We start from the raw sequence: 144,179 nt of genomic DNA on the forward strand, positions 1-144,179 counted from the left end.
CAATATCATATACCGTATGTCTATGTCCTGGGAAATGTTCTTGTTACTTCTAACCTCATGCTAATCGCATTAGCCTACGTTAGCTCAACCGTCCCGTGGACGGGACACCGATCCCGAATAAGTTTTAATAGCTAACCCTTTACTATCAGCCTTTAGTCAGGCTGAGCGCAGTATACTGTCAATAGTTGTGTGTTTCCAACACAACAGTGGGGACTATTACTTGCAGAGATGATGTCATAAACATATCATACCTCAAGTCAGAACTATTACTTTACACTGCTGTGACACATGCAGTGATTTTGGACTTTTGTTTGGCTGACTAACAAGTGTAAGCTGTGCTTTCATACAGCTTCATGGGGTATTATGTTGTCATTTATCATAGTGTTTTTCCATGTGTCATGTTTACGATATAATTGTCATGGTTTTAGGGCTACGGTACTGTAGGACTATGAAAGCAGCATTTAATATAGCTGAGAAGTGTTGTATGGGCGGCAGGTACCCTAACGGTTAGGAGCATTGGGCCATTAACCCAAAGGTCTCTGTTTCGGATCCCCGAGCCAACTAGGTGAAACATCTGTCGATGTTCCCTTGAGCAAGGCACTTAACCCCAACATCTCCTGTAAGTTGCTCTGGATAAGAGTGCCTGGTAAATTACTAAAATGTGAAAGAGGATATGGTGTAATGGATTTGGTGTGCTAAAGTGCTAAAGCTCTCTAACTACAGGTCAGATTACAGCTCTTGAGAATGTTTAAAGGGACCTCTAACACAATTGATGGAGTGCAGTCCTGCTTCTTACTCTACCCATTTGCCTTGCTTTTTTCTCTCCAATTAGTCCTCATCATTAGATTTTACTTCTGTGGCTTCAAGCATAAAATACATTGTAGGCATGCAATTTTCTGTATGAATGCAATTCATTCTTATGACATTCAGCACTTATAAACTACTCAGCATTTATTATGTTTTGACAGTAATTCCAGAAACATTTTGTCCAGTCCACATTTTGTGGATCTGTTGGTTAACACTGCGGATAGTTGGAAACCTGTTTGCCAGCAGCATTTAGAAAATGGTCTTGATCTATGAAAAGCCTGCTTTCTCAAGGACTATGGACTGGTGCTTGTTGATTGATTTAGTCCAGTGACTCTCAGCCCTCCTACCATATAAGCCAATGGAATGTTTTGGGGCAGAACACACAGGAATGAGAAATCTTGGTCATAATATACTAGTTGGTTCATCAGTAGGAATGAGGGTTCATCTGCAGACTCCCCTGTAAAAACATGTAAGAAATGTTGTCTTGCATGTTGTTGTTGTTTTGCCAGCACTACACAGCTGATTCAAATCCACTCAAGCTTTGATTATTTTAATCAGCTGTGTAGTGCAAGGGCAAAAACCAAAATGTACACACAGGGGGCCCCAGGACCGTGTTTGGGAAACCCTAGGCCACAGGCTGATGGACTATATCACTGCATTGATCTCGCTAGTATTGTATCATTTAGTATTCTGCCTCCAACTGATGCTTTAACGTCCTACATATTAGAACAATTGCTAAGCATAAGAATATACATGTACAGGTCGAGTGTGATTTCTTATGTGCCACATTCTATGGTGCACAGCATCATCTGCTATAATCACAGGTTATGTGTAAGAATTAGTAAAGCAGATATTTGTCATTTTCTGTAATAGCAGATTAAAAGCAGTAATTCCTCTTTGTGTTGTCTCTTCTCGCGGCATTTCACTGGCTTGTAGAGCAGTCCGAAATATAGAGTACCTCCTCAGTCTTGATGTTGAATTGAAATTGACCTGCCTCTCCCTGGGACCTGGACTGATGCCATGAGGTCAGACGCATGCTACCTGATGAGCTTATTTACAACCTTGCCAGACAGGACTTCCATATTAGGAGTAGACAGACTAATGTGTGAACTATAAAGCATCTGGCTTTTCTTATTTAGACTGTGGAGCTGTTTGCTCCTCTATTTGTATGTATGTAAAATCCTATAGAAGAACCTGTTGCATCGGTCGGCTTCTAACTGAATAAGACACTGATAGAGGAAGTGCTTTGACTAAATGTGTGTTGTTTTAAATCAAATTTATTTATAAAACCCTTTGTACATCAGCTGATATCTCAAAGTGCTGTACAGAAACCCAGCCTAAAACCCCAAACAGCAAGCAATGCAGGTGTTGAAGCACGTTGGCTAGGAAAAACTCCCTAGAAAGGCCAAAACCTAGGAAGAAACCTAGAGAGGAACCAGGCAATGAGGGGTGGCCAGTCCTCTTCTGGCTGTGCCGGGTGGAGATTACTAATATGTTGCAACAGGAGGTGAATAGCCTACATTTTCTACGTCGTTCTGATGATATATAGGCTACTGTTCTTGTTAACCATTAGTGTGCAATCAATGCTAAATAGATTTGCTCCTGCAGAATTGATTTGCAATGGTCCCAGGGTTACAAAACAATGTTAATATATAGAGGTTTGTTAAAACAACAACATTGAAATTACAATAATAAAAGCCACATCGATAGACTGCACTTCTACTCTCATTTACCCCTATAATCACTACATGACATTGGACTCTATGTCGTGTTCTCAGTAGGAGATGTCTGGTGTTCTTCTGGTTTTGACCCATGCTAACCCTTGCTGTTGTTTGTGTTACTTTGTTGGGTTTAAGCTGACACAATGGGTTTAAACTGGGTCCAATTTTTATTTTGAAATGAATGCACTCTCTCAAAGAGAATTGAGATGAAATTGAAAACTGAGAGGAGATTACCTTATCTTATTTCTGTGGTCTTAATCCTTGGTCTTTTCAAACCTCTCATCAATATTCTATACTCTGTCCAGGAGAAAGAATACTGCACGTAGACCCATTACAAGCTGAAGGAAGAGGACAACACTATTAAAGAAAAAACACAATGGACAGAACCAACAAAGCTGGTCATTATGCCAAAGAAAGGCAACTTGGCCTTTGATTATCAGTGTACCCGTGGGTCCCAGCTGTGTGGGCCTGTGCCAGATGGCCTCGCAACCTCTTCCTTTAGACAGACACAAATACCAGCTTCTGTCAATCAGGATAATATACTGCACAATCACAGACCCAGAGAGAGGTAGGACTGGTCTTATTACTTAGCTACATGTGGGGGTTTGCTGAGGTTGGTCCTCAGCCTTCTTAGATCAGTATATGTAGGGGTTTGATATAGCCATAGCCTTTCAATTAGGCTACATGTGGGGGTTTGATATAGCCACAGCCTTTCAATTAGGCTACATGTGGGGGTTTGATATAGCCACAGTCTTTCAATTAGGCTACATGTGGGGATTTGATATAGCCACAGCCTTTCAATTAGGCTACATGTGGGGGTTTGATATAGCCACAGCCTTTCAATTAGGCTACATGTGGGGGTTTGATATAGCCACAGCCTTTCAATTAGGCTACATGTGGGGGTTTGATATAGCCACAGTCTTTCAATTAGGCTACATGTGGGGGTTTGATATAGCCACAGCCTTTCAATTAGGCTACATGTGGGGGTTTGATATAGCCACAGTCTTTAACTGGTACAGAACAAGTGGGGGTTTGATATAGCCACAGTCTTTAACTGGTACAGAGCATGTGGGGGTTTGATATAGCCACAGTCTTTAACTGGTACAGAACAAGTGGGGGTTTGATATAGCCACAGTCTTTAACTGGTACAGAACAAGTGGGGGTTTGATATAGCCACAGTCTTTAACTGGTACAGAACATGTGGGGGTTTGATATAGCCACAGTCTTTAACTGGTACAGAGCATGTGGGGGTTTGATATCGCCACAGTCTTTAACCGGTTACAGAACAAGTGGGGGTTTGATATAGCCACAGTCTTTAACTGGTACAGAACAAGTGGGGGTTTGATATAGCCACAGTCTTTAACTGGTACAGAGCATGTGGGGGTTTGATATAGCCACAGTCTTTAACTGGTACAGAACAAGTGGGGGTTTGATATAGCCACAGTCTTTAACTGGTACAGAACAAGTGGGGGTTTGATATAGCCACAGTCTTTAACTGGTACAGAGCATGTGGGCATTTGCTACAGTGGCATCGTAGAGACAATGATGAGGTCTAATAGGTTTGATTGGCATTAGAAGACACACAGGTTGGTATGTGACTGTGAGGATGATTAAAGGTGTCAGCTCACACTCTGCCAACCCATAGCTCTAAACAGAGAATGTAAACAGCGGGCCCCATCAGTCCATTTGTCTTAAAGAAGCAGTGCTAGTCTAGCTCTTTGTGATTCTTTGTTGTTATTTGTTAGTATCCAGACTATTCTCTTTCACTCCTAAGAACACTGGGGTCCCAGCAGACTGCCTGGACTTCTAGCAGATTCTCGCCATATCAACGGCCAGACATAGCATTGCTGTATGGTGATGCCTATAGGGAGGCTGAGGAGAGTCTGGTGGAATGAATGTTCAGTAGGAAACACATTTGTAGTGAAACTGTGGATAATGGGGGCAGAATATTCATCATTGATGCTTAGCTAGTCTCCTGTGGCCTTCTACATGCCTTCCACTCCATGCTACTACATCATACATTGAGAGCTAATTAACTGCAAAAACACTATACAGTACCAGTCAAAAGTTTGGACACGCCTACTCATTCAAGGGTTTTTCTTTATATTGACTATTTTCCACATTGTAGAATAATAGTGAAGACATCAAAACTATGAAATAACATAGGAATTGTGAAAATCTGAGTTGAAGTGTATTTGGCTAAGGTGTATGTAAACTTCCGACTTCAACTGTAGTAACCAAAAAAGTGTTTAACAAATAAAACTATATTTTGGATTTTAGATTCTTCAAAGTAGCCACCCATTGCCTTGATGACAGCTTTGCACACTCTTGGCATTCTCTCAACCAGCTTCACATGGAATGCTTTTCCAGCTGTCTTGAAGGAGTTCCCACATATGCTGAGCACTTGTTGGCTGCTTTTCCTTCAATCTGCAGTCCAACTCATCACAAACCATCTCAATTGGGTTGAGGTTGAGTGATTGTGGAGGCCAGGTCATCTGATGCAGCACTTCATCACTCTCCTTCTTGGTCAAATAGCCCTTACACAGCCTGGAGGTGTGTTGGGTCATTGTCCTGTTGAAAAACAAATGATAGTTCCACTAAGCCCAAACCAGATGAAATGGCGTATCGCTGCAGAATGTTGTGGTAGCCATGCTGGTTAAGTGTGCCTTGAATTCTAAATAAATCACTGACAGTGTCACCAGCAAAACACCCCCACATCATCACACTTCCTGTTCCATGCTTTATGGTGGTAACTACACATGTGGAGATAATCCGTTCACCTTTCACTGCGTCTCACAAAGACATGGAGGTTGGAACCAAAAATCTCAAATTTGGACTCCAGACCAAAGGACAGATTTCCACCGGTCTATTGTCAATTTCTAGTGTTTCTTGGCCCAAGCAAGTGTCTACTTCTTAGTTTCTTTGCAGCAATTCGACCATGAAGGCCTGATTCACGCAGTCTCCTCTGAACAGTTGATGTTGAGATGTCTGTTACTTGAACTCTGTGAAGCAGTTATTTGGGCTGCAATTTCTGAGGCTGGAGCTCTGATGAACTTATCCTCTGCAGCAGAGGTCACTCTGGGTCATCCTTTCCTGTGGTGATCCTCATGAGAGTCCGTTTCATCATAGCGCTTGATGGTTTTTGCAACTGCACTTGAAGAAACGTTAAAAGTTCTTGAAATGTTCCACATTTGACTGACCTTCATGTCTTAAAGTAATGAGGGACTGTCGTTTCTCTTTGCTTATTTGAGCTGTTCTTGCCATAATACGGACTTGGTCTTTTATCAAATAGGGCAATCTTCTGTATACCAACCCTACCTTGTTCCAACACAACTGATTGGCTCAAACGCATTAAGAAGGAAAGAAATTCCACAAATGAACTTTTAACAAGACACACCTGTTAATTTAAATGCTTTCCAGGTGACTGACTACTTTATGAAGCTGGTTGAGAGAATTCCAAGAGTGTGTAAAGCTGTCATCAAGGCATTTTTTAAAAACATTTTTTTTAACCGTTATTTAACTAGGCAAGTCAGTTGAGAACAAATTCTTATTTACAATGATGGCCTACCCCGGCCAAATCCAGACGACGCTGGTCCAATTATGCACCACCCTATGGAACTCCCAATCACGGCCGGATGTGATTCAGCTTGGATGTTGGCTACTTTGAAGAAACTCAAATGTAGAAAATAATAAAAAATAAAGAAAAACCCTGGAATGAGTAGGTGTGTCAAAACTTTTGACGGACACTCATAAGTATGTGGACACCCCTTCAAATGAGTGGATTTGGCTATTTCAGCTGCTGACAGGTGTATAAAACGAGCAAACAGACATGCAATCTCCATAAACAGACATTGTCAGTAGGATGGCCTTACTGAAGAACTCAATGACTTTCAGCATGGCACCATCATAGGGTGCCACCTTTCCAAGTCAGTTCGTCAAGTTTCTAGAGCTGCCCCGGCTAACTGTAAGTACTGTTATTGTGAAGTGGAAACGTCTAGGAGTAACAACTTCTCAGCCGCGAAATGGTAGTCCACACAAGCTCACAGAACGGGACCGCCAAGTGCTGAAGCACATAAAAAATAATCTGTCCTCTGTTGTAACACTCACTACCGAGTTTCAAACGGCCTCTTGAAGCAGCGTCAGCACAATCACTGTTCAATCACTGTTTCATGAAATGTGTTTCCGTGAACGAGCAGCAGCACACAAGCCTAAGATCACCATGTGCAATGCCAAGTGTTGGCTAGAGTGATGTACAGCTTGCCCCCATTGGACACTGGAGCAGTGGAAACACGTTCTCTGGAGTGATGACTCATGCTTCTCCATCTGGCAGTTCTACCTGCCCCAATGCATAGTGCCAACTGTACAGTTTGGTGGATGAGGAATAATGGTCTGGGGCTAATTTTGATGGTTTGGGCTAGGCCTGGTTCACTGACCTCAACCCCATCAAACACATTTGGAACACCGACTGAGAGCCAGGCCTAATCGCCCAACATCAGTGCCTGACCTCACTAATGCTCTTGTGGCTGAATGGAAGCAAGTCCCCACAACAATGTTCCAACATCTAGTGGAAAGCCTTCCCAGAAGAGTGGAAGCTCAGGTGTCGACGGAATTTTGGTCATGTAGTGTACGTGCTTGATAATCTCCTTGTACCTTGTTCGCCCAATCTATCACAGAGTTACCTAATGTCTCCAAAATAGATTGATATAAGACCGTGTGTCTGTGTTGCGCTCGCTCAGCCTGGGCAGTGTGTATCTGCAGGGAAATAGACAGTGGCCTCGTATCCCTCGGCTAGGACAGAGAGCTGTTCTCTACTGCACTGAGTGCTCCAAAAGTACTCACACACATCACTTGAAGCTTTGGACTTTAGACTGTACCCGACGTGTTGATATTAGTACTGTTGTTCCCTTCTCACTTATTAAGGTGTTATGTAGTGTCTATGTAGTGTCTATGTAGTATCTATGTAGTGTCTGCACTGGCTGTATAGGATGAAGGAGCCTGTAGAATTTTGGCCTATTGGCCTGTTTTTCAGTTCAGCCCAGCAGCTCAAAGAGCGAGAGCAGATGGCTAACATGTCACAGAGCTGTGACAGATGGGGGGGGGGGGGGGGGGGGGGTGGCTGCAGGGTGACACTCAGGAGACCTATAGACCGACTACAATGTCAGCAGGGACCCCAACACATATGGTCCCAGGGTGCTGTTAATGAGAGTCACAGTGGAGCAGAGGATGATTGGGACAGGTAGAGGTGTTGTCACATTCGCCATATTGCTTAGCATGCATGATCCTCACTTACCTTAGAGGGCTCAGGCAGTGGTGTTATTATAGAATTCCCATGCTCCTCACTCACTCTAGACTAGAGGACTCAGGCAGTGGTGTTATTATAGAGTTCCCATGCTCCTCACTCACTCTAGACTAGAGGACTCAGGCAGTGGTGTTATTATAGAGTTCCCATGCTCCTCACTCACTCTAGACTAGAGGACTCAGGCAGTGGTGTTATTATAGAGTTCCCATGCTCCTCACTCACTCTAGACTAGAGGACTCAGGCAGTGGTGTTATTATAGAGTTCCCATGCTCCTCACTCACTCTAGACTAGAGGACTCAGGCAGTGGTGTTATTATAGAGTTCCCATGCTCCTCACTCACTCTAGACTAGAGGACTCAGGCAGTGGTGTTATTATAGAGTTCCCATGCTCCTCACTCACTCTAGACTAGAGGACTCAGGCAGTGGTGTTATTATAGAGTTCCCATGCTCCTCACTCACTCTAGACTAGAGGACTCAGGCAGTGGTGTTATTATAGAGTTCCCATGCTCCTCACTCACTCTAGACTAGAGGACTCAGGCAGTGGTGTTATTATAGAGTTCCCATGCTCCTCACTCACTCTAGACTAGAGGACTCAGGCAGTGGTGTTATTATAGAGTTCCCATGCTCCTCACTCACTCTAGACTAGAGGGCTCGGCTTATCAGCGGGTGTGAAGGAAGTAACAGACAAGATCTGGAGGTCATAGAATGTTATGTAGAACACAAGAGCTGCCTTCTGCATTTCAGTTGGTCTTTTAGACAAAACCATCGCTCACTCAAACACAGAAACCCAGTTTGAGCAATTCCTGTTTGTCAGCTAAAACATGTCTCTATATGTTTTCTGGGGCAAGCGATTAGTGAGTTACTGTTCATATGATGTGCCAGGCTCCCTGTCAGTCAGAGTTCTGTGCCGCTGCTGCCTAGTTGCCTAACTGTGGGAGTGACAGTATAGACGTGTGCTATCACACACTGTCAAGAGAGGGAGGAACAAAGCTCAAGGAGGGTGTTGGTGATGTCAGAGTGTTGTTGTACCTCTGTTTTCACTGGCTGCATGGTCCCCTCTATCCTCCCACCCTCACTCCTCCTCCCTCCCTCCCTCCCTCACCTTGTCCCTCTCTCCCCTCCTCTTTCCCCTCCCCTCCCCTTCCTACCCTCCCCTCCTCCCTCCCTCCCCTCCTCCATCCCTCTTCTGTCTCCTCCCTCCCCTTCCTCCTCCCTCCCTTACCCTCTTCCATTCCTCCCCCTCCCTCTGCAGTATACGTTCATCACATTCAGAGCAGCAGGCATCAGGTGGCAATGACATCATCTGCACTGCAGCACACTGCAGCAGTGTGTCTGAACAAAGAGATGTCAGCTAGTCCTCTCCTCCTGCCCCCGCCACCGTCTCTCTCCCCCCTCTCCCTCTCTACTCCCTCTCTCAGAGAGCATAACCCTGGTGCCTAGACATGCTGCAGGGCTATGACTTACCTAACCCCCTCTCACCCACACCTTCCCCCTCCTACCACTAGGGTATAGGCTGGCTGATGTACCTCTACAGCCCTCATCATCACCTTGCCCTTAACCACCTATGGAGAGATAATGAAAGGTATCACTGTTGGGGTTTGTAATTTAACAGTGTCAGTGTTGGCTGGTGACAGTATGAGCACTGTGGAGAGACACAAGGGGTAGCCTAGTGGTTAGAGCGTTGGACTAGTAACCACAAGGTTGCAAGTTCAAACCCCTGAGCTGACAAGATACAAATCTGTTGTTCTGCCACTGAACAGGCAGTTAACCCACTGTTCCTAGGCTGTCATTGAAAATAAGAATTTGTTCTTAACTGACTTGCCTGGTTAAATAAAATTAAAAAACAAGGAGGGTGTGTGGGATGAACGTCCATTTTCTAATCACCACACATCATCAGTAATAGCAGTAATTTACTGGCCTTTGATTCTATTTTTTTTCTTGTAACACTAACAATTACTTGACCTCTTTTTATATTGACTTATAGGGAACCCAAGCATGACATTCATTCTCCGATGAGCGGAGAGCTTCTGCCTTCAACTGACTGCCAAGATACGGCAGTAGTGTAAATGTCAAAGGGTCCCTGCTGTGGTGGCTCCCCACTTAGGAAGTTCATTACTGAAGTGTCCCCTCTGGAAAAATTAAATATCTATGACCATTATTATAACATAGTGATGGATAATTACATGTATCATATTTTTTCCATTGTGTGCTTTTCTTGCACTCCCATTCATCAATAAGCCAATGCCGCAGGAAGGAAAAAAACATATACACAGAGGCATGTTCCTGTCGCTTAGTTACTCGGCAGCAGGTTGCCACAGAAACAGCCTCACAGTGGCTAAATGAGGAATGCTAATGCAGTGTTCCACACTCCTGCTGCAGTGGGCTCACTGTCTGGGCATCGCACCCCACTGTCTATGCACAGCAGTCTGTGTGGGTGTATGTGTGTGTGTGTGTATGCGTGTGCATTTGCGTGTGTGCTTGTTTGAGCATAGAGTTCTCTCCTCTAGTGTGGCAGGTAGCCTAGTGGTTAAGAGGGTTTGGCCAGTAACCAAAAGGTTGCTGGTTCAAATCCCAGAGCTGACTAGGTGAAAAAAACTGTCAATGTGCCCTTGTGCAAAGCACTTAACCCCAGTATCTCCTCTTAAGCCTGCTCTGGGTAAGAGCATCTACTAAAATGTGAAAGAGAATATGGTGTAATGGATTTGGTGTGAGTGCTAAAGCTCTCTAACTACAGGTCAGATTACTGCTCTTGAGAATGTTTAAAGGGACCTCTAACACAATTGATGGAGTGCAGTCCTGCTTCTTACTCTACCCATTTGCCTTGCTTTTTTCTCTCCAATTAGTCCTCATCATTAGATTTTACTTCTGTGGCTTCAAGCATAAAATACATTGTAGGCATGCGAAGGACTATGGACTGGTGCTTGTTGATTGATTTAGTCCAGTGATTCTCAGCCCTCCTACCATATAAGCCAATGGAATGTTTTGGGGCAGAACACACAGGAATGAGAAATCTTGGTCATAAGTTACTAGTTGGTTCATCAGTAGGAGTGAGGGTTCATCTGCAGACTCCCCTCAGAGAGTGTCTTGGGCCGCGCGCGTGTGTGTGTGTGTGTGTGTGTGTGTGTGTGTGTGTGTGTGTGTGTGTGTGTGTGTGTGTGTGTGTGTGTGTGTGTGTGTAGGGGTGGACACCATCCACTCTCTGTTCAATCATCCATTTCAAATTAGTCTGTGATGACAGAGTACTGTAGGATGAGAGGCCTTTAAAAATGACTTAGTTACTGTGCATGTAGCCATTAGTGGGTGATTGATGGGCCTTAAATGTTATTTTACTAAAGGCAATTGTTGTGATGAAGTTAATGATTGATGTTATTGTTATCCCTGTACTTGTGATTAATAATGATTCGGCTCAGATGACATTTATTTTCATAGATGATGAGAGATAGATGAAGATGAGCTTAGAGCATATCATGGAACATGAGTGGTGTATATGTTGTGTGGTTAGACATGGTGTGTGGTTAGACATGGTGTGTGGTTGGACATGGTGTGTGGTTGGACATGGTGTGTGGTTGGACATGGTGTGTGGTTGAACATGGTGTGTGGCTGGACATGTTGTGTGGTTGGACATGGTTTGTGGTTAGACATGGTGTGTGGTTGGACATGGTGTGTGGTTGGACATGGTGTGTGGTTAGACATGGTGTGTGGTTAGACATGGTGTTTGGTTAGACATGGTGTGTGGTTGAACATGTGTGGTTAGACATGTTATCTGGTTAGACATGTTGTGTGGTTGGACATGGTGTGTGGTTAGACATGGTGTGTGGTTGAACATGGTGTGTGGTTGAACATGTGTGGTTAGACATGGTGTGTGGTTAGACATGGTGTGTGGTTAGACATGGTGTGTGGTTAGACATGGTGTGTGGTTAGACTGGTTAGACATGTTGTGTGGTTGGACATGGTGTATGGTGTGTGGTTAGACATGGTGTCTGGTTAGACATGGTGTGTGGTTAGACATGGTGTGTGGTTGTGTATGGTGTGTGGTTGGACATGGTTTGTGGTTAGACATGGTGTGTGGTTGGACATGGTGTGTGGTTGGACATGGTGTGTGGTTAGACATGGTGTGTGGTTGGACATGGTGTGTGGTTAGACATGGTGTGTGGTTGAACATGGTGTGTGGTTAGACATGTTGTGTGGTTAGACATGTTGTGTGGTTAGACATGTTGTGTGGTTAGACATGGTGTGTGGTTGGACATGGTGTGTGGTTAGACATGGTGTGTGGTTAGACATGGTGTGTGGTTGGACATGGTGTGTGGTTAGACATGTTGTGTGGTTAGACATGTTGTGTGGTTGGACATGGTGTGTGGTTAGACATGGTGTGTGGTTAGACATGGTGTGTGGTTGAACATGGTGTGTGGTTAGACATGGTGTGTGGTTGGACATGGTGTGTGGTTAGACATGGTGTGTGGTTAGACATGTTGTGCGGTTGGACATGGTGTGTGGTTAGACATGTTGTGTGGTTGAACATGGTGTGTGGTTAGACATGGTGTGTGGTTGAACATGGTGTGTGGTTAGACATGGTGTGTGGTTGGACATGGTGTGTGGTTAGACATGGTGTGTGGTTAGACATGTTGTGCGGTTGGACAGTACTCAATCTTATACTGTATGCTTACTGATAGGCTTGATTCTGTATAAATGCCTACATGTTCTGCGTGTATGCAATATGACACTGTAGTGGACACTGGTTTGCAGACCTGTGTGTTTGTACACTCAGTGTATGTGCCTGTGTTTCTATATGCCTTCATAAGTACCATAAGACACTAGTAGAACTAACCAGGATCACTAATGGGTGCTGACGTGTGTGTGTGTGTATGTGTCTGTGTTGCAAAGTTCTTCTGATTTCTACAGATGCCTTTATAGGTACCATGCACAGTACTAACTGGGTGTCACTGTTGACCATATATTATACTGTAAGGTCTATGGATGCTGACGTGTGTTATGTGTCTATGTTGCAGATAACCAGTTCAGAATGTCCATCCTGGAGCGCCTGGAGCAGATGGAGAGACGGATGGCAGAGATGGCCTCCCATCACCAGCAGGGCAGCGGAGGAAGTGCAGGAGCAGGAGGAGGAGCAGGAGGTGGAGGAGGAGGAGGTAGTGGTGGTAACAACAGCCAGACACAGGTAAGGTACATCATACAATAGGAAATGTGCTATTTAATTTGATGTACTGTATTTGGTAGATATTTGGCTTACAGAGGATTACATGGAAAAACATACTCTGTGTTTCTGTTTGAGAAGTCAGGTGTTGTAAAGTGTTGTAAACTGTGGGTGTTGTAGTTGAAAGTAACACTTGTTGTGTTTATGTGTGTTGTCAGTGTGTGTCGGGGCAGGGTCAGGCGGGCAGCAGCTTTGAGAGCCGTGTGGTGGTGGTGTGTGAGAAGATGATGAACCGGGCCTGCTGGGCCAAGTCCAAACACCTGATCCACTCCAAGACCTTCAGGGGCATGACCCTGCTCCACCTGGCCGCTGGGCAGGGCTACGCCACCCTCATCCAGACACTCATCAAGTGGCGGTGAGTGAGAACTTCAGAGGCCTCTTATTGACTGGTTCTAAATGTAATGTTAATATAGCGTACAGAGAGACCCTAGGACCTAGGAATATCTATTATGGAACTAGTTTAGGACCAGAAAATAATGTATTAAAAAGCTGTCAATAAAGCACGAATCTATCTATTTTATCCAGAGTTTAGTCTAAGAGTCTAACAGTGTTCTTCTCTATCCCCCACCAGCACCAAGCATGCAGACAGCATTGACCTGGAGCTGGAGGTGGACCCACTCAATGTGGACCACTTCTCCTGCACCCCTCTGGTAAGATATAGAGAGCTTTATCTCATGAATGCACTGCAGGGGTCTTCCATAAAGCCTCCCATAAAGTTTTTCATAAAGAATTCACTTGGAAGTTGAACTTTTCCAAGAAAATAAAGTTACTAGAGCCATCCCTCGGTGTCCATTGACCTGCTACCTCTGACCTGTGCCCCTGCTGTGTTCTCTGTAGATGTGGGCGTGTGCCCTGGGTCACCTGGAAGCGGCAGTGGTCCTGTATAAGTGGGACCGACGGGCCCTGGCCATCCCTGACTCTCTGGGACGCCTGCCCCTGTCCATCGCCCGCTCCCGCGGCCACACCAAGCTGGCCGAGTGTCTGGAGCAGCTGCAAAGAGAGGAACAGCAGCCCCCTGCACCTCTGCCCCCCACCACGCGCATGTCCTTCTCCCCCACCCCCCACGATGCTCCCACCTCAGACAGCTGGATGGTCACATGGGCCAGCGATGGACTGATGGCGCCCGGCGGAAAGAAAGGCGGTACCGCTACCACCACCACTACCTCCACCACCTCCACCAACCTCAACCCAGGTCAATGCAGACTGAAGGAGAGGGAGGCCCCACACTGGTATCAGTGGGGGAAAGGGGCAACAGAAAATACCTTAAGACAACAAAGTTTTGTTGATACAGTTTGCTTAAATGGCTCTAAAATAGTATCTTGTAACCCTTCTGCAGACTTGAGAAGGCCGAGATCCGAGCCCTCCAACTACTACAGCAGTGAGTGCCAGCGAGACCTTCCCTTGGCCAAGAAACACAAGCCCAACCCGGAGCTGTTCCAGGCCAGGCCCGACAAGGCCATGTCTGTCCCGCTGAGCCTGGAGCAACAGCAGCTCCACAAGCTGTCCTTCAGCACCAAGAGCCCGTCCCCTGAGGGCCTCAGCCCAGACAAAAGTCTCTCGGGTGGGGGAAGCTCTGGAGGAGCAGGGGTAGCCAAGTGGAGCTCTAGGGAGGGTTTCTCCAGCAGGGGCTTAGGCAGAAAGGGTTCAGGGGACTCTGGGGGCAGCAGCCTGGGGAAGGAGAAGCTGGCTAGCAGGCTGAGACAGAGGGAACAGCTGGGGAACATGCTGGTGATGGCTGAGAGAGAGATGGTGGACACTGAGCTGTTTTCCTACAGAGAACACCTGGAGAACCAGGACTGTATGACGCAGATGGACGACCTGCAGGTCAGTGAAGTCACCCTACTCTCCACTGTCTCTTTATTCAAGTCTACTCTTCATCATAAGTTTGCTAGAGATAGTTACTGTACATTTTACCATGAAGACTGTTACTCTACTGTTTACCACTCACTCCACTGCCAACCCTGTTCATCCGCCTGCTCATTGCACTTACATTCACACTAGTTTACCAGACCACCACATCTGTAGCATGTCATAGTTGCAACATCAAGTCTATCAATCTGGACTGTCAGTTAATAAACATGACAAGAAAATTGAAATTGACCACCTGCAGCTCTGTTGGGCCATGCCACTGGACGCCCTGACGTGTGAAGTCAACACACAGAGTGGATGGTGTCCACACCTACACACACACACACACACACACACACACACACACACACACACAGAACCTAGGCCTCCCTGGCAGTGCGTGGACCTCCATCACCACATAATAAACTCCATCCATTGATCGGCTCTCACAGCCAAGGGAGCCTTCTGCCATCCATCACAGTCACACTGCTACTGAGGCTGAGCCTGGGAGATGAGGGGGAGGACAGCACAGCAATAACAATAACAATTATTGTGACGGTTATGATCATAATCATCCTAAACGTCATTGTCTTGACATGGATCATGTTTAATGTTCATTGTTCCTTAGATTGAATTCTCACACTCAACACTCATAATGTGGACACATCTCAGACAATGAAAATAAGAATGTTGCACAATAACCAAAAAGCAGAGTTTACAAGAAAATAGGCAATGACATGACAATGTGCTAAGTGTGTGATCTATAGTATACTCAATCCTGGGTGATTCTCCCCCTGCAGGACAACATGATGACTCTGGCAGAGCATATCATTGAGGCGACCCCAGAGAGAATCAAGAGGGAGGACTTTGTGGCCCTGGATGGAGTGCCCCTGGACAGTGCTGGGGTCAGCAACACCATGAGCTGGTTGGCCAGTTACCTCGGAGACGTGGAGCAGCTTCCCAGCATCATACAGCTACGGTGAGCAACACAACAGAGACGCACTCTGGACTGAATGTGATCTAGGTCTGGTTTCCTGTACGCAAATTAAGCTTATACCTTGTCTAATGTGCAACGTAGGCTTAATTCTGATCTGGGAACCTGACCCTAAACGTTTTACAAAATATTTTCTGTGCTTGACATAGCAGTAGTCTATTGGAACTACACTGAACAGAAATATACATGCAACATGTAAAGTGTTGGTCCCATGTTTCATGAGCTGAAATAAAAAATCCCAGAAATGTTCCATACGCACAAAAAGCTTATTTCTCTCAAATTTTGAGCACAAATTTGTACATCTCTGTTAGTGAGCATATCTTATTTGCCAAGATAATCCATCCACCTGGCAGGTGTGGCATATCAAGAATATGATTAAACTGCATGATCATTACACAGGTGCACCTTGTGCTGGGAACAATAGAAGGCCACTTTAAAATGGGCAGTTTTGTCACACAACACAATGCCACAGATCTCTCAAGTTTTGAGGGAGCATGCAATTGGCATGCTGACTGCAGAAATGTTCAACAGAGCTGTTGCCAGATCATTTTATTTTCATTTCTCTGCCGTAAGCTGCCTCCAACGTCGTTTTAGAGAATTTGGCAATACGTCAAACTGGCCTCACAACTGCAGACCACGTGTAACCACGCTACCTCAAGACCTCCAAATGCTGAGGAGTATTTCTGTCTGTAATAAAGCCCTTTTTGGGGGGAAAACGTATTCTGATTGGCAGGGCCTGGCTCCCCAGTGGGTGGCTGTACCTCTTCCCAGTCATGTGAAATCCATAGATTAGGGCCTAATTAATGTATTCTCAGTAAAATCTTAGAACTTGTTGCATGTTGCATTTTATATTTTTGTTCAGTATATATCTTCAGATAACAACACTTAGCTGACTACTTTTTAAACTGTCACCATCCCCTGCTCCTCCCTGGCTCTCTCCCCTTCCAGATCTCTGTACAGTGATCCTCTGACTCCATCCTCCAGCCCCAGCCCAGGGGGGTCTCCCCTGAGGGAGGGGTCCATGGAGAGGCCCACCCTGCCCTCCCCGGCCGACTGGAGCGAGTTCCTCCAGGCCTCTAACAACAAGGTGGAGAGAGACTTGGCCCAGCTCACCCTGTCCGACCCCGAGCAGAGGGAGCTGTACGAGGCCGCCCGTCTTGTCCAAACTGCCTTCCGCAAGTACAAGGTACAGGCCGGGAGGAGGTACCACACACAGTAACAAACCTGCTGTACAAAACAATGTACAGCAACGTTATTAGGACTTCCACTCTATTTTGATGTGGTGTTGACCTTAATGTTATCAGGTGAAATGTCAAGTTATGAATGGGTCCCTTGAATCTGGAAAGGTTGCTATATGAACAAAACTACATCCTGGTCTGTGTCCAAGTGTTCTGAGTGCACAAGACACTATCTATGCTCACCCAGTAATCATCAATGGATTATGTTAATAGGTTAATTAACACTCATATGTTATCCCATCTTTCTTTCTCTGTATCTGTCTCACTAAGACACACTCAAACTATGTGGTCCCTGTGGTTTCAGCATGGGCAAAGTTTGCTTCGAGCAGAGCATGGCCTTGCTTTAAGAAACGACTGCACTGCTCCCTATAATCTCTCTCTCTCTGTCCCTCTCTTTCTCTTTCCCTCTCTCTCTTACTCTTTAAATAATGTGTGTGGTGCCCGCTGCTGCCTGTCCTTAACCAGCTCCACACACCCCGCCCAGCCTCACTTCGCCCCCACCTGCCCCACTTCCTCACCTTGCTACCTATCCCCCATAGCTAGCTTTAATGACTTTCCACGTCTCAAACTGTTCGCTGTCGTTCACAGTCATCTGTTCTACCCCTCTGCCAGCTGAGACTGGGGAGGAGAGCAACACTGGGCTGGCACCACCAGCTACCTCTCTCCTCTCCCAGCCCAGGATGGAGCCTCTCCCCCAGCGTCCTCAACCCCAGGTCCTCTGTCTGTCCTCCAGACAACCAGGGCCCTGGGCCCAGGAAGAGACCTCAGGGAGCAGTGTCCCTCTATAATAGACTACTACACCACTTCCAATACTCTGACCTCTGACTTCTCCTACTCTACTCTCTCACAGGGACGCCCATTCAGAGAGCAACAGGAAGTAGCTGCGGCAGTCATTCAGCGTTGTTACAAGAAATACAAACAGGTAAGCTGGGCACAGTCAGCCCCTTACAACACACATGGAGATGTGTTGTCCATATTCCATGACCTTACAGATACTGGTTAGATCCAGGACAGATTGTAATACCTTAATTAGGGACTTTTAGACAAGCGTTTCACTTTACTCAGTTTAGTCCATTTTCCTAGGCTCAGGCTGATCCTTGTTCATTCCTGTTTGTGATTCACAATCTCACCTTTGCTTTGTTTACAAGCTAACATGGATAGCCTTGAAGGTAACATCTTTTCACTGTCTTTCATTTTTAAATGGTTATTTTTGTAAAAAGGTTTTAGGGTTTAAAATGGCACTCCTTGATAAGAGTCACTAGAGACTCAAAGCCACCAGAGGGCAGAACACATGTCAAACTTTGCTTGTTTTTTTGACCGTCTCAGATTATCACACTTGACTTGGTTATATTGATACTCATAACCTACATCAGCACCTTTCCTAAGTCCAGTAATATTGCCTGATTCACACTCTAGGGCAGACATAAACCCTATTATGTTGGCTAGTATATTTTCCTTTCCAGCACGGTTCCAGCAACTATAGTGAATGCCTAACCAGGTCAGCCTAGTTCGGCTTGGTTTGGTTTGGCCATATAGTATGAATCAGACAATGTCTGCATTTGAGGCCATCGTTTGGGTCTTCCCAACCCCCTGTTCCTGACTCTGTATATCCTCCTCTCTCTGGTCCTTTTTGTGGCAGTATGCACTTTATAAGAAGATGACGCAGGCCGCCATTCTTATCCAGAGTAAGTTCCGCAGCTACCAGGAGCAGAAGAAGTTCCAGCAGAGCAGGCGGGCAGCCGTGCTGATCCAGCAGTACTACCGCGGCTACAAGGAGTTTGGCAGGCTCAGGCTCCACCGGCAAGGAGCCGCCGCTGCCCTGGTGCAACACAAACTCAGGTATGCATACACAGTGATATGCTCTGATGCATACACACAACACACGCCCAGGAAGCTAAACACACACATCAACACACACACACACTCACACACAAAGTAGCTACCACTCACACTGACACACAGCAGCACAAGTAGCTAAATGCACTGACACACACACACACACACACACACACACACACACACACACACACACACAGCAACACACACTGACACGTACAGGAGGCTCATTACAGGATAGTTATGCTCTTCTCCACTTGACCTTGCAGACTTCCCTTGGGGAAATCCATTTGTAAGGGATGATCAACTGCAGCCCCATTTGCAGTCCCCAGGGTCATGGTGTCCTCCTGTGCTCATGCATAAATTAATTAGATTTTAAACATACAAGGACTGTGCACATGTGTATATATTGATGAAGACACTACGGCTGTGTTTACACAGGCAGCCCAATTAGTATATTTTTGAACACTAATTGGTCTTTTGACCATTCACATCAGATCTTTTCACACCCAATATTTTTCAAAGCTGTTCTGATTAGTCAAAAGACCAATTAGTTAAAAAAGGATTGGAGAGGACAGTACCCATGCTATACAGAATCTCCAAAATAAAGTTTAAAAGCATGGTTGAATTTGAGAACTAGACTAGCTACACACAACCACAGTGTATTTTGTTGACTGTGGACCCTCTAAAAAGCGTGTTCCCTCTTGTCTTGTGTGTTGTAGAAGTAGTCTGCTTTCTAAGAGGCAGGATCAGGCTGCCAGGAAGATCATGAGGTTTCTCCGCCGCTGCCGCCACAGGTAAGCCCCGCCCACAACACTAACTCATATGGGTTTTTTAAATAGGTTTGTTATATTCACACACAAACACACAACCATTCAGCGTAGGGATTTGCTAGATATATGAAGGGTTTACTACACGTTAGATGGCAGGAATGAGTATGCACAGATCTGATAAGACAAGTTCTCTGTTTTCATGTCTCTATTTTATTTATTTTTTGGACGATACAAAAGGTTGGGGGGTTATATACAACACTTCAGAGACCCCCCTCCTATCCTATCCACTCTCCTCTCCTCACCCCCCTCCTCTCCTCGCCCCCTACTCTCTTCTCCTCGCACCCCTACTCTCTTCTTGCCCCCCTACTCTCTTCTTGCCCCCTACTCTCCTCGCCCTCTCCTCTCCTCGCCCACTCCTCTCTTCTCCTCGTCCCCTCCTCTCTTCTCCTCGTCCACTTCTCTCTTCTCCTCGCCCCCTACACTCTTCTCCTCGTCCACTTCTCTCTTCTCCTCGCCCCCTACTCTCTTCTCCTCGCCCCCTACTCTCTTCTCCCCGCCCTATACTCTCTTCTCCTCGCAACCCTACTCTCTTCTCCTCGCAACCCTACTCTCTTCTCCTCACACCCAAACTATCTTCTCCTCGCCCCCTACTCTCTTCTCCTCGCCCCCTACTCTCTTCTCCCCGCCCTATACTCTCTTCTCCTCGCAACCCTACTCTCTTCTCCTCGCACCCAAACTATCTTCTCCTCGCCCCCTACTCTCTTCTCCTCGCCCCCTACTCTCTTCTCCTCGCCCCCTACTCTCTTTTCCTCGCCCCCTACTCTCTTCTCCTCGCCCCCTACTCTCTTTTCCTCGCCCCCTACTCTCTTCTCCTCGCCCCCTACTCTCTTCTCCTCGCACCCAAACTATCTTCTCCTCGCCCCCTACTCTCTTCTCCTCGCCCCCTACTCTCTTTTCCTCACCCCCTACTCTCTTTTCCTCACCCCCTACTCTCTTTTCCTCACCCCCTGCTCTCTTTTCCTCACCCCCTGCTCTCTTTTCCTCACCCCCTACTCTCTTTTCCTCGCCCCTACTCTCTTTTCCTCGCACCCTACTCTCTTTTCCTCACCCCCTACTCTCTTTTCCTCGCCCCTACTCTCTTTTCCTCACCCCCTACTCTCTTTTCCTCACCCCCTACTCTCTTTTCCTCGCCCCCTACTCTCTTTTCCTCGCCCCTACTCTCTTTTCCTCGCCCCCTACTCTCTTTTCCTTGCCCCTACTCTCTTTTCCTCGCCCCTACTCTCTTTTCCTCACCCCCTACTCTCTTTTCCTCGCCCCTACTCTCTTTTCCTCGCCCAACTCTCTTTTCCTCGCCCCTACTCTCTTTTCCTCGCCCCCTACTCTCTTTTCCTCGCCCCTACTCTCTTTTCCTCGCCCCCTACTCTCTTCTCCTCGCCCCCCTACTCTCTTTTCCTCACCCCTACTCTCTTTTCCTCGCCCCCTACTCTCTTTTCCTCGCCCCTACTCTCTTTTCCTCGCCCCCTACTCTCTTTTCCTCGCCCCTACTCTCTTTTCCTCACCCCTACTCTCTTTTCCTCGCCCCTTACTAACCTCCTCTCCCCGCACCCCTACTCTCTTTTCCTCGCTCCCTACTCTCTTTTCCTCGCCCCCTACTCTCTTTTCCTCGCCCCTACTCTCTTTTCCTCGCCCCTTACTAACCTCCTCTCCCCGCACCCCTACTCTCTTTTCCTCGCTCCCTACTCTCTTTTCCTCGCTCCCTACTCTCTTTTCCTCGCCCCCTACTCTCTTTTCCTCGCCCCTACTCTCTTTTCCTCGCCCCCTACTCTCTTTTCCTCGCCCCCTACTCTCTTTTCCTCGCCCCTACTCTCTTTTCCTCGCCCCCTACTCTCTTTTCCTCGCCCCTTACTAACCTCCTCTCCCCTACTCTCTTTTCCTCGCCCCCTACTCTCTTTTCCTCGCCCCCTACTCTCTTTTCCTCGCCCCCTACTCTCTTCTCCTCGCACCCCTATTCTCTTTTCCTCGCCCCTACTCTCTTTTCCTCACCCCCTGCTCTCTTTTCCTCGCCCCCTACTCTCTTTTCCTCACCCCCCTACTCTCTTTTCCTCACCCCCCTACTCTCTTTTCCTCGCCCCCTACTCTCTTTTCCTCGCCCCCTACTTTCTTCTCCTCGCACCCCTACTCTCTTTTCCTCGCCCCCTACTCTCTTTTCCTCGCCCCCTACTCTCTCTTCCTCACCCCCCCACTCTCCTCTCCCGCCCCCCTACTCTCTTCTCCTCGCACCCCTACTCTCTTTTCCTCGCCCCCTACTCTCTTGTCCTCGCCCCCTAATCTCTTTTCCTCGCCCCTACTCTCTTTTCCTCGCCCCTACTCTCTTTTCCTCGCCCCCTACTCTCTTTTCCTCGCCCCCTACTCTCTTTTCCTCGCCCCTACTCTCTTTTCCTCACCCCTACTCTCTTTTCCTCGCCCCCCTACTCTCTTTTCCTCGCCCCCTACTCTCTCTTCCTCGCCCCCCCACTCTCCTCTCCTTGCTCCCCTAACCTCCTCTCCCCGCCCCCCTACTCTCTTCTCCTCGCACCCCTACTCTCTTCTCCTCGCCCACCTTCCTTTCCTCACAGTTCCTACTTGTGCTAATAGCTGTCTGGTATTGTTTTGCTGTTTATGCGAAGCCCCTTGATGGACCATAGACTGTTCAAGCGGGTGAGTGCAGCCTCAGCAACTCAGTTCGTGCTTCTCTCTCTTCCCTGTCCACACTGTATGTCTCTGCCTCTCTCTATCTCTCTCTCTCTAACAATAGTTTTATCTGCTGGGTCGTTGTCTTCATCCACTCTTTCTATCTCCCCCTTTTTCCTCTATCTTTCGCTTTTCTCCATCCATCTCTCCCTTCCTCTCTCTCTCTCTCTCTCACTGTCTTCCTCCCCCTATCTTGTCCATCACTGTTGCTTGATGCCTGCTTGCATGAAGGCTGCCTACTGGAGCCACAGGTGGACTGACTGAGAAGCTCAAACTCAGATCAAATGTAACTTTACTCTTATTAAACTAACCTATGCTTATGAATGACTATGTCACCGTAACACTTAACAGGCACCTCTTTCTCCCCTCTGGAAATGATTTTATTTTCATTATTACATGTTTTGTTTTGTGTGGTTATGAAGATGCCTATTCACATCATGTTTACTATGTTGCATGACTGGTGACACCTCTATGGGCCTTGCTCTTTAAAATGTACCCCCAGGCATGCTATGGGACGGATGTTCTCTCTCAAACAGCTGCGCCCCACATGACACAGTAGAGGGGGTTATGACCCCCCTTGGGTTTTGTTTACTCAAAATGTCAAAGCTCCTCTAGGCATTTCATTGGGAGCTCTCACTAGTTCAGGGCTGCTTCAAATACACATGCATCATCACTGAAAATATTATAGAAATTCCTCATGGATACAAACTGTGTGTCTGTCTGACTACTCTTCCAGAAAGACTTTGGGCATATTGACAAAAATACCTATATGACAGTTCTCATCAGCCTCATCATCTGTATGAGTCACAGACACTGTAGTTCATCTTCTGAGACAATGGGGCCTTTTGAATGTATCCTTTTACATTTAAGTCATTTAGCAGACACTCATATCCATATAGTTTTTGCCTAAAGTTACCATCTGTTTTATGTAACCATACCATATGTAACATATCATACTAAATGGAGTGTCTCAGATTTACATACAGAATAATAGGAAATGCTCTGAGACCGGGTTGGGGTATGTTATACTGTAGAATATGGGTCACTGTGCTCCGAGAGCAGGTGAGGTAGATATAGTACTATAAAGATGTGATAGCATGCATGTTTGTCATGATCTGGGTTACAGTGATGTGATAGCACATGCGGGTCATAGTCAGACTAGCAGTACAACACAAACAATGGGAAGTCCCCTTTACCTCCAGGGAGTTAGAACAGCAGGAAGTGTACCAGTAATGGATTCACACCTCAGGGGAACAACATCTCAGACTGAGAGGAAGAGGAAATAGCACAGTGAAAAACACTAAACCTACATATACAGCACTGTGGGGGCTCACTACTAAGCTCAGTGATACCAGGTAAAGGACATTGGGGTTATATACAGTGGGGCAAAAAAGTATTTAGTCAGCCACCAATTGTGCAAGTTCTCCAACTTAAAAAGATGAGAGAGGCCTGTAATTTTCATCATAGGTACACTTCAACTATGACAGACAAAATGAGAAAAAAATCCAGAAAATCACATTGTAGGATTTTTAATGAATTTAATTGCAAATTTTGGTGGAAAATAAGTATTTGGTCACCTACAAACAAGCAAGATTTCTGGCTCTCACAGACCTGTAACTTCTTCTTTAAGAGGCTCCTCTGTCCTCCACTCGTTACCTGTATTAATGGCACCTGTTTGAACTTGTTATCAGCATAAAAGACACCTGTCCACAACCTCAAACAGTCACACTCCAAACTCCACTATGGCCAAGACCAAAGAGCTGTCAAAGGACACCAGAAACAAAATTGTAGACCTGCACCAGGCTGGGAAGACTGAATCTGCAACAGGTAAGCAGCTTGGTTTGAAGAAATCAACTGTGGGAGCAATTATTAGGAAATGGAAGACATACAAGACCACTGATAATCTCCCTCGATCTGGGGCTCCACGCAAGATCTCACCCCATGGGGTCAAAATGATCACAAGAACGGTGAGCAAAAATCCCAGAACCACACGGGGGGACCTAGTGAATGACCTGCAGAGAGCTGGGATCAAAGTAACAAAGCCTACCATCAGTAACACACTACGCCACCAGGGACTCAAATCCTGCAGTTCCAGACGTGTCCCCCTACTTAATCCAGTACATGTCCAGGCCCGTCTGAAGTTTGCTGGAAAGCAATTGGATGATCTAGAAGAAGATTGGGAGAATGTCATATGGTCAGATGAAACCAAAATATAACTTTTTGGTAAAAACTCAACTCGTCGTGTTTGGAGGACAAAGAATGCTGAGTTGCATCTAAAGAACACCATACCTACTGTGAAGCATGGGGGTGGAAACATCATGCTTTGGGGCTGTTTTTCTGCAAAGGGACCAGGACGACTGATCCGTGTAAAGGAAAGAATGAATGGGGCCATGTATCGTGAGATTTTAAGTGAAAACCTCCTTCCATCAGCAAGGGCATTGAAGATGAAATGTGGCTGGGTCTTTCAGCATGACAATGATCCCAAACACACCGCCCGGGCAACGAAGGAGTGGCTTTGTAAGAAGCGTTTCAAGGACTGGCATTTCAAAGACTGGCCTAGCCAGTCTCCAGATCTCAACCCCATAGAAAATGGAATGGGCCAAAATACCAGCAACAGTGTGTGAAAACCTTGTGAAGACGTTTGACCTAGAGAAAACGTTTGACCTCTGTCATTGCCAGCAAAGGGTATATAACAAAGTATTGAGATAAACTTTTGTTATTGACCAAATACTTATTTTCCACCATAATTTGCAAATAAATTCATAAAAAATCCTACAATGTGATTTTCTGGATTTTTTTTCTCATTTTGGCTGTCATAGTTGAAGTGTACCTATGATGAAAATTACAGGCCTCATCTTTTTGAGAGAACTTGCACAATTGGTGGCTGACTAAATACTTTTTCGCCCCACTGTGCATGTATAAACTCATGTCAAATGGACTGCATTGTCCACAAATTGTCCACTCATTGTCCACTCATCCTGTTTACCTACGAGGGAAAAAAGCTCTCTCAGAAGCAGTATAGAGACCGAAGGGAGTCAGAGAATATACACCAATCCCAGTGTTGTAGTCAGTAATACAATTACCACAGGGCAAGTGTCTATTAATTATGATATGGAACAGTAATTGGCTAGTGACTTACAGTCAGATCTATTGAGTCTATTGTACATGCTGGGGTATAATGTAGTGTTTGGCTCTGGCTCAGTTTGGACATGGTTCACAAGTGGAATGCCAAGGTAATGTCAGTTCCCAATACAAATGCAGTACAAGATTGGTTAGACTATTGTAGTCTTAATACATTTTCACCTCTTTCACAAATTAAATGCCTTCAATTTTCAATTGTGTTTGTAGTTCATAATTTAGTGATAGACACAATAATACATTCCACTGATGAAATTAATTGACACACAATTCTTGAGTAATATAGTCATTTATTTGGTGCATAGCAATATTCCAAATACAAACCAATTAGTAAATCTCTGCCTACCTTGAGGGTCTCTTTCAGCCCAGCAAATATTTGGTGGACTTGTCAAGGGACTCCTGTTTCCTCTCCTGAGATTAGTTTTGGAGAGTTTAATTATCAAGAGACCTTTTTTCAATCACATTATATTCTCATGAGTTTAAAAGTAAATCCAACTGCTTTAAGAACCATTCTCAAGTTTCAAAGTTAGTACTGAAGGAATGGGTTCAGTGAGCCATAAGACGTAGTGATTTAGCAGAATCATTTAGACTAGATGAGATCCAGTTTGATTGATCAATGTTTTCTTTCCAAATCAGCACCAGGTCCCGTTGACAAGGGCTATGTCGATCTTCATCTCTCTGTCTCTCTCGGGAAAGGTGTCCTATCTGTCTCTCTCTCTTTTGGGAAAGGTGTACTATCTGTTTCTCTCTCGAGAAAGGTGTCCTATCTGTCTCTCTCTCTTTTGGGAAAGGTGTACTATCTGTTTCTCTCTCGGGAAAGGTGTCCTATCTGTCTCTCTCTTTTGGGAAAGGTGTCCTATCTGTCTCTCTCTCGGGAGAGGTGTCCTATCTGTTTCTCTCTCGGGAAAGGTGTCCTACCTGTCTCTCTCGGGAAAAGTGTCCTATCTGTCTCTCTCTCGGGAAAGGTGTCCTATCTGTCTCTCTCTCTTGGGAAAGGTGTCCTATCTGTTTCTCTCTCTGGAAAGGTGTCCTATCTGTTTCTCTCTCGGGAAAGGTGTCCTATCTGTCTCTCTTGGGAAAGGTGTCCTATCTGTCTCTCTCTCGGGAAAGGTGTCCTATCTGTCTCTCTCTCGGGAAAGTTGTCCTATCTGTCTCTCTCTCGGGAAAGGTGTCCTATCTGTCTCTCTCTCGGGAAAGGTGTCATATCTGTCTCTCTCTCGGGAATGGTTTGAAACAGAGTACAGAATCATCCTGTGAGAAGTGATCTGTGTTGGCGGTCATAGACCCCTGTTTAAATGACTTCTGTCTCTCTGTCTGTGTTTCAGAGTGAACGAATTGAAAAGGGCCAAGGAACATGAAAACCTTCAGAAGAGCCCCCTCACAATGTGACATCACTCTCCTCCTGACTCTTCCTGTTTTCTTTGTCCCTTTATACCCAAAACATTTTTCAAGAGAAGAAGAAAAAAAAACAGTTCAGTGAAAACACTGCGATTATTATTACTACTACTACGACAGCGTGGCTGACTCTACTTCTACTTCTAACAACAGCATTTTTCACCTTTATCTTTTCCCTCTGACGTTGTTTATGTTGGAGAGTGTAGAATTAGAAACTAAGGGGAAGAAGCTGTGGGGGGCAGAACATTTGCTTCATGGCATTTTTTGCACTTTTTCATGGATTGTTTTGTCTTTTTGGGAGTATCGGAGTCTAGGTTTAAGACGGTAAAGGAAGAGGAATGCTGGACATGTCTGAAAAGGTCCCTGTGGATCAAAGGAAGAGGATAAGACGCCAAGGATGGAGGCAGATGCCGTCCAGAACACAAGGAAACATGACAGAAGCAGAAACACATTTGGGACTGGGCTGTAATTGTATTTCATATTTTTTTAAGTGACTGATTATTCCATTTGAAGAAGAAAAAAAATGTAACTTAATGAACCAAAAAATCTCAGTAATACATTGATCCATTTGCACACATACACTCCCTGTCGACAGTTAGATGAATACATTCAGTATGGTAACTAGTATGATAAATAGATCAAAATTACCCTTCCTGTTACGCTGTGCTCTACCCCGCCAGTCAGTCCAAAGGGGTGGGGTTACATATGAATGTAGGAGGGGTGTGAGCAGAAATGGGTGGGGCTTATTAAAACAATGGCTTTTTTTGTTATCTAGGTTTGGAGGGGTTATGTACTGTAAGGCAAGGGATAGGGGGATTCAATGGAATTACAATTCTTCTTCTTATTTTTTATATTATTGTTTTATTCTCTTTTCTATTCCTCTTTGCTTGAATCTGTTTTGTGCTCATGCCCATGACCGATTTACAACTGACTTGTCTCTTCAAAACTCTGTGTTGTCGATTTGATCAAATATGCATGCCTATGGGTGAAAATCTTCACCTGTGTGCTGGAGGTTAGGTCTGTATTCTCTGAATTTCAATGCTTTGCTTTTGTCTTCATGTTCAAATGCAACTGAGTGGCCCATGTACCAACCTATTCTCCCAAGAGTCATACCCTCTAGTTCCTGAGATTATACCTACATCCTCATCTTTCCTTTTTCTGTCGCCTTATTTCATTTGTTTCCTCGGTATTCTAAAAAGAAAAGAAAACTTGACTCTTTTGTGTTGTAATGATTACAGTCATGAAGGTTATTGTTGTTCTTTTTAAATGAACTTCAGGGCCTGTGAGGGCTTTTGAGGGGAAGATCACATACATTTTAAATGAACTTCAGGGCCTGTGAGGGCTTTTGAGGGGAAGATCACATACATTGCCTTGACGTCTTAGAGATTCTTTGAGGGGTCCCTAAGCTAGTCCCAAAAAAAGGGGTTAGACAAATCCATATTTTTGACAATTGAGCAGTTTCTGTATATAAAGAAGGCTGAAGGTAGGGAAAAACATTTACCCAAAGGGGATTGTATTTTAGAAATATATTATTTTATTCATTAAAAAGGGGTCAAAAACAGGTATGAGACAAAAACAGAATATTTGTATAGTTTTGTTTGAATGCCTAAGAAGTATGGTTGTATTGTTTGTATATAGTGTAAATACCTGGGACAAAAATGAGCTATGTGCATGAAAAACATGAACAAAGGTTAAAAAAAACTCAACAAAAGCAGTAGTGGCTATGCTCTGTAAAATGATTAAAAGTATTTCACTATAAGAGTATTTTATTTTATTTTGATTGTTCTTGGGATAAACATTTTGCGAAAGCATGACATTATTGCAAATGCTAAAAACTTTTAAAAAAGATAACGTATTTAGAGTTAGGAGAAATCTGCAAAATGATCTTAAGACAAGTATGTTTATGTTTACATTTTTGTTTTGGGCTACCAAGAATCTTTTGCCAATGGTGCCAAGTAATGTGAATGCTATATTGCTTAACAAGAGAATGAAGTTAATCTTAGCAGAACAGATAATCATACAATGAAATAGACACTAGCATTAAAGACCACACGGTCCCATCCCGACTCAATGAAATAGACACTAGCATTAAAGACCACAAGGTCCCATCCCGACTGGCAGAGGATCACAGATAGAGGTACACATTGTAGAGGGAGAAATATTTCTACAGCAACTTTTAAGTCTCTCATTTCTCTTCTGTTATCACATGTCAGAACAACCCAAGCTTTTTTGCCATCATCACCAAATACACAGGGATCACTGGTCAGTAACATTTTAAGTGCAAAAAAGCCTACTGTATGAGAAAGAGGGATTGCGTTGTTAGTGTGCATGTTTGTATGGATTGTCTTCATATAAAGATTGTAAATGGCAGCCTTGTCCATGTGAATCTCAGCCCTGTTGTTTTTATTTTTATAATTGAGGTTGATTTAACATTTGTTTAATAGGTAGCCTAGTGGTTAGTTCGTTGGGCCAGTAACCGAAAGGTTGCTAGATGGAATCCCCGAGCTGACAAGGTAAAAATCTGTTGTTCTGCCCCTGAATTTGTTCTTCACTGACTTGCCTAGTTAAATAAAGGTTAAATAAATAAAATATATATATTAAATCATAATTTATTTAATAGGACAACACACAGGTGATGAAATCATCGAGCTTTGATTATTAAATCATAATTTGTTTAATAGGACAATGCACAGGCGATGACATCATTGAGCGTTGATTATTAAATCATTGAGCGTTGATTATTATATCATTGAGCTTTGATTATTAAATCATTGAGCTTTGATTATTAAATCATTGATCTTTGATTATTAAATCATTGATCTTTGATTATTAAATCATTGAGCTTTGATTATTAAATCATTGATCTTTGATTATTAAATCATTGATCTTTGATTATTAAATCATTGAGCTTTGATTATTAAATCATTGAGCTTTGATTATTAAATCATTGAGCTTTCATTGAGCATTGATTATTAAATCATTGAGCTTTGGACCGAGTTTGGGAAACCCTGAAATAGACTAGATCAACGTATCAAACTGCTGACACAAGACAATACTTTTTGGGCTGGAGGCTTAACTTGACTAAGGCTGTCAGGGTCTGGACAGACCAGAATTATTCTTTGTCAGAATGTAATGTGGCCACAGTGAACGAGGTACATGTGTAGCGTCTCTCGGCTGGTATTCTTTGTAAAAGTAAATTGGTAATTTACTTACAGGAGGAACACTTGTTTAAACAATCTAAGGTGCTAAAAATAACACAATTAAACAGTGATGTATAGATTATAGTGAAACATATGACCTATTATGGATCAGCACAGCCAAGTCAATGAGCAAAAGTGAGGGATGTATAAACCTGTAAATGTGACAAGATGCACCAGTGGACCGACGTGTTTGAAAGATTATGACATGTGAGTGGTGGGAACAGAAACATTGATACCAGTTGATTTGATCTGTGAGTCCATGATATAGACTATACAGTAGTCTGCTGGTTTTTGCAGTTCTGCTGAAATATATTATATTCATATCAAAACAACCAGGTGGCATTCAAGTGATGACGTTCATTATTCAAACAAGGTGTGAATGCCATTGGACAATTATGTGTTGTTGTTTAACTTGCTGAATTTCGTCTCAGACCCTGTTATCTGTTCTGTTTTTAATGATTATATACTGCTGGGTTTATTTCTCTGTATGGTTGTGTTTATTTCACAGAGACTTGATATGTAAACCTATTTTCAGAGTGTTTATGTAGAAAGTGCCTAATCATATCCCGATTGATCGCACAAAGCCAATGTCAGGAAGCATGCGATGTACTGTACCTAAAGGAGAAAAACATGGCTTTGGAGAGAAAAAGATCACCTGAATCCATCATACCATATATCAATCCAAAAACCATCACTAAATTCAGTCCGGTGACAGTCTTCCCTTAACCAACTCAGTATCCCCACGCAATGCGTTCCGTCTTGTCAACATTCTCAGCCTTTTTATTTTCTATTGGAACTGCCTGTTGAAACCATGAGAATTCCATTCCATAACTTTTGTGGTTTTATTGCCTTGCATTCATCATTCAGATAGTGGTAAGAATGCCAGCTAATGCACTGCTGTGGCAATATGGGAAGGTTTTATTATGCTTGCATGGGTAAAATAGTTAACTGGGTGACTGAACTGCACCCAAAGCATGCTTATTTTTCTAAAATCGGTAGTCAGATAGACTTGTAAAAGACTTACTGTTCTGTAAAGCGAAGAACGTTTGTATGACGTGTCACAGAACTCTGAAAGATGGAGGGCAGTTGATTGGAAGGCAGAGAAGAATCCTAAAAATACAAACTATGATCAATCTGCAGTATTTACTGACCATGTTTCTTGGGGTAGCAGGAGGGAAAGTTTTTCTAGAAGCAAGTTTTTTTAAATTCATTTATTCATTTTTATTCATTTGGATCTAAAAATAGTGTGCTCCCAAACCAACAGTATACCGCAAGTATTTTACGAGGCAACAACACACAGACACACACACACACACGCAGGCGACAGTACATTGCACTGCACACATCCAGATATGTCAGGGCATAGTCAGTCTCACTTGTACACAGTTCAGCAGAGAGAGCTCATCATGTGTTATTTTCCTAGCCTGCTCCTAGTCCTAGAGAACCGCTCACCTCCCTTCTGTATTTTACTCAGGGTGCCAAAATGGGGAGGAGGAAGTGGAGCAGGACATTGATGGTGATTCAGTGTAGAGAGAGGACACACTATTGAAATAGTATACAGTGCTTTCTGGATAAAACAGGCAAATTACTACTGATCCTGGATGCATTATTGATATCCATTTCCTCTCAAGTAAGTAAGGTGAGCTGAGGAGAGACGTAATGGCACGATAACAGAACTAGGGGATCCAAGTAATTGTAGTATAGATAATTATAATTAGGACAAGTTCATCACAATTGACCGTATGGTCAATTGTTTCTGTCTTGGCTACAACTGACAAATTAATTTGTAGGCATTATGGGACACTAGGGCTTAAAGTCTTACGTAAATGCTTACCTTTCTTTTATAGACTATGCTTATGAGTCTAGTAACACTTTAACCTTTGACCTCCTCTGGCTTGATGGTTCTCATTAAAATAAGGACTTGCTGTGTGAATCTGTGGTTATGTCATAACATCACACACAGCTTCAAATAGTCTATAAAGCTATTCTCAGTTATACAACATTTCATCTCAGTTAAGATATGGATGATGACATGATGTAACATCTGAATGAGGTCTTCCTGAGACGTACGTTGGGGTAGTTGAAGATGAGGTCTTCCTGAGACGTACGTTGGGGTAGTTGAAGATGAGGTCTTCCTGAGACGTACGTTGGGGTAGTTGAAGATGAGGTCTTCCTGAGACGTACGTTGGGGTAGTTGAAGATGAGGTCTTCCTGAGACGTACGTTGGGGTAGTTGAAGATGACCAGATCTTATAGGGACGGTTTCAAAAAAAGCCCTTCAGTTATGGCCATCTTCTGGATGGTATGACAGGTTAGCTATAACAGGCACTTCATATGGATTTTATTACCTTCATTACACTCTGCTAATTGACCTGAGGGACTGGATGGTATTTCCTCCTCTTCCTTTGTCAATGCACTCAAACTACTGAAAGGTAGGCACATCAAGACAACACAGCAGAAACCATCTCACAACCTTTTCCACTTGTGGACACAGAGCAATAAGCATTATTTTGTGGAGACCTATAGACCTAGTGAAGATAAAGATGATTGGACACATGTAGTCGACGTACTCTTATGCAAATGCCAGTATTGCAAGACAAGCATTCAGTAGTTTATGGACAGCAATTATATGGCACCCTTTACCGAACTGCACGTTTTCATCAATTCCAAACCAAGAAGAAAAAAATGGCCCTGCTTTAATACAAAGTCGTGGGTCCTTGACACTTTGCATGTGAACTAGTGTTAGAGCTATTTTCCTCTCCTCTATAACTGTCTTCCTCTCGGTCTTTCCCTGTTATGTGACCCTCTCTTTCTCTCCTTCCCCTATTATTTCACCCACTCCTTATTTTCGCTTCCCCTATTGTGTTTTGCTTTCTCTCCTTTTTCTTCCCCCTCTTTCTTGTTTGTAAGTTTTATTTTTGTAATTGTGCATGTACAAGCGTCACTGACTCGATGGATATGTTTAAAAAAAAAGCTGCTGAAGCCATGCAAAACGTTTTGAAATGCCCTTAAAATATGGAAGATGTTTTCTGAATGCTTTATATTCTTTCTGCTGTAAAATAATAAAAAAAAATAAAAAATGAAGAAAACTCTAACAAAGTGTGATTTTGCCTCCTTGTTCTTCTACTGTATCATCCAGTGCATCAATGCCTGGACTATAGCCACATTTTGTTGTAATAACCCACAGCCAATCTGCTGCCTACCAGCTGCTCTATGTTAACGCTGTATAGGTTAAGTTCAAATTGTACAAATTGTACATGCACTGTTGTAAGTTTTTTACTTCTTTATTTATTTCACCTTTATTTAACCAGGTAGGCTAGTTGAGAACACCTTTATTTAACCAGGTAGGCTAGTTGAGAACACCTTTATTTAACCAGGTAGGCTAGTTGAGAACACCTTTATTTAACCAGGTAGGCTAGTTGAGAACACCTTTATTTAACCAGGTAGGCTAGTTGAGAACACCTTTATTTAACCAGGTAGGCTAGTTGAGAACACCTTTATTTAACCAGGTAGGCTAGTTGAGAACACCTTTATTTAACCAGGTAGGCTAGTTGAGAACACCTTTATTTAACCAGGTAGGCTAGTTGAGAACACCTTTATTTAACCAGGTAGGCTAGTTGAGAACACCTTTATTTAACCAGGTAGGCTAGTTGAGAACACCTTCATTTAACCAGGTAGGCTAGTTGAGAACACCTTCATTTAACCAGGTAGGCTAGTTGAGAACACCTTCATTTAACCAGGTAGGCTAGTTGAGAACAAGTTCTCACTTACAACTGGCCAAGATAAAGCAAAGCAGTGCGACACAAACAACAACACAGAGTTACACATGGAATATCCAAACATACAGTCAATAATACAGTAGAAAAGTCTATATACAATGTGTGCAAATGCAGTAGGACAAGGGAGCTAAGGCAATAAGTAGGCCATAGTGGCAAAATAATTGCAATATAGCAATTAAACACTGGAGTGATAGAGGTGCAAGCAGAGATACTGGGGTTCAAAGGAGCAAAATAAATAAATAATATAACAGTATGGGAATGAGGTAGTTGGATAGGCTATTTACAGATGAGCTATGCACAGGTGCAGTGAACTGTGAGCTGCTCTGGCAGCTGGTGCTTAAAGCTAGTGAGGGAGATATGAGTCTCCAGCTTCAGTGATTTTTGCAGTTCGTTCCAGTCATTGGCAGCAGAGAACTGGAAGGAAAGGCGGCAGATGGAGGAATTGGCTTTGGGGTTGACCAGTGAAATATACCTGCTGGGGCACGTGCTACGGGTGGGTGCTGCTATGGTGACCAGTGAACTGAGGTAAGGCAGGGCTTTACCTAGCAAAGACTTATAGATGACCTGGAGCCAGTGGGTTTGGCAACGAATATGAAGCGAGGGCCAGCCAACGATAGCATGCAGGTCGCAGTGGTGGGTAGTATATGGGGCTTTGGTGACAAAACGGATGGCACTGTGATAGACTGCATCCAATTTGCTGAGTAGAGTGTTGGAGGCTATTTTGTAATTGACATCGCCAAAGTCAATGATCGCCAGGATAGTCAGTTTTACGAAGGTATGTTTGGCAGCATGAGTGATGGATGCTTTGTTGCGAAATAGGAAGCCAATTTTAGATTCACTTTTGGATTGGACTTGCTTAATGTGAGTCTGGAAGGAGAGTTTACAGTCTAGCCAGACATCTAGGTATTTGTAGTTGTCCACATAAGTCAGAACCATCCAGAGTAGTGATGCTGGACGGGCGGGCACATGTGTGCAGCGATCGGTTGAAGAGCATGCATTTAGTTTTACTTGCATTTAATAGCAGTTGGAGGCCACGGAAGGAGAGTTGTATGGCATTGAAGCTCATCTGGAGGTTAGTTAACCTTTCTGATCTCCCCATCCCGGATCCGGGATCGTGAATACAGACTCAAGCTCATTACCATAACGCAACGTTAACTATTCATGAAAATCGCAAATGAAATGAAATAAATATGCCATCTCTCAAGCTTAGCCTTTTGTAAACAACACTGTCATCTCAGATTTTCAAAATATGCTTCTCAACCATAGGAAAACAATCATTTGTGTAAAAGTAGCTAGCTAGCGTAGCATTTAGCGTTAGCATTAGCGTTAGCATCCAGCACGCAACATTTCAACAAAAACATAAAAGCCTTCAAATAAAATCATTTACCTTTGAAGAACTTCTGATGTTTTCAATGAGGAGACTCTCGGTTAGATAGCAGATGCTCAGTTCTTCCAAAAAGATTCTTTGTGTATTAGAAATAGCTCCGTTTTGTACATCACATTTGGCTACCAAAAAAAAAACGAAAATTCAGTCCTCAAAACGCGAACTTTTTTCCAAATTAACTCAATAATATCGACTGAAAACATGGCAAACGTTGTTTAGAATCAATCCTCAAGGTGTTTTTCACATATCTCTTCGATGATATATCGTTCGTGGAAGTGTGCTTTCTCTCCTGAATCCCAGGAGAAAATGCCCACACCTGAAGATTACGCACAAATTTAGACAAAGGACACCGGGCGGACCCCTGGAAAATGTAGTCTCTTATGGCCAATCTTCCAATAATATGCCTACAAATACGTCACAATGCTGCCGACATCTTGGGGAAACGGCAGAAGGTCTAAGCTTATTCCTGTCGCATTCACAGCCATATAAGGAGACATTAGAAAACAGAGCTTCAGAAATTCTGCTCATTTCCTGTTTGACGTATCATCTTGGTTTCGCCTGTAGAATGAGTTCTGGGGCACTTACAGACAAAATCTTTGCAGATTCTGAAACTTCAGAGTGTTTTCTTATGCATAGTCGAGCATCTTTTCGTGACAAAATATCGCGCTTAAAACGGGAACGTTTTTTATCCAAAAATGAAATAGCGCCCCTAGAGATGCAACTGGTTAACACAGTGGCCAAAGAAGGGCCATGTAACGCTTGTCGCCTGGGGAAGGAGAGGAGGACCAAGTTGCAGCGTGGTAAGTGTTCATATTATTTAATGAAATGCAACACTAGACAAAACAACCAACACGACAAACAAACAGTCCTGAAGGTGAAACAAAAACACTAAACAGGAAACAACCACCCACAAAACACAATGGAAAACAGGCTACCTAAATATGGTTCTTAATCAGGGACAACGATTGACAGCTGCCTCTGATTGAGAACCATAACAGGCTAAACATAGAAATAGAAGATCGACAAAATAACATAGACAACCCAGCCAACTCAAGCCCTGACCAGACTAAAATAAAAGACAAAACAAAGGAAGTAAGGTCAAAATGTAACAGGCCAGGAGTATACAGAATGGTGTCGTCTGCTTAGAGGTGGATCAGAGAATCACTAGCAGCAAGAGCGACATCATTGATGTATACAGAGAAAAGAGTCGGCCCGAGGATTGAACCCTGTGGCACCCCCATAGAGACTGCCAGAGGTCCGGACAACAGGCCCTCCGATTTGACACATTGAACTCTGTCTGAAAAGTAGTTGGTGAACCAGGCGAGGGAGTCATTTGAGAAACCAAGGCTGTTGAGTCTGCCAATAAGAATGTGGTGATTGACAGAGTCGAAAGCCTTGGCCAGGTCGATGAATACAGCTGCACAGTATTGTCTCTTATCGATGGCGGTTATGATATCGTTTAGGACCTTGAGCGTGGCTGAGATACATCCATAACCAGCTCGGAAACCAGATTGCATAGCGGAGAATTAGCGGTGGGATTCGAAATAATCGGTGATCTGTTTGTTAACTTGGCTTTCGAAGACCTTAGAAAGGCAGGGTAGGATAGATATAGGTCTATATCAGTTTTTGTCTAGAGTGTCTCCCCCTTTGAAGAGGGGGATGACCACAGCAGCTTTCTAATCTTTGGGGATCTCAGATGATACGAAAGAGAGGTTGAACAATTTTGGCGGATAATTTTAGAAATAGAGGGTCCAGATTGTCTAGCCCGGCTGATTTGTAGGGGTCCAGATTGTGCAGTTCTTTCAGAACATCAGCTATCTGGATTTGGGTGAAGGAGAAATGGGGGAGGCTTGGACAAGTTGCTGTGGGGGGCGCAGGGCTGTTGACTGGGGTAGGGGTAGCCAGGTGGAAAGCATGGCCAGCCGTAGAAAAATGCTTATTGAAATGTTCAATTATTGCGGATTTATCGGTGGTGACAGTGTTTCCTAGCCTCAGTGCAGTGGGCAGCTGGGAGGAGGTGCTCTTATTCTCCATGGACTTTACAGTGTCCCATAACGTTTTGGAGTTTGTGCTACAGCTTGCACATTTCTGTTCCAAAAAGCTAGCCTTTGCTATCCTAACTGCCTGTGTATATTGGTTCCTAATTTTCCTGAAAAGTTGCATATCGCGGGGGCTATTCGATGCTAATGCAGTACGCCACAGGATGCTTTTGTGCTGTTCAACGGCTGGAGTGAACCAAGGTTCCTGGTTCTACATTTTTTGAATGGGGCATGCTTATTTAAGATGGCAAGGAAGGCACTTTTAAAGAATAACCAGGCATCCTCTACTGATGGAAAGAGGTCAATATCCTTCCAGGATACCCGGGCCAGGTCGATTAGAAAGGTCTGCTCGCTGAAGTGTTTTAGGGAGTGTTTGACAGTGATGAGGGGTGGTCGTTTGACTGCAGACCCATTGCGGACGCAGGCAGTGATCGCTGAGATCCTGGTTGAAGACAACAGAGGTGTATTTGGAGGGCAGGTTGGTTAGGATGATATCTATGAGGGTGCCCGTGTTTATGAATTTGGGGTTATACCTGGTAGGTTCATTGATCATTTATGTGAGATTGAGGGCATCAAGCTTAGACTGTAGGATGGCCGGGGTGTTAAGCATGTCCCAGTTTAGGTCACATAACAGCACAAGCTCTGAAGATAGATGGGGGACAATCAATTCACATGTAATGGGTAATATCATTAATAATGCAATTCCGGCTATCTGATACTCACTTTACACCCATTAAGGGCATTATCCTATTCAGTAAAGTTGAATTTGACAATAAAAACGCCTGCGGTATTCTAACTCAAAGGGCATCGCTGTTGACAAAGCATCCTCACAGACACAGTTACCTCAGATACTGTCCCCCCCCCCCCCCCAGGCAGTAAAGCTAGTCATTGGATCAAAGCTGAGTGGACTAACTGATCCAGAGGTCCAACTTAATGTAGTTCTAAATTCTGAGCCACTGGTGTAGTACAGTCATATCATAGTCACAGTCAATGTGTCTCAGTGAGTTAGGATACGCAAAGAACACATTTCCAATACACACATGAGTATTAATACACACTAGTACATGTGTGAAATAGGACAAATATAAGCGCCCACCAAATGATTATTATTATCAATGTCACTACTGATGACTGGAGTTCTTCAGTCCGGGATGGAGAAGGAGAATAAGCAGTTGGCAGCTGCTGGGTCGTTCCACCAACTCAGTACCTTTTGAGATGTGTAACTTGGGGGGAAACGTAATTTCCACAAATTGTAACATTCTGTCGTAAAGAGCACATGTTCAACTTAATAAAAAACATGTTTTCCCATCTAAATAGAAAAATGTATACTATAGCGAGTGACTATTAAGAGCCAATAATAGTTGACCGTAACAGGGTTGACCGTAACAGGGTTGACGATTTCATCGTGTGACAGGGGAAATGGATACTTGTTGTGTGCAACAAGGAGGGGCAATTGAACGCAAGCTTCACAAAAAAACATTGTTGAAACATTTCTAGCCTCTCTATGAATGGATAACACTCAGTTCTCCACCACAAAACACCAGAACATTTCTAGCCTCTCTATGAATGGATAACACTCAGTTCTCCACCACAAAACACCAGAACATTTCTAGCCTCTCTATGAATGGATAACACTCAGTTCTCCACCACAAAACACCAGAACATTTCTAGCCTCTCTATGAATGGATAACACTCAGTTCTCCACCACAAAACACCAGAACATTTCTAGCCTCTCTATGAATGGATAACACTCAGTTCTCCACCACAAAACACCAGAACATTTCTAGCCTCTCTATGAATGGATAACACTCAGTTCTCCACCACAAAACACCAGAACATTTCTAGCCTCTCTATGAATGGATAACACTCAGTTCTCCACCACAAAACACCAGAACATTTCTAGCCTCTCTATCAATGGATAACACTCAGTTCTCCACCACAAAACACCAGAACATTTCTAGCCTCTCTATCAATGGATAACACTCAGTTCTCCACCACAAAACACCAGAACATTTCTAGCCTCTCTATCAATGGATAACACTCAGTTCTCCACCACAAAACACCAGAACATTTCTAGCCTCTCTATCAATGGATAACACTCAGTTCTCCACCACAAAACACCAGAACATTTCTAGCCTCTCTATCAATGGATAACACTCAGTTCTCCACCACAAAACACCAGAACATTTCTAGCCTCTCTATGACTGGATAACACTCAGTTCTCCACCACAAAACACCAGAACATTTCTAGCCTCTCTATCAATGGATAACACTCAGTTCTCCACCACAAAACACCAGAACATTTTCAAAACGAGTAGAAACAGCTTGCCTGCATCTACACTATGATTTGACTATTAGATGTTAATTTTGGAGAAAAAGAAAATGTAAAGGAATAGTTTCACCATATTAAAACGAGAGTTCAGTTCATGTAACAGGGGTGACCTTAAAATAAGGGACAGGTCTTTTTTTAACCTTAAAAAATAAATAAATAATATCATTCAGAAATAACTTTGTCAAAGAAACAAAGAAATATCTAGGGCTTTACAATGAGGGTGCACAGAGGCACATGTAAAAGGGCTGAATTCTGATTTATTGAATTCTCCATGTGGTCTTTATTAAAGGGCACTTCATTGACTATAACAGGCTTTTAAAATTCAATATTGGTGCACAATTTCTACTTAAAATATCTAAAGGCTCTACCTTCGTGGAATGGCCTTCCTGTGTGTGTTTCTTCTTTCTGTCTGCTGTAGATTAATGGGGGATGCGGCAGGTACAGTGTCACGTCAGCAGAGCAGTGAGGGGCTGAGAGATCACTTGCCTGGGGGTTATCAAATCAAAATGTATTCTTCATGCACACAGTTTACAGCAGTTATAAACAACGTAGCGAAATGCTTACTTGCAAGCTCCCTCAACAGTGCAGTACAAATGATCAATATAATGAAACGGTTATGAAGCAGGACAGTGGTTTAGTGTGGAGGAGACCCAGAAGCATCAGGGATTGGTCTGGGCAGGCTCAGGGGGAGACTATAAAACAAATGTTGGTGTACCGAGGCTTCACTCAACTTCAGTGGAACGCCGTCCTGCAACATAACCACCAACACACAGGTGACTCAGAAGGTAGGACTTTGTTGGGTTCTTATATCTACTGAATGTATTTGATTGTACTTAATTCCCAAATCTTAGGTAGGCTAGAAGGCCTATAGGGAATGCCTTTTAACCGATACGTTGTAGTGAGGACTAAGGATTTGAGATGGTCCTCTGTGTGTCATAGGAGAGATGATGAAGGTGGGAATACTGACACTTTTATTGCTGTCTCTCTGGACATGTGATTGCAAGTCATTGCAGACCGATTCAGACACTCTGATTGAGGTGAGACTGAGTTTATCCTGACTCAAATCTTGTTTATGAACACGGATTACATTAACCATAAACTTGCTGGCTCAAGTCATGGGACAACGGTGGTTAATCTATATAAACTGCTTCATTTAATAGATTCTCGTCTGTAGCTAGCTTGTGTAAACATGTTTCCTAGGCAAGGAACTTCTGACCCACGCTGTCATTTAATGTTTCCTTTTGCATCCCCTCCCTTGCTCTCTCCCTCCCTTCTGTACTCCCTCCCTTCCTCGCTATCTCCCTCCTTTCTGTACTCCCTCCCTTCCTCGCTCTCTCCCTCCCTTCTGTACTCCCTCCCTTCCTCGCTCTCTCCCTCCCTTCTGTACTCCCTCCCTTCCTCGCTCTCTCCCTCCCTTCTGTACTCCCTCCCTTCTGTACTCCCTCCCTCCCTTCCTCGCTCTCTCCCTCCCTTCTGTACTCCCTTCTGTACTCCCTCCCTTCCTCGCTCTCTCCCTCCCTTCTGTACTCCCTCCCTTCTGTACTCCCTCCCTTCCTCGCTCTCTCCCTCCCTTCTGTACTCCCTCCCTTCCTCGCTCTCTCCCTCCCTTCTGTACTCCCTCCCTTCCTCGCTCTCTCCCTCCCTTCTGTACTCCCTCCCTCCCTTGTTCTCTCCCTCCCTTCTGTACTCCCTCCCTCCCTCGCTCTCTCCCTCCCTTCTGTACTCTCTCCCTCCCTTCTGTACTCCCGCACTCCCTCCCTCGCTCTCTCCCTCCCTTCTGTACTCTCTCCCTCCCTTCTGTACTCCCTCCCTCCCTCCGGTAGCTTTTGGAGCTCCTCCAGTCAGTGGGTTATCAGGTGCCAGGAGGTGAAGAGGGGCCCATGCTGGAGACAACCAGAGAGAATGCAGCATGGCCCAGTGCTGAGCTGGAGAAGAGAGATCTCCCAAGGATGGGTGCCTCTATGTACAACAGACCTTACGCTGAACAAGGCAGCAGCAGGTCAGAAAGACAAACACAACAACATTTAGAAATAATATTACTGTAGTATTATGTAATGTGCACTTGTAAGTGGTCAATATAAGGATAATTCATTTTCATACACCATGCATATTAAAATGTTCAATCTTAATTACTGTTGATGACTCTCTCTCTGTTTCTCTGTTCCTCTATTTCTCACTTTCTCCTAACTATCTCTCCTTCTCTCTCTCTCTCTCCTAACTCTCTCTCTCTCTCCTAATTCTCTCCTCACTCTCTCTCTCCTTCTAACTCTCTCTCTCCTCACTCTCTCTCCTTCTAACTCTCTCTCTCTCCTAACTCTCTCCTTCTAACTCTCTCTCTCCTAACTCTCTCTCCTTTTAACTCTCTCTCTCCTAACTCTCTCTCCTTCTAACTCTCTCTCTCTCCTAACTCTCTCTCCTTCTAACTCTCTCTCCTTCTAAATCTCTTTCCTAACTCTCTCTCTCTCCTAACTCTCTCTCCTAAATCTGTCTCCTAACTCTCTCTCATTACTCTCTCTCCTTATAACTCTCTCTCTCTCCTTCTAACTCTCTCTCTCTCTTTCTAACTCTCTCCTTCTAACCCTCTCGCTCTCCTAACGCTCTCTCTCTCATTCTAATTATCTCCTAACTCTCTCTCTCTCCTTCTAACTCTCTCTCACTCTCTCCTAATTCTCTCTCCTTCTAATTCTCTCTCCTTCTAACTCTCTTTCTCTCCTGACTCTCTCTCCTTCTAACTCTATCTCTCCTAACTCTCTCTCACAACTCTCTCTCCTTCTAACTCTCTCTCCTAACTCTCTCTCCTTCTAACTCTCTCTCTCCTTGTAACTCTCTCTCTCCCCTAATTCTCTCTCCCTCTAACACTCTATTTCCTTCTAACTCTCTCTCTCCTAACTCTCTCTCTCTCCTTCAAACTCTCTCTTTCCTTCTAACTCTCTCTCTTCTAACTCTCTCTCTCTCCTAACTCTCTCTCTCTCCTTCTAACTCTCTCTCTCCCTCTCTCTCATTCTAACTATCTCTCTCTCCTAACTCTCTCTCTCCTAACTATCTCCTTCTAACTCTCTCTCTCTCCTAACTCTCCCTCTCTCCTTCTAACTCTCTCTCTCTCTCTCTCTCTCTCTCTCTCTCTTCTAACTCTCTCCTAACTCTCTCTCTCCTTCTAACTCTCTCCTAACTCTCTCTCTCTCTCACTCTCCCTCTCTCTCTCTCCTTCTAACTCTCTCCTAACTCTCTCTCTCTTCCCTAACTCTCTCTCGCTCACAATCTCTCTCTCCTCTCCCTCCCTTCTTCTCTTCACCTCTCTACTTTCCGTTGTCCAGAAAGTCTAATACAAAGTATCCGCCTGCTTTTCCAATGGAGCGGATGAATGGTGTCCGGGGTTGATGGACTGTCTTACAAAACAATGAAATTATACCACAGTATCATTTTCTGACTAATAGGATCTGCCAAATGTCTGCTTCTCAGACCTACAGTGAACAGTACGACTCCTTTGCATGTCTTCTACAATGAATCCCATCCCCTTATGACTCAAATAAAGACTGTAGACATTATATTATGTTCTTCATGTGGTCTTTTTGCGTGAAGAGATGTCAATGTTTATTTTATCACAGACTGCATAAATGCATTTGGTAGTTCAATGAGTTGTTCCCCTGGGACCAGACATCCAACGGAGAGCTTTTCCAAGTACAAGATTTTATTTGTATTTAATATACAGCACAGCCATTTAGTTGTTCATGCAGGTCATGTTTGCTCAGTAACATCAAACAGTGAACATTTTAAACACACAGGTGGGACAGGGATAAAAACAAAATAGTCTGCATACTGTAACATATATCAACCTGTGGGATATCCATTCAGTCCATCCCTGTCTGTGTGTAGTGTCCTTATGTGTGTGTGTTTTCCTGTGTGTGAATGTACAGTATGCATGCATGTACATATGCTTTGTTGTGTGCAAGAGAGGGGTTGTGTCTCAGTACAAGCCACATCTCTTCATCATGGTGTGAATGTATTTCTCTATGGACGGTTGACTGTGTTAGACACAGTACTTCCAGAAGCACTCTGAGGCACCTCGTCTTTTCCTGGACTGCTTCCTGATGCCAAAGAAGCGGCTGAAGGGGTTGAGGTGACTCTGTTTCTCCAGCCACTTCTGAAACAGAGAACAATTACCGCTGTAGTAGTTCATGCTTCATGAAACCGCTACTCCCAAAACAAAATGTGATAGTAGCTTAATATATGCTTCTTATCATCATTTAGTTTAAAAACTCACATCTCTCTTCATCTGTCTTTCGAGTAGTCCAGCTGCACTGAGACCTAAGAGAGACAAAGGGTGAGAGAGAAAATGTTGTGATACTTCTCTTGGTGTAACTGTTTAGGCACAATACCAACTAGTTTGTGTGATCTCACCATCTCTGCTGAGATCTCCAGACAGTAGGGGTGAGTATCTGAGTCCAGGGCCAGCTTGTGGAAGATACGTCAGCTCAGAGAAAGACAGCTCGTCTGGACTACCTGCTCCTCCATCCTCCACAGATACTGAACACAGTGAAAACACAGTCAACACTTACAATTGTGTTTATATTAATCCAACCATGGGAATTAATGAGAAAGAACTTAAGTAGCAACGACACTTTGATGGTGTAAAGTGTATGGAACATTGTCACCATAATCAAACTGCATATTACACATTCAATATTAACACTGCTTCAGTTCTCAGACACAACCACACGTTGACAGATCAACTAGGTCTCAAAGAAATTATACCAGAACAAAAGGTCACTGATTACAATATGTTTGTTATTTATCCTCAAGATTGAAATGTAATTAAAACTCACACAGGCCTTAGTTACATCTGTGAATATTGAACTACCCTGCCAAATAACCCCATACTACAACTATTGGGTGGATCTGGTACTCACCAGGACCTGGGTAGGGCATCTCTGCAGAGTCTGTGATGGGATGTGCCAATAGCGGGCCAGTGGCTACCAGCAGGAAGGTCCACAATAGGAGCAGGTTCATCATCTCCATGGGCCTGTTGTGTCTGGGTCTTCTGGGTGGGTGATGGGTGCTCCTGAGGTCTGGAGAGGGTTATCTTCTCTCTGCTCTCTCCCCCAAAGGGTTATATACCCCATGTACTGCCCCCACTCCACCCCATGTCCCCACCCCATCTTTAAAGTCACCACAATAGGGTGACACTACCATAGGTCCATCTGATGTCACAAACGCTCTCTCTGTGTGTGATGCATCAACATCCAGTCACTCAGGTGAGTTATAGGGAACTGTAAAACGGACCGTGGGTTGTGGGTCTACGCGTCGGGGGCAAAGATGTGCTTTATGATCCCGGCGGGTTGATTGACTAGTTTAACTGAATCGGTAAATCGGGTTTGCCCAGGTGTTTAGAATGCCCTGCTCATCTGCCTGTGGAGGGGGACCAGGTGGAGAGACTAGGGCACAAAATTGACTGTTTATTTTATGAATTAATTAACCTGCTACGTGACTTCACTTTCATTAAATCAACCAACTCACTGCGAGACTTACAGGCTTTATGGAACAGCATTTATCTCCCTCACCTCGGCTACCCATCCAAACACATGACTCCCTGGTCACAGTACAATATGATTTTGCTGTTTTACATAATGCATTGAAAGCAGTTAGTTGGGCGTTATATCCTGTAGCCTAATAGGTCATACACCCTACATGAGGATGGAGGTGTTTATGAATATTAGTCAGTGTTACTCCTCTGGAGCAGGTGTCATGTTGTGTCACGGTGGATTATTTGGACTATTCCTCAGTTGCATTGGGGCTGATGTAAAAATGTATGCATACTGTTCCTACATTAAATCACATAACACACGTAACATTATCCCTGATATTCATCCTACAATACAATGTTGGGCCTGAAATGGTCAATTAATTCAGCAGAAGGAAATGAGAATCGAAGTTATGGAGATCTGGGTAACTGCCAAAATAAAGGAAACACCAACACACATGGTCTTAATGGGGCGTGGGGCACCACGAGTCAGAACAGCTTCAATGCGTCTTGGCATAGATTCTACAAGTCTATGGAACTCTATTGGAGGGAGGTGACACTATCGTGATATGGTGACTGAGACGGCCATTACATTTTAGTAATTTAGCAGACGCTCTTATCCAGTCTGACTTAGAGTTAGTGCATTCATCTTAAGATATCAAGGTGGGACAACCACATATCACAGTCATAGTAAGTACACTTTTCCTCAATAAAGTAGTTACAGTGGGGCAAAAAAGTATTTAGTCAGACACCAATTGTGCAAGTTCTCCCACTTAAAAAGATGAGAGAGGCCTGTAATTTTCATCATAGGTACACTTCAACTATGACAGACAAAATGAGAAAGAAAATCCGCACAATTGGTGGCTGACTAAATACTTTTTTGCTCCACTGTATGTGCAAAATGGTTCAGGATTATTTTGTTATTTATTTTGGGGAGGGCGCATATGGCTTACATAATTTTCATGCTCATCAAACCATTCAGTGACCACTCGTGCCCTGTGGATGAGGGCATTGTCATCCTATGGGGGCACCATGGTCACCAAAATAATAGCCAGAGTAATTGCCTGCCCAGCATTTTTTTGCATGCCCCTGAGCATGATGGGATATTAATTGCATAAATAACTCGGGAACCACACCTGTGTGGAAGCACCTGCTTTCAATACACTTTGTATCCCTCATTTACTTAAGTGTTTCCATTATTTTGCAGTTACCTGTCTATAAAGTATTTATTTACGGCTCCAGAAGGCCCCTTGGCTCAGATGACATTTGATTGATTAATTGATGCTCAAACTGCTCAATGGGCAAGCTTGTTCTAGCAAGATGTTATATTTGGGAATTTCACTTTTGCCTAGCCCTGCTATAAACCCTCATATTTGTATTTATTATGGATCCTAAATAGGCCAAGAAACAGGCAGATGTAGTCATTGGCTGAGAGTCTAGAGACAGACGGGGTGTGTTCATAGAAGGTAACATTTTGCAACAAAAGTACGTCACCATTTGCAATTGTTTATTTAATTAACAGAGGTCTCTGACATCAGTCCCATGGTCTCTCGTATGATAATGTTTATTTAATTCACAGAGGTCTCTGACATCAGTCCCATGGTCTCTCGTATGATAATGTTTATTTAATTCACAGAGGTCTCTGACGTCAATCCCATGGTCTCTAGTATGATAATGTTTATTTAATTAACAGAGGTCTCTGACGTCAGTCCCATGGTCTCTAGTATGATAATGTTTATTTAATTCACAGAGGTCTCTGACGTCAGTCCCATGGTCTCTCGTATGATAATGAAGGTGGCGCAAGCGGCCGGTGACATTGACTTACGATTCATAGACTGTTTTAGGGTTATCTGATTCATTTCATTTTGATGGCGGTTTAAAGAGCATGTTTTAATAAAGTATTTAGTTGAAACTGAAATGATTTGTGCTCAGGACTCCAACCGAGCTGATTTAAAAGAGATTTAGTAGAGAAATGTCAGAATGTTGTATAGGGTATAGCATTTATAAAAGAGCACAAGTCAATAATCAGAGGTGGCTGGTGGTGGTGTGGGAGACAGACAAAAAACAGCGGGAGGGAAGGATGAGAAGAAGTGTCACACCTCCAAAATCATTTTTTACAATTATTTTCTATCAGGATATGGTACATTATCTGGCAGGATTAAAATGGAGCTAAGTACTATGTTTGTTTTTATATCTATAAAGAATGCACATTCATGTATATTTGATGCATATAACTATCTGCTCGTTCCTAAACAGTTCACCCTAAATGTATGGGTGTAGCTGACTTTTGACCTTGTGTGTGCCACACACAACTCTTGCCAGAGACAGAAGAGGAAGTGAGACATCCCACTCGCTGTTTTTTTTTCTTCAATGAAAGTTAATGAACTAAGTAGACCAGACCCAGCTGCTATTGCATTGGTGTCTACACACCCAGTGGTAAACAGCCTTGGTGAACTATCTACCATCTTCGCTCATGCCACTGGCTTGTTGTCACCCATGTCATCCCATGGCCACAGCTTGTTGTTTTTAAATGGCACCAGCAGATGGCAGAAAATGCCTAGTAATTCAAATAACCATTTAACTTAATTGCATTAAAATATAAATGTTAGTTTACATTTGAACTTGTGGAAAAGTTTTTAAAATATACAAATGTAAAGTTGTTTTGTCAAGTTTCAAGTATCGGATGTACTGTAGGCTACAGGATACACACACAAACACATTTATGTAGGATACATATTGTAATGAAACAGCAGGGAGCAGGTCTCGAACCCTCAACCTTATAGCCCGAGGTCCGGCGCACTATCGACTGTGCTGAAAAAGCATGCTGGTGTGGCAGAGTCGATTTCCACGCTTAAAAACCTAGGGTCGTTACATTATGTAGCACTACTGCCTATGGGGGGTGATTCATGCCAGAATTAAGCCTTGTGAAGCTACTGATACCTCACCTAACGTCTTCCTAGCGTCATAAAATAACGCCATGAATTAACATGGACTGTCAATGGAGACAAGTTTGTTTCTAAGGCGTCAAACTGCCAACTCGTTAACGTCACGTACACGTCATGTAGACGTATTGTTCAGGTTGCGTAATGTGTCACTGACACGTCACGTCAGTTTGCGTGTAAGAGTATTATGAATGATCTTACCATGAACGCCTTAAAAACGTCTACATGTGTTACGTGCTAGTTTAAGTGTCTGTTTAGTTCATCAATTTCATTTGTTGATTTAGCTAAAATAGGACTGTCACCTCAATGCAAAAATGATTAGGCTACTTGATATCGCAGCCACCATTACTGTGTAGATATGCCTATTTCTCACATCATATAAACACAAGGGCTTATTGGTAGCCTAGTGGTTAGAGCGTTGGGCCAGTAACTAAAAGAATCCCAAAGCTACAAGATAAACTTTTTTTTGTCATTTTGCCCGAGCAAGGCAGTTAACCCACTGTTCCCCGGGCGACAAAAACGTGGATTTCGATTAAGGCAGCCCCTTACACCTCTCTGATTCAGAGGGGTTGGGTTAAATACGGAAGATACATTTCAGTTGAATGCATTCAGTTGTACAACTGACTAGGTAGACCCCTTTCCTTTTCTTTGTTGGAGGTAGCCTAGGGTTGCGGTCCAAACACTTAAAAGACACACCCAAATTAAGTGGACAGTGGACGTATCATGACGTCTAACGAGTATATACTAACAGGGAAAGGGGCGAGAGGAAGGAATGATTTTTAAATGGACCACCCTTGGCCAGAAATCCATCACTGGTTCATCCCGTGATGATTGTGTTTTCAGCCACCAGTAGCTTGTGGGTGCTTTATATGCGCTACAGTCAATTATGAATGCATGTCTACTTGTATTAAATATATAATTATTAATATACTCCTACTGTATGATAGCTAGCAAATTAATTAGCTAACCAACGTTAGCCTGCCTAGCTGGAACTTCTGAAGAAGGAAGATGTTTTATTTAATTTGAATTATGGGGAGTTTTAGGCCCTGGAGTGAACATAATTGTACAGCAATCTCTGACTTCCGACTTCAGTGCGATCAAGACAACTGGGAACTCTGAAAAAAACTTTTTTTTTTGTTTTGAACAGTCATTTTTGTTTTGAACAGTCATCCAACTCGGAATCTCTGGCATCTTTCTCTGAAAATCACTGAGGTCATGATTTGACCTCGTTTCCCTCCCCCACTTCCCAGTTTCCTGGATTAAGACACAATCAGTCACCATGCAATCCTTCGTCTATACATTTCTGTAGAGATGTCTTATGGTTAAAAGCAGGGTTTGAGTTGAGGGGCTATGTGAGGATATAGGCCTTGTTATAGACTTGCAAAATTCATATGCTTCCACTTGTTTGCTTAGCCATAGGAAAAACAACAGTCCAGATTTTATAAAGCGATCTAGGCTATAACAATGATAAACTCCACGATTATTTCCGCAGTCTACTAGTTTATCAAAGGTCTTGCACAGCCTAAACATCACAGGAAAATGTGGATGGTTTATTAAATGCTCTGCAATGTAAAGCTATGCCTAATGCAAAATACCCAAAAGTTAGAATCGGTTTGGGTCTATGAATCAATCAAACAACTTAACAGATAAAAACATGTATTATTCAGGAGAATCCCATTGAATCAGGCTATTAATTTCAGTGCAGTTGCGTTCTTATGCATATCCTTAGACTCAACGGAACCTGATGAAGCCTGAACATTTAAGCTGTTTGTCATTGATTTAGTCCACAATTGCCGACAGATGAAGACCTATATTTAATCTGGAATTGACAAACAAAAGCCTGACTAGGATCACGACTTTCCCCCACGTCATATTTATTACCAATTAGGCTAAATGTACTCCTACTAATTTGCATGGGCTAACCATTGTGATTAATTTTATTTACCATCTTCTGCTTTTTATGAATAAACAGGCATCAGGGTAAACATGACATCATTTCAGTGCCACCCCCACACACACACACATTAATGTTACTTACCTTACAGATCACAAAGTGAGCTATTTTCCACTCCATTCATATGCAAATACATTTGATTCATACACTGGCTTGTCTGGCTGGCATGTTTTCATTTTAAACAGGCATTCCCTTACCTACACTGAAAACATGTTTGTCCTCAATTATGATTAAACAAATAATCTCATTAGTACCCCCTTGTGGTTGAATATATATCTATTGTATGTCTTTAGATGCAATTAATAATGTATAACTAACAAATACCATCAAGGGATACGTTACAATTTACAACAACAAACACCTTGTGAAACAGCTGTGACAACCAATTTAGCAATATTTTAGATTTAAATACATAACCATTGATATTCTTTTGGTACATGTGTATCAATTTACTTTCAGATTTTTTGTACACTCACATGGCAATCGTAGACTGAAATACAGAATTATAGTGTGTGGAATAGGGAGAAGGTGGGTCTTGTGTGGATGGGAAGTTCTGCCTGTCACTTGTTTTTCAACAGGTAGTGGACTCGAAGAGGGAAACTGCAAAGTCCAGGCGCTACTGCCCTCTTTGTTCTGAGTGTTTGGAGTGCTAGTGTTTTTAGCTAATCTGTGTATCGCGCATTATGTGCCCAGTATGATAGTTGTCTTGCTCTTTCTTAGCAGATAATGACAACTTGACATAACAGTAGCTGTAGATGATGTAATGAAAAGTTGGAGGGTGGTTGGTAATGCAGGACATCAGGTGGATCCATGTCTGGGTGTTAGGCAGAACCCCTAGGTCCTGGAGAACAGGAGCAGAGTAAAGGGAACAGGGTAGGAGACAGACATAAACAAGCAAACACACAGGTTGAATGATTCAGGTATGTAAAAAGAGTTATTTAATTATTTACTTTAAATGTTTGATTAGACATGGATTAATGTTAACGGCAGACAGAAAATAAAGGATGCCTTTCTAATTGTTGATGTCAGTGGGGTTGGGAAGGGATGGTCCTTGGGAAAGGTAGAGAGATGAGTTGTGAGAGAAACTCCAGGGTGGTGTCATGACCACTGGAGTCATACACCTTAACACCTTAACAGTACCTATCTGGAAGTGGCGGTTACTTAACATGACCCAGTGGTTAGCCTTGAGATTGATTATTTGGAGAAACCCCTGGGCCAGTGTTGGTACTGCTGACAGCACAGCGATGTCGCCCACCATGAGGCTGAAAATGCAAATAGTTATCTGAGATTTTTTATATTCCCCTTAACGGATGTTGACCCCAGCTAGGAGCGAAAGAGAACCAAGCTTTCCCGGGTCTCGCCTTCTTCCAAGCCAAGTAATTTGCCCAGATGTCAAAGCACTTGGTTCCCTTGATTCTTCTCAGGTGGTTAACCTTTTTCTCATGCGCTCTGTCCATGTTCAGTCTCACCTTTATTGATAATAGAAACAAATGCAATTATATTTAACATTATTACATATACATCTCTTATATATCTGTTGGAAGGCCAGAAAATAAATGAAAAGTGGACAATTTTTACCTGGTCAAAAACCACATCTTTCTCAGTCCGTGACTGAAGGTGGTCTTTGAAGGTGTTTGAATTTGGTTCGACAACTTCCACCACATCAGGTGGAGTATCACTGACCTCAAAGTGCATTATGCAAAAACAGCAAAAGAAAAACACTAAGTGAATCAAAAAAAGTATACAACAGTATGTGCAATAACGTTCTATACAATTGCATTGTTTACATCAGTTAACTGCTGCGGCTTCCCTCCATATAGCAGGTGATAGAGTGAATACTGTGGAGGCCTGGACACTGCTGTGTTGTGTGCAAAGATAATTACCTTCAGATTGTCTTTCCACCATTCCTGGTACCCATCAAAGTACTTGCCCATGGCAGTCCCGTTGGTCCGTTCATCCAAACGTGGAGTCACCATACAGTACATCTACACATTATACTGTATATAACTCACTGTCCATTTCGAAAAAACTCTAAATTACTGGATGTCTATGCGAAACAATTATACAACCATTACATTAAGCTGACATTAACTAAAACCAACTAGGCTAGAGTTAACTACTATAGCGGTTAACCAAGCAAACTTTGGTTAGCATCAAGCTAGCGAACTGTTAAACGCTATTTTCGTACAAATATTAACACTAACACATTTTATTGTGACATCACATATTTACATATACAGTGGGGCAAAAAAGTTTTTAGTCAGTCACCAATTGTGCAAGTTCTCCCACTTAAAAAGATGAGAGAGGCCTGTAATTTTCATGACAGACAAAATGAGAAAAAAAATCCATAAAATCACATTGTAGGATTTTTAATGAATTTATTTGCAAATTATGGTGGAAAATAAGTATTTGGTCACCTACAAACAAGCAAGATTTCTGGCTCTCACAGTCCTGTAACTTCTTTTTTTAGAGGCTCCTCTGTCCTCCACTCATTACCTGTATTTATGGCACCTGTTTGAACTTGTTATCAGTATAAAAGACACCTGTCCACAACCTCAAACAGTCACACTCCAAACTCCACTATGGCCAAGACCAAAGAGCTGTCAAAGGACACCAGAAACAAAATTGTAGACCTGCACCAGGCTGGGAAGACTGAATCTGCAATAGGTACGCAGCTTGGTCCTACAATGTGATTTTCTGGATTTTTTTTCTCATTTTGTCTGTCATAGTTAAAGTGTACCTATGATACATTACAGGCCTCTCTCATCTTTTTAAGTGGGAGAACTTGCACAATTGGTGGCTGACTAAATACTTTTTTGCCCCACTATATTACCTAAAGTAAAATGAGCCTTTGTTCATAGAAAATAAAATCACTCTAAAACGTTGAAAATAAAGTACAGTCCCTTCTCGTTTATGTAAACCATTAGCAACCTAGCCTAACTCCATTAACTTACTTACAATGGGGAAAATACCAACCCGTTTTTCACCATGTTACCTCAATATTTTGAGTCTTATTGCATTTTTGCACATTACATACCTGAATTAATAGGGTAAAACGATGAGACAGAGATACGTTTGTTTTCAGAACTAGTCATTCTCCATAATGAAGAAGAAATGTTAGTTAAATATCTCACTAACTCACTTCATTGACGTCACAGCTCCCCTAGCAGCAGTAATTATATACTTACATTAAATGCAAATACCTGGGAGGCAAAATAAACCAAATAAAACATACAAAATATGACCATACACATGTGTGTCACATACACATGGCAAATGCTTGAGTACCACCTTGACATCTTTGATCTGCTTGCCTCAATAAATGAATACTAGAACATTGGTAGCCAGGATTAGCTAAGGTACCGAGTCGGTGTACAGGTTAGTTGAGGTCATTTGTACATGTAGGTGGGGGTGAAATGACTATACATAGATAATAAACAGCGAGTAGCAGCAGTATACAAAACAAATGGAGGGGGTCAGTGTATATAGTCTCCTAATAATTGTATAATGGTGCAAGTTAGACACATCAACTTTTGTATGCATGTTTTTTAAATTGTATTATTTATCTACGCAAGTCAGTTAAGAACAAATTCTTATTTACAATGATGACCTAACCCGGATGAGCCAATTGTGCGCTGCCCTATGGGAGTCCCAATCACGGCCGGTTGTGACACAGCCTGGAAACGAACCAGGGTCTGTAGTGATGCTTCTAGCACTGAGATGCTGTGCCTTAGACCCCTGCGCCCCACGGGAGTCCCAAGCATGTATTTTTTGTTGGTCCTGTCGATGTTGAGTGATCACACATACCTCAGCACACACAGGCTACTTTGCCTGCTTGCAAATGTGTGTTAAAATTAGGGATGTTTCATAGTATTTCTGATTATCTTAACTCACCACCACCAAATAATTACATTTTTCACAGATATCCACGGAACCATGACTGCTACACTCAGATAAAAAGGTGCTATTTCTAAACTAACAGGATTCCTCCGCTGTTCCCATAGGATAACCCTTTTTGGTTATCATGTTGAACATGTTGAACTCTAACCACGCTGCATTTTGGTCCTCCTCTCCTTCCCAGGAAGAAAACTGTTATAGAAACACCCACCACAACAGGACCAAGCAGCGTGGTAACGGGCAGGAGAAGGAGAGGCAGCGATGTCAGGATTTCTGGACATGGGAGCAGAATCTGGACTATACAACTTGGGAAGCGATAGACAGATGGGCGGTCGACCCAGGGAGAGTGCCGGAGCCCGCCTGGGATTCGCTGGAGCAGTGCGAGGAGGGTTACAGGAGAATGGAGTTGGAGAAACGATCACGGCGGCGCGGTAGGAAGCCCTAGAGTCAGCCCCAAAAATGTATTGGGGAGGAGGCACACAGGGAGTATGGCGAAGCCAGGTAGGAGACATGTGCCAACTTCCTGTGCTTACCGGAGAGCGAGAGGGACTGGGCAGGCACCGTGTTATGTTGTGGAGCGCACAGTGTCTCCAGTGCGGATGCATAGCCCGTGTGGTACATTCCAGCTCCTCATATCGGCCGGGCTAGAGTGGGCAGGCTCGGTGCTCAAGAGCTCCAGTGCACCTGCACGTTCCGGTCTATCCAGTGCCACCTACACGCAACAGCCCTCCGGTGGCAGCCCCCCGCACCAGGCTTCCTGTGCGTGTCCAGAGCCCAGTACTCCCTGTTTCTCCTCCCAGCACTCGCCCTGAGGTGCGTGTACTCGGCCCAGTACCACCAGTGCCGGCACCACGTACCAGGCCTACAGTGCGCCCAGCCTGTCCGGAGCCGCCAAAGTCTCCCGGCCTGTCCGGAGCCGCCAGAGCAGTCAACCAGCCTGAGCTACCTCTCAGTCCGGAGCTGCCCCTCAGTCCGGAGGAGTTTGTTTAGTGGAGTGGGGCCCTTGCCAATCCTAGGTCGGCGGCGAGGGTCGCTGTTCCTAGGAAGAGACTAATGCGGACAAAGACTGTGGTGGAGTGGGGTCCACGTCCCGCGCCAGAGCAGCCACCGTGGACAGACACCCACCCAAACCCTCCCCTATGGATTTAGGTGTGCGGCAGGGAGTCCGCACCTTTGGGGGGGGGGGGAGGGGGGGGGGGGGGGGCTGGTTCCTTTCTAGGTGGTTTGTAGGTCTATGGTTGCCTAGATTGGTTCTCAATTAGAGGCAGCTGTCTATCGTTGTCACTGATTGGGAACCATATTTAGGCAGCCATATTCTGTGGGTGTTTTGTCTTCTGTCTTTGTGTCATTGCACCAGATAGGACTGTTTCGGTTTTCACGTTTGTTGTTTTGTATTTTGTAGTGTTCTCGTGTATGGTCTTTATTAAACATGTTGAACTCTAACCATGCTGCATTTTGGTCCTCCTCTCCTTCCCAGGAAGAAAACTGTTACATACTCCTGTATCTACCTTGTACAATAACGTAATCATTGAATGAAATAGCGTACCCATCCACATTTACAATTTAATTGATCAATAATACTAGCACATACAGTTACATTGTTGTAGAATAGACTATTACTGTATCCACACCATATTAGGATACCGTTTTGTCAGGCATGATTTTACAGTTGAAGTCGGAAGTTTACATACACTTAGGTTGAAGTCATTAACTAGTTTTTCAACCACTCCACAAATTTCTTGTAAACAAACTATAGTTTTGGCAAGTCGGTTTGGACATCTACTTTGTACATGACACAAGTCATTTTTCCAACAATTTAGACAGATTATTTCACTTAATTCACTATCACAATTCCAGTGGGTCAGAAGTTTACATACTGTCACGCCCTGGTCTTAGTATTTTGTGTTTTCTTATTTTGGTCAGGCCAGGGTGTGACATGGGTTAATTATGTGGTGTGTTTTGTCTTGGTTTTGTAGGTATTGGGATTGTGGGGTTGTCTAGAAAAGTCTATGGTTGCCTGAAGTGGTTCTCAATCAGAGGCAGGTGTTTATCGTTGTCTCTGATTGGGAACCATATTTAGGCAGCCATATTCTTTGAGTGTGGGTGATTGTTCCTGTCTCAGTGTTTGCACCAGATAAGGCTGTTTAGGTTTTCACGTTTGTTTGTATTGTTCGTGTTTATCTTTTTATTAAACATTAATTGAAATAACCACGTATTTTGGTCCTCTCCCTCGGAAGAAAACCTTAACACATACACTAAGATGACTGTGCCTTTAAACAGCTTGGAAAATTCCAGAAAATTGTCTTGGCTTTAGAAGCTTCTGATAGGCTAATTGACATCTGAGTCAGTTGGAGGTGTACCTGTGGATGTATTTCAAGGCCTACCTTCAAACTCAGTGCCTCTTTCCTTGACATCATGAGGAAATCAAAAGAAATTAGCCAAGACCTCAGACCAAAAAATCTGGGAGCAATTCCCAAACGCCTACGTTCATCTGTACAAACAATATTACGCAAGTATAAACACCATGGGACTGTGAAGATGCTGGAGGAAACAGGTATAAAAGTATCTATATCCACAGTAAAAACAAGTCCTATATCGACATAACCTGAAAGGCCACTCAGCAAGGGAGAAGCCACTGCTCCAAAACCATAAAAAAGCCAGACTATGGTTTGCAACTGCACATGGAGACAAAGATCATACTTTTTAAAGAACTGTCCTCTGGTCTGATGATACAAAAATAGAACTGTTTGGCCTTAATGACCATTGTTATGTTTGGAGGAAAAAGGGGGAGGCTTGCAAGCCAAAGAACACCATCCCAACCATGAAGCATGGGGGTGGCAGCATCATGTTGTGGGGGTACTTTGCTGCAGGAGGGACTAGTGCACTTCACAAAATAGATGGCGCCATGAGAAAGGAAAATTATGTGACATCAGTCAGGAAGTTAAAGCTTGGTCGCAAATGGGTCTTCCAAATGGACAATGACCCCAAGCATACTTCCAAAGTTGTGGCAAAATGGCTTAAGGACAACAAACTCAAGGTATTGGAGTGGCAATCACAAAGCCCTGACCTCAATCCTATAGAACATTTGTGGGCAGACCTGAAAAAGCGTGTGCGAGCAAGGAGGCCTACAAACCTTACTTACTTAGAAAAGACTTAGTTACACCAGCTCTGTCAGGAGGAATGGGCCAAAATTCCCCCAACTTATTTTGGGAAGCTTGTGGAAGGCTACCCGAAACCTTCGACCCAAGTTAAACAATTTAAAGCCAATGCTACCAAATACTAATTGAGTCTATGTAAACTTCTGACCCATTGGGAATGTGATGGCTGAAATAAATCCTTCTCTCTACAATTATTCTGACATTTCACATTCTTAAAATAAAATGGTGATCCTAACTAACCTAAAACAGGGACATTTTACTTGGATTAAATGTCAGGAATTGTGAAACACTTTAGCCAAATACATTTAAACTCAGTTTACGTAAACTTCCGACTTCAACTGTAGGTCTTCCATCGAAGTTGCATGTTGTACCTTGTTTCCCTTCTTCAGTGAAAAGTAGTTATTTCATTTATAATTGAATTAATCCATTAAATAAATACCAGGAACTATAAAAATATTTTCAAATAAACCAAATGTGCCTTAACACAGTAGGACTAAATATTTCCTAACGATATCACAACTTAAATATAGCCTACTGACTACTCAATTGGATCAAGTACATCTTGACAATTATTTTATTGTCTATAATGAAACTATCTGGGGTAGACACTCAAAAATCCCTTCTGCCGCTTGTTTAAAAAAATAATAAAATGAATGTCTGTGTCGCTGCCGAGCTCTCAAATACCGGTGCCAGTCTCTCACTCTACAAACGGTCACTGCAATCCGGATTCCTTGGGACTTTGAAATTTAACCAATTTACATGTATACTTGATAGAGGTATGGACATCCCAAAGATCCCAAATAGCAACTATGAACTCCCCTGAAAGCCGTGAACACAACTCTTATTGGTTGTCTGATGTGGAAGTTGTAACAACACAGTTTGTGATTGGCTGAAAACATTTATATCTGTATACAGAGAGATAAAATAACATAACATGCCATTAGGTGTTGAGGGAAAGACAGATTATCTATAGATTAGGCATCATCTTTTCTAGGCCATTAGCCATAACAGGAAATACACAAGCCATAGGCTATAGTACAAGGTGGCTATGTTCCAAAGTCTGCTTGCACAGAAACATTGTACGTTTCTAACATTTATGGTTGAGATTTAATTAATATAAATATAAACTATGCACATTATCACTTTCATTAAACGCGATGCAGGCATCACACAGACCTTAGTAAGGCGTTGGTGTCATGTAAATCAGAAAACGAAACGCAGACTTAGTAAGGCTTTGGTATCATGTAATGTCAGGTGGAACGGTTGCCTAGGCATATATGTCCCTTATCACCCCCCATAACTATCTCCAGCCAAACAACTTCACAGTGAGTGAGCTAAGCTTTTCCTGGGCCTTGATAATGACTCTCAGTTCCATTGCACATAAGAGTCATTGGACGAAGGCGTCTTCTCTGTATAGGGTAGTTTTGCAAATAGCCCTAGCTTGCGCTTGGTCTGAACATTAAACCGCGTCACTTGCGCTATAGTTTTGGAAGCATAATGACCTCGGCGATTTTTTATTATTTTTAGCACACCTTTATGGGGCTAGTGCTCCCACACGGCCATATAACCATGTTACAGCGCGTGTTTACGGAAAACAGACGGAAGACAGTCGACTACCTGCGCTAATTAGCTATCTGAATCTCACCTGTGTGTAAATAGAAGATGGACGCCACAAACGTGTGTCACTGAAAAATACTGTCAGCTGTAACTGTGTCTAAAAAATACGGTTAAAACAGTGTACAGTAAGTATGTATTTTGAATTCGTGAAATAGTTGTTGATGTGATATGAGAGTAGAGGGATTTGTTTCTAGAACTGTACCGCAAAAAATAATCAATCGAATTATCGTTTAGATGGCGTATTGGACTGTTTTGGCTTACAGAATATGTAAGGTCCTTGGACTATAAAGGAGGCTCATTTAGTCCATTATTTGTCCTTGATGGCGTTCCATCAAACTATCAGCTTTGTTTCATTGATAAACTAAAAACATAGTTGTGTCAGATCTAAATAGATGTCTGGAATAGGTGTATCGAATGTATCGGAGACTATGGTGAACGTAAAACGATAACTGCGGATAAAGTGTCTGGAAAATAGACAACCGCAACAAAATAATCAAAAGTTTTCTCAACTACCATGTTTACTTGTTGAATGTTATTTTGTGTGCACGAAGGCTACAAACTATATTCAGGGTAGTGCTGCGGATACAGGTAGGTAACAGCTGTAGGTTTTGTTTGTTTTTGTTTGGGCATGTTTTTAGCGATTGATTGAGCTTGACAGACACGCATTAAACCGTTGTTGATCTTTATATTAATTTGACAAAGAGCACATTATCTGTATCGCCATTATCATACAAAACAAATACGTAATTGCAATGTTGTGCATTGCCTTTGTAATGGAATTCTGTACGTGTTGTAGCATACTGCTGTGGAAATTCGTTCCGAGTTTCTCGAACTGCATGTAACCGCCATGCAAGTGTTACATTTGTAGCTATTGTCATAATAGTTTTAGAATGTTTAACATACATTTAGTAGAGTTCATATGAATTATGTCATTATAGTGTGTGCTTCAACGGTTTGCCTGCAGTAGACTTCTGTGAATACATAGACACATTTGGACAAAGGATTAAGAAAGTCAAATGCTGAATGTGCCCTCCTTGCAATAACAAAGAGTAACTACTGCAATTCAATGTTGAACATGACTGTTCTATGCTACTGGACTCATTTGTCTTTATGTACCCTTCATTCCCCAGGGTCTCTGTACTCTGATCCGCCCTGAGGGCAATGAGGCTGTGACTGCCATTCTCTAGCAGCCATGACAGAGCTAGAGATTGATCAGTCCCACCTGCCACGGGTCCAGGAAGGTATGTAGAGGACCAGACTCACTGGCCAGACTGTCATGTGTGTGTGTTTAGAAACATAGGTGTAACACATCATTGGATTTGAAAGGCCAGGCCACAGATACCCTGACAGTCCGCCGCCCTCACTAAGACTTAAAAGAATGTGCGACTTCAAATTGCTGTGAAAATAAAAAAGCCAGACCCTCATTACATAGACCCTTGAGGGATTTGGTTAAGGAAGGAAGGCTGGCATTAGTTAGCTACCCAGCATCCTTGTTAAGTGTTTCAGCAGAGGGTTACGTGTTGTTGCCATGTCCCTTTCCACCAGCGCGTTGTTTTGTTTTCATCTGGGATAAGAGGTACTCATGCGATGTCTTAGCATGGCAGGCAGGACTGTACACTGTCAAAGCCCAGACTGGTCTGTAGCATGTGGCAGCAGATAAGAATTGCCTGTAGTGTGATGGCCATTCCAGATACACTCCCTCTCTGATTGCAGCTGAGGGTAGAAGTTGGTCCCACTTGAAAGGTACTGTGTGTGTGTGTGTGTGTGTGTGTTAAAGAGGCCAAGTTTCCTTAACTTGGTACTTTTTTGTTGCCACTTGTTGCAGTACTTTGACACAAAGTTACTGATTTCTACCCATGGGTTCTAATTTTCTTACATTATGAAATTAGTAGGTTGTGGCTTGGGTGGATTAGCTTTTTTTGGCATTTCTGCATACATGCTAACTCATGAGCAGGACAGCAATAGATTTCCAGATAATTTCCCTTTCTGCTCTTGTTTCCATAGACAATGAGGGGCGGCAGGGTAGCCTAGTGGTTAGAGCGTTGGACTAGTAACCGGAAGGTTGTGAGTTCAAACCCCCGAGCTGACAAGGTACAAATCTGTCGTTCTGCCCCTGAACAGGCAGTTAACCCACTGTTCCCAGGCCGTCATTGAAAATAAGAATTTGTTCTTAACTGACTTGCCTGGTTAAATAAAGGTAAAATAAAAAATAAAAAATGAGCAGTGTGTAAGTGCATTTTCACGCTTCATTAGGCAGCCAGCTGTAGACTCTGTTGGACCCCTATACTATTCACTAAAACAATAGCAGCATTCAAACATGTCTGATCATGCTAAACTTTCCCTTAGAAATCTATTTTTACTGAAATGTTTTCAGTGTTCTCATTGTTTTACACTGAACAAAAATAAATGCAACATGTAAACTGTTGATCCCTTTTTTCATGAGCTGAAATAAATAATCCCACAAATTTTACATACTCACAAAAAGCTTGTTTCTCTCAGTTTGTGCACAAATTTGTTATCATCCCTGTTAGTGAGCCTTTCTCCTTTGCCAAGATAATCCATCCACTTGACTGGTGTGGAATGTCAAGAAGCTGATTAAATTGCATAATCAATACACCTTGTGCTGGGGACAATAGGCCACTCTAAAATGTGCAGTTTTGTCACACAACACAATGCCACAGATGTCTCAAGTTGAGGCAGCGTGCAATGGGCATGCTGACTGCAGGAATGTCCACCAGAACTGTTGCCAGATAATTTTAATGTTAATTTCTCTACCACAAGCTGCCACCAACGTCGGTTTAGAGAATTTGGCAGTACCATGTGTAACCAAGCCAGCCCAGGACCTCCACATCCGGCTTCTTCACCAACGGGATGTCGCACTTGGTGAGGCAAATGGTGATCACGCCAGATACTTACTGGTTTTCTGATCCACGCCCCTACTTTAAAAAAAGGTATCTGTGACAAACAGATGCATGTCTGTATTCCTAGTCATGTGAAATCCAAAGCCTAATGAAGGCATGCTCGTTCGTCCGTGTGCTCATGTTGATTTTGTCCATCCACACCAGACGCGATCAGGACACGCAGGTTGAAATATCAAAATGAACTCTGAACCAATTATATTAGTTTAGGAACAGGTCAAATCACATGAAACATTCATGGCCATTTAGCTAGCTAGATTTCTGTTGCTAGCTCATTTGCCCTGGGATATAAACATTGGGTTGTTGTTTTACTTGAAATGCACAAGGTCCTTTTTTTCTGGCTCTTTGTAGAATTTTGAGTCACACAAAATCGTGTGTTCTCTATGACAACTAATGCACAGATAAAAGGGGGAACATGGGGAGTTTACTAGAAACTAACTTTCAGTCTTCTTATTCTTATGTGGACTTTATATGGCAGTTGGCAACCAACTTTAAGGTGCATTACCACCACCTATTGGACTGGAGTGTGGACCTCCGTTCATCTTTCAATCACCCACATGGGTATATGCTCCTAAATAAAACAATGGGTTGAAGAAGGGACATGCATCGCGTCAATTGTAAAAATAATTAGATATATATATATACACACACACACACACACAGTGTATTTTAGCACCTGGCTATGCATACGCACGTGAGCAGTTTAGATGAAAGGATTGTATGTGCACATTTATTTTGCAGCGCACGTAATGCGAGCGGTGTGGTCAGCATTTTATATGAACTGTAACTCAGTAAAATCTTTGAAATTGCATGTTCTGTTTTTAAATGTTTCTTCAATGTAGTTTGGTTTACTCAAAATAGTTAAGTTAACATCCTGTGTGTTGTATTTATGCATCAGTTTCCTGAAGTGTGGTGTTCTCAGTGTCCCACTTCTCCTCACCTCATCCTAGAATCTCAGCCAAGTCAACTTGCTTTGTTTTCACTCCCCTCTTATCTGTTCCTGTTTTATTTTTTTTCCTATTCCTCTGGCTGGGTTCCTGATATATCCTGCCTCACAGGGGGAATGTAGCTCTCTAAGGAATGCCTCCCCCCAATCCCCATCCCAGTTACTCTTTCTCCCAGTGACTCTCTCCCAGTCCACACAGCCCACACCTCTCTGTGACCGCTCTATCAGTGTCTGAGCACACAGGAGCTGATGGTCCCAACTCTTGTTAAAACAGTCCAACACAGAGCGGGATTGAGCGGAGTGCGATTTAAGGTTTACAGAACAGGGAATAGCAGTAAAAACAGACTAGTGGGGAGGGAAGCAGTGAGGGGGTGCGTGGGTGATGGGGATTTGGCTTAAAATAGAACCCCTCGTCACTTTCTCCCACTCTCCCTCCTCCACTTCTTTTGTCTGCCAACCACTTTACATCATCCACTGGCCAAGTGGCTGGGTAGATAAAAGCAAAATGGCTGTGTTCCTTTTGGAACACCAGTCGCTTCCTCTCACTGGAGGTTGGTTGGATAGATTTGCATTCTACTCACATTGTTTAAGTACCAGTCATTTTCCTAATGCATGATTGACATCCTCAGTGGGGGAAGATTAATGATAGGGGAAGGTGTTTTTACCCACAGGTCACAAAGTTCATTGCTGCCTGCTTCTGGCTCTGCACTTTAACTTTAACCTTTTACAGTCCCTTTCCCTGTAGAGGCGACTGTCTGGAACCCTCATTAACCTCTTTCTGTATTACTTTCAACCTTTCGGTCTTTCAGAAACCCTGGCTGTCCTCACCCTGACTCCCTCACCGTGACAATCTGATACCCTTCTAACCCCTACCCACCAATTCGTCCTTCCTATATTCGCCACTACCAATTCCACTTGATATTTTACTCCCTATCCTCTTACGAAACAAGTCGGTGCCTTTGTAAAGAAGCTTGAAGTCCCCTCCCCTCTAAACTCACGTAAAAATCTCCTGGGTCGTTCCATGTCATTTCAGCAAGCCATGACCCCTATCATCTGAGATTGTTCTGAAATAATTTCTTTAGTTAGGCCCAGATAAGATAAGCATTCCTGCAACATTTATTTGGTTGAAAGACTATTTGAACCTTGAAATTAAGCTAGTTGATTTGCACCCAAATTGACCATTTTAGTTTTATAGGATTCAATCCAAAGAAATTGTCAAACGCCACCCACGGATCCCCTACACCCCATGCCAATCCCACCCTAACAACTAGTATATAGTATCAATTCTCTGTCTGACGAGTCGTATGGCGCTGCGGCTTGGAGTATTGTTTCTTCATCTTACGCAATGTATTCACAGTAAATTTTTCACAATTCATCTGTACAGAATTTTTTTTTGTAATTGAAGTTGTTAGGTTTATGTCCCATCCTACATCCTGATATTACCCGTTTCTGTCCACTAGAACCTGGTCATAAAATAAAAAATCACATGGGGATAGTTCACCCAAATTACAAAAATGGCATATTGGTTTCCTTACCCTGTAAGCCAGGTGTTCCCAAACCTTTTTTTTTCCCTCGACCCCATGTTTATATAATAAAAATCGAGACCCTACCATGTAAAAACAGAAAAAGAGTTCACTAAGAATACGTTACATGGTAGGAAGAAACAATACTCCGAGCCGCAGATCCATACTGCTTGTCAGACATAGAGAACTGATACTATATACTCATCGTTGAGATGTGGCGGGTCCAAATCGGATGTTAGGTACTATATTTATATGAATCCTATAAATTGAAATGGCCAATTTGGGTGCAATTAATTATCATAATTATTCAGTCCAAATTATATTTCAACAAAATAATGTTGGGGGAATGCTAATATTTCTAACAAACAATTCAGAACAATCTTGAGGTGGTGGGTGTCAATTCTCTTTCTTGTGCTTTTTGAGGTGGCCACATAATTGTTCTGACTCTATCCTCCCCACCCTGAAAATGTTTTCTTTTTGTTGTGGCCACTGAGTACTTCCTCCCAGCCCTGTCATGTAATACCTGTCTCTCTATTCTTCCCATCCACACCCTTGGATGTGTAACTTGAGCTTAGTTTTTAAAGGGCTGACTGAGTTCCAGAAAACGAGTTAACCCACATGGCGGACACACCTACACAGCCTGTCAGTCACTTCCACTGCTCTAGGGCCTGAGTGAGTTGAGCAGTCTTTGTTTAACATTATGATTTTTTTTTTTATTTCAAGAAGTTTATGGCTTACTTGATTTTTTTTTCTTCCTGGAGTTTGTCCCATCCATTTAATTTCTCTTGAGTATGTTGAGGTATGGAGAAAGACTTAAACTCTTAAGCTGTTCTGGTTCAAAGCCCTATAGTCACATAATCTGTGCATTCTGTGAAGACTGGACACATAAGGGCAGCTGGCTGATCCATTTTGTTGCATAATATCTTGAGCCACACGGCAGGTAACTGTGATTGAATGGTGTGTCTGGATGAGGGTTAAAGCTGGGGTTAAACCGTGAATGCTGGTTAGTCTCAGACTGACATTCATCCACAGTGATAGTGGAATTAAATGTATCTGGGTTTAGTGGTCAGGAAGTGCGGTTACCTTTTGACTTGCGGTATTGTCGAACACATTTGCATGTTGTTGACCTCTAAATTACCAAATTGACCAAAAAGAAACACCCTTCCTTCCCTGTTTTACAACAAGACAAAGGGGAGACATCCTCAATTTCACTGGCTCTGTGAACTCCGGTTGCTTGCGTGAACCCAACATGGAACATGGCATTGTTAGAGCAGGGTGTAGTGTAGCTACGGAGGCTTAAGTCTACTGGAACAATTTAGAACAGCGAGATGGAGTGGAAAGGAAGAGGAGGATAGAGACAGACAGTGAGAGGGAGAGCGACAGAGTGGTCATTCACTGTTAACATAGGCTCTGCTCTGCCAGTCCATGCTGAGAATCTTGTTTACACAGACATGGTCCAGTCTTGTTAATAGGTTAAGCAGTGGAAATATGTGTGTTTAATTGTAATTGACATCTCCTGGCTTAGTGGCTTTCCCTGCAAGAGAAGACTGCTGCACAAACCATTCTCCTAGTGATATCGCTTCTTGTTTACATGGGAGTTTCACTAAATCTTGAGCAAATCTGCTCAGAACATACATACATACAGTTGAAGTCGGAAGTTTACATACACTTAGGTTGGAGTCATTAAAACTTGTTTTTCAAACACTCCACAAATTTCTTGTTAACAAACTATAGTTTTGGCAAGTCGGTTAGGACATCTAACATGACACAAGTAAGGACATGACACAAGTAATTTTTCCAAAAATCCTTTACAGACAGATTATTTCACTTATAATTCACTGTTTACAAGTTTACATACACTAAATTGACTATGCCTTTAAACAGCTTGGAAAATTACAGTAAATGATGTCAAGGCTTTAGAAGCTTCTGATAGGCTAATTGACATAATTTGAGTCAATTGTAATGTACCTGTGAATGTATTTCAAGGCCTACCTTCAAACTCAGTGCCTCTTTGCTTGACATCATGGGAAAATCAAAAGAAATCAGTCAAGACCTCGGAAAAAACATTGTAGACCTCCACAAGTCTGGCTCATCCTTGGAAGCAATTTCCAAACGCCTGAAGGTACCACGCTCATCTGTACAAACAATAGTATGCAAGTATAAACACCATGGGACCATGCAGCCGTCATACCACTCAGGAAGGAGACTCATTCTGTCTCCTCGAGATGAACGTACTTTGGTGCAAAAAGTGCAAATCAATTCCAGAACAACAGCAAAGGACCTTGTGAAGATGCTGGAGGATACCGGTACAAAAGTATATCCACAGTAAAACGAGTCCTATATCGACATTACCTGAATCGGCCGCTCAGCAAGGAAGAAGCCACTGCTCCAAAACCGCCATAAAAAGCCACACTATGGTTTGCAACTGCACATTGGGACAAAGATCGTACTTTTTGGAGAAATGTCCTCTGGTCTGATGAAACAAATATAACTGTTTGGCCATCATGACCATCGTTATGTTTGGAGGAAAAAGGGGGAAGCTTGCAATCCAAAGAACACTATCCCAACCCTGAAGTACGGCAGTGGAAGCATCATGTTGTGGCGGTGCTTTGCTGCAGGAGGGACTGGTGCACTTCACAAAATAGATGGCATCATGATGTAGGAAAATTATGTGGATATATTGAAGCAACATCTCAAGACAAAGTTGTAGCAAAATGGCTTAAGGACAACAAAGTCAAGGTATTGGAGTGACCATCAGAAACCCTGACTTCAATCCAGTAGAACATTTGTGGGCAGAACTGAAAAAGCATGTGCGAGCAAGGAGGCCTACAAACCTGACTCAGTTACACCAGCTCTGTCAGGAGGAATGGGCCACAATTCACCCAACTTATTTTGGGAAGCTAAACAATTTAAAGCCAATGTAAACTTCTGACCCACTGGGAATGCGATGAAGGAAATAAAAGCTGAAATAAATAATTCTACTATTATTCTGACATTTCACATTCTTACAATAAAGTGGTGATCCTAACTGACCTGAAACAGGGAATTTTTACTTGGATTAAATGTCAGTAATTGTGAAACCTGAGTTTAAATGTGTTTGCCTAAGGTGTATGTTTTTATTTTTTATTCATTTTTATTTAACCAGGTAGACTAGTTGAGAACAAGTTCCCATTTACATCTGCGACCTGGCCAAGATAAAGCAAAACAGTGCAACACAAACCACACAGTTACACATGGAATAAACAAACACAGTCATAACACAATAGAAAAAGTATATGTACAGTGTGTGCAAATGAGGTAAGATAAGGGCAATAAATAGGCCATAGTGGCAAAATAATTACAATTTAGCAATTAAACACAGGAATGATAGATGTGCAGAAGATTAATGTGCAAGTAGAGATACTGGGGTGCAAAGGAGCAAAGACAAAACATAAAGTTGGATGGGCTTTTTACAGATGGGCTATGTGCAGTGATCTGTGAGCTGCTCTGACAGCTGGTGCTTAAAGTCAGTGAGGGAGATATGAGTCTCCAGCTAATTTTTGCAATTTGTTCCAGTCATTGGCAGCAGAGAACTGGAAGGAAAGGTGGACAAAGGAGGAATTGACTTTGGGGGTGACCAGTGAAATATACCTGCTGGAGCACGTGCTACAGGTGGATGCTGCTATGCTGACCAGTGAGCTGAGGTAAGGTGGGGCTTTACCTAGCAAAGACTTATAGATGACCTGGAGCATACAGGTTGCAGTGGTGGATAGTATATGGGGCTTTGGTGCAAAATGGATGACACTGTGATAGACTGCATCCAATTTGCTGAGTAGAGTGTTGGAGGCTATTTTGTAATTGACATCGCCAAAGTCAATGATCGCCAGGATAGTCAGTTTTACGAGGGTATGTTTGGCAGCATGAGTGAAGGATGCTTTGTTGTGAAATAGGAAGCCGATTCTAGATTTAATTTTAGATTGGACATGCTTAATGTGAGTCTGGAAGGAGAGTTTACAGTCTAGCCAGACATCTAGGTATTTGTAGTTGTCCACACATTCTATATCTGAACCGTCCAGAGTAGTGATGCTGGACTGTGGTCAGCGATCGGTTGAAGAGCATGCATTTAGTTTTACTTGCATTTAATAGCAGTTGGAGGCCACAGAATGAGAGTTGTATGGCATTGAAGCTCGTCTGGAGGTTAGTTAACAGTGTCCAAAGAAGGGCCAGAAGTATACAGAATGGTGTCGTCTGAGTAGAGGTGGATCAGAGAATCACCAGCAGCAAGAGTGACATAATTGATGTATACAGAGAAAAGCGTCAGCCCGAGAATTGAACCCTGTGGCACCCCAATAGACTGACAGAGGTCCAGACAACAGGCCCTCTAATTTGACACGCTGAACTCTGTCTGAGAAGTAGTTGGTGAACCAGACGAGGCAGTCATTTGAGAAACCAAGGCTGTTGAGTCTGCCAATACGAATACGGTGATTGACAGAGTCGAAAGCCTTGGCCAGGTCTATGACTACAGCTGCACAGTATTGTCTTATCGATGGCGGTTATGATATCGTTTAGGACCCTTGACCAGCTCGGAAACCAGATTGCATAGCGGAGAAGGCCTTAGAAAGGCAGGGTAGGTCTTCGACTGAGGAGTGGCTTCCGTCTGGCCACTCTACCGTAAAGGCCTGATTGGTGGAGTGCTGCAGAGCTGGTTGTCCTTCTGGAAGGTTCTCCCATCTCCTCAGAGGAACTCTGGAGCTCTGTCGGAATGACTATCAGGTTCTTGGTCACCTCCCTGACCAAGGCCCTTCTCCCCCGATTGCTCAGTTTGTCCGGGGCGGCCAGCTCTAGGAAGAGTCTTGGTGGTTCCAAACTTCTTCCATTTAAGAATGAGGCCACTGTGTTCTTGGGGATCTTCAATGCTGCTGAAATTTTTTGGTACTCTTATCCATATCTGCGCCTTGACACAATCCTGTCTCGGAGCTCTACAGACAATTCCTTCGACCTCATTGCTTGGTTTTTGCTTCTGTGTGTGTGTGTGTGTATGTGTGTGTGTGTGTGTGTGTGTGTGTGTGTGTGTTTGTATACAGTGGGGCAAAAAAGTATTTAGTCAGACACCAATTGTGCAAGTTCTCTCACTTAAAAAGATGAGGCCTGTAATTTTCATCATAGGTACACTTCAACTATGACAGAAAATCACATTGTAGGATTTTTTATGAATTTATTTGCAAATTATGGTGGAAAATAAGTATTTGGTCACCTACAAACAAGCAAGATTTCTGGCTCTCACAGACCTGTAACTTCTTCTTTAAGAGGCTCCTCTGTCCTCCACTCGTTACCTGTATTAATGGCACCTGTTTGAACTTGTTATCAGTATAAAAGACACCTGTCCACAACCTCAAACAGTCACACTCCAAACTCCACTATGGCCAAGACCAAAGAGCTGTCAAAGGACACCAGAAACAAAATTGTAGACCTGCACCAGGCTGGGAAGACTGAATCTGCAATAGGTAAGCAGCTTGGTTTGAAGAAATCAACTGTGGGAGCAATTATTAGGAAATGGAAGACGTACAAGACCACTGATAATCTCCCTCGATCTGGAGCTCCACGCAAGATCTCACCCCGTGGGGTCAAAATGATCACAAGAACGGTGAGCAAAAATCCCAGAACCACACGGGGGGACCTAGTGAATGACCTGCAGAGAGCTGGGACCAAAGTAACAAAGCCTACCATCAGTAACACACTACGCCGCCAGAGACTCAAATCCTGGAGTGCCAGTCGTTTCCCCCTGCTTAAGCCAGTACATGTCCAGGCCCGTCTGAAGTTTGCTAGAGAGCATTTGGATGATCCAGAAGAAGATTGGGAGAATGTCAGATGAAACCAAAATATAACTTTTTGGTAAAAACTCAACTTGTCGTGTTTGGAGGACAAAGAATGCTGAGTTGCATCCAAAGAACACCATACCTACTGTAAAGCATGGGGTGGAAACATCATGCTTTGGGGCTGTTTTTCTGCAAAGGGACGAGGACGACTGATCCGTGTAAAGGAAAGAATGAATGGGGCCATGTATCGTGAGATTTTGAGTGAAAACCTCCCATCAGCAAGGGCATTGAAGATGAAACGTGGCTGGGTCTTTCAGCATGACAATGATCCCAAACACACTGCCCGGGCAACGAAGGAGTGGCTTCGTAAGAAGCATTTCAAGGTCCTGGAGTGGCCTAGCCAGTCTCCAGATCTCAACCCCATAGAAAATCATTGGAGGGAGTTGAAAGTCCATGTTGCCCAGCAACAGCCCCAAAACATCACTGCTCTAGAGGAGATCTGCATGGAGGAATGGGCCAAAATACCAGCAACAGTGTGTGAAAACCTTGTGAAGACTTACAGAAAATGTTTGACCTCTGTCATTGCCAACAAAGGGTATATAACAAAGTATTGAGAAACTTTTTTTATTGACCCAATACTTCTTTTCCACCTTAATTTGCAAATAAATTCATTAAAAATCCTACAATGTGATTTCCTGGATATTTTTTTTTCTCATTTTGTCTGTCATAGTGGAAGTGTACCTATGATGAAAATTACAGGCCTCATCTTTTTAAGTGGGAGAACTTGCACAATTGGTGGATGACTAAATACTTTTTTCCCCCACTGTGTGTGTGTGTGTGTGTATATATATATATATAAAAAAAAAATCATCAGTGGAAACTGGATGCACTGGTCTTCAATTTCAAGTCTCATATGAAAGGGTCTGAACACTACTAAATAAGGTATTTTTGAAAAAATATACTTTTTCGCTTTTTCATTGTAGATTTGTTAAATGCTTTATTTTAATACAGTTTAGAATAAGGCTGTAACTTAACAAAATGTGGAGAAAGTGGTCTGAATACTTTCTAAATGCACTGTAAAATACATGCATACACATGTTGGAAAAGCTCTGACTTTGTTGAATGTGAATTGAGTCGGAGTTGAACTGAGGAATAGAAGATTTTGACTGGGTGGAGCCTTTTGTCTATCAAGCATGTGGTGTATATTTAGTTTTATTCACCATGTCAGCCCCTGAGTGAGTTTTTTTAAATCCACACTGCAGACAGAGAAGTTTAGACCCTCTCAGGCTGCTGTAAACCACTTAGATGAAACAACCCACCCACTGGTCTCTTAACTAGCTATTAAAACAAGTTCAGAGGACGGGAGCAATACAGTGGTCATTTTTCTACCTGAAGTTTCAAGTGTTTTGCTCCACTTAAACCTTTAACAACCAGCCTTCTCATTCTCCAGTTATTATCCTGTTACTAAACATGAAGTACGCCTCTACACATCAGGCATCACTTTCTCTCTGTGACCTACTCTCGTAATATCTCTCTGTCCCTCTATTTGACTTTCTGGTGGCTTAAGAACTGGGGGGAGTGGTTAATGGTAGTGATGCACCGATATAACATTTTTGGCCGAAACCGATTACGGATATTTAACATTTTTTGCAGCCTTTTAAGCATTCTAGTACAGTTAAATAGTTAACACACACAGTGGTCTAAGGCACTGCATTTCAGTGCAAGAGGCGTCACTACAGTCCCTGGTTCGAATCCAGGCTGTATCACATCCGACCGTGATTGGGAGTCCCATAGCACGGCGCACAATTGGCCCAGCGTCGTCCGGGTTTTTGCCGGGGTAGGCCATCATTGTAAATAAGAATTTGTTCTTAACTGACTTGCCTAGTTAAATAAAGGTTACACACACCACACTGACCAAAAAGTTGATTTGTTGGTATTTACACATGTCCCCATTACCAGTAAAACATAATAAAAACCTATTTCTTTCACTTACTTGCTGTGCTGTTAATTTGTTCAGTCGTTTCATTCTCAACCAGAATTTCTATGGAACGCCGTTTGGGTCTTTGTGTGTCAAATAACACTTTGACCAATCAGGACCTGAAAATGACTGCACGTCACACAATTTAACGTGTTCAGACATTTTTTTACATAGTGTAATCAATGTGTAATAACTATCACTCGTATTTCATATGTCACAACGATTCATCAATACCTATGCTATGATGCTGGGAAAGTGGTCTCGCGCAGCTGCTGTGCTGGTCATAAAAAAAAACGCTAGCTCATGGATGCAAACAATGTTCTTCCCTAAAAACATAGAAAACGACATCTGTTTCAGTAGCTATATAGTTAGCTTGCTACCTGTGATTGGGAGTCCCACGGTTCATCTATGTGAAGCTAGCCACAATAGTGAACTTAAAAGTATGGCAAAATTCTACTATTTCTATTTGTTTGCATCACTGCCAATGACATACTTTTATGTTGAAGGCAGACCGCAAATTCCACTTGTGCCTAATCCTTATTGTGTCTAGCGTCACAATACAACCCGGTCAGGTCGAGCCACACTAGCCAGATGAAGCTAGATGGCTGCTTATAACGTTAGCTTTGGGCAACAGGGTTAAGTAGCTGGGTAGCTATTTATTTTCATGAACTGAAGTTCAATTTCAAAAGGCGAACAACAAGTGGCAACCTAGATTATACTTACTCACAAGGATTCCTAAATCATTGCTAAGAATAATGAAAATTACTGCAGTTTCTACTGGTCATTGTTTTCAGGCTTGTTGTATTGGTGCTAGCAAGGTACCAAACTAAAGCTAGCTACCCCAGAAGTTACGTTCAAATAAATGATGCTTTATTACCAACGCGGTATTGTAAACACATCCTTCGTGGCCGATGTTTGCGTGTTTGCAGACTTTTTTGTGCAGCTTTGACAGTGCTACTGTATCTTTTTTGACACTCAAAAGACACAAACGGCGTCCCATAATATGACAGTATGTCGTGAAGCTAATAGCAGTGATGCTGTTACTGTGTAAATCCGGTAGGGCAACGTCAGAAAAATAATGCACTTGGTTGTGTTAACCGGTGCTCGACCAGTCGGCGAAAGCCAACATCACCCACGACAGAGAACGGTTGATTGTCAAGGGCAATGAATTCCATTATCTTGGCTTTAATGGATTTCACCTTTGAGTTCTCTCTCTGAAATTTCCTTACTCTTTCAAATGATTGCTCGACTTGACTGCTCAATCCACACAGCAGACATTGTGGGCTAGTTTAGGAATGCTGTGTTGCACAGTTTGTTACACTGCAGCTGATGACAATTCCAGGCTGGATGTTCCTCTGAGACTCACTGGGCTGCCCTCCAGCTCCAGCCACTTTGGTCATCACACTACAATAATAGATCTACCTGTCCCAACCATGCAGAGATGGCTTGTGTTGTGTGGATAGCTGCCTGTTTAGATGTAGGCTATTTAATGACCTGTATACCTTTCCATTGGCCTCTAGTGTGATTGGGACATCATGCAATGGATAACTTTTGTTGTGGTCTGAGGGGCACCGAGTGCTGTGCCAAAAACATCAACTGCCCACTACATTGTGTCTCTCTCTATTGATTGTCATAAAAGACAAGCGGTCATTTCATTCCCAAGATATGGCCACATTTTATGACATTGAAATACGAGTTTAAAATGTGTTACTAAGGTGCATTTATGTCTATAATAAAGCCCTTTTTGTAAAAAACAACAACTCAATAAACTAGTTCTGATTGGCTGGGCCTGGCTCCCCAGTAGGCCCACCCATGGCTGCACCCCTGCCCAGTCATGTGAAATCCATAGATTAGGGCCTAATTCGTTATTTTCAATTGACTGATTTCCTTATTAACTGTAACTAAGTAAAATCTTTGAAATTGTTGCATGTTGTGTTTTTTTATATTTTTGTTCAGTATAGATTGCTAAAATGCCTCATGTCCTCTCCTTCAGTGTGCCATGTTTTTGCTGTCCTGGAGGATGGAGCATTGGCACAAAACCTACAGGAACAGGAAAGTAAGTCCAACATCCCACACACCCCTCACAGTAGTCTGTCAGAGTTACTGTAGTAGGTGGTCCATGGCTGTGTTTGTGTAACCCTGTGTTCCCCCCCTGTCCCAGTTGAGCAGTACTACACCACCAACATCCAGAAGAACCAGCTGGTGCAGAATGACATCCGCATCGCCAAGAGGCTGCAGGATGAGGAGGAGGAACAGAGAGCTCAACACAGAGCCCTGAGCCAGGCGTCTAGACAACTGTAAGGGCACTGTGTTCATTTAAATAAACACTTTGCTCGCATGCAGGCACACACACATTTTTCACCTCACTCTCCATGTACCCTCTGTGTGTTTATTTTATTGTACACTCTGTCACTATGTAAAAAAAACTATCTAGACTGTCTCCATAAACAATTCCTCCATAATCTAAACGATGGGTGTACTTGTGGACCCCTGGCAATATTGTACTTACTGTATATGATACACAGGGTGGTTTGGTCTCTGACAGTAATCCATGCCCCTGTCCCTTCTGTGTACCCAGTGAGGAACAGGATTCGAAGTATGCCCTGATGATCCAGGAGGAGATCCAGAGATGTGCTGATGAGACTCACAGGAGGGAGCAGGAGGATGAGGTGAGCTGCAGATGTCTTCTAATTTGATTTGAGGAGAAACTTGAGGTTCATAGTGGTTCTTTACAATACTGATAGTGTACTCACTACTCAAGTGGATTTCCACTAGCTTTCTGTAGATAATGGAATGTCATCATTTGAGTTTCCCCAGGGACCAAATGGCTCGAAATACAGTATAATGTGGCTCTGTATTGAATGAGGTCACAGTGGGGCTGAATGCTGCACTCTCTGGGCCAGGGTTTACCCACTCAGATTTATCTACTCAACACTGGGAGACATCAATCTGAGAAGGCTCAAAGGCCACCACAGAGACAACCTGTGATCTATTATTAATCTGAATGACAAGTTAAGCAGTTTCCCTGATAATTTACTGTAGGTTATGCTCCATCCCTCCTGCTCTGTCTCACTGAAGGTTAGTGTGAGGAGAAACATGCTAGGTAGATGCAGAGTCTTTATCTCTACCACTTTGTACAATATCATGTCTAAAATGAGTGCATGTAAGTTTCCACTTTCATGTATCATCTAGATGGTCAACTGTAGAAAAGTAGCAGGAATTTTCAATCTACTGTGTTAGAAAGGAGGTATTTGACGAAGTGATCAGGGAGTTTCATGAAGAGGAGCTTCCTTTTATAGATGTAGCTTCTTTCCAGTAAGTTGTAGATAAACTGACCTCTGACCCAGACATAAGGAGAACACCCATCCATTACCTCTCTGCTTCTGCCATAGTAGTAAGGCCAGACCAGTCCCTACTATGCACACAGGAGCCAGGCCAGGCCTCACAATATACACAAGCTGGAGTAGACACAGAGAAGGAGTTGTGCATGTTTGAGCAAACATTCAGTGTGCCAGTATAGGACTGTTTAAAGCTAGACTCTTTAGTTGCTACATCAATATTTGGACTTCTAAATTAATTATTTATATAAATATATATACCTGATTCTTGAAGAATAGGACTTATCCAGTGCTTTCAATAAGTAGTCATACCCCTTGACTTATTCCGCAAGTTGGTGTTACAGCCTGAATTCAAAATGGGTTAAATCGGGGTTTTCTCACCAATCTACATACAATACCCCATAATAACAAAGTGAAAACACATTTTAAGAAATGTTTGCAAATGTATTAAAAATGAAATACGCCAATACTAATTTACATATGTAAGTATTCAAGCCCCTGAGTCATTAATTTGTAGAAGCACATTTGATGTCGACTAAAGCTTTCAGTCATCTTGGGTATGTCGATCAGCTTTGCAAATCTGGTTTTGGGATTTTTCTTCCTTGTAGATTTTCTCAAGCTCTGCTGTTCACCGCCTCTCCCCATCTAATGTAACAATCTTCCAAGTCTTTCCAAAGATTTTCAATGAGATTCAAGTCTGGGCTTTGGCGGGGCCATCAAGGGCTTTCACATTCTTGTTTCGATCCATTCCAACGTTGCTTTGGCTGTATGCTTGGGGTCATTGTCCTGTTGGAATGTAAATCTTTGCCCCCAGACTAAGGTCGCTTGCCATCTGAAGCAGGTTCTCATTAAGGATTTGCCTGTATTTGGCTCAATTCATTGTTCCCTTTATCCTGACCAGTCAGTCTCCCAGTCCCTGCCGCTGAAAAGCATCCCCAGAGCATGATGCTGTCACCATCATGCTTGACGGTAGAGATGGTGTTATAACGGTGATGAACTGTGCCTGGTTTTCTCCAGAGATAGCACTTTGCATTCAGGCCAAATAGTTTAATTTGTCTCATCAGACCACAGAATCTTTTGCCCAATGATGTGAGTCTTTCACGTGCCTTTTTGCAAACCGCAGGCATGCTGTCATGTGCCTTGTTCTTAGGAGGGACTTCCGTTTGGCCGCACTCCCATAAAGCCCAGATTGGTGCAGAGTCTGGGTAGTTCCATTATTTTTTTCCTATTTCTCAGTAATGTTGACAACTGTGCTCTTGGAAACTTTCAACACTCTAGAAATGGATGTATACCCTTCCTCAGATATCCAGTGCATTTGGAAAGTATTCAGACCATTATCTTTTTCCACATTTTGTTACTTTACGGTTTATTCTAAAAATGGATTCAAATGTTTTTTTCCCCTCGTCAATCTACAAACAATAACCCATAATGACAAAGCAAAAACAGGTCTTAGAAAATTTTAGCAAATGTATTTAAGAAAACAAACAAGGGAAATGTCACATTTACATAAGTATTCAGACTCTTTACTCAGTACTTTGTTGAAGCACCTTTGGTGGTGATTACAGCCTCGAGTCGTCTTCGGTATGACACGACAAGCTGGGCACACCTGTATTTGGGGAGTTTCTCCCATTGTTCTCTGCAGATCCCCTCAAGCTCTGTCAGGTTGCACAGCTATTTTCAGGTCTCCAGAGATGTTCGATCAGGTTCAAGTCTGGGCTCTGACTGGGCCATTCAAGGACGTTGATACTTGTCCCGAAGCCACTCCTGTGTTGTCTTGTTGGAAGATTAACTTTCGCCCCAGTCTGAGGTCCAGAGTGCTCTGGAGCAGGTTTTCATCAAGGATTTCTCTGTACTTTGCTCCGTTCATCTTTCCCTTGATCCTGACTAGTCTCCCAGACTGACAACAAAATGTGCTGACAACAAAATCACACAAAAATTATCAATGGAAATCAAATTTATCAACCCATGGAGGTCTGGATTTGGAGTCACACTCAAAATTAAAGTGGAAAACCACACTACAGGCTGATCCAACTTTGATGTCATGTCCTTAAAACAAGTCAAAATGAGGCTCAGTAGTGTGTGTGGCCTCCACGTGCCTGTATGACCTCCCTACAACGCCTGGGAATGCTCCTGATGAGGTGGCGGATGGTCTCCTGAGGGATCTCCTCCCAGACCTGGACTAAAGCATCCGCCAACTCCTGGACAGTCTGGTGCAACGTGGCGTTGGTGGATGGAGCGAGACATGATGTCCCAGATGTGCTCAATTGGATTCAGGTCTGGGGAATGGGCGGTCCATAGCATCAATGCCTTCCTCTTGCAGGAACTGCTGACACACTCCAGTCACATGAGGTCTAGCATTGTCTTGCATTAGGAGGAACCCAGGGCCAACCGCACCAGCATATGGTCTCACAAGGGGTCTGAGGATCTCATCTCGGTACCTAATGGCAGTCAGGCTACCTCTGGCGAGCACATGGAGGGCTGTGCGGCCCCCCAAAGAAATGCCACCCCACACCATAACTGACCCTCCGCCAAACCGGTCATGCTGGAGGATGTTGCAGGCAGCAGAACGTTCTCCACGGCGTCTCCAGACTGTCACGTCTGTTACATGTGCTCAGTGTGAACCTGCTTTCATCTGTGAAGAGCACAGGGTGCCAGTGGCGAATGTTCTCTGGCAAATGAAAAACGTCCTGCACAGTGTTGGGCTGTAAGCACAACCCCCACCTGTGGACGTCGGGCCCTCATACCACCCTCAAGGAGTCTGTTTCTGACCGTTTGAGCAGACACATGCACATTTGTGGCCTGCTGGAGGTCATTTTGCAGTGCTCTGGCAGTGCTCCTCCTGCTCCTCCTTGCACAAAGGCGGAGGTAGCGGTCCTGCTGCTGGGTTGTTGCCCTCCTACGGCCTCCTACACGTCTCCTGATGTACTGGCCTGTCTCCTGGTAGCGCCTCCATGCTCTGGACACTACGCTGACAGACACAGCAAACCTTCTTGCCGCAGCTCGCATTGATGTTCCATCCTGGATGAGCTGCACTACCTGAGCCACTTGTGTGGGTTGTAGACTCCGTCTCATGCTACCACTAGAGTGAAAGCACCGCCAGCATTCAAAAGTGACCAAAACATCAGCCAGGAAGCATAGGAACTGAGAAGGGGTCTTTGGGCCCCACCTGCAGAACCCCTCCTTTATTGGGGGTGTCTTGCTAATTGCCTATAATTTCCACCTGTTGTCTATGCCATTTGCACAACAGCATGTGAAATGTATTGTCAATCAGTGTTGCTTCCTAAGTGGACAGTTTGATTTCACAGAAGTGTGATTGACTTGGAGTTACATTGTGTTGTTTAAGTGTTCCCTTTTATTTTTTTGAGCAGTGTATTGTTGCATGAAGGGTGAGTCCATGCAACTTATGTGACTTAAGAATATTTTTAGTCCTGAACTTATGTATGGATTCAATAACAAAAGGACACTTATTTCAGCGTTTTAATGTTTTATTCATTTGTCAATCATACGCAAACAATTGAATTGGCCACAGGTGGACTCGAATGAAGTTGTAGTCTGCCAACATTTATAAAAACATGTTTTCACTTTGTCATTATGGGGTGTTGTATGTAGATGGGTGAGATCTTTTATTTATTTGAATCCATTTAGAATTCAGGCTGGAACAAAGTGTGGAATACGTCAAGGGATCTGAATACTTTCTGAAGGCACTGTATATGCATCATGAGCTTAGTCCAACTGTCATACCCCCATCAGAACCCAACATATAAGCCTTTTTTACTCCTATGTTTGGAAACAATGTAAACACTCTATAGCCTTAAAATATGATTAAAATATCATTTTGATATCATTGATGGTCAGTCCATCCATAGCTCTGTCTTTGAATTTCAATGTTTTACATTTCATTTTTTATTTGTAAAACAAAAATGTGAAAACATAATTGCACTTTGACATTATGGGATGTGTGTAAGCCGGTGACACACAATCTCAATTGTATCCATTTTAAATTCAGGCTGTACACAACAACATGTCAATACTTTCTGAAGGTAGTGTACAATTAGAAAAGCAAGAAAGGGGTCTTATGGAGCCAGAGACCAGACCAGGTTATCCAGACTCACAAAGACCGCTTTCTCCTTCCTTTACTCTTTATGTTTCCTTATTGAAGCTAGCTGCCTCAGAATCTCTCATAAAGGATCCTTGTTCAGAGTGAGTGAAGTCAGAGCAGACTGTTGGTGTGTACAGCATTCTGGGGGTACGGTGGAGATCATTTAGTAGCTTGGCCCCCGAACAGTAGTGTTGCTGAAAGTGGTGGTCTCACACTGAATAAAAATCGAAACGCAACATGTAAAGTGTTGGTCCCGTATTTCATGAGCTGAAATAAAAGATCCCAGAAATATTCCATATGCACAAAAGGTGCATTTCTCTCATATTTTGTGCACACATTTGTTCACATCCCTGTTAGTGAGCATTTCTCATTTTGTCAAGATAATCCATCCACCTGACAGGTGTGGCTGGTTTAAACAGCATGATCATTACACAGTTGCACCTTGTCCTGGGGACAATAAAAGGCCAATCTAAAATGTGCAGTTTTGTCACACAACACAATGCCACCAATGTCTCAAGTTTTGAGGGAGTGTGTAATTGGTATACTGACTGGAGGAATGGCACACATACACAATCCATGTCTCAATTCTTTAAAATTCTATAACCTGTCTTCTCCCCTTCATCTACACTATTTGAAGTGGATTGTTGTGTTAAAGCCTGAATTTAAAATGGAATAAATTAAGATTTTGTGTCACTGGCCTACACACAATACCACAATGTTAAAATGAAAAGCTGAAATATAAGAAACTCTTAAATTCATAGAAAGAGCTATGGATGCAAGGACTGATCATCCGTGATATCACAATTATATTTTAACTATGTTTTGAGGATATAGTGTTTTATTTCCATTGTTTTCTGCATGCTTATTTTGGGTTCTGATGGAGTACGACAGTTGGACTAAACTAATGACGCTCAGTGCCATTTAGAAAGTATTCATACATTACTTTTTTGTTTGTTACATCCTGAATTAAAAATAAAAACATTTCTACACACAATACCACATAATGACAAAATGAAAACAAGTTTTTATAAATGTTGGCAAATTTTATTGCAAATTAAAAAGCCTAATAAGTGCTCACATCCCTTTGCTATGACACTCCAAATTGAGCTCAGGTTCATCTAATTTAGTTTGATCATCCTTGAGTTATTTTGTTAAATCCACTTCAATCAGTGTAGATGAAGGGGAGAAGACAGGCTAAACGAGATTTGAGACATGGGTTGTGTATGTGTGCCATTCAGAGGGTGAATGGGCAAGACAACAGATTGAAGTGCCTTTGAGCGGGGTATGGTAGTAGGTGCCAGGTGCACCAGATTGTGTGAAGAACTGCAACGCTGATGGTTTTTCTTTTTACGCTTAACCGTTTCCCTTGTGTATCAAGAATGTTCCACCACCGAAAGGACATCCAGCCAACTTGACACAACTGTGGGAAGCATTGGATTCAACATGGGCCAGCATCCCTGTGGAACGCTTTCAACACCTTGTAAAGTCCATGCCCTGACAAATTGAGGCTGTTCTGAGGGCCAAAGTGGGGGGGTGCAACTTAATATTAGGAAGGTGTCCTTAATGTTTTGTGTATAGAATGTATAGGTAGGCGCTTCCGAATGTCTTTTTTTTTTACACAAGCGAATGTGAACAAGAGACATTGTGCAAATGAACAAAGTTTTGACGCATGCTTGGCTGAAGGAAGAACAGTACTGGCTCTGGAGCAGCTTGTGTACAAGCTGTGTCTGTGGAGTCTGGAGTCTCTAGGGCAACATCCTGCCTGCTCTGCTCTGAGAAGATTGGGGAGGAGCAGACGGGTCGAGAACAACTGAGAGTAGAAAGAAACGCAAGGAAATCAAGATGGCAGTAGCATCTGTTTAGATCTCATCCAAAGGTCTTTGACTTCTCGAACATGGCAGAACGCTAATGCAATATGATGCCCTGTCACCTTATTTAGTCAAGCACTTGTTTAGATAAACTTCTTGTTAACTGGATAGTTAATACAACATTCTATGCTTTTCACACAGGAAATAAAGATAAAACGCATAAGAAATATCTTGCTACGTTTTCTAAACACAGATCTGAAATTATTGGCCTCCCGAGTGGCACAGCGGTCTAAGGCACTGCATTGCAGTGTTGCGGTCTCACTACAGCCTGAGGTTTGATCCCAGGCTGTGTTACCAGCCGTGACCGGGAGTTCCATAGGGCTGCGCACAATTGGCCCAGCATCGTCTGGGTTAGGGAAGGGTATCTGCTCGGCATCAATCTTCACTTGGATGAGAATTCATGAAGGGCATTCTATCAGCAGACAGCGCTCTGACTGATGTGTAGCTACTTTTCTCTGGTACTTTTCTCATAGTAGCCAGCCTACTTTTCTCATAGTAGCCAGCCTACTTTTCTCATAGTAGCCAGCCTACTTTTCTCATAGTAGCCAGCCTACTTTTCTCATAGTAGCCAGCTTACTTTTCTCATAGTAGCCAGCCTACTTTTCTCATAGTAGCCAGCCTACTTTTCTCATAGTAGCCAGCCTTCTTTTCTCATAGTAACCAGCCTACTTTTCTCATAGTAGCCAGCCTACTTTTCTCATAGTAGCCAGCCTACTTTTCTCATAGTAGCCAGCCTACTTTTCTCTGGTACTTTTCTCATAGTAGCCAGCCTACTTTTCTCATAGTAGCCAGCCTACTTTTCTCATAGTAGCCAGCCTACTTTTCTCTGGTACTTTTCTCATAGTAGCCAGCCTACTTTTCTCATAGTAGCCAGCCTACTTTTCTCTGGTACTTTTCTCATAGTAGCCAGCCTACTTTTCTCTGGTACTTTTCTCATAGTAGCCAGCCTACTTTTCTCTGGTACTTTTCTCATAGTAGCCAGCCTACTTTTCTCTGGTACTTTTCTCATAGTAGCCAGCCTACTTTTCTCATAGTAGCCAGCCTACTTTTCTCATAGTAGCCAGCCTACTTTTCTCTGGTAAAATGCAAGATTAACTTTTTAAGCAAACTATTAGAATGTAGCTAGCTATTTCCTATGATAAACATTACAAAATATGAAGACCATGCATAATTTTACTAAAACAATTACTTTGCTTTTTCATTGTAAGCTCATTTACTTGTGTGGCTGCCTGCGAAATAGCATTGCACTTCTTTTGAAATCTGATAAATGAAGCTGTTTTCTGCTGAATGTGTTGCCCTAGTGTATTTTCTGTGAAGGAAAACTATAGTTGCACATCCCCGATCACTATTAAAGCTAAAAAAAAACTTGACTTTCAACATAAAACACGACCCCTGTCAATACACAGCTGGACTCACCTGCTCCCTCTTTCTCCTGTTGTGGTACTTACAAACACACATGACTGGCTCAACTGTTCTGGGGAACTATGTTAAGCTTCATAATGTAAAACAATGTGACAGGTGAAATTAAGAACACAATCTGCTTTATGTCCTAACTTTTTGCACAAGTTGCAGGTATTAACTTAAGAAGTAGCTAAAAATGTATTGAAAAACGTAATAGTTTCAATGTTGATGATATTGAAAAACCATCCTGTGGCTATTTCCAAATACCACCCAAGCCTGATAGTCATATTCTACTTCCAAGGTCATTGTGAATCCCTAAAAGACAGTCCAAGCAAATTCACATTTATGTAACGTTGGCTGATGTAGTGTGTTGATTAAATATTAGCATCCCTGCTGACTGTGTGTTTAATTGTGCAGCAGAACAGAAGGCACCAGGCAGTGCAGTCCGTCTGAATGCCAGTTCCCCATTGCACTCCCTGAGCTAACATGCCATTTCAAGCTGCTAACTGTCTGCTGAGGCTGGCAAGGCTAAGCTGGCTAAGCACTGGGATTTAGCCAACCAAGAGGCTCTTAACACTTGTCTTTGGAGGGTTTTTTTGTCCCGAAAGGGCCCACCCATCTAAACATGCACTATTTGATCTAGTTGTTGTCTTAGGTCTCTCTCTTTTAAGTAGTGTTGTGGTGTCTCTTGTCTCTCGGGATGTGTGTTGTCCTATATTTTATTTTGAACCCCCGCTGGAGGCCTTCTGGTAGGCCGTCATTGTAAATAGGAATTTGTTCTTAACTGACTTGCCAAGTTAAATAAAGGTTCAATAAATAAAACACATATACAGGTGACATCAAGGGAGTACTGATATGGTTTGTTGTCACCTTCACAGCCCCCCCCCACACACACATGTATCAATGGACCCGCACTCCATTTCCGTTATGTGTAATTTGTCGCACTGGGCCTCAATTCTGTCTCAGAGGAGGCAGAGCACAAGTCTTTTTTGAGGTCAAAGTTACAAGGGAGGCAGCCCTTGTTCAGGGTGGCAGTGGCATGCCCAGTTGACAAGGTGTTAATTAAAGTAAAGCAGCCCACTCTCCAGCCGCTGAGCCAGGCAGAGGGAGATAAAAGGTTGGCCTTCTGTTTCTCTGGTCTGCCTGCCTGGCCTCTTATTTTCCATTGAGTCAGCCCCCAGGCCTTCCTGAAATTACCAGCCTGGCCTGGCCATCTGGAGCTAGTCTGTTCCTAGATCTGTTTGTGCTGTTTTTCCACAATGACCATAGGAGTTAGTAAGACCGCACAAACCAATCTGGGACCAGGCTAACACGGCGCAGGTTTTGTGATGCGCAGCCACTGTGGTCATGCTAGATCTCCCTCCATAATGGAGACAAGTCACCTACTGTGGCTCTGCATTCAGCAACACTTCCACTGTCTTTCTATTGCAGGCCACCCAGACTCTGTCTATACAATTAGAGACTAGTTGTCAGTCTTTATCATGTTGCAAGTTTCCAGGCATTATTAAATAGCAAAGATACATTAGTATTATGTTCTGAAGAGTCTTTGATGTATTGTTTGTCCTTACTGCTTGTTTGAGTTAACCCACTAAACTACCTGACAGTGATTGAGCAATTGGATCCTTGCAGTGGTGTAAAGTACTTAAGTAAAAAATACTAACTACTACTTAAGCAGTTTTCAGGTATCTGTACATTTTTTCCAAATTTGACTTAAACTACATTCCTATAGAAAATAATGTACTTTTTACTCCATACATTTTCCCTGACACCCAAAAGTAGTCGTTACATTTTGACAGGAAAATGTTCAAATTCTCAAGAAAACATAACTGGTCATCTCTTCTAAACACAAATGTTTAGTTTGTAAATTATGTCTGCGTGTTGGCGTGTGCCCCTGGCTATCTGTAAATAAATCAAGACAATTGTGCCATCTTGTTTGCTATAAGGAATTTGAAATGATTTAGACTTTTACTGTTGGTACTTAAGTATATTTGAGAAATTACTTTGGATACTTATATTTGAAACCAAATACTTTGACTTTTACTGTAGTATCCTACTGGGTGACTTTCACTTTTCTATTAAGTTATCTTTACTTTTACTCAAGTATGACAATTGAGTACTTTTTCCACCACTGGATCCTTATTTGAATTGTGATTTAAGAACCATGAGCCAATCATTTCTAGGTCTAATGCCATGTCACTCATACACCTGAACATGTAGCAATAATATATCTGTGGCTTGATGTGATGCTTTGCATCACACCAGTCATTCATGACCAAGAAGTAAGAACCCTGACCCTATTTCTCTGAAGATTCTTTGTTGTTGATATGGTTGATTTGACAAATGTTATTTTAGGGTAACAGGACTTGGGTCTTTACTGTTTTATTTTGTCATGTTGGGCCATGTTATACTGACACCTTGTGGTACTAATCTGTAATGTACAGAATGATCTCTTTCAAAGGTTCTCTGAATGTTGATGGGTGGAGGCTGAATAGAAAACCACAGTGATTGATGCCAGCGTCTGCCCACACATTGGCACAAGCCTACTTAACCTCAGCCATATGCTTGGCAAGCATTTGGAGGTTGACATATTAGGCATTTTCTGACTGACTCAGTACTGCAACTGAGCACAAACTGAGTGTGTGAAGGATACAATTAACATATTTATTCTCCTGTTCTGGGCTCTGAGTCAACCCTAAATCACTAGTACTGTTATATGATACTGAAGACAACCATTTTCTATAATGATTTTATTCCCATCTGCTGACTGAGTGTATTGTTACAGCTCTGGTTCCATGGATGAAACAATAATAGACCTAACCTTGTTTCCACAGGAAATGGCTAAACACATCCAGGAAGAGGAGGAGCTGAGGGTCAGACAGAGGAGCAGTGGGCAGGAAAGCCTCCGTGATGGTACAGTCACACTTAGTATCTGTTGCTTCATTATAGAAGAAAATAAACGGTTTGGGCCTCAAACAAGATTTCCAATTATTCCTAGGCATGACAATACTTTATAATTGAACAGTGTGCTTTATGAGTAAAAGGCCCCTCTGTTGACAGGGTCATTTGCTTTAGGGTTATTTTTTATCATCTATCTGGTTTCTTCTCTTTTATTCTTGAAATAATGTCTAATGGTGACAACGGTTGGTTGAATGATTGCTTTGGTTTAAATCCTACTTTGGGTGGTACCTGCTATTCTGACCTGTCCTCTTGATTTTATTATTTTACTTCTCAATGCTTTTTCACCATGGTTGGTGTACATACTGTTTCTTTTATGATCATAACAAGGATAAAATATGGCACAGAAGGACTTGAAATCCTAATCAACTCTGTACTCTTAAACTCTGATGAACCCTGATGATCAAGCCCTCCACACCTGGGTCATTGTAGCCGGTTTGTAGCTGTGGGCAAACGGGGATACCTAGCCAGTTGCACAACTGAATGCATTCAACCTAAATGTGTCTTCCGCATTTAACCCAACCCCTCTGGATCAGAGAGGTGCGGGGGGCTGCTTTAATCAGTGCCCGGGGAACAGGTGTTGTGAGTTAACTTGCCATTCTGCCCTTGAGCAAGACAGTTTTTCTACCTTGCCGGCTCAGGGATTCAAACTAGCAACCTTTCGGTTACTGGCCCAATGCTCTTAACCACTAGGCTACCTGCGTAGTAGGTGTAGAGCTGAAGTTACTTGGGGAGACTGTGCTCTAATCTAACCCTGCTTTGCTCTGCATGCTTGACTGCCTGTCCTCCTCCTCCTCAGCCGGACATTCCAATCTGCATCCACTTGACTCCACAGGTTTCCTGGCAGCCTTATCACTCTGGCAATCACTTGGCTCTAGCTATCTTGTTAATAACATGGACCATGGCACTGTGTGCGTTGTTTTGTCTGTCAAGCTTGTATTTAAATGTTCACTTATAGATAAATAATCTAGGATAATTTAATTACATGCCTCCTTGCTAAATATAAAAAATCATTATTACAAAATGGCATGTCTAGCATGGTCCCTTGTATATTGATATGAATGAACCCTGTGTTAGCCTGGCACCATTCACTGCGCCTGTCTAATATAAACCATTAACACCCACACTCACCTGCTTTTGTGTTTGCATGTTTGGCTTGATTATAGACGGTACCAATGTCCGTGGCTCACCCTCGTCATGCCCACGCCTGCCTGCTCTCAGCACCAGCCCTAGCCAGGGAGAAGGGCTGCACCATCAGCCTGCTACCAGCAGGTGGCAATGTTCCATGTCTAACACACAGCCGCAGTCACACTCTACTGCTGAGCCTCTGTATGAGACCCACAGGTCAGCAGGACAGAATAACAGAACACAATCATCACATAATGGACACTCTAATCCACCTAGACTCATCAGAAACTACCTCCAATGCCCTCCACCAGACTATTTGAGTGATGAAGGCTCAGAGGATGCAGACACTGTGTTCCCTGAACACCTCCCTCCATCCCGGCCCTGTAGACTGGAGAAATGGCTCAATACTGCCCCTAGTCGTTGCCAGGCTCCTGTGTACCAACTACCGGAGAGGAGTTACAGGAGTCTCGGCAGTCCCATCAGCTCCAGAGAAGAGCGCAGCAGGATGTGGGAGAGGGGAAGTGGAACAAGGGAGGAAAGGCATAGGGGGAGTTGTCAGGACAGGGATAGGGGGGTTAAGGAAAAGAGGGCTAGGATTTGGGATAAGAATCCCAGGGCAAAGCATGACCGGGGTTATGACAGGGACCCCAGGTCAGAGGAGGGGAGAGGGTGGCGCTACATCAGTAGTACTAATGACTCTGCCAGAGGGCTGCAGGATAGAGACCGAGACGGGGTTAGGAGGAGGTGGACCTACAGAGAAACCAGCGACAACAAACAAGTCCGCTTCCAGGACAATGCCAGCAGGCATTGTTATAGTTACCATGACGACAGCAGGCGCGCAGTAAATGTATGGGACCTGATTGCCCATGACTTAAGAGAGAGGGGTGTGGCCGTGAGGCAGAGCTTCCATGGGGGGTCAAGGTCATGGGGGGTCAGAGGTGAGGTCAGAGACTGCCAAGTGCATGATGGGGAAAATGCCATTGCCCACAGTGACTCTCATCATCAACAGAGAGCTTTTCTAAGAGCTGTCCCCACCAGGCGTAGTTACCATGGAGATGTCGGGGAAAGAAAGAGAGCCTCACAAAGCGAAGGCTACAGTAACCAAGGCCATGGAGGAGAGGGAGAAAGAATCCTTGAAAACCTGACCATAGTGGAGGGTAGTGGGACTGAGGTCAATGTTGAACACAGCAGAGGGAGAGGGGGGAGGAGGAGTAGTGGAGACTCTAGGAACAGGGTCAGCTCAGGTGGGGACCAGGAGAGGGATGGCAGGGATGATAGGCACCACCATAGTCAACGCAGGGTGAGGAGTGCAAGTGATTGCCAGCATGGCTATAAGCAGGAGGAGCAGAACAGCTCAGAGGAGGAGGAAGAGAGGAGGGAGGAGAGACCCCTGCGGAGAGCCCACCATTTCAGCCAAAGCTTCTGCAGTGGAGGGGCCTCCATCAGGGCCAGATCTAGGCACACCTCCAAAGCAGGTAACACCCTGAGCTGCAGGTACCTCAGCACTCTGAACACAGACCTGCAGGGGAGGTGACTACTGTACTCTCTACCCAAAGCTTCCCAACAACCTCTCTGTGTACATCTACTCCTCTTCACTTCCTCCCTCCTTCAACAATCAAATCTGGAAAAATCTACTCATCTTGGTTTCCTTGTGTTTAAAGGAGGGGCCTCCAAATCTTTTTATTTTTCTCAGAAATTAGATTTTTCTTTTGTAGTGTTCATTCTGATGGTCTGGGAAATACCTTCATCTGGATTTCCCTGATTTATAGACTAGCTGTTCTTCAAACCCCTCTCCATCCTTCATCTTTGTCCTCTCTTGAAATGATCTAAGAGATGATTGTTGTTCTTCTTGATGAACCTATTTTATTCTTAAATAAAGATTTTGTCAGGTGAAGTGAGATGTTGTTCTGTAGGGTCAGCCATAGTAGTGTGATGCCCCTGGAGCAAAATAGGGTTAAGGCCTTGCTCACTTTTCATCTTGACAGCACGGGTATTTGAACCAGCAACCTTTCAGTTCCTGGGCCAATGCTATCTGCTAGGCTACCTGCTAAAATTGTACATACGCACAATAAGCATATTTATCTAAAACATCTGTTAGTAAGCATTTATCCTTTGCCAAGATAATCCATCCACCTGACAGGTGTGGCATGAAACAGCACGATCATTGCACAGGTGCACCTTGTCTTGGGAACAATAAAAGGCCAGTCTAAAATGTGCAGTTTTGTCACACAACAAAATGCCACATATATCTAAAGTTTTAAGGGAGAGTGCAATTGGCAGGCTGACTGCAGGAATGTCCACCAGAGCTGTTGCCAGAGAATTTAATGTTAATTTCTCTACCATAAGCCGCCTCCAACGTCGCATTACAGAATTTGGGAGTATGTCCAACCGGCCTCAAAACCACAGACCACATGTAACCACGCCAGCCCAGGACCTCCACATCCGGCTTCTTCACCTGTGGACAGTCTGAGACCAGACACCCGGACAGCTGATGAAACTGTAGGTTTGCACAACCAAATAGTTTCTGACAGTTTGTGCAGAAATTCTCAGGGAAGCTCATCCGCGTACTCGTTGTCCACACCAGGTTTTTGACCTGACTGCAGTTTGGCGTCAGAACCGACTTCTGTGGGCAAATGGTATAGGCAGGCATAAGCTAGGGACAACGAACACAATTGTATTTAATCAATTTGAATGCGCAGAGATACCGTGATGAGATCCTGAGGCCCATTGTCGTGCCATTCATCCACTGCCATCACCTCATCTTTCAGCATGATAATGCACGGCCCCATGTCGCAAGGATCTGTACACCATTCCTGGAAGCTGAAAATGTCCCAGTTCTTTCACCTGCATACTCACCATTTGACAATGTTTGGGATGCTCTGGATTAACGTTTACGACTGCATGTTCCAGTTCCGCCAATATCCTGCGACTTCGCACAGCCATGGAAGAGGAGTAGGACAGCATTCCACAGGCCACAATCAACAGCCTGATCACCTCTGTGAAGGAGATGTCGCAATGAGTCACACCAGATACTGACTGGTTTTCTGATCTACTTTATTTTTTATTTTTTAAATTAAGGCATCTGTGACCAACCACTGCATATCTGTATTCCCAGTCATGTGAAATCCATAGATTAGGGCCTAATTAATTGATTTCAATTGACTGAGTTCCTTATATGAACTGTAACTCAGTCAAATTTTTGAAATTGTTGCATGTTGCGTTTCAATTTTTGCTCAGTGTACTTCACTAGATGTCATTTCATAGACATTTTAATCATACCTCATCACAGCCTTTATCTCTAAACCTTCCTGACCCAGGTCTTTCCTTCTACAGGAGCCGCGCTGCAGCCGGAGGAGGGGGTGTGTCTGGACCTGGGGGAACTGCACCAGGTGTTGCTGGATGAGGAGCTGGCCAGGAGGCTGCAAAAGGAGGAGGAGAAGCTATTGACTAGGGTAAGGGAGGATCATCCTACTGGCTGTACTGTGTTGGCTCACATCCAACTATGTTACTAAATGTCGCTGTCTGATAGTCTGTCTTGAAAATTTGAGGTTTTCAGGATTTAAATTTTTTTTTTTTTACACATTAACAAACATACAATTCTGAAACTTCAGAAGCTATTTTGAATATGTTCTTGGTCCTAGAGTCATGACATGTTCAGAGTAGATTCAGAGGAGTTACTGCAGCAACGCCATGCTGAGTTATCCTCTTGTCATTGCAGAGCTCTCCAGCCCATTCTTCCCTCTCTCAACATGACTCCTACCCAGAGGGAGACTTCAGAGTTGCGCAAGTGGCTCAGGATGAGGTAAGATAAAGGTGTAAAAGGAAATATCATGATTTTGGTATTATCTCCCAACAGAACTGACTGCAAGTGAGGCTATGATTTAGGTGAGAGGTCTTCAACCTTTCCTTGCCCAGGCACCGCTCCCAGGAAAACCGAAGACCCAGGGACCCCATCATACGTTAACAAAACTAATAATGGCGAGGAGAAGTAATCAACATTTTAAAATGAATAGATCTGCTAGACATTTTTTTCATTATTTTGACTTCCCACATTATAATTGGAGGAAGTGTAAACTCTAACATACTATTTGCTAGAAAGGTAACTCCAAACACATTTTTGCTTAGAGCAGCTGGTTAAACAAAGGTTAGCAAAAGTTTATGTCCAAGTCAATAAAACTTGCCAGTGGCCCTGGCCTGTTCGCGGTTGCTTTTTCAAAGCCCATGTTAGATACTCCAGCGAGTGTAATTGACTCTTATTTCACTCAATACTAGGAGTTAAAAAATAAAGTTGACATCATTAGAAATAAAATATTCTACTCTTTTCTACTGTAGGCATGTAATTCAAAAGTCATTTATTTTTTGCTTCTATATTTTTCGCAGACCCCCTGCGAAAAGGGCTCCCGAGTGGTGCGGTGGTCTAAGGCACTGCATCTCAGTGCTAGACGCATCACTACAGACCCTGGTTAGATCCCCAGGCTGTATCACAATCGGCCATGATTGGGAGTCCCATAGGGCGGCACACAATTGGCCCAGCGTTGTCCGGGTTAGGGTTTGGCCAGGGTAGGCTGTCATTGTAAATAAGAATTTGTTCTTATCTGACTTGCCTAGTTAAATCAAATAAAACGTTTTTCTAAAAAAGTACCTTTGAGGGCTGTGGACCCCCAGTTGAATACCCCTGATTTAAGGAGAGGTATATTACCTTCTTTAACTAGGGGATGTGCTTCCAAAGTTAATTTGACCTTTTTACCAACCGATCTCAAAATTCATCAGATAAATCATAGGCTCAGGTCATAGGTCCTTCAAAGCCTTGGGTTCAGCTAGAGTCCACCTGTCCAATGTGTAACAACATGCCTATTGTGTATTGACCCTTCGTGGTCACTGTGTCCTCTGTCAGGAAATCGCCCGCTTCATGCAGAAACAGGAAATACAGTCGAATCGGCAGTCACGTGACCTTAATGGCCCGGGATCACGACGTCAACAGCATGACCTGGCTGACCCCCACAACAGGAGAACTGTCAGAGAGAGACCGGTAGCTGCTGCTGGTTTTATGAGCCATTGTCTACATATAATGTTAACTATTGACACTATACGTTGACTTAACAGTCTTATTTCAAAACAATATTATAATAATAATAATGTGTTCTGTGTGTCAGATTCAGCGGGAGAGACTGGACTCTGAGGGCCTTCTATCTCCTACTGAGGAGTGTTCTCCAGACTATCAGGCCCCTAGCCCCACCTCAACACTGTGAGTCAGGCTTGGGCAGTATCCACATTTCCATAACTTCAAACCAACCATCCTGTAGTATGCGGTATTACCAAGTACATGTAAAATCCCATTGCGGATGCTAGCTAAATGTAAATGAGCGTATGCAAACATTTAATATGGTCTCTCAAACTATTTGCAGGGCAGACATCCCAGCTCAAAGTTATACAAGAAACTCAAACATGCTACTCACATTTTTCCTCACACACAAAACAACCGCAAGGTTCTTGATCCAGGAGGTGATTCTCTGCAGTTACCAAGATGAGCTTGATTTTTGTAGGAAGCTAGCCACTTGGATAACTCGTTAGTAAGTTAGCAAATAAAATACACAGTATTTAGCACATTTTAGACAGTTATAACACATCTAACTGGAAAATATTTAGCAAAGTGTTACTAGATCACCTGCGTTTCTAAACAAACATGTGACCGGCTGAGCTATTTTAAGGGAACTAGGCATACCTACTGGTAAGTACTTACTGGTAAGCTTCATAATGAAAAATAATGGAACAGATCAAATGATGAACACAATCTGCTTTATCTCCTAAACTAGTGCACAAGTTGACTGCAGGTATTTCAAGTCAAAATAAATACTTAAATGTAATAAAACTTTATTGAAAATCATACCATGAGTATTTCAAAATACCCCAGTATACCACCCAACCGTACTGTGCCACTCTAATGTAATTATATAATGCTGGGAAACCCCTGTCTGGAAATGCCCTCCTTAGCACCTGACTGATCTTATCATTTGCTGCTAAAATATGGGTCTTTTGAAAAAGTTTTTGCTATAGATTTGCTACCTGTGGAATGGACTGCAAACATATGTTTTGTAATAGATTAGGCTATGAAAAGTTCTATATTTCAACCTGCTACTTATATCCTTACAGATCACAACAGCCAATCAGAAACATTGCAGAGGAACTGGACCCAACTTTCAAGACCAAGAGACCAGGCAAGGAGAGCATCAGAGCGGGACAGACCATTTCTGGTAGGAATAACAATGTAACACCTGACCATAACATGTAGCTTCATATAGAGATGATGTACAGTTATAGGACCTTCTCTTGTCTTCTTAATAGGCCCATCCTCCTGTCAGTCTCATCCAATCCCCCACTCTGGCTTACATGACTTCATGGAGGAACCTACGTTCATCCCGCCCACGAAGAGGCAAAGCGCCAAATCAGGACGCGCCAAATCCAAAGAGAAGAAGGAGAACTGTAAGCAGCAGTGATGTCACAGTTAGAGATACTGGGCCTGGGTGTACAGGGAACAACCCCTCACCCCGCCCCATATCAATTTACACCCCCCCCCACACTACTTAACCTGGTCCGAGAGGACTATCTCCAGATACTTGTATTATTATTTAGTTGTCCCAACTAGCACTTTAACCAGTTAAATACAATTGGAGATTTTGTTTTTGTTTAAATTACTGGTGTAGATAAGACAATAATTTGGGTTCATATAACCTAATATAATTAACAAAGTGAAGAATTATAGTTGACCTGCCAATTATTCTCTTGTCTTCTGTGTTGATGAGAGAAGGTTAATATCAATCACTATGTTTTATTGTTTGTTACTTTTATTTGTTTCATTATTTAGTATTATTAAAGGGATACTTCAAGATTTTGGCAGTGAGGCCCTTTATCTACTTCCCCAGAGTCAGATGAACTCAGATACCATGTTTGTGTTTGTCCTGTATGAAAGAAGTTAGAGGTAAATATGTGAGCCAATGCTAACTAGCGGTAGCGCAATTACTAGGCGTCTATGGGTATCTACTAGCAGATACCCATAGACTTCCAGTCATTGTGCTAACGCTAGTTAGCATTGGCTCACAAATTTACCTCTAACGTTCATACTGGACACTGAGACAAACATGGTATCTGAGTTCATCTGACTCTGGGGAAGTAAATAGAGAGCCTCACTGCCAAAATCCTGAAGTATCCCTTTAATGGGAGATCTAAGTAACACTCCAATTCAAACGGCTTTAACCATACCCAACAGGGATTGCATCCAATCCCTCTTGTCAATATCTGTTTGAAAAATACCTGAGGAGCTCTCTATCAATACTATATCATTACTATCATGTCATTCACACCCTGCTAAAGTGACAAGTTTCCCAATTACTGGGAAATAGACTTGTCACTTTATGCTAATACTGTATTTCCCCAGTAAGCCAAGTCTATGGTAGGATATTGAGTCATATGTTTAATCCCTGGGATCCCCATGCTGTACATACTGTACTGTAGCCATCCTACAGCTAACACTACATCTTTAGTGTATGACAGGAGGACACTGCAAACCCAGTCAACAGAGCATACTGCTAAACCTTCTACCAGCAACCTTAACTGGACATTGATTGGTTATGTAAGTTCAACTACTAAAATACATCCTCAATGTAGTTTTTCCACCAACTCTCTGCTTCCCATCCTTTTGCAGCACTCATTCGAGTGCATTCAACAGACAATCATTGCTCTGTACTGTACATTTCCCTTCCTTTTATTTAAACAGCATTTTTTTGCACACATCATACAGTAACTGCACATTAGACAGGCACTGCTGGGCTTGTAGTTTGCTACAACTTATCTTTATTGCATGATTTTTGTTTACGCACACACAATTGTTGTTTACTTATATTTTGTGACCTATTGCCAGTTATTTTTTATGGAAGAGTTGCTTAAATGTCATCTTGTACAATGCTTTTATTTTAACATTATGGTCCAAATATTTTTTGCCTGTTTGAGCATGAACATTATTCATTCTGTTCTTCTATTTAAGTAGAAATGTTCATATTACTATTGAGACACATATATTAGATACACACACTGGCATTAGTGCTCTCGTAGGTTTCTGAGAAGTTTTTCTGAATACAATTAACAGCCATGAAACCTCAGCAGTAATATTGTCTTTTTCCTCTCTCTTAGGGAAACTTGCAGTGCCTTCGAAAAGTATTCAGACCCCTTGACTTTTCCCTCATCTTGTTACATTACAGCCTTATTCTAAAATGTATTCAATTATTTTTTTCCCCCTTAGCAATCTACACACAATACCCCATAATGACAAATACATTTAGCAAATGTATGAAAACATTTAAAAAACATACCTTATTTATATAAATATTCAGCCCCTTTAATATTAAGCTCAGGTGCATCCTGTTTCTATTGATTATCTTTGATGTTTCTACAAGTTGATTGGAGTCCACCTGAGTCCACCTAAATTCAATTGATTGGACATGATTTGGAAAGGAACACACCTGTCTATATAAGGTTGACAGTGCATGTCAGAGCAAAAACCAAGCCATGAGGTCAAAGGAATTGTCCGTAGAGCTCCGAGACAGGATTATGTTGAGGTGCAGAATCTGGGGAAGGGTACCAAAACATTTCTGCAGCATTGAAGGTCCCCAAAAACACAGTGGTCTCCATCTTTCTTAAATGGAAGATGTTTGGAACCACCAAGACTTCCTAGAGCTGGCCGCCCAGCCAAACTGAGCAATCAGGGGAGAAGGGCTTTGGTCAGGGAGGTGACCAAGAACCTGATGGTCATTCTTATAGAGTTCATCTGTGGAGGTGGTTGTCCCTCTGGAAGGTTCTCCCATCACTGCAACACTCTACCAATCATCCCTTTATGGTAGAGTGGCTAGACGGAAGCCTCTCCTCAGTAAAAGGCACATGACAGCCCGCTTGGAGTTTGCCAAAATGCACCTAAAGGACTCCGACCATGAGAAACTAAATTCTCTGGTCCGATGAAACCAACTCTTTTGCCTGAATGCCAAGCATCACGTCTGGAGGAAACCTGGCACCATACCTATGGTGAAGCATGGTGGTGGCAGCATCATACTGGGGGGATGTTTTTCAGAGGCAGGGACTGGGGGACTGGTCAGGATTGAGGGAAAGATGAACAGAGCAAAGAACAGAGATCCTTGATGAAAACCTGCTACAGAGCGCTCAGGACCTCAAACTGGGCAAAGATTCACCTTCCATCAAGACAACAACCCTAAGCACACAGCCAAGACAACACAGGAGTGGCTTTGAGACAAGTCTCTGAATGTCCTTGAGTTGTCCAGCCAGAGTCCGGACTTGAACCCGATCGAACATCTCTGGAGAGACCTGACAATAGCTGTACAGCAATGCTCCCCATCCAACCTGACAGAGCTTGAGAGGATCTGCAGAGAAGAAGGGGAGAAACTTCTCAAATACAGGTGTGCCAAGCTTGTAGTGTCATACCCAAGACTCGACGCTGTAATCAATACTCAGTACTTTGTTGAAGCACCTTTTGGCAAAGGGTCTGCATACTTTCGTGACATTTCAGTTTATTTTTTAATAAATGAGCAACAATTTGCTTTGTCTTTATTGGGAATTGAGAGGGAAAAAACAATTTAATTAGTTTTAGAAAAGGCTGTAACATAACATGTGGAAAAAATCAAGGGGTCTGAATACTTTCCGAAGGCACTGTATGCCGACCAGAAATGTGCTGTCGGAAATGTAGCTGATTATGACAGTTGGTTGGAATACAATAAGACAACCCAGTGGTATTTACTAGTTCTTTAATATCAAAACAAGAATATTACAGTACTTATTCAATCAGTACCATTTTATCATGGCCTATAACATATTGTATACAAGGCATAGAAAGTCCTAGGAGCCTGCCAGTCCAAGTACATATTCACATGAATGCCACTCAATAATCCATCAGTAACTGGCTCTTTAAAAACCCCGTCCTTAGATGACTGACAAGTCTGTGGTGGTGATGACTCATTAATACCTCTACTGTTATAAGCCCACTCCATGGGTGTGGGTTAACATTTTACACCATGTAGGCAATTATGGCCCCTATTGTGAATGTGAGATGTTCCATCTCAGTGGCCTATGCCTGTCACACTAGCTAAATACAGATACAGTTCAGACACCCTTGCGTAGTTACTGTAACTCCACTATGATACGCTACTCCTCTGTATACTCATGACAAGTCGAGGTTACATGAGTACAGATCTGACCAATGTTTCTACACAATCCTCTGGCTGAGGTGCTCTTTTTAACAGTCACGGGTCTTCCCTGCACTGTGTATTTCAGCATTCCAACGAGATCCCGTGAGCTTTAGTCAGACCAGTTTCATTGTGTTCATTGTGTACATTCCCAGCAGTGATGGTACATGATTAATATGACACATCAGAATCCCTCGGCTTTCCCAGCTCTGCTTAGTGGAGAGCCCACAGGGAGGTATCGCGTGTCAGACACTTTATCACAGATCTGTTATCCCATTGTACAGCACGTAGGATACCTTGTGAAAGCTATTATTTACAACCAGGGCTAAATGGCTTGAGTTAACATGCATGTATAAGCAAGCTAAAGGAACAGCCACAAACAATGATTGTGATTGCAAAACTACAGTGGTGAAAGGGTTTAATCAAACTAGGTTAAAGGTAGCCCTTTGGAATCACTTGCAATGCCTATTGCCTACATTATAAATTGCGTGTCAAGTACAATTTACATTTGTATTAGTTAATTTATTGTTCCAATGACATTAGATAAGCTTCTGTGTAAAGGGCTGGGGAAAGCCCCACATGAGAGGATTCCCTGACCTTTAGCATCCCCTACTACATTTGAGGAAAGTCCAGACCCCTCGCTTTCTGGCAGTGTATCATAGAGAAGAATATGACATATTGTTTCCCACACATGTCCTTCACTCTTATCCCAGTCAATACAAGCAGTACTTTCACACAAAACGCTGCTCCAAGTCCCGTACTGTATCACATTGGCACATTCCTAACAAAGTGCTGAGAAAAATACATTTTGTCCTTGCTGTAATGAATCTGTGTCACAGTAATGTTAAATAGGGGTATTTACTTCTGCTCAGTAACTGTGGGCAGCGGAGTTTAGCCTTACAGGAAATACGTGAATATGATATAAGGCAGTGGGAGGCATGTGGGCAGTCACATCTAGCTGCCTGTGGTTTACACTGTTGCTTCAACCCCACATTGCGCTGTATTATACAAAAACGGCATGACTCTGCTCACACCCTCGCACATACAAATGTCAAGTGTAGCATTTCATCACGTTTAGGTCATCTAAACTATTAACAGGAAACTATGCTAATAAAACCAGGAAATGTACAAGTATGTACATAGTTGAACTAATCCAGCAGCAGATACTTGATACAGTAACTGCTGGGGAATCTAACTAATGAATAGGTCAAATAATGACAATGTTTTTTCCCCCTGAACTTCCCCACCACTACTGACATTTGAATATCAGTTTACTGGCTGACATAAATTGTATACTTTCACAGAAAGTCATTGTTACATAGAGATCTCAATATTCACATCTTTGAATGTGCATGTAAGATACAAACAAATACTGGGGTATTAAAGATCACAAATGCTCAAAATGATCTGAACCTCTCAATTCCTTAGTGACAGCGTGTGGCATGAACAATCAGTCTAACAGTACTGGAACGATGTGTTGGCCAATCACTGGAAAGGCATCAGAGAGCCAGTGTGTGAGGTAGTGGCCTGTAGATCATACCTAGTATAACCTCGCCACTCCCAATCACACAGGCAGGAGCTTGGTCTCAGAGTCCTGGGAGTGCAGTGTTTCAGAACTGCTGCCCTGTTCCTGCTGAGGGTGGTGGAAACTGACCTCTATCAGGCTCCTCGGCTCATCTGAGATGGAGAGGGGGGGATATAGGGGAGCGAGGGAGGATCAGGGAGAGAAGATTGAGTTTATATTTGAATCTGAGGTTAAGATAAAGCTGTTTGAAAGCTTACAGAATATTGATCCAGTATGGATGAGTTGTCCCCTGATAATGAGGAGGAATATGATTACCTGTAGGAGGAATTGTCCCCTGATAATGAGGAGAAATAGGATTACCTGTAGGAGGAGTTGGCACAATAAGGTTTGGCTCATTGTGGGTTGTCTTCTCTGGTTTCTTTTTGTTGTTGATGATGATGACCAGAAACAAGATAATAAGGATGATAAAGACTCCACACGAGGCCGTTATAGCCCAAACCAGCCCTGTGCCATCTGGGAGTAAGAGGTTGGCATCTTTCAAACAAGGTGATATTACAACATCAATTTTGCCATAGTGTTAGATTCACAGGTCTTACCTTCAGAGCCCCGTTTCGTAGGTAAGGTAATCACTTGGGGGATTGAATTGTTGGTAATGCCGCACTTGCTGTCACTAACTGCATCTCCCAAGGCCACAATGTGTTCATGGGGATGGGGACAGCTGGGACAGAGATGGAGAAATAAAGATTCAAGATTGTCTTTCTCCAACACCAGATTACATTGAGTAGCCATGGTGCAGGATTTTTCTTCTGGGTTGCCATGATTTGCTGCATACAGTAATAATTTGTTGGCAGATTAATGCCATGGCATTAGTACTACCAGTACACCAATATTGAATCAAACTCAGAGTTTAGGGGGAAATTCAATCTAACCTTGTTCTCCAAAGCTTACACTTCTCATGGATTTGGTCACTGAAGGTCCCAACTGGACAATTCCGGCAGGAGCCTATGAAGACAAACAGGCAGAGGTTTGAGACTTGGTGAATAAGTGTCCTGAGATTGAGTCTTATTAGGCATGCCAGATAACTTGTATGACTTTAGTGTTTGCAGGTACAGATGTGTCTTACGTGCAGCGGGAAGAGGTTCCTGGCCCTTTCCACACTCCTGGACACAAAAGGAGCAGTGGCCATCACCACATCTGAGTCCTGCCTTACAGCCACACTCTGTGTCCCTGCTTCTTGTACAGGCCTTCTTAAGGGTCAGGGCCCCACCTACACACACACACACACACACAAAAGCATGCGAAAGTGGAGTAAAATGAATAATTGTTAAAAGTCTAATTTATCAAACAATAGACATTTCAGTTCAGGGGTAAATAAATCATGTTAAAAGCTCAAATATCCTGGTGACATACCTACGCACTGAGTACACCTGCGACAGGAGAATGATGTTGTGTCAGTTGTGTAGGTCTCATTCCTACAGGGAACACACAGCTTTTTCGGGTCTGGACCACAGGGAGTCACCAGACGGTTCCCTACACAAATACACACACAGACAACATTGAACGTACTATATTGAAATCAAATCTGCATCCATAATAACTCAAGAGTCAGGTGATTAACATCAAATTTGCTTCATCAGTAACAATTGCAGTGGACATGAATATATAAGGTAAATGCTTTTGATAGGAATCTATTTCCCTTCCCACATAGAGCTAAGTTTATCATTGATCTGATCCCGGGTGATCATTATCCATCCCCTTTAATGTGGTCCTATTAGAAACCACTGAAAATCAACTGGGTCACTGTGGTATAACCACTAAAGAGGAAATAATATTTAATTCACAACCTGGGATACACTAGATTATTCATCCCCATGAAAGACATGGGCTCTATTCAATCTGCCTCCCAGAAGTTAATTCGTACAGTTTTGTTGACATTTAAAGGCAATGTTCCAGCTTTAGCAGAGACATCATTCACGGTTAACGCTGCATATCAATCAGAAATTAACTTTACATTTCTATCGCGGAATCTGTAACGCTTCAGATTGAATAGACCCCATAATTTAACCAGATAAACCCTCTAGAATTGAATTCTCAAAATCCAAGCCATATTAAATTAATTTACCGAGTACTGTTAAAGTTAAACCATATAGTTGCCTAGTTTAGAAACTTACCTGGATGGCAGCTTTCACAGCAGATATCCGGAGAACCAGCAGAGGTTCTCCATTGCGCACAGCCTATCGTTATCTCACCAGTGCTACTCAGACAGCCCGGTATGAGCAGAGAGAAACACAGTACCCTGAGTACCAGATGCATCGTCTTTCACAGCCCTCCAGACCAAATATATAGCTACGGGACACAGCCGGGCTATGGATTCCAGATGACAGCAGTGCAGGTGAAAACAATAACAATCCAAATAGAATTGACATTAACAATGGTAATTAATCTGCTTGAAAGCACCTTCTTGTACCAGTAAACCCAGATATTACTAACTGTCCTTGCCTTAATGTACCCTACCATTGTCTTGAGGGCGTGGCTAAATATGTATTGACGGTATGAAAACCAATGATTTTTATGTTTTGAACCCAGCGTGCCAAAAAAAAAAAAGCCTGCCTTCATCGTGGCACTCCCCCCCACGATTGTAAAAAAAAAAGCCTGCCTTCATCGTGGCACTCCCCCCACGATTGTAAAAAAAAGCTGTAGAATGCATTTTGATTTATTAAATTCGTTATTGACACATTTATTGTATTACAGACACCTTAATGCATACTTTTATATTATATTATGTGAGCTAAACATACAAATATTTATTTTTAAATATATATAATTTTTTTTGATAAAGAATACTTTTTTGAGATTACTAATGTTACTGTCCCATCTACAACAACAAAATACTTAATTAAGCAATAAGGCCTGAGGGGGTGTGATATATATAGCCAATTTACCACGGCTAAGGGCTGTTCTTATGCACAACGCAGAGTGCCTGGCTACAGCCCTTAGCCGTGGTATATTGACCATATATCACAAACCCCCGAGCTGCCTTATTGCTATTATAAACTGGTTACCAACATAATTAGAGAAATACAAATAAATGTTTTATCATACCTGTGGTATACGGTCTGATATGCCACGACTGTCAGCCAATTTCTTCTGCCAAATGAACACACTTCTAGTGGCAAATGTGTGAAATTATAGCCATGGTATAAAAGGGATAATCAACTCGGGGCTCTATACGTTCTCTGGAAAATAATGCAACTCCGTGGAAGGTCACTTTACTGGAATATCCCTTACTTAAATTAATTTTAATCATGATGGTGCAATCATACTTATCAAATTGTTTTTCCAAGTTGTGTTTCCAACATTAAAGAGGCAGTGCAGTCAAAAACGTGATATTCTTGTGTTTAATATACACTGCTCAAAAAAATAAAGGGAACACTTAAACAACACAATGTAACTCCAAGTCAATCACACTTCTGTGAAATCAAACTGTCCACTTAGGAAGCAACACTGATTGACAATACATTTCACATGCTGTTGTGCAAATGGAATAGACAACAGGTGGAAATTATGGGCAATTAGCAAGTCACCCCCAATAAAGGAGTGGTTCTGCAGGTGCTGACCACAGACCACTTCTCAGTTCCTATGCTTCCTGGCTGATGTTTTGGTCACTTTTGAATGCTGGCGGTGCTTTCACTCTAGTGGTAGCATGAGACGGAGTCTACAACCCACACAAGTGGCTCAGGTAGTGCAGCTCATCCAGGATGGGACATCAATGCGAGCTGTGGCAAGAAGGTTTGCTGTGTGTGTCAGCGTAGTGTCCAGAGCATGGAGGCGCTACCAGGAGACAGGCCAGTACATCAGGAGACGTGGAGGAGGCCGTAGGAGGGCAACAACTCAGCTGCAGGACCGCTACCTCCACCTTTGTGCAAGGAGGAGCAGGAGGAGCACTGCCAGAGCCCTGCAAAATGACCTCCAGCAGGCCACAAATGTGCATGTGTCTGCTCAAACGGTCAGAAACAGACTCAATGAGGGTGGTATGAGGGCCCGACGTCCACAGGTGGGGGTTGTGCTTACAGCCCAACACCGTGCAGGACATTTGGCATTTGCCAGAAAACACCAAGATTGGCAAATTCGCCACTGGCGCCCTGTGCTCTTCACAGATGAAAGCAGGTTCACACTGAGCACATGTGACAGACGTGACAGAGTCTGGAGATGCCGTGGAGAACGTTCTGCTGCCTGCAACATCCTCCAGCATGACCGGGTTGGCGGAGGGTCAGTTATGGTGTGGGGTGGCATTTCTTTGGGGGGCCGCACAGCCCTCCATGTGCTCGCCAGAGGTAGCCTGACTGCCATTAGGTACCGAGATGAGATCCTCAGACCCCTTGTGAGACCATATGCTGGTGCGGTTGGCCCTGGGTTCCTCCTAATGCAAGACAATGCTAGACCTCATGTGGCTGGAGTGTGTCAGCAGTTCCTGCAAGAGGAAGGCATTGATGCTATGGACCGCCCGTTCCCCAGACCTGAATCCAATTGAGCACATCTGGGACATCATGTCTCGCTCCATCCACCGTTGCACCACAGACTGTCCAGGAGTTGGCGGATGCTTTAGTCCAGGTCTGGGAGGAGATCCCTCAGGAGACCATCCGCCACCTCATCAGGAGCATTCCCAGGCATTGTAGGGAGGTCATACAGGCACGTGGATGCCACACACACTACTGAGCCTCATTTTGACTTGTTTTAAGGACATGACATCAAAGTTGGATCAGCCTGTAGTGTGGTTTTCCACTTTAATTTTGAGTGTGACTCCAAATCCAGACCTCCATGGGTTGATAAATTTGATTTCCATTGATAATTTTTGTGTGATTTTGTTGTCAGCACATTCAACTATGTAAAGAAAAAAGTATTTAATAAGAATATTTCATTCATTCAGATCTAGGATGTGTTATTTTAGTGTTCCCTTTATTTTTTGGAGCAGTGTATATTTCGACTCTGAGGTTGGAATAATAATGTGAAATTGTGAAAATGATAATGCCCCTTTAGTGTAAGAGCTGTTTGAAAAGACATTAAATTTCAGCTTGTTTTGCATGGGTGGGGTTTTGATTGCCTGGCAATATCACCAGGTGGTAAAAGTTAATTGACCAATAACAGAGTTTGCCCTCCTCTCTGCCAATAACAGCTAGTTTTCAGGTTACATATCCCTCCCATTAGGCTCCTCCAATTAGGCCCTTCACTCCCAGACATTCCTAGCTAAATTCTTGCTTGAGAAATTGGTTTTTGCTAAGAAGACATTTTTGACCATTTAATTGAAAACAATCACAGTAAGGTACTAAATTGTTACCCAGAAAGGATTTGATATTGAGTTAAAAACGTCTGCAGGAGAATTTACCCGCCCAAGTCCAATTCTCCATGGAGACACAGCACTTTGAATTTACATCATGATATATTGGACTTGGTTCAATCAATCAATCACGTTTATTTTATAAAGCCCTTTTTATCAGCAGATGTCACCAAGTACTATACAGAAACCCAGCCTAAAACCCCAAAGAGCAAGCAATGCAGAGGCAGAAGCACAGTGGCTAGGAAAAGCTCCCTAGAAAGGCAGGAACCAAGCAAGAATACAAGAGAGAAACCAGATTCCGAGGGGTGGCCAGTCATCTTCTGGCTATGCCAGGTGAAGATTATAAAGCTGTGTTCACATTGGCAGTTTCAAATGACTCAAATCCTATTTAGTTGCATATCTGATTCGAATCTGTTCTTTTTCCTGCAGTCTGAACAGCCAGCCATAAAGCACATGGAATTGGATATTTCAAGCCATATTTAAAATCTGATTCCTGGCCATGTGACTTGTGTCTGACTGGTCAAATCTGATTTATTTACCCTCAAGTGGTTTTTAGACTGTTATTTTGCATATCTTGTTGCTTGCTAGCTACTCTGTTGACAGTTTGACAAGAACATGTGGTAGATAACTAGCTTGGTAATTGTTTACAAACAAATAAGTGAATGTTCTAGAAAGCTAAACAGCTACCTAGCTAGCTAGTTGACTGCTGTGGCTAGTCAAAAAGGACTTGACTTGAGACTTTAAAAGTGTTCTTACCCTATGATTTTGAACATTCAAAGCAACTGGGAAACGTCCATGACAGGCACTGTTGTCACCTTAGCTTGCTACATAACTTCTGAGTGATGGGAAGCACAAGCACCACGACCAATCAGCCTACACTAATGCACACACGCACACGCACACACACACACACACACACACACACACACACACACACACACACACACACACACACACACACACACACACACGTCATTACTATGACAACTAGCATAGCCTTGTCAGCTGATTACTGCTGTCTGAACACACACAAATCCGATTTGGTCACTTTTAACTTGCTGTTTGGACAGTCCATAGTGCAAAACGGATTTGAAAACTAAACTGATTTGAGCATTAAGGCCTGACATATCCTCATGGGGTTCTCTGTGTTACAATAGTAGTATTGTACTGAAAGAAGAACAAAAGAAGAGACAAAATATGTTATGATCTCACACAATGGAAGAATGTGAATGTCCTCTTAGGACAGGGAGGAAGACATTTCTCGGCTGAGAACAAGGCCATACTGAGGGAGAGAAAGTAGCATCAAGGGAGGAAAGATAATATTGTGCAGAGCAACACATGGTTTGGGAGAAGTCATTACAAAACCTTTCAACTTTCTTTGTCATTCCCTTGTGCTCATCCGCTGTTGTTTTGACTGAGTCAACCTGACTGGAGAGACTGCTGCTATTCATATTTCACAACAGAGGAAATAGGAGCCTCACCACAAAAGGAGAAGCAACATTGCTGAACTGATGAAGCTTGGAAATGGAAAGTGAAACAAAAAGCAAGTTTTGTCATGAAAGTACCAATGACTCCTTCCAAAACTTTGCCATGCATGGGAAACACAATAGATCACCACATTAGATAACATTTGGCTGCATACAATTCCAAGCAAACAGATCAAGCCCTCTTTAAATAGTTTAATTGAAATAGGGAGAGCTGTGACACACTTGTCTGGAAAGGAGGTTGTTTGTTACTGCAACATTTGCTCAGAAATTGTGCAACTGGTTTGATTAGTTCTCGCAAATTTGATTTTTTTTTTTTTTTTGAGACCTCTCGTTGTCTGGATATGATAATCCAACCGTTGTAATGGAGAGGGCCTGTGCTCGTGGGGTTGTGTGTGTCTGAGTGTGTGGGTGTTTGAGTGAGAATGTCACAGAGGAGAACCAACCAGAAAAAGCACAGCCCCTTCATTATCGACGCATCTCGCCGACAACATCAAAGAGCCATTCCAATCTCTGAAGCCAGGAGGACTTTGAGAGTTAGGTGTTAGCCAGATGGGAAATCCATCCAGGGGAACATACACTACATGGCCAAAAGCATGTGGACACGTTCTCGTCAAACATCTCATTCCAAAATAATTGCCATTAATATGGAGTTGGTCCCCCGCTTTGCTGCAATAACAGCCTCCTCTCTTCTAGGAAGGCTTTCCACTAGATGTTAGAACATTGTTGGGTTCAGCCACAAGAGCATTGATGAGGTCAGGCACTGATGTTTGCAATTAGGCCTGGCTCGCAGTCAGCGTTCCAATTCATCCCAAAGGCGTCCGCCAAGCCCAGATTCGTCCGTCGGACTGCCAGATCGTGAAGTGTGATTCATCACTCCAGAGAATGCGTTTCCACTGCTCCTGAGTCGAGCTTTACACCACTGTAGCTCAGCTTCCAGGAGTTGCTAAGGATGGAGGTTTAGAGTTTAGTTGCTGTTCCCAATAAGTTATTCCTTAAGAGACGTCCAGGGGAAAAAAGGTGATGCATTGTCCATCCTGTGGTTAGAGACTCCAGCATCGCTTGGGTTAGCTATGGGAGGGGGGAGTTAAGACGTGGGACTCAGCCCTACCTCAATGTTTGGGGTAGTGCTAAGATTAGGAGCAGGTTAGGATGTACCTAAGTACTTTTCGTTGAGTCCATTGGGGTGTTTTGTATTCGTATCTTAATCCAAGCATTTTCACTGCTCTTGCTTTGTTGATCCGACCAATAACGATGTTCCAGGCCCATGATTTCCAACACTATTCATCCGTGGTATTTAACCTGGGGTTAAGGTTGTGGTTGAGGCTAGGGTTTTTTAGTTAAGTCAATTTATTTTTTGTATGATTTAAACAAAATGGGAGTAGGTACCGTTGAAGAATGGGATCTAAAATTAATTAGGCCTCTGTTGTTAGACCCATCCCTTGTGTAAGGTCTGCTTCCAACTCACACTCTCAAACACATAGATCCCCTGAACACAGCTCACTCTTCAGCTCACTTTCCAGCTCACACTCTCAAAGACATAGATCCCCTGAATGCAGCTCACTCTTCAGCTCACTTTCCAGCTCACACTCTCAAACACGTAGATCCCCTGAACGCAGCTCACTCTCCAGCTCACTTTCCAGTTCACACTCTCAAACACATAGATCCCCTGAACGCAGCTCACTCTCCAGATCCTAATCACCTGAAAACTGATCACCTGTTCACACACCTGTATGTCATTATCACACACTATTTAGTTCAGTTCTCCACACCCCATCATTGTGAGGTGTTGTTTGTTTTGTGACACACTTCTATTTGAAGTGTTGGGTTTCCTGTAATTAATCCTCCTGTGTATGATCGTTTTGGCCTGCCTCACTAATGATGCCTATTACCTGCCTGTAATTATTAGTTGTTGTTAATTGTTTTTAATAACCTGCCCCGGGACTGCGGTTGAAAATTAGCCGGCTGGCTAAAACCGGCACTTTTACTGAAACGTTGATTAATGTGCACTGTCCCTGTAAAAATAAAATAAACTCAAACTCAATTTAGCCTATCGGATTTCCTGTTATCAACCTATTGCCTGATCTCCCAGACGACGTTACTAGCCTTTTCCCTGCCTGTACTGTTGCCTTGTTTGGACCCCCTGTGAATGACCTTCTGCCTGCCCCTGGACCCAGCTAACTGCTTCCTCCTGTGTATGACCTTCTGCCTGCCCCTGGACCCAGCTAACTGCTTCCTCCTGTGTATGACCTTCTGCCTTCCCCTGGACCCAGCTACCTGCTTCCTCCTGTGTATGACCTTCTGCCTGCCCCTGGACCCAGCTACCTGCCTCCTCCTGTGTATGACCTTCTGCCTGCCCCTGGACCCAGCTACCTGCCTCCTCCTGTGTATGACCTTATGCCTGCCCCTGGACCCAGCTACCTGCTTCCTCCTGTGTATGACCTTCTGCCTGCCCCTGGACCCAGCTACCTGCTTCCTCCTGTGTATGACCTTATGCCTGCCCCTGGACCCAGCTACCTGCTTCCTCCTGTGTATGACCTTCTGCCTGCCCCTGGACCCAGCTACCTGCTTCTTCCTGTGTATGACCTTCTGCCTGCCCCTGGACCCAGCTACCTGCTTCCTCCTGTGTATGACCTTCTGCCTGCCCCTGGACCCAGCTACCTGCTTCCTCCTGTGTATGACCTTCTGCCTGCCCCTGGACCCAGCTACCTGCCTCCTCCTGTGTATGACCTTCTGCCTGCCCCTGGACCCAGATACCTGCCTCCTAATGTGGTCCTTTGCAAATAAACACCTGCTGAGCCCTGCGCTTGAAACCAGCTCTCTGTCTCCCATCGTGTTCATTACACCTTGGGAGTATGTATTCTTGAAGTTGGGTAATCTCCACTAAATAATATTTAGAATTGGGTAACCTGGTTAAACTGTTGGGGTAAATGTTTTGCACCTTTGTGTTGCTGTCTCTGATCTTCTTTCAACCTTTCACACACCCAACTTTGTCCAACACACACAGGTGTAGGATTTAAGGTCATCAGGACATGAAACGTCAAAAACTTAATCTGCCTACACATGTTACATCAATAGCACACCCCCACTTCTCCCACTCTGAACAATACTTGCGTACACACACACAGCATGTTGAAGAGTAGGCCCCTACGACTACAGCCTGTCATAGTAACACTGTCTAGTAAAAGAGCTGCTCACAGCCAGTTTGTCAAAGTGAGGGCTGAGGTGGTTTTGAGTAAAGTTATTGACACATAACAGAACCTTTTTATATAGTGGGCTTAGATATTTGCATCGAACAGGGCCATACTGAAACTACGTCACTCCACATTTCACGCAAACCTTTCCACCAGCTGTGCAACACAGCCATAGTAGTCACCACATGTTCTGGGCTGTAGCTCTGAAGAGGCTTGCTCTAGTGTCTACAGTAAAAGTGCCACCTCTGCAGCGGGGTCACCTCCTCTGCCTCTCCTGGGCCACAACAGAAGCGTCACTTCCTGTTAGAAGCACCACATCCTCCCACTCGTGTGACTGACGGGTAGCATGTCAATAGGGTCTCATGACGTCCCAGCGGGGTCTGCTCTGGCCCGGTGTGATCCTCACTCAGGCTCAGACTGTCAGCCCACAGGGAAAGTACAGCAGTGTTTGTACCAGTAAGTTCCACTCGGAGGCGGGTAGATTTACCAGCAAAGCATATACCTTTGTCAAGAAAAAAGACAAGACACTACAGAATGTATTGCCTTGCCAGAAATAACACCACATTTGCAAACCATGGTGTATAGTGTACACTTATTCATTGTGCACTGGCACACATCAATTCAAACATTATCCACCAGTTATATACTCCTGAGACCTAGCAATTCATTTTTGTCCTCTAATAAACATAAGTATTTGGTCTGTATCTCTAAGGCCATACATGCCACTGTGCTAGGTCTGTTGTACATTCTGAGAGAACATTCTGGCTTTTCAGTGATACCACGTATGGGGGTGTCACCTTGATAATATTTTTTTTATAGCAGTTTGTTATATCTGGAGTACTTTTCCTGTCTTATCCGGTGTCCTGTGTGAATCTAAGTATGCTCTCTCTAATTCTCTCTTTCTCTCTCTCTCTCGGAGGACCTGAGCCCTAGGACCATGCCTCAGGACTACCTGGCATGATGACTCCTTGCTGTCCCCAGTCCAGCTGGCCATGCTGCTGCTCCAGTTTCAACTGTTCTGCCTGCGGCTATGGAATCCTGACCTGTTCACCGGACGTGCTACCTGTCCCAGACCTGTTATTTGACCATGCTGGTCATTTATGAACATTTGAACATCTTGGCCATGTTCTGTTATAATCTCCACCCGGCACAGCCAGAAGAGGACTGGCCACCCCACATAGCCTGGTTCCTCTCTAGGTTTCTTCCTAGGTTTTGGCCTTTTTAGGGAGTTTTTCCTAGCCAACGTGCTTCAACACCTGCATTGCTTGCTGTTTGGGGTTTTAGGCTGGGTTTCTGTACAGCACTTTGAGATATCAGCTGATGTACGAAGGGCTATATAAATACATTTGATTTGATTTGATTTCTTTCTGGTTCTGGCTACAATCACAATTACCATCACAATTAGCACATTTTATGGTAGGTGTGTGTAATTGTCTAATTGATTTTGAACTTTGACCTGTGTACAAATGGTCTTCTGTGCAGTAAAGACCCATGATGATCACAAGGATCTACACTGAACAAAAATATAAACGCAACATGTAAAGTGTTGGTTCCATGAGCTGAAATAAAAGATCCCAGAAATGTTTCATTTGCACAAGAAGTTTATTTCCTAAAATGTTAGTGAGCATTTCTCCTTTGCCAAGACAATCCATCCACCTGACAGGTGTGGCATATCAAGAATCTGATTAAACAGCATGGTCATAACACAGGTGTATCTTGTGCTGGGGACAATAAAAGGCCACTCTAAAATGTGCAGTTTTGTCACACAACGCCACAGATGTCTCAAGTTTTGAGGGAGCGTGCAAATGGCATGCTGACTGCAGGAATGCCACCAACGCTGTTTTAGAGAATTTGTCAGTACATCCAACCGGCTTCACAACCGCAGATCACGTGTATGGCGTTGTGTGTGCAAGCAGTTTGCCGATGTCAATGTTGTGGCGGTGGGGTTATGGTATGGGCAGGCATAAGCTACTGACAACAAACACAATTTCATTTTATCGATGACAATTTGAATGCGCAAAAATACCGTAACGAGATCCCGAGGCCCATTTTTTTAAAGGTATCTGTGACCAACAGATGCATATCTGTATTCCCAGTCATGTGAAATCCAGATTAGGGTCTAAACAATTTATTTCAATTGTCACGTTCTGACCTTTATTTCCTTTGTTGTGTATTTATTTAGTATGGTCAGGGCGTGAGTTGGGTGGGCAGTCTATGTTCGTTTTTCTATGATTTGGGTATTTCTATGTTTCGGCCTAGTATGGTTCTCAATCAGAGGCAGGTGTCATTAGTTGTCTCTGATTGAGAATCATACTTAGGTAGCCTGGGTTGCACTGTTTGTTTGTGGGTGATTGTCTATGTTGATGGCTTGTTTCAGCGCAGCTCGCATTAGCTTCACGGTTGTTATTTTGTTTACTGGTTTTGTATAGTTTTCAGTGTTCAGTACTTTCTTGATTAAAGATTTACCATGGACACTTACCACGCCGCATTTTGGTCCGACTCTCTTTCACACCTAGAACACCGTGACATCAATTGACTGATTTCCTCATATGAACTTTAACTCTAACTTTAACTTATATTTTTTGTTCATTATAAGTATGTTTTCCATGTGATTTTCAGAGGGACAGTGATCTGACGTTTGGTCAAAGAAATTGATGAAAATGTCTTAAACGTCATAATTGTATGATTTACAACATGTTTAGTAATCAAACATTTGGCTCTAAATTTGGACCACTTGGATCTATCAACTCAGAGGGATGAGCATATGAACGAGGTCATGTTCAACTACTGGAAAATGCGTTTTGGGAGGATGAAATCATATATTTATTATCTTGATGTACTATCTGTACTTACTGTATGGGTTAAATTTACCCGGGACACAAACGGTGAAGGCCGAATCGAACATAAAGGGTTAAATAAGAGCTAGCTAATAAATGTACTCTGCTAACTAGGTTTTTACCTACTGTCCCCATTTACTGTAATGTCAAATGTTTCATATTTACTATTAACCCTAATGGCCACTACAGTTTACATACAATAAAAATGTACAAATATTGTATACAAATATTTTTGTTGCATTATTTTCTTTGTAACGTGTTTTTTTCCACCCAAAATATAAACTCAGCAAAAATAAAACGTCCTCTCACTGTCAACTGAGTTTATTTTCAGAAACTTAACATGTGTAAATATTTGTATGAACATAAGATTCAAACACTGAGACATAAACTGAACAAGTTCCACAGACATGAGACTAACAGAAAGTGAATAATGTGTCCCTGAACAAAGGAGGTGTCAAAATCAAAAGTAACAGTATCTGGTGTGGCCACCAGCTGCATTAAGTATTGCAGTGCATCTCCTCCTCATGGACTGCACCAGGTTTGCCAGTTCTTGCTGTGAGATTTTACCCCACTCTTCCCACAAGGCACCTGCAAGTTTCCAGACATTTCTGGGGAGAATGGCCCTAGCCCTCACCCTCTCATTCAACAGGTCACAGACGTGCTCAATGGGATTGAGATCCGGGCTCTTCGCTGGGCATGGCAGAACACTGACATTCCTGTCTTGCAGGAAATCACGCACAGAATGAGCAGTATGGTTGGTGGCATTGTCATGCTGGAGGGTCATGTCAGGATGAGCCTGCAGGAAGGGTGCCACATGAGGGAGGAGGATGTCTTCCCTGTAACGCACAGCGTTGAGATTGCCTGCAATGACAACAAGCTCAGTCCAATGATGCTGTGACACACCGCCCCAGACCATGATGGACCCTCCACTTCCAAATCGATCCCACTCCAGAGTACAGGCCTTGGTGTAACGCTCATTCCTTCGACGATAAACGTGAATCGACCATCACCCCCCGAATCCAACTGCTCCTCGTCAGTGAAGAGCACTTTTTGCCTGTCCTGTCTGGTCCAGCGACGGTGGGTTTATGCCCATAGGCGACGATGTTTCCGGTGATGTCTGGTGAGGGCCTGCCTTACAACAGGCTTACAAGCCCTCAGTCCAGCCTCTTTCAACCTATTGGGGACAGTCTGAGCACTCATGGAGGGATTGTGCATTCCTGGTGTAACTCGGGCAGTTATTGTTGCCATACCGTACCTGTCCAACAGGTGTGTTGTTTGGATGTACCAATCCTGTGCAGGTGTTGTTACATGTGGTCTGCCACTTCGAGGACGATCAGCTGTCCGTCCTGTTTCCCTGTAGCGCTGTCTTAGGCGTCTCACAGTACGGACATTGCAATTTATTGCCCTGGCCACATCTGCAGTCATCATGCCTCCTTGCAGCATGCCTAAGGCACGTTCACGCAGATGAGCAGGGGCACTGGGCATCTTTCTTTTGGTATTTTTCAGAGTCAGTAGAAAGGCCTCTTTAGTGTCCAAAGTTTTCATAACTGTGACCTTAATTGCCTACTGTCTGTAAGCTGTTAGTGTTTTAACAACTGTTACACAGGTGCATGTTCATTAATTGTTTATGGTTCATTGAACAAGCATGGGAAACAGTGTTTAAACCCTTTACAATGAAGATCTGTGAAGTTATTTGGATTTTAATGAATTATCTTTGAAAGACAGGGTCCTGAAAAAGGGAAGTTTCTTTTTTTGCTGAGTTTATATAATAATTCCCAAATCTTTTTTTGCTGTGTCTCAGAAGGATACTCTATACATCTGGCCTAGTCTTTTTGAACACATTTCATGTTGATCTGAAAACACTCATATCACTTCTGCTATTTCTAAATGTATTCTACAAATTCAACATTTCACTAATTGTTCACTTGAATGGGTGAATACGGAATAGGAAAAATATAACAATAAATACCTCAGATGGCTGGATGTCTCCTACTGCTGGTTAAATAATGTAAATGCAATTATGACTATTGGCTACCATTGAGCATATAACACTTAGCATCATGTAATACAGTTAAAAGCTGTCTAACCAACCTTTTTTTCTGGTTTCTGTACGTACAACTAAAAAGCACGGTTCACAATGTTGTTTTTTAGAAGAGAAAAACAGACAAAATCTTTGTACATATATATTTTTTTATTCTTATATATAATACATTTCTATGTACAATTTATTCCTCTTTTTGTAAAGAAACAAAACGACGGACGAAGCTTTGATTGCAAACAGTGTTTCATACTAAAGGGCCAGAGAGAGAGCGAGACAATTAAAAAGTGCTCAAATAATTAGGACAGTGCCGTGATAGAAAGGTCTTATGCACCACACCGTTTGTGTGTTGTCGGTAGACTCAAACACAGCTGTATTCATTTGTTTCAAAATAATAATTTTTCATCAGAAATCATCTGGTGATATCACAGAACAATACCTACACTGTACAGAACTACACACCTCACTGTGTGAAGCTTTGGTTATCTCTGATTCTGTCAACACTGATGACTGGAGGGGGACATCCATCCACTTTCAGCGACCCTGTTGTCTTTAACTGGTGATGATCAGCTTAGTTCTGTTTCAGGTAGTAGACCTCAAACACATGTCTGTTGTGGAGGTCACGGGCCAATTGACTGCATTATTAATGAGACATTGGACAAAGCACAGCTAGGACAGTCCTGGCCACTGAGTCACAGAGAGGGAAACCATGTGTGATTGTAAATGTGTCATAGAGAGAGGTATGACACTGACCGTCAATGCAACATCATGATCACATAAATATCACTAAACTTCTCCAGTGTATGGATTCTCCCTTTAGACCATTGGCAAGGGCTCTGGGTGGGTCTGGGGGATTGAGATCCAGACCCAGTCAGTTGGCCTGGATGTCAGGTTCTACAAACAGCAGGTAGTCATACTCCACATAGAGTAAGTACATGCTCTCAGAACTGGACTGTCTGTGTGGCAGCTCACAAGGATCACCATATTGAACAACACTCACATCGATTTCACAAACTCTACATGTCACGTCAATACAAAGGAGCTGGCAGGGGTCCAGTTCAGACACTGAGGCTCTGTGTGTTTGTGTGATAGCAGGACTCTCATCTGTTCTGTGGTGCTCTAGTCTGCTGTCTTCCCCTGCTCCGACATCAGATGGAGGGAGGGGACCAGCGTCTACATTCTTAACTCAGGGATAGTCAGTAGCAGAGAGGTAAAGAAGAAAAGGAGAGGCGGGACGGACAGGCGTCAGGCGTCAGGCAGTTGGACGGGGGAGTTGTTTGTGCTCAGCAAGTTTTTAAAAGGCACTGTCCTGTCTGTCACATGATGTCAACAAAGAACTCACAGGGATTTCCCATAGCGTGCTGAAAGGACTGGCGGCTGGCCGTGAGCTCAGGGGGGACGGCTCCTAGCTCCCGTACTGGGGGGGCCCCGGGAGGGGTGCTGCTGCTGACGGAGGTCTTAGGGGCCAACCGGGCCAGGCAGTATGGGGGGGGCAGGCCAGGGGGGCCGTAGGAGGAGGCGTGGCTTCGCTCACTGTGGCCACATGAGCCAAGCCCAGGCTGGGTGAAAGGGGCGTGTTTGTAGGTGAAGGAGGCGTGGCTGTGGGCGTGGCTGTTCAGTGACTGACAGTGGCTCCTGTGAGACTGGGCATGGCTGAAACCCGAGCGGGCGTGGCTGTTGCTGGAGTGGGCATGGCTGCTGTGATGACTCAACTGGCTGGCGGACCTATCACCAGGGCGCCTCGCCCCTAGGATGCCCGGTGGCTCGGATTCACTGCATGTGGATCTGTGACCCTTCTCTTGTGGGGAGGAGCGTCGGCTAGGGCCCTTCCCTGTCCCAATACCCACACTGGGGTTGGATCCACTGCTTCTGCTTCCTAGGAGAGGACAGAAACACACACACATCAGCTGGGCAGTCTCTCACCTGGTTTAACAACACCAGACACACATCAGCAGCTCCACCTCAGCAGCTACTTATTGCTGATTTTGAACAGATGGCTGAATTGGCTGCCATTGCTGTGATAATCATGGTGGTTGAACATTCATTATAATTCCCATCCACTATACAGACCTAGTTGTTAACAGTCAAAGACAAACACATGATAATTCCCTGGCTTTTTCTCCCGCAAATCTCAGACCGACTTCCCACTGGGCACAGACGTCAGTCCAACATGTAGTTTTGATTTACATTTGGTTAGTTGTCAACTAACCTGAATTCAAAGTCAAATCAACAAAACAATTCATATAATTGGATTTAGGTTAAAAGTTGGGTGAAAGAATGACATTCCCAAATCCAATCAGTTTTCCATGTTGATTCGACGTCATCACATTGAACTTTTTGTTGTTGAAATTATGTGAAAACAACGTCGATTCAACCAGTTTTTGCCCAGTAGGTTGAGATGCCACTCTATCACCTATCAATGCTGACTATGGACTCCTCTCTGGATTTTATTGATACAAATGTAACGCTACACCTGCATCATCACATTTTAACATTGGAGCACTGCATTGGCAATAGCCCCACAAATGGTGCTTTTATCATCTGTTCTCGGAGAAAGACATCCATTCAGTATTCCAGTGTTTAATTGTACAGAGAAAGATGAAAACGATCGTACTGATACAGGTGTACAACATTATCATCATGATCAAACATTTCCCCCACCTTTCGATAAGCAATGAGCCCAACAGTACTGGGTAAAGTGGTGAATGATTGCCCCCTAGCAGTGAGAATGATAGTGCAAGGCTTGGCCTGAACTGATCCTCCTGAATCATGCACATCTCTGACAGAGACTACAGCAGCACAGTACCAACCAACACATGCCCACAGGTGCAGAGAGGGAGAACAGACAGTCAGGAGAGGAGAGTCAAACAGACACAGGTGCAGGAGCAGAAACAGTACGGACACACACCTTCACACACGCATACACTCAAACACTCAGAGGGAGAGGCATGGGAGAAGCACGGGAAACAATAACCTTAAACGCTATGGTATGAGGAGAACAAGGTGTATATATATACAGTGGGGCAAAAAAGGATTTAGTCAGCCACCAATTGTGCAAGTTCTCCCACTTAAAATGATGAGAGAGGCCTGTAATTTTCATCATAGGTACACTTCAACTATGACAGACAAAATGAGAAAAAAAATCCAGAAAATCACATTGTAGGATTTTTAATGAATTTATTTGCAAATTATGGTGGAAAGTAAGTATTTGATCAATAACAAAAGTTTATCTCAATACTTTTGGCCCTTTGTTGGTAATGACAGAGGTCAAACATTTTCTGTAAGTCTTCACAAGGTTTTCACACACTGTTGCTGGTATTTTGGCCCATTCCTCCATGCAGATCTCCTCTAGAGCAGTGATTTTTTGGGGCTGTTGCTGGGCAACACGGACTTTCAACTCCCTCCAAAGATTTTCTATGGGGTTGAGATCTGGAGACTGGCTAGGCCACTCCAGGACCTTGAAATGCTTATTTTTACCCCTTTTTCTCCCCTACTATCTTGTCTCATCGCTACAACTCCCGTACGGGCTCGGGAGAGACGAAGGTTGAAAGTCATGCGTCCTCCGATACACAACCCAACCAAGCCGCACTGCTTCTTAACACAGCGCGCATCCAACCCGGAAGCCAGCCGCACCAATGTGTCGGAGGAAACACCGTGCACCTGGCAACCTTGGTTAGCGCGCACTGCGCCCGGGCCGCCGCAGGAGACGCTGGTGCGCGATGAGACAAGGACATCCCTACCGACGAAGCCCTCCCTAACCCGGACGACGCTAGGCTAATTGTGCGTCGCCCCATTGACCTCCCGGTCGCGGCCGGTTACGACAGAGCCTGGGCGCAAACCCAGAGTCTCTGATGGCACAGCTGGCGCTGCAGTACAGCGCCCTTAACCACTGCGCCACCATGGAGGCCCCACGTTTCATCTTCAATGCCCTTGCTGATGGAAGGAGGTTTTCATTCAAAATCTCAGGATACATGGCCCCATTCATTCTTTCCTTTACACGGATCAGTCGTCCTGGTCCCTTTGCAGAAAAACAGCCCCAAAGCATGATGTTTCCACCCCCATGCTTCACAGTAGGTATGGTGTTCTTTGGATGCAACTCAGCATTCTTTGTCCTCCAAACATGACGAGTTGAGTTTTTACCAAAAAGTTATATTTTGGTTTCATCTGACCATATGACATTCTCCCAATCTTCTTCTGGATCATCCAAATGCTCTCTAGCAAACTTCAGACGGGCCTGGACATGTACTGGCTTAAGCAGGAGGACATCTGGCACTGCAGGATTTGAGTCCCAGCTCTCTGCAGGTCATTCACTAGGTCCCCCCGTGTGGTTATGGGATTTTTGCTCACCGTTCTTGTGATCATTTTGACCCCACGGGATGAGATCTTGAGTGGAGCCCCAGATCGAGGGAGATTATCAGTGGTCTTGTATGTCTTCCATTTCCTAATAATTGCTCCCACAGTTGATTTCTTCAAACCAAGCTGCTTACCTATTGCAGATTCAGTCTTCCCAGCCTGGTGCAGGTCTACAATTTTGTTTCTGGTGTCCTTTGACAGCTCTTTGGTCTTGGCCATAGTGGAGTTTGGAGTGTGACAGTTTGAGGTTGTGGACAGGTGTCTTTTATACTGATAACAAGTTGAGTGGAGGACAGAGGAGCCTCTTAAAGAAGAAGTTAGAGGTCTGTGAGAGCCAGAAATCTTGCTTGTTTGTAGGTGACCAAATACTTATTTTCCACCATAATTTGCAAATAAATTCATTAAAAATCCTACAATATGATTTTCTGGATTTTTTTTCTTCTCATTTTGTCTGTCATAGTTGAAGTGTACCTATGATGCAAATTACAGGCCTCTCTCATCTTTTTAAGTGGGAGAACTTGCACAATTGGTGGCTGACTAAATACATTTTTGCCCCACTGTATATATATCTAAAGAGAGACAGAAATAAAAAGAGATGTAGAGAGAGGAGAGGGCAAAGAGCAAGAGAGGAGGCAAGATAAAGAGTTGCAATGGATTGAGAGAGAGAGAGAGAGAGAGAGAGAGAGAGAGGTAGAGAGAGAGAGGTAGAGAGAGAAAGATAGAGCGGTAGAGAGAGAGAGAGAGAGAGAGAGAGAGAGAGAGAGAGGTAGAGAGGTACAGGTAGCAGAGAAGTAGAGGGGTAGCGAGTGGGCTAGCTGTTAGCTTACCGGATCCCCAGAGTCCAGGGACTACCTGGTCCATCAGTCTACCGTTGCCCAGCAGAAACAGAGGGAACAACAGCGTTACACACACCTCCCAACCCAGCCTAACCTCTCTAACCTGTCTACTGCTGTCACCTCCCAACCCAGCCTAACCTCTCTAACCTGTCTACTGCTGTCACCTCCCAACCTAGCCTAACCTCTCTAACCTGTCTACTGCTGTCACCTCCCAACCCAGCATACCTGTCTACTGCTGTCACCTCCCAACCCAGCATACCTGTCTACTGCTGTCACCTCCCAGCCCAGCCTAACCTGTCTAACCTGTCTACTGCTGTCACCTCCCAGCCTAGCCTAACCTGTCTAAAATGTCTACTGCTGTCACCTCCCAACCCTGTCTAACCCAGTCTACTGTTGTCACCTCCCAGCCCAGCCGAACCTGTCTACTGCTGTCACCTCCCAGCCCAGCCTAACCTGTCTACTGCTGTCACCTCCCAGCCTAGCCTAACCTGTCTACTGCTGTCACCTCCCAGCCCAGGCTAACCTGTCTACTGCTGTCACCTCCTAACCCAGCATAACCTGTCAACTGCTGTCACCTCCCAGCCCAGCCTAACCTGTCTAACCTGTCTACAGCTGTCACCTCCTAGCCCAGCCTAACCTGTCTAACCTGTCTACTGCTGTCACCTCCCAGCCCAGCCTAACCTGTCTACTGCTGTCACCTCCTAACCCAGCATAACCTGTCTACTGTTGTCAACTCCTAACCCAGCCTAACGGGTCTACTGCTGTCACCTCTCAGCCTAGCCTAACCTGTCTACTGCTGTCACCTCCCAGCCCAGCCTAACCTGTCTACTGCTGTCACCTCCCACCCCAGCATAACCTGTCTACTACTGTCACCTCCTAACCCAGCATAACCTGTCTACTGCTGTCACCTCCCAACCCAGCATAACCTGTCTACTGCTGTCACCTTCTAACCCAGCCTAACGTGTCTACTGCTGTCACCTCCCAGCCTAGCCTAACCTGTCTACTGCTGTCACCTCCCAGCCCAGCCTAACCTGTCTACTGCTGTCACCTCCCACCCCCGCATAACCTGTCTACTGTTATAACCTCCCAACCCAGCATAACCTGTCTACTGCTGTCACCTCCTAACCCAGCATAACCTGTCTACTGCTGTCACCTCCTAACCCAGCATAACCTGTCTACTGCTGTCACCTCCTAACCCAGCATAACCTGTCAACTGCTGTCACCTCCCAGCCCAGCCTAACCTGTCTAACCTGTCTACAGCTGTCACCTCCTAGCCCAGCCTAACCTGTCTAACCTGTCTACTGCTGTCACCTCCCAGCACAGCCTAACCTGTCTAACCTGTCTACTGCTGTCACCTCCTAACCCAGCATAACCTGTCTACTGTTGTCACCTCCTAACCCAGCATAACCTGTCTACTGCTATCACCTTCCAACCCCGCATAACCTGTCTACTGCTGTCACCTCCTAACCCAGCATAACCTGTCTACTGCTGTCACCTCCTAACCCAGCCTAACGTGTCTACTGCTGTCAACTCCCAGCCTAGCCTAACCTGTCTACTGCTGTCACCTCCCAGCCCAGCCTAACCTGTCTACTGCTGTCACCTCCTAACCCAGCATAACCTGTCTACTGTTATCACCTCCCAACCCAGCATAACCTGTCTACTATTGTCACCTCCTAACCCAGCCTAACGTGTCTACTGCTGTCACCTCCCAGCCTAGCCTAACCTGTCTACTGCTGTCACCTCCCAGCCCAGCCTAACCTGTCTACTGCTGTCACCTCCCACCCCCGCATAACGTGTCTACTGTTATAACCTCCCAACCCAGCATAACCTGTCTACTGCTGTCACCTCCTAACCCAGCATAACATGTCTACTGCTGTCACCTCCTAACCCAGCATAACCTGTCTACTGCTGTCACCTCCTAACCCAGCATAACCTGTCTACTGCTGTCACCTCCCAACCCAGCATAACCTGTCTACTGCTGTCACCTCCTAACCCAGCCTAACCTGTCTACTGCTGTCACCTCCCAACCCAGCATAACCTGTCTACTGCTGTCACCTCCTAACCCAGCATAACCTGTCTACTGCTGTCACCTCCTAACCCAGCATAACCTGTCTACTGTTGTCACCTCCTAACCCAACCTGTCTACTGCTGTCACCTCCTAACCCAACATAACCCGTCTACTGCTGTCACCTCCTAACCCAGCATAACCTGTCTACTGCTATCACCTCCCAACCCAGCCTGTCTACTGCTGTCACTTCCTAACCCAGCATAACCTGTCTACTGCTATCACCTCCCAACCCAGCCTGTCTACTGCTGTCACCTCCTAACCCAGCATAACTGGTCTACTGTTATCACCTCCCAACCCAACCTGTCTACTGCTGTCACCTCCCAACCCAACCTGTCTACTGCTGTCACCTCCTAACCCAGCATAACTTGTCTACTGTTATCACCTCCCAACCCAACCTGTCTACTGCTGTCACCTCCCAACCCAACCTGTCTACTGCTGTCACCTCCTACCCCAATGTGTCTACTGCTGTCACCTCCTAACCCAGCATAACCTGTCTACTGCTGTCACCTCCCAACCCAGCATAACCTGTCTACTGCTGTCACCTCCCAACCCAACCTGTCTACTGCTGTCACTTCCTAACCCAACCTGTCTACTGCTGTCACCTCCCAACCCAACATAACCTGTCTACTGCTGTCACCTCCTAACCCAACGTGTCTACTGCTGTCACCTCCTAACCCAGCATAACCTGTCTACTGCTGTCACCTCCTAACCCAACGTGTCTACTGCTGTCACCTCCCAACCCAGCATAACCTGCCTACTGCTGTCACCTCCCAGCCCAGCCCAACCTGTCTAACCTGTCTACTGTTATCACCTCCCAACCCAGCATAACCTGCCTACTGCTGTCACCTCCCAGCCCAGCCCAACCTGTCTAACCTGTCTACTGTTATCACCTCCCAACCCAGCATAACCTGTCTACAGCTGTCACCTCCCAGCCTAACCTGTCTAACCTGTCTACTGCTGTCACCTCCCAGCCCAGCCTAACCTGTCTACTGCTGTCACCTCCCAGCCCAGCCTAACCTGTCTACTGCTGTCACCTCCCAGCCCAGCCTAACCTGTCTACTGCTGTCACCTCCCAGCCCAGCCTAACCTGTCTACTGCTGTCACCTCCCAGCCCAGCCTAACCTGTCTACTGCAGTCACCTCCCAGCCCAGCCTAACCTGTCTACTGCTGTCACCTCCCAGCCCAGCCTAACCTGTCTACTGCTGTCACCTCCCAACCCAGCCTGTCTACTGCTGTCACCTCCCAACCCAGCCTGTCTACTGCTGTCACCTCCCAACCCAGCCTGTCTACTGCTGTCATCTCCCAACCCAGCCTGTCTACTGCTGTCATCTCCCAGCCCAGCCTAACCTGTCTACTGCTGTCACCTCCCAGCCCAGCCTAACCTGTCTACTGCAGTCACCTCCCAGCACAGCCTAACCTGTCTACTGCTGTCACCTCCCAACCCAGCCTGTCTACTGCTGTCATCTCCCAACCCAGCCTGTCTACTGCTGTCATCTCCCAACCCAGCCTAACCTGTCTACTGCTGTCACCTCCCAGCCCAGCCTAACCTGTCTACTGCTGTCACCTCCCAGCCCAGCCTAACCTGTCTACTGCAGTCACCTCCCAGCCCAGCCTAACCTGTCTACTGCTGTCACCTCCCAACCCAGCCTGTCTACTGCTGTCATCTCCCAACCCAGCCTGTCTACTGCTGTCATCTCCCAACCCAGCCTAACCTGTCTACTGCTGTCACCTCCCAACCCAGCCTAACCTGTCTACTGCAGTCACCTCCCAGCCCAGCCTAACCTGTCTACTGCTGTCACCACCCAACCCAGCCTGTCTACTGCTGTCACCTCCCAACCCAGCCTGTCTACTGCTGTCACCTCCCAACCCAGCCTAACCTGTCTACTGCTGTCACCTCCCAACCCAGCCTGTCTACTGCTGTCACCTCCTAACCCAGCCTGTCTACTGCTGTCACCTCCCAGCCCAGCCTGTCTACTGCTGTCACCTCCCAGCCCAGCCTGTCTACTGCTGTCACATCCCAACCAAGCCTGTCTACTGCTGTCACCTCCCAGCCCAGCCTAACCTGTCTACTGCTGTCACCTCCCAACCGAGCCTGTCTACTGCTGTCATCTCCCAACCCAGCCTGTCTACTGCTGTCACCTCCCAGCCCAGCCTGTCTACTGCTGTCACCTCCCAACCCAGCCTGTCTACTGCTGTCACCTCCCAACCCAGCCTAACCTGTCTACTGCTGTCATCTCCCAACCCAGCCTGTCTACTGCTGTCATCTCCCAACCCAGCCTGTCTACTGCTGTCACCTCCCAACCCAGCCTGTCTACTGCTGTCACCTCCCAACCCAGCCTGTCTACTGCTGTCATCTTCCAACCCAGCCTGTCTACTGCTGTCACCTCCCAACCCAGCCTGTCTACTGCTGTCACCTCCCAACCCAGCCTACCCTTTTCAAATCCAGTCTAGCCCAGCCCCATCTAACCCAGTCTAGCCCAGCCCCATCTAACCCAGAGCGGCTCCCTCTATTTCATTCTAGTCTATCCCCTATCCTGTTCTGGTCCAACTGCAGCCTAACTTACTTTACAGCAAACTCACTGAATGATGAGTTAGAGCAATGAAATGTCCTCAGATACTCGCCAACAAATGTCCTATTACTCTCTCTCTCTCTCTCTCACACACGCACGCACGCATGCACGCACACACACACACACATTCACATTCTCATGATGAACATCCACAAATGCTCGCCTGGAAGTGCCAAATGAAAAAAACACTGCAAATGTCAATCAAGACATGCAGCAAAATATGAAAGGGAATAAAACAACTTATGTAAAAGATGAAGATGAGATGTAAACATACTGAGGGTCCTACAACTGTCCTACTGATGACTCATCCTAATGACTCTTCAGCCCTAAGGAACTGGCTCATTACCGTATCAGAACAGTCCAGGACAATGAGGTCTGAATGCAATGGGAATCCCTTTGAAATAATGGGAGATGACTAAAAACATGTGATGACAACGTCTGGATGATTGACTTCATAGTGATTTGAACAGAAGCTGGAAATCAGACAGAAGAGCAATACGATGACAAATGTGAAACAAAAGACCAAAAATCTCCATGCAGGCTAGTTATGACCACCCCACCCTGATGCCTCTCTCCCTCAGTGCAGTACCATGTCGGAACGATTACAAACCGTGCAGCAGAAAAAGAGCAATGTAATGTGTTGAAATCATGTTGAAATCAAACAAAATATAGTTCAAGAATTGTTGGGAGGGTGGGACCTCATTTGATCATTTTGTGCAAGCAATAATCAGCCAAAAGCGGATACGGTCCTTAGTGTACACACCCAGTACTGAAGAGCTGTCCTCTGCATGAACCATGTTGACTCATGATCGACCTTGACAATATAAGACCATTTTAGAACACCCTCTATTAAATAAATATGTATCTCTGTGCGTGTGACATCTTATGTCAACTTCATTTCCAAGCAGGCCAAGCAGGCTAACCTGGAACTACTCATGGCTGCAAACTTCTTGGATTGTTAAAAACTTCAAAAGAAATGTAGCAGTGCAAAAGCTTTTTTTTTTTGACTATTTAACTTGTTGCTTCAGATATAAAAACAAAAGTGAATGATGAGTAAGTTGTGTCAGTTTGTCTCCTCAGTAAGAAAAGCACCACTTATTTTTAAAATTAGGAATCCAATGTGCCATTTGTTTATTTCTGTGTTTACGTGACTAATGCTACTACTTTTTGGAAAATGTGTTGTATACATGTATGTATTTCTTCCTGTTTATCAAAAAGAATTGTCCCAACAATAAGAGAAGTAGGCTATTCTATTGAAATACGATATGAGTAGTGAGACAAATGAGAGTAAAGAACTTTCCACAATCAGAAATCATGTAAATTCCTTATGGAATTTAAATACAATATTTTGTTAACAGTTGACATTAGCTGTCATGAAAAGTAACGTGGTGACATACAGTATATGGTCAAATGAGTCATCCACTCTGACCCATTCATATTGATGAGGAAGTTAGAGTTAGCAGCCCTGACCTACAGACTCACCCTCACTGTTGTGGCTGCCAGCACTCCCACTGTGGAAACTGTGGCAGGGGTCTGAGTAGCCCGGAGGGAAGCCTGCAGGTGCGGAGGGGAAGGGGGGGTAGGGGAATGGCTGACCCCCCAGGGGCCACGGGTTGGTGGCAGGGGGGGGGAGGGGGGCCAGGGTGTCCTGCTCAGAGCCCCCACCACTGGAACCCTCGTTCAGGTTGAGAGACGCCATGTCTGAAAGAGAGAGCAAAAGATAATAAAGAGAGAGAGAGAGAGAGAGAGAGAGAGAGAGAGAGAGAGAGAGAGAGAGAGAGAGAGAGAGAGAGAGAGAGAGAGAGACAGACAGACAGACATACAGACAGAGAGAGAGAGTTAGTGAGGTAGCCCCTCCATGACAGGTAAAAAACACTCTGCCACTGGACTCTACAGTACACTTAACACATTGGACTCTACAGTACACTTAACACATTGGACTCTACAGTACACTTAACACATTGGACTCTACAGTACACTTAACACATTGGACTCTACAGTACACTTAACACATTGGACTCTACAGTACACTTAACACATTGGACTCTACAGTACACTTAACACATTGGACTCTACAGTACAATTAACACATTGGACTCTACAGTACACTTAACACATTGGACTCTACAGTACAATTAACACATTGGACTCTACAGTACAATTAACACATTGGACTCTACAGTACACTTAACACAAGTAAAAATACACTTCTACGATACAATCCAGTAGATAATATATGACTGTCAAAGTGGCTCAGTGTCAGTACTTTGGCAGAGGTCTCCGAAGGTGTAGTAGCACTGCTCTGAGAAGGTGATCTTGTTGACGGTGTGTCTCAGATAACCATGTTTCAGCAGACTGCTGGCATACTTCCTGGCATCTCTCCTGTCCTTGAAGCCCTCCACCCTCGAGTAGAGCCAGTCCACCACGTCAGCACCTGGCACAGCGACACACACAGCAACACACTGTTTTAGACTGTAGTCTGAATCACAACGTCGAGTAGAGCCAGTCCACCACGTCAGCACCTGGCACAGCGACACACACAGCAACACACTGTTTTAGTCTGTAGTCTGAATCACAACCTCACAACGTCGAGTAGAGCCAGTCCACCACGTCAGCACCTGGCACAGCGACACACACAGCAACACACTGTTTTAGACTGTAGTCTGAATCACAACCTCACAACGTCGAGTAGAGCCAGTCCACCACGTCAGCACCTGGCACAGCGACACACACAGCAACACACTGTTTTAGACTGTAGTCTGAATCACAACCTCACAACGTCGAGTAGAGCCAGTCCACCACGTCAGCACCTGGCACAGCGACACACACAGCAACACACTGTTTTAGACTGTAGTCTGAATCACAACCTCACAACGTCGAGTAGAGCCAGTCCACCACGTCAGCACCTGGCACAGCGACACACACAGCAACACACTGTTTTAGACTGTAGTCTGAATCACAACCTCACAACGTCGAGTAGAGCCAGTCCACCACGTCAGCACCTGGCACAGCGACACACACAGCAACACACTGTTTTAGACTGTAGTCTGAATCACAACCTCACAACGTCGAGTAGAGCCAGTCCGCCACGTGACATAGCAGCACACACAGGATAAGAAGACTGTAGTCTGCACTACAACAGCACACACTCATACAGGATTATATTACCCTATAATACTGATAGCATATACTAACTACACCACATCAAGCAAGTAGATGTTATGTTGACACTATCAAGGAAATGTTTTGCAAAAAACATCACAGTTTAACAGTAAGGGAAGTGATTGCTGTTTCAAGTCCAACTTTAAGTTCTTAATTTACTCAATTTAAATGGTACATTATTAGTAGTTATCAGTGTCCCTCTCACCGATGACAGCGTTGCCAATGGTGATCTTCAACCACATCCTGTCCCGGATCTCCAGACCAGAGTCAGGCAGCTGCATCACCTTGACGATGGTTGATATGTCCGTCTTACTCGCAGATAGCGGCAAGTCGTCAAATTCTGAAGGGGAGAGGAGGTTGAGACACAGCACATTCACAGACATGTTCTGTATGTGGCCTTTCTAGTACTGTGAGAGTGCAGCTATGTCTAGTGATTGCAATAGTTTGTGTGTGTGACTATGGTCATAGTGTGGTCATACCGTAGTGTGGGTAGGGTCCGGTCAGGGCAGTTGTGTGGGAGATCCAGGCAGCAGGGTCGATGGGCCTCACTGGTTCAGCTGCACAAACATAACATAACACACACACACACACAGCCAGTTAGAACACATAACCTCCATCATATACTGTGAGTTATCCAGTATTTGTGGTGAAACTTCTACTCCACATGAATTTATAAGCACAAACACTGAGATTTTCAAAACGTTTCAAAAAGTATTTAAAAAGGTTCTAAAGTGAGTTTCCAGCAGAGTTTGAGAACCCTGTTTGTAAGTGGTAATAACCTGTTGTTGGTGGAACATCGGTGAGTGTCTTACCCCGGGGGATGGTGAAGTAGCTTCGCGGAGACGGGTCCCAACACTTGGCCACAGTAAGACTAATAGGACTGGAGAACACATGGGGAGACCGTCAGTTACAATACATACATATTCTACTCACTTCTACAGCTCCTGCACAGTTAAAGGAACAAGAGGAAACAATAGAGAGGAAAGGAAATGATTGGTTGAACTACAAGATTTATGGAGAGAAATATTAATACAATAAAATAGTCAATCAATAGTCAATCATGCAGGAGCTGTTTAAAATACAAACCCACTGTTATCCAATCAGAGGTGAGCATCAACTGATACCTCTAATAAAAGACTAATATACTCCAGTCTTACCATCGCTCAGCTTTAAATCCTGTAAATACCCAACAGCCATGTTCTTTGACTGTCTGTCCTGACCTGTGACCATGTTCACACGCAACATTTGAACATCGCTTGAAATGTTTTCTGGGTTATCGTTAACAATCCTGCATTGTAACACAGTACTGCTCTTACCCTGTTTTGGAGACAATCTCTCTCAGGATCCTCACAGCGTCATCGTTGCTCATGTTCTCAAAGTTCACATCGTTCACCTGGGGAACACAAGCACGCAGTTAATGTCCATGTTCACAGATCAGGTCTTTAAAATGAACAAGTGGTTGGACAAAAGGATCAAGTGGTTGGACAAAAGGAACAAGTGGTTGGACAAAAGGATCAAGTGGTTGGACATAAGGAACAAGTGGTTGGACATAAGGAACAAGTGGTTGGACAAAAGGAACAAGTGGTTGGACAAAAGGAAAAAGTGGTTGGACAAAAGGATCAAGTGGTTGGACATAAGGAACAAGTGGTTGGACAAAAGGAACAAGTGGTTGGACAAAAGGAAAAAGTGGTTGGACAAAAGGATCAAGTGGTTGGACAAAAGGAACAAGTGGTTGGACAAAAGGATCAAGTGGTTGGACAAAAGGAACAAGTGGTTGGACATAAGGAACAAGTGGTTGGACAAAAGGAACAAGTGGTTGGACAAAAGGATCAAGTGGTTGGACAAAAGGAACAAGTGGTTGGACATAAGGAACAAGTGGTTGGACAAAAGGAACAAGTGGTTGGACAAAAGGATCAAGTGGTTGGACAAAAGGAACAAGTGGTTGGACAAAAGGAAAAAGTGGTTGGACAAAAGAATCAAGTGGTTGGACAAAAGGAACAAGTGGTTGGCCAAAAGGATCAAGTGGTTGGACAAAAGGAACAAGTGGTTGGCCAAAAGGATCAAGTGGTTGGACAAAAGGAACAAGTGGTTGGACAAAAGGAACAAGTGGTTGGACATAAGGAACAAGTGGTTGGACATAAGGAACAAGTGGTTGGACAAAAGGAACAAGTGGTTGGACAAAAGGGTCAAGTGGTTGGACATAAGGATCAAGTGGTTGGACAAAAGGATCAAGTGGTTGGACAAAAGGATCAAGTGGTTGGACAAAAGGGTCAAGTGGTTGGACAAAAGGAACAAGTGGTTGGACAAAAGGAACAAGTGGTTGGACAAAAGGATCAAGTGGTTGGACAAAAGGAACAAGTGGTTGGACATAAGGAACAAGTGGTTGGACAAAAGGAACAAGTGGTTGGACAAAAGGATCAAGTGGTTGGACAAAAGGAACAAGTGGTTGGACAAAAGGAACAAGTGGTTGGACAAAAGGAACAAGTGGTTGGACAAAAGGATCAAGTGGTTGGACAAAAGGAACAAGTGGTTGGACATAAGGAACAAGTGGTTGGACAAAAGGAACAAGTGGTTGGACAAAAGGAACAAGTGGTTGGACAAAAGGAACAAGTGGTTGGACAAAAGGAACAAGTGGTTGGACATAAGGAACAAGTGGTTGGACAAAAGGAAAAAGTGGTTGGACATAAGGAACAAGTGGTTGGACATAAGGAACAAGTGGTTGGACATAAAGAACAAGTGGTTGGACATAAAGAACAAGTGGTTGGACAAAAGGAACAAGTAGTTGGACAAAAGGAACAAGTGGTTGGACAAAAGGAACAAGTGGTTGGACAAAAGGAACAAGTGGTTGGACAAAAGGATCAAGTGGTTGGACAAAAGGAACAAGTGGTTGGACAAAAGGAACAAGTGGTTGGACATAAGGAACAAGTGGTTGGACAAAAGGAAAAAGTGGTTGGACATAAGGAACAAGTGGTTGGACATAAGGAACAAGTGGTTGGACATAAAGAACAAGTGGTTGGACATAAAGAACAAGTGGTTGGACAAAAGGAACAAGTGGTTGGACAAAAGGAACAAGTGGTTGGACAAAAGGAACAAGTGGTTGGACAAAAGGAACAAGTGGTTGGACAAAAGGAACAAGTGGTTGGACAAAAGGATCAAGTGGTTGGACAAAAGGAACAAGTGGTTGGACAAAAGGTACAAGTGGTTGGACAAAAGGAACAAGTGGTTGGACATAAGGAACAAGTGGTTGGACATAAGGAACAAGTGGTTGGACATAAAGAACAAGTGGTTGGACATAAAGAACAAGTGGTTGGACAAAAGGAACAAGTGGTTGGACAAAAGGAACAAGTGGTTGGACAAAAGGAACAAGTGGTTGGACAAAAGGAACAAGTGGTTGGACAATTTTATTTATTTATTTTTATTTTACCTTTATTTAACCAGGCAAGTCAGTTAAGAACAAATTCTTATTTTCAATGACGGCCTGGGAACAGTGGGTTAACTGCCTGTTCAGGGGCAGAACGACAGATTTGCACCTTGTCAGCTCGGGGGTTTGAACTCGCAACCTTCCGGTTACTAGTCCAACGCTCTAACCACTAGGCTACCCTGCCGCCCCGCCCCAAAACGAACAAGTGAATAAAGAAACACAAAATAAACATGTGCTTTAGGACTCTGCAGTCTACAAGTTAATTATCCAGGGCACTATTGTGTCACACACACACACACACACACACAAACACACACACACACACACACACACACACACACACACACACACACACACACACACACACGTGGGCTTTCAGACGCATATAAAAGCTAGTAAATCCTAAGCAGCTTTATACTGCATGTATGTATGGGTGGAAAAACACACTGGCTCCCCAATAAATTAGGTTAATAAATGCTGAATCCACAATAACTAGAGATCAGCCACCATGTATATTGTGTACAAGAGGAGGCGTGGCCAGAGAGGTTAGTCTGAGTCCAGCCATACACACGTCAAAGAGAACTAAACACAGGGAGGAAAAGGAAAGACAGAAAAACAACTCATAGAAAAGAGGGTTATGGGGAGGGAAGTGATGAGGACCATTACAGATGGTTGTCAATAGGTCACAACAAAGCTAGGCAGAAACACAGGACCTGTTTCCCCTTTCCCTCATTGTGTCAAACACACTGTATCCAAACATTATTGGGAATGCTATGGAAATCACAAAGCAAGTTTTTCCATTTGCAAGCACTGGCACATATAGAATAAACGTTAGGTCCATTAATAGTGGGTGTACCTGTAGGAGCATGTCCCCAGGTTCTATCCTGCCATCTGCAGCCACAGCTCCTCCCTTCATGATGGAGCCGATGTAGATCCCCCCGTCCCCCCGGTCGTTACTCTGCCCCACGATACTGATACCCAGGAAGTTATACTTCTCTGGAGGAGAGAGACAGAAACAAGTCTGTTTACAGTCAATGGACTCTGATGATATCTGCATAAAACACTATAACTCTGATGATATCTGTATGAAATACTATGGACCCTGATGATATCTGTATCAAACACTATGAACTCTGATGATATCTGTATCAAACACTATGAACTCTGATGATATCTGTATCAAACACTATGAACTCTGATGATATCTGTATCAAACACTATGAACTCTGATATTTGTATTAAACAAAATGAACTCTGATGATATCTGTATCAAACACTATGAACTCTGATATTTGTATTAAACAAAATGAACTCTGATGATATCTGTATCAAACAAAATTAACTATGATGATATCTGTATTAAACACTATGGACCCTGATGATATTTGTATCAAACACTATGAACTCTGATATTTGTATTAAACAAAATGAACTCTGATGATATCTGTATCAAACACTATGAACTCTGATGATATTTGTATCAAACATATGAACTCTGATATTTGTATTAAACAAAATGAACTCTGATGATATCTGTATGAAACAAAATTAACTATGATGATTTCTGTATTAAACACTATGGACCCTGATGATATTTGTATCAAACATATGAACTCTGATGATATTTGTATCAAACATATGAACTCTGATGATATTTGTATCAAACATATGAACTCTGATGATATTTGTATCAAACATATGAACTCTGATGATATTTGTATCAAACATATGAACTCTGATGATATTTGTATCAAACATATGAACTCTGATATTTGTATTAAACAAAATGAACTCTGATGATATCTGTATCAAACATATTAACTCTGATGATATCTGTATCAAACATTATGAACTCTGATATTTGTATTAAACAAAATGAACTCTGATGATATCTGTATCAAACATATTAACTCTGATGATATCTGTATCAAACATTATGAACTCTGATATTTGTATTAAACAAAATGAACTCTGATGATATCTGTATCAAACATATTAACTCTGATGATATCTGTATCAAACATTATGAACTCTGATATTTGTATTAAACAAAATGAACTCTGATGATATCTGTATCAAACAAAATTAACTATGATGATATCTGTATTAAACACTATGGACCCTGATGATATTTGTATTAAACACTATGGACCCTGATGATATTTGTATCAAACATATGAACTCTGATGATATTTGTATCAAACATATGAACTCTGATATTTGTATTAAACAAAATGAACTCTGATGATATCTGTATCAAACAAAATTAACTATGATGATTTCTGTATTAAACACTATGGACCCTGATGATATTTGTATCAAACATATGAACTCTGATGATATTTGTATCAAACATATGAACTCTGATATTTGTATTAAACAAAATGAACTCTGATGATATCTGTATCAAACATATGAACTCTGATGATATCTGTATCAAACATTATGAACTCTGATATTTGTATTAAACAAAATGAACTCTGATGATATCTGTATCAAACAAAATTAACTATGACGATATCTGTATCAAACACTATGAACTCTGATATTTGTATTAAACAAAATGAACTCTGATGATATCTGTATCAAACACTATGCACTCTGATGATATCTGTATCAAACACTATGCACTCTGATGATATCTGTATCAAACATTATGAACTCTGATATTTGTATTAAACAAAATGAACTCTGATGATATTTGTACCAAACATATGAACTCTGATGATATTTGTATCAAACAAAATTAACTATGATGATATCTGTATCAAACACTATGAACTCTGATATTTGTATTAAACAAAATGAACTCTGATGATATCTGTATCAAATACTATGAAATCTGATGATATTTGTATCAAACACTATGAACTCTGATGATATTTGTATCAAACACTATGAACTCTGATATTTGTATTAAACAAAATGAACTCTGATGATATCTGTATCAAATACTATGAAATCTGATGATATTTGTATCAAACATTATGAACTCTGATATTTGTATTAAACAAAATGAACTCTGATGATATTTGTACCAAACATATGAACTCTGATGATATTTGTATCAAACAAAATTAACTATGATGATATCTGTATCAAACACTATGAACTCTGATATTTGTATTAAACAAAATGAACTCTGATGATATCTGTATCAAACACTATGAACTCTGATGATATCTGTATCAAACACTATGAACTCTGATGATATCTGTATCAAACACTATGAACTCTGATATTTGTATCAAACACTATGAACTCTGATGATATCTGTATCAAACACTATGAACTCTGATATTTGTATTAAACAAAATGAACTCTGATGATATCTGTATCAAATACTATGAAATCTGATGATATTTGTATCAAACACTATGAACTCTGATGATATTTGTATCAAACACTATGAACTCTGATGATATTTAGTAGAAAAAAAGAGTCAGAGAGAAAAGAGATTAAAAGGGGAAAGCCGTACCCATGTTGAGTGTGACAGTGATGATGTTTAGACTCATTGTGGAATCGGTGATGCTGCTGAAAGACGAAGACTGGAAAGGAGGGAGGCAGATAAAACAGTCACAAAGATATTCACATAACCATTGTGGTTATTTCTTTTTCACAGGCACATGGGATGTAGGAAAACCTGTGAGGGGAACTCACCCTGTCTATTTTGGCCACTTTGTGCCTCCGTCTGCGGCGTTTATGTCTGCGCATCAGCTGAGAGGACGAGCTCTGTTCCGTGGAGCTGCTGAGTCTGAGACACAATTCATCTCAATACAATATACATTGGTCCATGATACAGAAACAAGGGAAACCCTGAAGAAGACACTGTGTGCTAAACACGGGTGTTTAATAAACATTCAATATCTGAGAGCATATATAGAGTGTGCAACTATCTTTCTCTGTACATAACAGTACCCAGCCCCACCACACAACATACACTGCAGGTTGTGAGCAGCACAGGGTCAGCCGCAGGGCAGCACCCCTGGAGCAGGAAAGGGGAAGAGGGCAGAGGGGATATGGTGATTTTATTTAGTACAGAACCACCGATGAAAAGAGAGGAAGATGACATAAAGAGAGCGAGAGAAAGAGGGAGCATCTACCTGCTAGCGTCCTCATCTTCCTCACTGTCGACGAAGGAGCTGGACTCTAGCTCACTGCTCATTACTGAGGCACTGTCATAGCCCATGGCGGAGTCCCTTGCTGTGCGCTCCGACTTAGAGTGGCCGTTGATTCGAGGGACTGTTGATACGAGGGACAAAACAACAGGTCAGATATCAACAGTCAGATATCAACAGAACTAATGTTAACACTTGGATAGAAGGTCACATGAACATCTTGGACGCATGTGTCACTCCACAGTGGTCTTCTGTAGCTCAAGTTAGAAGAGCATGGCTCTTGCAACACCATGATAGTGGGTTCTAATCCCAGGACAACCAATACGTAAAAAATGTACGCTCGCAAGACTGTTAAACGCTTTGGATAAAAGAGTCAGCTGAATGGCATACTTTACATAATGACACAGTGAAAGACAACTCAGAGCTGAATGAGCTGATATCAGAGACCAACTGGGCCATGGAAGCATTTACTAGTGATTCACTATTACAGAAGGAAGCCCAGTGGCAAACATGGCATCGTACCTTACTGTATGTGATGGTATGGCAAACATGGCATCGTACCTTACTGTATGTGATGGTATGGTAAACATGGTATCGTACCTTACTGTATGTGATGGTATGGTAAACATGGCATCGTACCTTACTGTATGTGATGGTATGGCAAACATGGCATCGTACCTTACTGTATGTGATGGTATGGTAAACATGGCATCGTACCTTACTGTATGTGATGGTATGGTAAACATGGCATCGTACCTTACTGTATGTGATGGTATGGTAAACATGGCATCGTACCTTACTGTATGTGATGGTATGGCAAACATGGCATCGTACCTTACTGTATGTGATGGTATGGTAAACATGGCATCGTACCTTACTGTATGTGATGGTATGGTAAACATGGCATCGTACCTTACTGTATGTGATGGTATGGTAAACATGGCATCGTACCTTACTGTATGTGATGGTATGGCAAACATGGCATCGTACCTTACTGTATGTGATGTATGGTAAACATGGCATCGTACCTTACTGTATGTGATGGTATGGCAAACATGGCATCGTACCTTACTGTATGTGATGGTATGGTAAACATGGCATCGTACCTTACTGTATGTGATGGTATGGTAAACATGGCATCGTACCTTACTGTATGTGATGGTATGGTAAACATGGCATCGTACCTTACTGTATGTGATGGTATGGTAAACATGGCATCGTACCTTACTGTATGTGATGGTATGGTAAACAAAGGTTTCAGTGGACTTGTGAATAACATCGTTATGCAGTGTATCATCAAATATGATACCATAGACTTTAGTTAATGTATTATCAGTTGGCAGTGTAAAATAAGAGCTACCTCTGTTCTACCAAAACAATAACATCAGTGTCCCCAATTCCCAACACCTCTCTCCCACATCTACCCCCAATACATACAGTGGCAGGGGAGGGGTCCTGTCTCAGCAGGGTGACAGCGGATTGGCTGGAAGGCTCTGGCAAAACGGCAAGGGCGTGGCTGACCCTGCGTTCTCTGCGAGCGACCAAAACATTCCAATAATGTGGTGGTGCCCATTACTGACTCAGCCCAAAGTGTGTGCACGCACATACACACACACACACACACATACACTCACACGCACCACATACACGCACCACATACACACACAAATAAACAGCAGAGCTGTATGTCTCAGGTGCAAAACTGAGACTGTCTGGTGTCTGTGTAGTGCTCTGTCCCCTCTCTCCCAGCTCCTGTCTGTCTCTCAACCCCTGTGAGAAGGACCAGGTTCTCTGCCCAATGACAGGCTGCTGGCAGGCAGACTCCAATCCTTATCTACAATGAAGGCAGTGGAAAAAGACCAACAAAAAAAAAGTGAATTTGGAGAAAGATACTGTGAAACGAAGAGAGGTAACACAATCACTCAACATAATATGTTCTCCTTTTTGCTCATCACAGTCAATGGCAGGTGTCTCACAGCGAGGGATCCTGACTTATTCAATTCTACAAATGTCTGACTCTTTTTTTATTTTATTTATTTTATTTCACCTTTATTTAACCAGGTAGGCTAGTTGAGAACACCTTTATTTAACCAGGTAGGCTAGTTGAGAACACCTTTATTTAACCAGGTAGGCTAGTTGAGAACACCTTTATTTAACCAGGTAGGCTAGTTGAGAACACCTTTATTTAACCAGGTAGGCTAGTTGAGAACACCTTTATTTAACCAGGTAGGCTAGTTGAGAACACCTTTATTTAACCAGGTAGGCTAGTTGAGAACACCTTTATTTAACCAGGTAGGCTAGTTGAGAACACCTTTATTTAACCAGGTAGGCTAGTTGAGAACACCTTTATTTAACCAGGTAGGCTAGTTGAGAACAAGTTCTCCTTTACAACTGCGACCTGGCCAAGATAAAGCACAGCAGTGTGAACAGACAACACAGAGTTACACATGGAGTAAACAATAAACGAGTCAATAACACAGTAGAAAAAAAAGGGGAGTCTATATACATTGTGTGCAAAAGGCATGAGGAGGTAGGCAAATAATTACAATTTAGCAGATTAACACTGGAGTGACTCTTACAGTCATGGGCACTGTGGTTGGCATACACCCGATTCATTGACATGTCATCTACTACTATACTCATTGACCAAACAATACAAAAACAATAAATCAAACCTATTCTATTTTGGGACACTGTGCTGTGAACTATAAGCCTTCAGTGCCAAAGCTGCCTTCTATCCTCCATTACTCAGATTGGATCAGGATTTTTTCATGTCATGATTTTAGAGCCATAAAGAGGGGTTGGAATGTCATACGTTATCTGCTAAAATGAAGGTATTACGGTATGATAAGGTGGGTGATTATGTAGGATATGATAAACCATTATGATCGCTATCTATTAGACTGCCTAAAAAACATTCACTTAGGCTACTCCATTCACAAAACAGTCAAACTCTTCAATAGAATGTAGTCTACACAATCGGAAAATAAATACTGGCATAAGCACAAAAGATATCTATAATAAAAAATGTCAGCGTCTGGATGATGGTAATATTAGTTACTTCCTCGTTCAGCCATTACTAGAATGGATTTCTGTACTAGTATTGCAAAATCTAAAATTGTGAAAATGATTGATCACATAATAGTCGGTAGGCTACAGATTGCCTTTGAATTTACTGCTGCAAAGGTTAGACAATAACCTGCATTAACCTAAAATAAAGGACCTAAATCATTTATTTCCATCACACGTATCTACCATTTAACAGCCAGTGGACTACAAACTACCCTATACAGCAGTTCCATTAGCAAATTGTATTATCTTACCTCAACCGCGGGAGAGTCAGATCAGAGAGCCAGTGGTCTCGTGCCACGCACTGAGAAACTGAACAAATTGGTAGCGCGAAAATACTACCCCGCACTCCCATCCCATGGCACACGACTGAATGTCTGATAATCTCTCTCTGACCTATCAGAGAACTGCATTCCAAAGCGCGGAGAGATTGCCCAGCATTTGATGGGATTTTATATGATGCACGAGCATATCTCTAACCGCCACAAGTGATGGTGCCATCAGGTGATGGTGCCATCAGGTGATTAACAGTGCCAAAGCCTCTCAGAAGCACGAAGCTCATGCTCTGCCTTCATCACAATACACTTCACAAAATAGCAAATGTTTAAAGTAAAAAATGTTGCTAAACACTAGGTTCCAAGCATCTTAAACATCAAGGAATGCTCACCTCTATACAGTTTAACTGAATAGAAATATTCTGGATTATTGCTGCCTACATTTTGATTAGGCTATTATACAGTGATTCATAAAACCACTCTGGAGTCAATACACCTATTGTAGGTGTCATAACAGTCCTGCCAAAGCCACCGCGTGATAGAGCCAGACAGACAGACAGGGGTCTCAGTTCACCTACTACCCCCCTCATCTCCCAGAGCAGGTAGCACAGCTAAAAGGCTTGTGGCCCTGAAACAGATCCTCTCCCATACCTCCACAGTGTCCTGTGGGCTCAGTCTCCAGCTGTCCACTCTCCTCACCCTGTCAAACACTGCATTATTCATCCATTCATTCTCCCATACCTCCACAGTGTCCTGTGGGCTCAGTCTCCAGCTGTCCACTCTCCTCACCCTGTCAAACACTGCATTATTCATCCATTCATTCTCCCATACCTCCACAGTGTCCTGATGGCTCAGTCTCCAGCTGTCCACTCTCCTCACCCTGTCAAACACTGCATTATTCATCCATTCATTCTCCCATACCTCCACAGTGTCCTGTGGGCTCAGTCTCCAGCTGTCCACTCTCCTCACCCTGTCAAACACTGCATTATTCATCCATTCATTCTCCCATATCTCCACAGTGTCCTGTGGGCTCAGTCTCCAGCTGTCCACTCTCCTCACCCTGTCAAACACTGCATTATTCATCCATTCATTCTCACATACCTCCAGCCAGAAACGAGAGAACAAGAGATACGTTTACCTCTGTTAAAACACTGATTCACCTTGCTCAGTTCATTGTAAAGCAGGCTGCATTCACACAGACACAGTGGCACTTAAAGAAAGAGGGGGATTCCTGCTATACTACTGCTCCAGTGCCAGGCAGGATAACTTTACATGTCGCTGGATGGGCATGGGCCTTTAAGTCAAGGACACAGATTGAATGACCACAATTGGCATTGTAGCGCTCTAAACAAATAAAGCCTGAATTTGATTATATTGAGCAGTGTAGGGCAGAGTTTTATGAGCCATGAAGCAGTGTGTTCACCATGAGGGACATGCCCTGTTCCCTGACACTCTCATTTAATTAGCACTAACTAACTAGCAGGCCGGCAGGCAATGAAACCAGATGGAAGGAGGGGTGGAAGAGGGAGGGAGGGAGGGAGGGAGGGAGGGAGGGAGGGAGGGAGGGAGGGAGGGAGGGAGGGAGGGAGGGAGAGAGAGATTATTACTCCTTCAACAGAGGGGCTGCTACTGGCTGCTATTTCTAGAGAGGGCCACAGGGACATGACACACAGCCCTATTTTCACTTTCTCAAATCAGAACTTAACAGCATGGCTAGAAAGACAAAGGTTGTAGTGAGAGGAGAAGAGATAGGTTACATGATTCCAGCTCTGTAGTTTGTTTCCCAGTAGGACAGCAGGTACACACATGTACACACATGCCCCTGTATTACACATAGACTTTGCAGCTCTCTCGTCTCTACAGTACCAACCAGCCTGATGCTTTATCTTGCTCATCCTAATTAAGCCACAGAAATGAATGAGTGTTTGGTTAATGAGCCTGGAGCTGCAGGATCCACACAGCCAGGCTTGCTGTGAACAGCAGAACAGGGGAGGAAGAGATGGAGTGATGAGATAAAGAGATAAAGGACTGTCTCTGGCTCTATCTGCTGTGGGCATGGATAGAGGAGAAACAGAGGATCAGACAGCAGGGACTGTAGGCTGACACATTACAGTAGTTGTTGAATGGTAAATATAGACACCAACATCATCACACTGTTGAACCGGATCCAGGAGAAGTGTATAAACAGGAGTAAAGGTGGAAATGAGTAGGAGTGACTTCTATTATTGGAAGAATCAGAATTGCTAATAATGATATTGTCCAAAGTTCCATCTTAAAATATATTTCTCAAAGCACTACACCGCACACATTCAGTGTAGAAAGAGAGGTGACATGTAATGTGCTTATTTACTCTCTAGACAACAGAATGGTGGGACGAGAGGAAGGTCCCTGAAGGAGGACAGAGAAAGGTCCCTGAAGGAGGACAGAGGAAGGTCCCTGAAGGAGGATAGAGGAAGGTCCCTGAAGGAGGACAGAGGAAGGTCCCTGAAGGAGGACAGAGGAAGGTCCCTGAAGGAGGATAGAGGAAGGTCCCTGAAGGAGGACAGAGGAAGGTCCCTGAAGGAGGACAGAGGAAGGTCCCTGAAGGAGGATAGAGGAAGGTCCCTGAAGGAGGACAGAGGAAGGTCCCTGAAGGAGGATATAGGAAGGTCCCTGAAGGAGGATATAGGAAGGTCCCTGAAGGAGGCCAGAGGAAGGTCCCTGAAGGAGGACAGAGGAAGGTCCTTGAAGGAGGATAGCGGAAGGTCCCTGTAGGAGGACAGAGGAAGCCCCCCTCCTCTCCAAGTGACCTTTTTAGAACTCTTTGCTGAGCTCAGTGCCAAAATGTTTCCATGACAGTAACAACAAATAAAGACAGAAGTATTTCTTCTTAACCAAGACTGGTATGAGTTTCCTGACATTTTCCCATGTCCATTATTCATGATACTGTATGTGTACGTGCAGTAAGGATAAAATATGCAACAACAAAGAAGAGTTTATTTGAATAGTTTCCCAATAGTAAAAACATACAACGGTGGTTTCAAATCTCCACAATAACCGAGAGGCAGCTATAGTTTTATTTTTTATTTTTTGGGGGGGCCATCCATCCACCACCCATCCAGCTGCTATACATGGTCATAATAGGAAGAAAAGTACTCCTCCCACAGATCCTGAAGTTAAACCATCAGGTGGAAAATAGCCTCTGACCATGAACCTGAATTGCACTCAAGAAAAAACAAGATCGGTCTCTTGGGAAAGAGAGAAAGCGCCGAAAGCAATCTTGGTCAAACTGTTCCACTTACCTGTCAACAGCAGATCTGAACCAAGGTGAACCCTCTTATTTGGTTTTGACATTATTTACAGTCCACCCTTTCGGGGTGTTACTGAACAATGTCAGCACTGTCAGGGTATATTGCTAAAATGATGTGTAATGATATTGTGATGATGTGTTATTGGCGTTAAAGTACCACACATACTGTACTTAGGTAGTTATCCTAATTGTGTGTATTGTTACTCACTTTCAGTCTCTCGTGCTCTCCTCCGGGCACGTTCTCTCTCTCTCTCCCTACGGTGGCTCAGGAGGGACTCTGTGCCCGTCTCTGTGTCCAGGCCGTCCCGACTGCTCACCGCGTTGGCACTGAAATACACACATTCAAAAAGTTGAAAAACTGTAGATCCACAATGAAACCAATAATTTATATATACACTAGATGACTGATAGGAGTGCTGTGTTGAAGCCACTGTGCCTCCATCTTGGCACTCCTCCACTAAAATACATTTCGGAAGCTATAGAAATACATTTAATGTCTCCATTTGTTTTTGCCACATTTATTGTAAAACAAATGATGACTCTGTTTCATATTCAGTCCCCCTGGCCATGAGAGATGTGTTGTTGGGGTGTGGTATGTGATGTGTGTTTCACTAAGTGTCATTTATGACCAGATACCCTGAGAGAGATGCATTCTATCCAATGCTGCCTGGTACTAATGAGGGCCATTGAAATCACAGATGATGCCTGTGGCAGGGGGGAGGATGGAGTGTGTGTGTGTGTGTGTGTGTGTGTGTGTGTGTGTGTGTGTGTGTGTGTGTGTGTGTGTGTGTGTGTGTGTGTGTGACCGGTAGAGCAGGTGTGGGCTGGGACTCTTCTCATCCTGTACAGAGCTGGATAGAAGGTGCTGGAGGGAGGGTTATCTTCAGAGGGGTGAGAGGCTTTAGTCTCAGGGTAGCAGGGTAAAACACACTCATCACTAGTCAACGCTGCTCCCGAGTGACGCAGCGGTCTAAGTCACTGCATTTCAGTGCAAGAGGCGTCACTACAGTCCCTGGTTCGAATCCAGGCTGTATCCAACCGGCTGTGATTGGGAGTCCCATAGGGCGGGGCACAACGAGCCCAATGTCATCCGGGTTTGTAAATAAGAATTTGTTCTTAATTGACTTGCCTAGTTAAATAAACCCTAACCCTAAGGAAACCTGAAGCTGGTGAGAAACACAACTCAACCAACCTAGTCTGCTGAACTCAGCACAAACACACTCTGCACATACACACTCTGCATACGCACACTCTGCACACGCACACTCTGCACACGCACGCTCTACACATACACACTATACACAAACATACACACTATACACACTCTGCACATGCACACACACACTCTGCACATACACACTCTGCACACGCACGCTCTACACATACACACTATACACAAACATACACACTATACACACTCTGCACATACACACTCTGGGATGTACTAGACATATACATATCTGCATCATGCATGAGCGCACCCGGACAACACGAGCGCATGCGCACACTAGTGTTCATATTCATACGTACACACGAGTGCACATGACTACACAGTAAGTAACTCATGCATTATAGTCCTCGGGGTATAAAAGCCGCCGTCTCATCAGCCTTAGGAGCATGAGTGGATGAGGCTGATGCGTGCACATTAACAACACACACATATATATACATACACTGCTCAAAAAATAAAGGGAACACTAAAATAACACATCCTAGATCTGAATGAATGAAATATTCTTATTAAATACTTTTTTCTTTACATAGTTGAATGTGCTGACAACAAAATCACACAAAAAGTATCAATGGAAATCAAATTTATCAACCCATGGAGGTCTGGATTTGAAGACACTCAAAATTAAAGTGGAAAACCACACTACAGGCTGATCCAACTTTGATGTCATGTCCTTAAAACAAGTCAAAATGAGGCTCAGTAGTGTGTGTGGCCTCCACGTGCCTGTATGACCTCCCTACAACGCCTGGGCATGCTCCTGATGAGGTGGCGGATGGTCTCCTGAGGGATCTCCTCCCAGACCTGGACTAAAGCATCCGCCAACTCCTGGACAGTCTGTGGTGCAACGTGGCATTGGTGGATGGAGCGAGACATGATGTCCCAGATGTGCTCAATTGGATTCAGGTCTGGGGAACGGGCGGTCCATAGCATCAATGCCTTCCTCTTGCAGGAACTGCTGACGCACTCCAGCCACATGAGGTCTAGCATTGTCTTGCATTAGGAGGAACCCAGGGCCAACCGCACCAGCATATGGTCTCACAAGGGGTCTGAGGATCTCATCTCGGTACCTAATGGCAGTCAGGCTACCTCTGGCGAGCACATGGAGGGCTGTGCGGCCCCCCACACCATGACTGACCCACCGCCAAACCGGTCATGCTGGAGGATGTTGCAGGCAGCAGAACGTTCTCCACGGCGTCTCCAGACTCTGTCACGTCTGTCACATGTGCTCAGTGTGAACCTGCTTTCATCTGTGAAGAGCACAGGGCGCCAGTGGCGAATTTGCCAATCTTGGTCTTCTCTGGCAAATGCCTGCACGATGTTGGGCTGTAAGCACAACCCCCACCTGTGGATGTCGGGCCCTCATACCACCCTCATGGAGTCTGTTTCTGACCGTTTGAGCAGACACATGCACATTTGTGGCCTGCTGGGGGTCATTTTGCAGGGCTCTGGCAGTGCTCCTCCTGCACAAAGGCGGAGGTAGCGGTCCTGCTGCTGGGTTGTTGCCCTCCTCTTCCACGTCTCCTGATGTACTGGCCTGTCTCCTGGTAGCGCCTCCATGCTCTGGACACTACGCTGACAGACACAGCAAACCTTCTTGCCACAGCTCGCATTGATGTGCCATCTTGGATGAGCTGCACTACCTGAGCCACTTATGTGGGTTGTAGACTCCGTCTCATGCTACCACTAGAGTGAAAGCACCGCCAGCATTCAAAAGTGACCAAAACATCAGCCAGGAAGCATAGGAACTGAGAAGTGGTCTGTGGAGAACCACTCCTTTATCGAGGGTGTCTTGCTAATTGCCTATAATTTCCACCTGTTGTCTATTCCATTTGCACAACAGCATGTGAAATGTATTGTCAATCAGTGTTGCTTCCTAAGTGGACAGTTTGATTTCACAGAAGTGTGATTGACTTGGAGTTACATTGTGTTGTTTAAGTGTTCCCTTTATTTTTTTGAGCAGTGTATATAGTAGCAACACAGGAGTAGACAAGCTGTGGTCAGCTGCAACATGCTCATTCAGAGGGATGAATGGTAAACATGTTCCTACATCTGAATGTAATGATGCATCTGTGCCTCTCCAGAACAGGTCAAAATATTTATGTTAATGCTTACATTGTGCAAAAACACACACTGTAATAGTCACAGGTATAGAGGCATTTTGTGTCTGTAGCTAGAGGTTATTATCTGTCTCAGACAGGGATAAAGCAGGGATGGGGCAGTATGTTAATATTATCTGTCTCAGACAGGGATAAAGCAGGGATGGGGCAGTATGTTTATATTATCTGTCTCAGACAGGGATAAAGCAGGGATGGGGCAGTATGTTAATATTATCTGTCTCAGACAGGGATAAAGCAGGGATGGGGCAGTATGTTAATATT

General features: G+C 43.6%; 5 protein-coding genes and 1 long non-coding RNA gene across 22 annotated transcripts in view; 2 read left to right on the forward strand and 4 right to left on the reverse strand.

Moving 5' to 3' along the window:
- The window catches only part of LOC110532462 (calmodulin-binding transcription activator 1), a 616,618-nt gene extending 583,333 nt beyond the window's left edge, over positions 1 to 33,285 (forward strand). For 4 of the 9 annotated variants that reach the window (XM_036988465.1, XM_036988471.1, XM_036988470.1 and 1 more), the window contains 13 exons: positions 12,833 to 12,999; positions 13,194 to 13,390; positions 13,607 to 13,685; positions 13,873 to 14,227; positions 14,372 to 14,859; positions 15,684 to 15,862; positions 16,826 to 17,063; positions 17,966 to 18,037; positions 18,264 to 18,284; positions 18,755 to 18,954; positions 19,674 to 19,748; positions 22,391 to 22,421; positions 26,918 to 33,285. In XM_036988465.1, coding sequence (XP_036844360.1) covers positions 12,833 to 12,999; positions 13,194 to 13,390; positions 13,607 to 13,685; positions 13,873 to 14,227; positions 14,372 to 14,859; positions 15,684 to 15,862; positions 16,826 to 17,063; positions 17,966 to 18,037; positions 18,264 to 18,284; positions 18,755 to 18,954; positions 19,674 to 19,748; positions 22,391 to 22,421; positions 26,918 to 26,950 — 2,135 coding nt within the window. In that variant the 3' untranslated portion in view covers positions 26,951 to 33,285. The remainder of the gene's footprint in view (positions 1 to 12,832; positions 13,000 to 13,193; positions 13,391 to 13,606; positions 13,686 to 13,872; positions 14,228 to 14,371; positions 14,860 to 15,683; positions 15,863 to 16,825; positions 17,064 to 17,965; positions 18,038 to 18,263; positions 18,285 to 18,754; positions 18,955 to 19,673; positions 19,749 to 22,390; positions 22,422 to 26,917) is intronic. The other 5 variants (XR_005053299.1, XR_005053300.1, XM_036988466.1 and 2 more) reach the window with 5 other exon arrangements.
- A 10,150-nt stretch (positions 33,286 to 43,435) lies between these two features.
- On the reverse strand, positions 43,436 to 44,804 carry LOC110533023 (urotensin-2-like). The gene is made up of 4 exons (XM_021617151.2): positions 44,628 to 44,804; positions 44,119 to 44,244; positions 43,982 to 44,025; positions 43,436 to 43,861 (listed from the first exon to the last, which is right to left on the reverse strand). Exons 1-4 carry the CDS (start codon positions 44,734 to 44,736, stop codon positions 43,748 to 43,750), a joined length of 393 nt encoding a protein of 130 aa, XP_021472826.1. The 5' UTR covers positions 44,737 to 44,804; the 3' UTR covers positions 43,436 to 43,747.
- A 13,707-nt stretch (positions 44,805 to 58,511) lies between these two features.
- LOC110532463 (coiled-coil domain-containing protein 50) lies at positions 58,512 to 94,915 on the forward strand. Of its 3 annotated transcripts, none has more exons than XM_036988473.1 (13): positions 58,512 to 58,931; positions 59,937 to 60,047; positions 73,960 to 74,022; positions 74,128 to 74,263; positions 74,545 to 74,635; positions 85,504 to 85,582; positions 86,794 to 88,230; positions 90,089 to 90,207; positions 90,474 to 90,557; positions 91,650 to 91,784; positions 91,909 to 92,000; positions 92,906 to 93,006; positions 93,098 to 94,915. In XM_036988473.1, exons 2-13 carry the CDS (start codon positions 59,999 to 60,001, stop codon positions 93,247 to 93,249), a joined length of 2,538 nt encoding a protein of 845 aa, XP_036844368.1. In that variant the 5' UTR covers positions 58,512 to 58,931; positions 59,937 to 59,998; the 3' UTR covers positions 93,250 to 94,915. The 3 variants fall into 3 exon arrangements, with proteins under 3 accessions (XP_036844368.1, XP_021472071.2, XP_036844369.1); XM_036988474.1 differs by lacking the exon at positions 58,512 to 58,931 and adding an exon at positions 59,212 to 59,394; XM_021616396.2 differs by lacking the exon at positions 86,794 to 88,230 and having other exon boundaries at positions 58,526 to 58,931.
- Positions 94,916 to 96,541: 1,626 nt separating this feature from the next.
- Positions 96,542 to 101,291, reverse strand: LOC110532464 (tumor necrosis factor receptor superfamily member 9). The gene is made up of 7 exons (XM_021616397.2): positions 100,693 to 101,291; positions 99,932 to 100,051; positions 99,645 to 99,788; positions 99,451 to 99,523; positions 99,118 to 99,239; positions 98,882 to 99,034; positions 96,542 to 98,673 (listed from the first exon to the last, which is right to left on the reverse strand). Exons 1-7 carry the CDS (start codon positions 100,832 to 100,834, stop codon positions 98,561 to 98,563), a joined length of 867 nt encoding a protein of 288 aa, XP_021472072.2. The 5' UTR covers positions 100,835 to 101,291; the 3' UTR covers positions 96,542 to 98,560.
- A 12,250-nt stretch (positions 101,292 to 113,541) lies between these two features.
- The window catches only part of LOC110532465 (segment polarity protein dishevelled homolog DVL-1), a 48,288-nt gene continuing 17,650 nt past the window's right edge, over positions 113,542 to 144,179 (reverse strand). Inside the window, exons 4-18 of one of the 7 annotated variants that reach the window (XR_005053301.1) lie at positions 140,779 to 140,897; positions 133,923 to 134,061; positions 133,760 to 133,804; positions 133,480 to 133,573; positions 133,298 to 133,367; positions 130,676 to 130,815; positions 127,715 to 127,791; positions 127,178 to 127,278; positions 126,878 to 126,955; positions 126,604 to 126,738; positions 125,503 to 125,670; positions 124,719 to 124,937; positions 124,000 to 124,050; positions 118,590 to 118,627; positions 115,152 to 115,285 (exon numbers count right to left, since the gene is read on the reverse strand). Coding sequence is in view for 6 of the 7 variants with exons in the window: in XM_036988475.1 (XP_036844370.1) it covers positions 114,726 to 115,285; positions 124,719 to 124,937; positions 125,503 to 125,670; positions 126,604 to 126,738; positions 126,878 to 126,955; positions 127,178 to 127,278; positions 127,715 to 127,791; positions 130,676 to 130,815; positions 133,298 to 133,367; positions 133,480 to 133,573; positions 133,760 to 133,804; positions 133,923 to 134,061; positions 140,779 to 140,897 (1,945 nt within the window). In the remaining variant the exon portion in view is untranslated. Of the gene's footprint in view, positions 115,286 to 118,589; positions 118,628 to 123,999; positions 124,051 to 124,718; positions 124,938 to 125,502; positions 125,671 to 126,603; positions 126,739 to 126,877; positions 126,956 to 127,177; positions 127,279 to 127,714; positions 127,792 to 130,675; positions 130,816 to 133,297; positions 133,368 to 133,479; positions 133,574 to 133,759; positions 133,805 to 133,922; positions 134,062 to 140,778; positions 140,898 to 144,179 lie in introns of all 7 variants that reach the window. The other 6 variants (XM_036988480.1, XM_036988481.1, XM_036988476.1 and 3 more) reach the window with 6 other exon arrangements.
- LOC118966077 lies at positions 120,362 to 121,722 on the reverse strand. Its single transcript, XR_005053302.1, has 3 exons — positions 121,239 to 121,722; positions 120,409 to 121,208; positions 120,362 to 120,373 (listed from the first exon to the last, which is right to left on the reverse strand). It is a non-coding gene; the product is annotated as an uncharacterized LOC118966077 (long non-coding RNA).

The sequence above is a fragment of the Oncorhynchus mykiss genome, chromosome 9 (genome assembly GCF_013265735.2).
Source record: "Oncorhynchus mykiss isolate Arlee chromosome 9, USDA_OmykA_1.1, whole genome shotgun sequence".
In the NCBI taxonomy this organism is placed as follows: Eukaryota; Metazoa; Chordata; class Actinopteri; order Salmoniformes; family Salmonidae; genus Oncorhynchus; species Oncorhynchus mykiss.

Coding starts and splice junctions, on each gene's coding strand:
- LOC110533023 (XM_021617151.2), bottom strand. CDS start 44,736: ATGGAGATGATGAACCTGCTCCTATTGTGGACCTTCCTGCTGGTAGCC. Junction 44,245..44,627: donor GATGCCCTACCCAGGTCCTG/GTGAGTACCAGA, acceptor CACTGTGTTCAG/TATCTGTGGAGGATGGAGGA. Junction 44,026..44,118: donor TGGAGATCTCAGCAGAGATG/GTGAGATCACAC, acceptor TGTCTCTCTTAG/GTCTCAGTGCAGCTGGACTA.
- LOC110532463 (XM_036988473.1), top strand. CDS start 59,999: ATGACAGAGCTAGAGATTGATCAGTCCCACCTGCCACGGGTCCAGGAA. Junction 90,208..90,473: donor AGGAGAAGCTATTGACTAGG/GTAAGGGAGGAT, acceptor TTGTCATTGCAG/AGCTCTCCAGCCCATTCTTC. Junction 92,001..92,905: donor CCTAGCCCCACCTCAACACT/GTGAGTCAGGCT, acceptor ATATCCTTACAG/ATCACAACAGCCAATCAGAA.
- LOC110532464 (XM_021616397.2), bottom strand. CDS start 100,834: ATGCATCTGGTACTCAGGGTACTGTGTTTCTCTCTGCTCATACCGGGC. Junction 99,035..99,117: donor TACGAAACGGGGCTCTGAAG/GTAAGACCTGTG, acceptor TCTTACTCCCAG/ATGGCACAGGGCTGGTTTGG. Junction 98,674..98,881: donor TGTGCCAACTCCTCCTACAG/GTAATCCTATTT, acceptor TCTCCATCTCAG/ATGAGCCGAGGAGCCTGATA.